Source organism: Lynx canadensis, chromosome A3 (assembly GCF_007474595.2).
Source record: "Lynx canadensis isolate LIC74 chromosome A3, mLynCan4.pri.v2, whole genome shotgun sequence".
Taxonomy (NCBI): domain Eukaryota; kingdom Metazoa; phylum Chordata; class Mammalia; order Carnivora; family Felidae; genus Lynx; species Lynx canadensis.
In genome coordinates, this window is record NC_044305.1 from 24,617,275 (window position 1) to 24,761,453 (window position 144,179).

Sequence of the window (144,179 nt, forward strand, 5' to 3'; positions counted from 1 at the left end):
TCAAGACTTCCTTGCAGGAGCCTCACTATGCCTTCTGCCTACTACAGCAACCCAAAGATTAATTTAATTTCAGAGTTGCCAGATGCTTTTTATTAATATCTCAGTGACTGTTCTCTTTCTTCACCAAGCTAACTCTTAAAAAAACTCCACATAATGTGCAAATAGATGAAAGGGTTGCATAGGTTTGGATTTCTATATGGATTAGAATATCTTATGTTTTCTGTAAATTAAGTATCACCTACAAGGATATATGGGCTTGCTTACCAAGTAGAAGGAGTACAGGATTAAGAATCATGAGCTCTGGGTTCCGGTTCAAATACTATCACTGTTAAATTTTCTTTAAGTCATAGCCTCTATAGGCCTGCTATTTTATGGGCCAAGTGAAGAGACTGTGGATTATTTTAAAGTTTATTTTATTCATTTATTTTCAGAGAGAGAGAGAGAGAGAGAGAGAGAGAGAATGTCAAGCAGGTTCTGCATTGCCAGTGTGGAGCCCAAAGCGGAGCTCGAAGCCATGAACCATGACAGCCAAAATTAAGAGTCTGATGCTTAACCAACTGAGCCACCCAGGTGCCCCAACACTATGGATTATTTTAAAGCCTATGAAAACATAAAATTTTGTATATACTTGAAGGATTATCATTACCTTTATATTGAGTAGCTGGAGATCTGGAGTGGTACTGAGCATCAAGAATGGCCCAGAGTGAATATACCAATAGTCTATTTCTGGATTTCTCACTATTCATTGTGGACTCCATAACTTGGCTTCTGTATCTATAAAACAGAAAAATCACAACGATTTCCCTCAATGTAATGAGAAGAAAATTAATAAATGTCTATATATTTTGCAGAGATTCTTAGATGAAAGAGGTTAGGAAGACACAAGTGATTATTTGTGTTGATACTCTTATTGGCTTACTCTAAGTAGGATCTATCTCTTCGAAAACCTGGAAAAGCTTAGCTGCCATTACTTTGTGATTTTTGTCAGCTCCCCAGGGAATCTTGGCTTTCCTGAAAAACAAGCTATTACCTTGGGGGATACCTGAAATCTCTGAAGAGTCTCTTGCAAGTTGCCAGCTCAGGGAGGTCAGATTTGGGACCACGCTGTAATGGAAAAGAAATCTTTTCAGAAAAGTGGTCAAGACTATTTGCTAAGCATACTAGCATTTCCCAAACATGGATCAGAGGTCCTATGAGGCCTCATTAAGACTTTTTGTGTCTTTGTTAGTGTGAACTGAATAACTGAAGGGTGATTTCCTAAGAGCTCCTCTCCACTTTGATCACTTCTCCGTTTTTTCCCCACTTCCTTTGTCTATGCTTTGTCTCAGTCTTCATTTCTCTAGTTGAATAGGCTTTCCAAAACCTAAGGCACACTGTTTCTCTCTCTTTTCAAGATCTCCCCATTCAAAATGGTTTGGGGATTTTCATGCCCCAAATGTTTGTTACCTCTCAAAGACCCAGGAGGAAATAAATGGTAGACACCAGTGGCTCTCAACCACAGGTGATTTGGTAATGTCTGGAGACATTTTTGGTTGTCACAACTAGGGGCAGGGTGCCACTGACACGATGGAGGCCAGGGATGCTGGTAAACATCCTATTATGCACAGAACTCCCAACAACAAAGAATTATCTGGCCCTAAGGAGGCTGCAGTGCCTCCTCAGTCATCTTCAGCTACTGCAGCCTCCATAGGGATGCCGATTCTCAGGATGGTAAAGGGGCAGCTGCTGACATCAGATTGTCTGGACTTGGATCCCCAGGTTCCCTCTTTTGCTGGCTGTGATTTTGGACTAATCAGTGCCATGAAAGCACAGTTTCCTCATTCAAAAAAAGGGGCTAATAAAGTGTTCTCATAAGCTGTAAACTCCTTAGAGGCAGTGACCTAATTTTACCTGCCAAGCTTAGATTAGGGACTAGCATCCAATGCAGAGTACTAAATGTCTATGGATTGTCTCACATGGTTGTTTTGAGGCCTAAAGTAGAACACATGTATTAAGTGATATGAAGCACAGTGAAAAGGAGAAAAGCAACCCCTGATAGTGGGAATTAGGCTGGTACCATAAACTGGGATGTGCTGCCCCGTTGAACATAAACAATTTTATAGACCACCAAAACTGGACAAAGCCACTCTGGTCAGGATGAATTAAAACAAAAACAAAACCACTCCATAAATCATGTCTAAATACAAACAAACAAACAAACAAACAAACAAAGAACGTTGTCCCAATCACATATGCACACAAAAAACAAATCTCCCTGTCTTGGCTAACAGGAGGGGACTGCTTCATAACCAATCATAGTTTTAGCTTCTCTTGGCTCTTCTCCCTTTTTAAATAAGAATTATTAAAATACCCCATCATAGAAGTACCACCACCTCAAAACAGTAACCAATCTAGACAGAGGGCCTGCTTCCTTGAAACACTCCTTGAAGTTACCTAACACAAGCCCATATATAAAATTTTTTTTTCCGGGACCTTCTTCCTGAGTGTCCCCATCCTTCCTGGTGTGTCTCCCTCCTCTCAAGGAGACAATAAGCCCAATTTTGTTCAACGATAGCTGTGTTCTCAGTGGTCTTTGGCTGGAGGGCACTGACAATGGTGAGAGCTCCTTACAAGGTAACCACTTTTAGGGCACCTGGGTGGCTCAGTCGGTTGAGCCTCTGACTTTTGATTTTGGCTCAGGTCACAAACTCACAGTTGGTGGGCTCAAGCGCCTGGTCAGGCTCCACATTGGGAGCATGCCTGGAACTCTCTTTTCTTTCTCTCTCTCCCCTTGGCCCCTCCCCTGCTCATTCTTTCCCTCACTCAAAATAAATAAATAAATAAACAGTTTTTTTGTGGGGTTTTTTGGGTTTTTTTGCTATTATTATGCCTCAAGGGGAATTGCATGATGCACCCACAGCGTTCAAGCAGGGATTTCATAAACAAGTGTTTTCAGGATTCCTGACAGACTGCTAGCAGGCTGTTTCTTTTAGGGGACATCTTCTCTCAAGACTACATGAGGAGAGACTTTTGGTTTTGGACCTCCCAAGTTGAAATCTAGCCTGTTGTTAGGTTAAATTTCTCCTTAAGCAGGGACGCCTCTCAGTCGGTTAAGTCTCCACTCTTGGTTTCAGCTCAGGTCATGATCTCACAGTTCGTGGGTTCGGAGCCCCACGGTGGGACCCACGTTATCAGCACGAAGTCTGGTTGGGATTCTCTCTATGCCCCTCTGCCCCATCCCTGCTCATGTTCTCCTCTCTCTCTCAAAATAAATAAACTTAAAAGAAATCCCACTAAGTAAAACCTCTTAAATTTTTTTTTAAAAAATGTCTATTCATTTTTGAGAAAGAGAGAGAGAGAGAGAGAGAGAGAGAGAGAGAGAGAGAGAGAGACAGCGCGCGAGCAGGGGAGGGGCAGGGAGAGAGGGAGACACACAATCCCAAGGGGGCTCCAGGCTCTTAACTGTCAGCACAGAGCCTCCATGTGGGGCTGGAACCCGCTAACCACGACTTCGTGACCGGACCCAAGGCCCACGGACCCAAGTCCCACGCTTTACCGAGTGAGCCACCCAGGCGCCCCTACTAAAAGCTCCTAAGTGAGGTGCGCGCTTCTAGCACCAATGAGTCCCTCAAACGTTAGAACACCTCGAGGGCGCATAGTGGAGGTAGTAGCAAGGCAACTAAAACCCTAACGGGCTCATATTATTGAGCTCTCACCTCCTACCCTAACCTAGTATAAATGGCCCCGAATTCACTTGACAAGCCGTGCAGAACATCGCAGAAACCTCTGCGCTGCGAAAGACTAAGGTAAGAGCAGCCACCTACAAGAACCAATCTCCCGGCAAGGTTCCTCAGACGTAGCAAAAGCGCACGGATCGCGGGACTGCCGTGCCTCAAGTGCCCGCCTCTTCCAGGCGGACTACAAGTCCCGGCTTGCCTGGCGCCACGCCGTCGCCTGGTAACTCGCGCCAGACGGAGCGCTCCAGGTTGGCCCCGCCGCGCGCCTGCGCTTTGGCAGGTTCTGCGCAGGCGTATTTCCAACGCTTGGGAGGAGAGGGCGGGGTGTCGTTCCCTTTCGCTGATGCAAGAGCCTAGTGCGGTGGTGGGAGAAGTGTCGGCAGGAGCGACGCTGCTGCTGGGGCCTGGGGCTGACCCGTCCGACTTCCCGTCTGTGCCGAGCCCAGTCGAGCTGCCGCCATGTCCGGGGATGAGGTGAGGGCCCGAGCCTGGCTCTAGGGCTAAGGACTGAGGCGGGGAGCCCAACCCACCCCAGTGTGGGAGACCGGGCCTGCGGCCTAGTAGCCGGCCGCCGCCATGTGGAGCAGCCGGGCCTAGGCGGCCGGGAGCGGTAGAGCCAGTGAGGACTTCGGAGCCTCGGGCCTGGCCGCGTCCGGCTCTCCTCAGGGCGGCGGCGCCGAGGCCTGCGTCCTTTCGTTGGCCGGCGTTTCCAGAATTGAGAGCTCGTTGAGTCGCCGTCCCAGAAGGGGGCTTGAATGCCTGGGTAATGCCCCGAAAGAACGAGATTGAGGCTGGCGACCCCTGCATTCCTTTCGGTTTGACACTGGGGCACCAACTCTCCTCGCTGGGCGCCAGGCGTGCTGAGAGGAGCCTTCCTCAGCTCCGACGGAGCGCCCTCGTTGAAAACTTTGCAGGCTGGGTTGTCCTGGCCGGTGTCCGCCCTCATGCTCATAATGAGCATTATTTCTTAAAAAGACCGAGGGGTGAGGGAGATAGGACGAGAGGAAAAGATCCTTCAGCCTCAGTAAGTGACTGACCTCGGGAAGTTTTAGGGCGGGAGTCCCTGAGCCTTCCTGAACGGAGAGCTCTGAGACGTGAGCGGGAAAATCCGGCTGCAAAGCTGACTGGATCGTTTTCTCCCGTCATGCTTGTACCTCAGCAAATTTTCTCAAATCCTTTTTAGCCAGGTTGGTTCCAGTTCATTTAAAATCAAACGGCTTATGATGAAATTTGATTTTAAGTACTGTCAGTAGGTATTGATCAACACTGCGGGGGAAAGCTACGGCTTACCGGCCAGGTCTCCCCGCCAAAAGCAATGCTCTTGAATTTATAATTCACTTTATAAATATTGGGGTGCTTGGCCTCTAGCGCCTTGGAGAGGAGTTAGAGGAAAAAATCGAGGCTTCCTCGAGCGTTGGTGTTTTAGGTAGACCCTGAACGATGCTGAGAATTTCCACAAGTAGAAAGGCCTGATCACAGGGTAAAGGAGTGGTTGAGAAGGCAAGTACATGTAATCACAGAAAGAATATTCTGCAATTTGTTTAAGGTTGATCCCCTTGAAATATAGTGGTGGCTAATTCACAGAAGGATTTGAAGACCAAAATAAGGAATTTTGATTTTATTCTGGAGGGGACTCCAATCTCACATTTGATTTTCCCCAAAAACCTTGTAAGATTGTATCATTGTTATGCCCATTTTAGAGATGAGAGAACAGAGGCTTAGAGAGTTGTATGGTGTCCATGATTAAATAGTAACTGGTGGAACCAGTAGTAGAATTCCAGATCTATGCAATATTACCTCCATCGAGGTAACTAACAGGCTCTTGGTCTGTTAGGAGAGAAACTGAGAGTCTAAATGAAGTAGGTGGTTCTTGCTTGGAGGTCATGCTCTGACTACTTTATTTCAAAAGTTCTGAGAGTAGCAGCGTCCTGCTTTTTTTCTACCCATATTCTAAGCTTCTCATAACCTTTAACAGAGTGCCTGTGTAGTACTGTGTGGTACTATTCTGTGTATGGGTTTTATGGTAAAGTACTCACAAGTGTTGTAAGGGAGGTAGATCTACTAGTTGTCACAGGAGGTAGAAGAAATAGGGCCATTTCAACATAGCGAGTTGGGGAGCTAGAGGATTCAGCTTTAACAGTGGGGTTGGGTTTTGAAGGAAGTGGAATGTGAATACATTATTGAAGGGTGAACAGGATTTTATCAAGCAGAAATGGCAGAACCAGCATTCCTACAGAAGGCTTTGGAAGCCAATAAAGTATTAAGCAGCTTAGCAACTTCACAGGTCTGCCAGTCCAACTACATTTTATAGGCAGGAAACAAGGGCGTAGGGAGGTTAACTTGCCCAAGATCACACAGCAAGTTAGTGGGACTAGAACCTCTCAGCCTTTGGCTTCCACTCTGGAGGTATGTGCAGGATCTGATTCCTCTAGTACTGTCGACTAGATAAATACTCTTAGACCAGCCCTTAACTTTGGACTACTTTACAGACTTGTGAGGATCAGGTTAAAATTTGTACATAGAAATGATTTATAACTGCCAGGGACTCCCCAAGAGTAGAATTCCTGGGCTAGGATAGAGGGTTAAAGAACCTACTATTAAAATTTTTTTTCCTCTTTTCTTCACATTTCTTTTTCTTTAAACACTTTATTGATGTATAATTGACATAAAACAAACTGCACACGTTTCTTTCTAAGCCTGGTAATTAGGCCAGAAACTCACTGATATATAACCTTTACCCTGGTAAAGCAGTGTTCTAGAATTATGGGGTGCTACCTAGTAAGGAAAAATTCCCTAATCTTCAGGCATTCATTGTTTTTCAGACCTTTTTTTAAAAAAGTGCTGTCAGTAGCAAAGATTACTGCTTATTAGTAGGCCCCATTGACAAAGTATCAGAACCATTGGGTTTTCACACAACATGGTAGGATGTTTTTACAAAAGAAGCTTTAAACTAAAAAAAAAAAAAGTTTCTGATTAAAAATGGATGTGTGTTGTACAAAGTTTACAAAACAGAAGAATACAAAAAATGAAAATTTTCCAGGATCCTGTCACCCAGACATGACAGTGCTTAGCTTTTGTTCTCACCTTGCTTCTCTAGGTTCTTTTGTAACTAATATTTGTCTCCTGGGTGTGATGTGGTCATAAAGTTAGCATCTTGGGTAAATTCTGTTGGATGAGAGTAGGTTACCACTTTCATGAAGCATTTTAGGCTATTATCAGCGTAAATTTTTGCTGGTATCCCTTTTCCTTACCTCCAGCCCAACCCAGGAAGTTGCAAGTAGGAAACTTTTTGAAAGCTTTGTTGTGGGCTTAAAAAAAAAAACAAAAAACTCAAGAGATTCTGTGGTTTTCCATAAGTGCACTGTCAGCAACTATTTGCTGCTCGAAGCCAAACTAGTCTCATAAAACATTTTGAATGTAATAATTTGTAAGTCAGACATGAAAATCTTAAAAAAGAAAAAAAAAAAAAAAAAAACAATTTTTCACTTCAGGGCTGACCTGGCCTTATATTTTGGGGTAGTCCTTCTCTGGGCACTACTTTGGGATCCCTAGTTTCCTTATTTTTAAAATCGACTTTGCTAGGTGGTGGGAGTATAATGAGGCAATGAGTATGTGTCTTAAACATCCAGAGACAGTAATTGAGAGAGATGGTAATTATTTCAGTGTATAATTTCCTGTATGTTTATTACTCTTTACAAGGCTACAACCAAACTGTTTCCCTGTAGACTTAAGTACAAATGTTTTTCATAGGATAAGAAAACTGTAAGGCTGCACTGATTTGAGAATCCCTCAAATCTTTGGTCTATTTTGTTGGATAATAAAGGCTAATTAATATTCCAGAGAACTTGGGGCGCCTGGGTGGCGCAGTCGGTTAAGCGTCCGACTTCAGCCAGGTCACGATCTCGCGGTCCGTGAGTTCGAGCCCCGCGTCAGGCTCTGGGCTGATGGCTCAGAGCCTGGAGCCTGTTTCCGATTCTGTGTCTCCCTCTCTCTCTGCCCCTCCCCCGTTCATGCTCTGTCTCTCTCTGTCCCAAAAATAAATAAACGTTGGAAAAAAAAAAAAAATATTCCAGAGAACTTGATACTTGAAAAAAAATGCAGTAAATTGTAAGCCCTGCCAGACATCCAAATTTTTAGTGCCTAGATTGCTGTCCTTTTGCCAAACCTCCATATTTCAGTAATGAGGATAAACTAGATAACCTCCCTGGAATAGATTGCAACACTCCATGTAGGGTGACTCAAGGCCTAATGGATCAGCAGTGGGGAACTTCCTCCTGTTCTGTCTTCTTTCTTTTTTTTTTTTTTTTCAAAGTTTAATAAGTAATGTCCTTCAGACTGACTGCATTTCAGAATTATTCATTTGCTATACAATTAAATCTTTTGTGAAAGTAAAAGAGGAAGTCTTTGAAAGAAGGCTGTATCAATTTCCAGAATGTCTTGAAGATCCTTCTCTATTGGGTGAAGACAGTAACTACCCTACCTTATTACAGACCTTAGTTTGATTTCAGTGTAGCTCAATTTCCCTAATGTACTTGGGTACATTAGAATCAGTTTTTGGGATTTTGAGTTTTATGATGTCTTAGAAATTTGATCACCCTGAATTGATGAAATTTGAGTGATAGGAATCAAGAGATACCATGCTTTGTGAACCATGAAACGTTGTATAAATTCTAATAATTGCTAACATTTATTGAGTACTTTTGTGTCAGGCACTGTGCCAAGTGTTTAAATATATATGAACATATTTATGTAAATTTGTGAGGTTCGGTTTTGCTTCTGCTACTGATTTCCATTTTACATCTGAAGCATGGAGAGGTCAAGAACTTACCTGGAGTAACACAAGTACCAGTGAGAGTCAGGATTTTAATTCAATCAGTTGGACTCCAGACCTGTGCATTTGTTTAGAGAGGTGGGGGAGGGACAGAGAAAGCAGGCTCCACACTGTCAGCATGGAGCGGGGCTCTAACCCATGAACAGTGAGATCAGGACCTGAGTCCGAAATCAAGAGTCAGACGTGCAACTGACTGAGCCACTCAGGCACCCCCCAAACTTGTGCTTTTAAATACTTCACTAAACTGTTCCAGAAGCTCATTGGGCAAAATGCTAAATTTAAGCATGGTAGAATTTGGACAAAGATTGGTAAGGGACTTAGAGAAAAATTATTTGGGATTTGAATCCAATTCTACTTGACTTCAAAGACCTCTTTCCACTCTACCAGGCATCTCCCCTATATGTTCTTAAACTGTTGTGTCTAAAATAATGATCTGTATTTTTCCCCAAGTGATCAGTGTACACAAATCATCTAAAACAAGTTATAAATTAGTTTTTCACTTATTCTCTAGTAGACATTAGATTTAAAATGACCTAAGAAAACTTTGAATGTTCTAGAAACAAAAAGCAAAGTAAAAGGTTGTATGGAAGTTTTTCTTACTCAGATAGAGATTAGCTATAGGAAAGGCTGCTGATGGATTTTTATAAAGGTTTATCTGAACTTGGAGGGGAAAACAGTTTTTTTTAAAATCAGGTCAAGTCTGGTATAGCAACCCCAGGTTACAGCCTTAAATAAAACATATATAACCTGCCTAGGCATTGGTTTTCTTCTCCAAAAAATGGGGGGCATAGAATAGGTTATTTCTACGGTCCCTTCCCTAAGTTCCATGATGCATTTATAGTCTCCAAATTTGCTCATGAATTTTAAAAGTGAAGTTACTGTATCTTGTGACAGTTTACGTATTTAAAGGCAGGTGCACATGTTTCAGAATCCCACCTCCACCCCTATTTAATAATACAAGGAAGGTTGGATGGACTTTGTGTGTGTAAAATCCTTTTTGGTACTTAAATGCACCATATACTGTTTTACTTCTAAGCATATACCCTTTAAGAATACAGCATGTTCCGGGGCTCCTGGGTGGCTCAGTCAGTTAAATGTCCGACTTCGGCTCAGGTCATGATCTCACAGCTCATGAGTTCGAGCCCCATGTCGGGCTCTGTGCTGACAGCTCGGAGCCTGGAGCCTGCTTCAGATTCTGCAGATTCTGTCTCTCCCTCTCTTTGCCCCTCCCCCGCTCTCAGTCTCTCTCTCTCTCTCTCTCTCTCTCTCTCTCTCTCTCTCTCTCTCAAAAATAAATAAACATTTTTAAAAGTTTAAAAAAAAGAAAATACAACATGTTTGGAATGTATCATTAAAAAAACAATCATTTAGTTCCTTTTTCTTTATTGTCTTTTAAACAGATGATTTTTGATCCTACTATGAGCAAGAAGAAAAAGAAGAAGAAGAAGCCTTTTATGTTAGATGAGGAAGGGGATGCCCAGACAGAAGAAACCCAGCCCTCAGAAACAAAAGAAGTAGAACCAGAGCCCACTGAGGACAGAGATGTAGAAGCCGATGAAGAGGACAGTAGGAAAAAAGGTAAGTGGTAGATATGAAAGAGTCACTGTTGTCTTCTGAGACCTGGTTCTCTTCCATCAGTGTTTCTTTTTTTTTTTTTTTTTTTTAACATACAGTGACCTCTCAGCCTGATAAGGTTGTTCCAGTGAAGTTGAGGCTATCAACAGGCCATGTACACTGGATCTTGCCAGATTTCTGATAAACTTGTTCCAGAGAAATTGCTACTGAATCCACAACTTGTAGAAATGACAAAACCTCATCATTCCAGGCCTGGTTTTTCCAGTCTAACCTGTCAAGTCTCTTCTCCAATTTTAATTGTGGTTGTATTTGAGTGTAGGCAAAAAGATTTAGGGCCTGATAGTTTTGTGTCTTAGCAAGTCTGAAAATGTATAGAAGAGATTAAAATTACAACCTAAAATGTTTGGATTTAGATATCAGCACTAGTTATTCCCTCTTGCACACTGACATAGACACCATTTGACTACTAGAAATAAATGATTCTGTAAATAAAATTTACGTCTGCTGAACATAAGACACTGCTAGTGATGGGGACAACTGACATTTATTGAGCATCTACTATGTGCTAAGTAAGCATCTTGTACATGTTTAAAACAAACTTGAAAAGTAAATCATTCTCATAATAAGACAAAACAAATTCATAAATAGCTTCATGAAAAACTTTGTAGTAGAGGGATCCTAAAATATTCCTAGTGTACGAGAGGGCAGGGCAAATGGAAAACTGATTGAATAAACCCATTATTTGCTCACTAATAATGGATAAAGTTTACTAAGAAGTGGAAATAATTAGTTGGGCTGGAACCAAGGATTAAAGTAAGGGAGATGAGAGGGTAGACAGAAATGGAGAGAGAAAACTAGAGAGCTTTGAAAATTGTGTTAGAACCCTGACTTTGCCTTGGGAACAATGAGGCACAATATGGTTAGATTACTAAATAAATGTTCCCAACATGGTCCCCTAACCGGGTTTTTCCTACAGAGCTTTGACTTGACCTGCCATTGTGTTTTTCAGAATCATAATCTTTGTGGTTGTAGAGAGACCACTGTACTAATTAATACTTGATCTCTATTCTGATGACTAATTAATAGCTAAAATGTTGGTTTAACTCTGATGCTATGCCTTCTGCTAGTTATTAATAATTTTTAATCTCAATTGTCTGTCTTTTTAGATGCTTCTGATGATTTAGATGACTTGAACTTCTTTAATCAGAAGAAAAAGAAGAAAAAAACAAAAAAGATATTTGATATTGATGAAGCTGAAGAAGGTGTAAAGGTAGTATTGCTTTCTTATTGAAGGTAAAATTTGACCTCTCGAAAGGTTGCTAATGACTGATGTTTCCCTCCCTTTGTCTTGTCTCTCACCAGCTTTGCTTTTGTTATTAAGTACTTGAATCACTGTTGAGGTCATTTTCTTGGGATTTGGTCTGACTAGGTGTCTTAAAGGGATTATGGTTTAAAGGAATATAAATTTAGGTTTTACACATTGTATTGTGTGCCATTAAGATGGTTACAAGCCCCTTGTCATTAACCACACTGAAATTGGCTAAGGAAGAGATATTTCTGTAAGAGAAATCCTATGGAGTATATATTCCTATGGTTTCTTCTGTTAAACTTTTGGTAGCATGTTGAAGATACACAAACTTATGTGTGTGCCTCTGAGCAGCAAAAAATGAACCCCAGCTTGTGATGGTTGGTGGCTGATGATCATATGGCCTATAGGAGAACAGGAGCACTGAGCCTGGTTTTATGGGGTTCTCTGATCTTGTAGGGACATGAGGACCTATAATTGTCTTGTTACTGGATCAGTTTCCAATGTAAATACTTCAAAACTCTTTTGAACAGGGATAGGTAAATGAGTAGGGGGGTAAATAAGAGGGTGGATCAGGAAGGAGATGAAAGTCTGTTATTCCTTCACTTAGAGCTACTATTTTATTCCTTCTTTCCTTCCTTCCTTCCTTCCTTCCTTCCTTCCTTCCTTCCTTCCTTCCTTCGAGAGAGAGGGCAAAGAGAGAGAAAATCTTAAACAGGCTCCATGCCCAACATGGAGCCCAATGTGGGGCTCAGTTTCACAACTCTGAGATCATGACCTGAACCAAAATTAAGAGGCACCCCTGGAGCTACTATTTTAGACTGTCCAGGAATCTTGAGCAGAGTCCACACATCTATTTAAAAAAATTCCAGGATAGTAGCAATTTTATGTATATACAAGTGAGAAGGAGCAAGCCTGAGAACACATGCACATGTACTAAGTGTCCTATTTTATGCCTTCTACCCCAATTTTTCTTTGGTTTGTTTGAACTGAAGTAAATAAGGTGTATCCCACATGTAACAAAGAAATGTATACAGTAATTCATTCAGTTTTAGAAATAGTGCCATAATATTGATAACTTGGTTAATTCAGCAAATATGCATTGGTAATTACAGGGAGTCAGGCTAATTGCTAGAGTACTGAAATGAACAAGATATTTTTCCTATTTTCAGAGATTATTTTAGTTCAGGGATAATTTAGAGTCCTTTAGAACAAGATGATTTTACCTGGATTCATCTATTCTCTCCCTGTCTGAGGATTCTCTTCTCTTCCTACTATTGTAAGGAAATTGAGAAAGAAATGTTCAGATTATACTGAATAAATGAGGTTTAAATATCCTGGGTATCAAGGTGACATATCAGAGATGTGCTACAGAAGGTCTTGGTTAACAAGATTTTTTTGGAGGCATTTCCTCTAGTAGCTTTTGTCCTGAAGAATTGATTATGAGCTCTATTCTTACTAAGTGCTTGAATACAATTTTCTCTGCTATTGACAAGTCCTAAACATAAGAGCTTGTTTAAAAGTATCCTCATCAGGCCGTCAAACACTAAAGTGTTTTTAAGATATTGGGTTACTCTTCTGAATTTTTAGACCATCACATGACTTTAGAAAAATACTGAAAAACACTGCCATTTTCTGTGTTTCACTGGGTCTTAGCCTCAGTTTGGAAGTAGATCTTACTGGGATGAAATAAATAATAGTATAAGACTAGAAATTGACTATTGTGTGCTAACTTATGTCAGCATATCCAAGTTTCTCATTTACTGACTGTCATCTCAGAGACTAAGTTAATATCTGCTTTCTTGTTTATGTGTTATCCAGCTAATACACATGGGCTGATTTGGTCTTTGATGGCCAAATGTGGCATTGAAACTACACAGCTGGGGAAAAAAACCCAGCAAACTACACAGCTGGATTTGGAATCTCAAGGCTGAGCTTCATTCATTTCCAGTTCTTGCAGCTTTTCTGTGAAGATTTATGAAACTATAGTAGCTAATGTCAGTAATTCAGGATGCAGGCACACAAAAATAGATGATGATAGGTAATATTGACAGCATACTTCAGGGTAGGAAGCAGGACAAGCTGGTGAAAGGACAGAGGAGATTAGAAGGCTGGAGACTGAGACTGGCCCTTTCTGGGGTGTATATGTCTCATTTCTAGTGCCGTATTTACCTCCATAACTATAGCAGCCAATCTTCGGATAAGTTTTACCTTGTCTCCTTCCATTCTCTGGGTTCTGCCTTTTCCCTCTTTCATGATGTCATCTATTGAAATGATGCCCAAAGACCTCTTTACAGTTTGGTGCCAGGCTGACTGTGGTATAATAAAAATAAATATTTGGTCTTTGTTCCCAGTTCTTGGTACATAGCTCCTAAAACCCTTGTCATCTCTGCAGTGACAAAAGTGTCTTTTGAGATGACTAGTGGCCAGGAGTTCATGGATAGCTTCAGGATGGGGGCTGGTTGTCAGAAAGATCAAGCCATGATTAGAGAATTGGAAATTTCACACACACAGCTACTCCTCCAGGAAAAGGGGCTGGAGATGAGTCAGTCACCGGTGGACAATGATTTAATTAATCCTGCCTACATAATAAAACTTCCATAAAAACCCTTCAACAGTGGGGGTTGGAGAGCATCAGGGTTAATGGACACATGGGCTGTTGGGAGAATGATATAACCAGGGAAGGTTCTGCACCTGTCTCCCTCCCTACTTTTCTTGCTCTGTGCACTTTTCCATTTGGCTGTTACTGAATTATATCCTTTATAATAAACTGGTAATGGTTATGTGAAGTGCTTTTCTGGATTCTGTGAGTCATCATAGCAAATTATTAAATGGGGTGGAGGGGTGTTGTAAATTTGTAGTCTTGTCAGACTATGTGGGTAAAACATGGGGACCCTATCCTTGCATTGGCCTCTGAAGTAAGGACAGTCTTGGACTGAGCCATTAAACCTATGGAGTCTTATCATTGAGCCCGTATAGTGTCAGAATTGAATTGAATCATAGGCCACCTAGTTAATGTCAGAGTTGGAGAATTACTGTAGAAAACAATATGTATTTGGTGTTAGGAGGAAAAAAAAAAAACCCTCCCAGTGATTGCATCAAAATACTTAGAAACTTCCTTAAAATACTCCTGAATACTCCTTTTCCTGCTAAAGATTGTTAATCAGAAGATTAGGAGTCTTTTAAAGATTCTCAGGTGTTTATGACAGTGGCCTGGTTTGGAAATATGGGCAATAATTGTAAGATCTCCAGGCTGATGGATAAAAGAAAGGAAAAGGTCCCACAAAAGTGTCTTAAAGAGGGGTGCCTGGCTGGCTCAGTCAGAAAAACATGTGACTCTTCAACTCGGCGTTGTGAATTCAAGGCCCACGTTGGGCATGGAGCCAACTTTTAAAAAAGTGTCTTAGACAATTTCTAGTTTAAATGACAAAGACTCTCTGAGCCAGTTTGGCCCACCTGTGAGGGACACTTCTTTTTATTATTATTTTTTTTAATGTTTTTATTTATGTTTGAGACAGAGACAGAGCATGAGCAGGGGAGAGGCAGAGAGAGAGGGAGACACAGAATCTGAAGCAGGCTGCAGGCTCTGAGCTGTCAGCACAGAGCCCAATGCGGGGCTCGAACTCACGGACTGTGAGATCATGACCTGAGCTGAAGTTGGACGCTTAACCAATTGAGCCACCCAGGCGCCCCAAGACATTTCTTATCTATCACTTCAGTTGTGAATATTTTATTTTTTCCTCCAGAATGATGCCAGCCCCGTATCATTTAAAAAAATAGTCTTAGTATCAAAATGTTGAGACTCTTACTTAATTTCTCAGGATCTTAAGATTGAAAGTGATATCCAAGAAACAGCTGAACCAGAGGATGACCTTGACATTATGCTTGGCAATAAAAAGAAGAAAAAGAAGAATGTTAAGTTCCCAGATGAGGATGAAATACTAGAGAAAGATGAAGGTAATATTGGGGCTCAGCAGCTCATTTCTGTTCTACTCAAGACTTTAACCTAGTGTCTTGGTCCTTTTTTATTATTTCCTGTTCCTTCTGCCTGGAAGCTAAAAGGGAAGAGTATCTAACTTGATAATGACTGTTAAAGATTTCATGGGGGAAGAATTTGGTAGTTGTGATTACAATGAAGACATGCTGATTAAGACTATTGGGAAAATCACTGTAACTGGATTTTAAATAGTTTAAAAATTACTATTTTTTGTTAAAAGTGCTGTTTTATTAATTCCAAGTACTAAAGTCTTTAGAGAACTTGAGTATAGTCAGCAGATGGGTTTTTATGGATGTGGATGTTTCTTAAGTGCTTCAGAACAGCTGGACTTTTTTCCTCTCGTTATCCTAGTGCATTATTTTCTCTTGTGTTTGTTATATCAGGAAATAATTTGGTATGTCTGTTATCACAAATTCTAATTGGAGTGGTCTGTTAATGAAAGTTGTAACATCCCTGTCTTTAAGAAATGACAGGTTGTTTCTAATCCTTGATGCTTTTATGCTTTCTGTGGGAGGGAAGACAAATGTCTTTGAAGCTTTCATTTCTCTAGATCTGTCCCCCCTCACTTTGTTACTGCCTACCCCTCATTCTTACAGTCTTTGTTATCTATAGCTTTAGAAGATGAAGACAGCAAAAAAGATGATGGTATCTCCTTCAGTAACCAGACAGGCCCTGCTTGGGCAGGCTCAGAAAGAGACTACACATATGAGGAGGTAAGACAAATTCTGTTAAGAAAAAGGGCTAAGATGTTACGAAGAGCAAGATATTTATACTGAATTGGAAGGGCCGTTGAAGAACAGACAGTGAAACAGACCTAGAGAGGTCACACAATCAGTGCACAGTGTTGCCTGATGCCCTCATATGGGGCAGCTACCCAGAGTTTGGCAGTCATTATTGTATTCACTGTTCCAACTGAATCCATGAACTTCTGAGGACATGGAGCCCCTTGGACTTGGGGGAAGAGTAAAGGAAGGGGTGACTAATTTTGGGGCCAGAGTAAGTCTGGAATTCACTTGTTGCAGCTTTCCTGAATCTTTTCTATATATCATACTCTCTCCCATAGAAGCCGCAGAATTAGTAGGGTCTCATTCGTTCATTTAACTGTGAACAGGTTGTTGCTCAGCATCCATAAGGGATGAGTCTTGCTCTCATGTAGTGATACATGTGTGTGTTTAGTAAAAAGTGATGTTTGTTTTGAAGTAAAACAGTGACTCAAGTGGGAACTTTATATTCCTATTAATAAGCATGTACATGAATACCAATTGTTTCTCTATAGCTATTGAATCGAGTATTCAACATCATGAGGGAAAAGAATCCAGATATGGTTGCTGGAGAGAAAAGGAAATTTGTCATGAAACCTCCACAGGTTGTCCGAGTAGGAACAAAGAAAACCTCTTTTGTCAACTTTACAGATATCTGTAAACTGTAAGTTGGTTAATGGAGAGTCTCCACCCCAAATACCAGATTCTCAGAGGAGTATATGTTAAATGTCTTTATTGTGCACTTTGTTGCAGGTAGAAAGAATGTCGGGGTTGGTTTGAGGGAGGTCACCGTTCAAGTCTGTCCTATCCATAGATATTTCAATTCATAGGTCTCAGAGCTTGTTTATTAGGCATCCAGAGGTGAGAGACCCATGAGAGTGGATCCTAACTATAGAATGAAAAGGGAGGAGGCTGAATGTAGTCCTCAGACAGGAACCTGGGGAGCCCAGGGAGGTGGAAAGGCTCATCAGGCTGGGGTAGGCCTTACAAACATGTGCAAGAATGAGCTCTGGGAAAGCAGCTGAATTTGATGTGCTTCTTTCTTGGATGGCCGTTGCCAAGACACGATCAGTGAGATTTTAGATTTCTGAGAGGCTTCTTAGGGCAACCAATCTTATCCATTTACTGTTTGTTATTCAGTTTCATAAATGATACATGCTTATTGCAGATAAAAGGCAAAACAATGATGGACAGAAAAGAGAATAATCTCTAAAAATTCTACTACCCGGAGATAATCACTGGTTTTCATTATACACATTACTTAAAAGATTTTAGACTTTTTTTGCTGATGACAACAGTATATTTTTATTTTAGAAAACTAGAAAACATAGACATGCAAGAAAATGAAAAATCATCTGTAAGTTCACCATTAAGAGATCATAGTTTAATACTTTTATGTTTAGCTAGTTTTGTGCATGTAGTTATTTTTAAATAAATTGGTGTCATACTGGTTTTTAATCTTTTTTTCTCTTAGTATATCACAAAACATTTACCCATGTCATTAAACTGTCTTCATAAATGTTTTTAGTAGCTACACAACATACTCTAACAGCTCTTAGGTGGATACAGTTGCTTCCGTGTTTCCATGATCAGCAAAGCTTCAGGAAACATTCTGATACATGTATCTTGACAATAGCTCAGAATATAGCCTTAGGGCAAAAGTTCCCAAAATGGAATTGCTGAGTTAAAAAGAATGGATATTTTTTATGGCAAACATTGACAAATTGCTTTCTAATAAGCTTGTACCAATTTATACTCCCACTAGCAATGTAGGAGCTTACCTGTTTTGTTGTATTTTCACCAACCCTCACTACACTTTGGGAAAAAATAACTTTAAAATTGTAATAGTAGTACCTGGTTTGGAACAAGTTCAAACAATGCCAAGTGAATAGAATTAAAAGTTAAAATATTGACTGGCATTGCTCTGTACTTTTTCCTATGTGTACTTTTGTTGTTGTTGTTACATAGATAGAATGGATGTATCATTAACTTATTTAACTGCTCCCCAGTTGGTGAATATTTAAACTGTTACCAATTTTTCTACTGTTGTGCTACCATGAAATACTTCCCAATATATTGTCCCCCCCTTGCTTTCTTTTAATGAAAAATTTCAAATAGGAAATATATAGAGATTACCATAACAAACACCGAAGTGTCCATTGCCTGGGGTTGGTATATTTTGACACATTTGCTTCAGATCTTTTTCTTTAAAGAGGGCTGTAGAGTTAAAATTACAGACATCTTTGTATCTCTTTATGATCCCTTCATTTTCCTTCTCAGAAAAAGATGTTAACCTCTAAAGTTGGTGTTTACTTTCCTGTCCATGTTTCCAGATATATTTTTTCATATATCTGTATTTATAAATAACATGTTGTTATATGGGCTTTTAAATATAAATAAATGGTATCCTATATATCTTTATTTCAGGGTTTGATGAACTGGTCACTAAAATTCACTGAATAGTTAGGTAATCAGATTAAAACAGTGAACAGGATGGTGTTTTAGACATTTGGTTCCATTTCCAATGAGATAAGGTTTATATATTCCATTTTGTTTTTAGATTACATCGTCAGCCCAAACATCTCCTTGCATTTTTATTGGCTGAATTGGGTACAAGGTAAGAAACTATATTCACATTTATATACAGTTATATATATGGTAGTACTGGATGTTTCAGAGGAACTTCTCCTAACTTGAAAAGGATACATAACACCCTTAGAACATTCACCTGATAATCAGAGGAAATTTTAGGCCAGTGAGGGAAATGATTTCTGAGAGCTTGGCTGCTGAGGAATAGAGAACAGAGTTTTCAGTGGCTCATCTGTACAGGCCTGCTGGTATTCCTGTCATTAACTGGAATTCTTGGGTCTTTTTATGGAGCAAATATTTTTGGAGGAAACGATTTTCTTAAATCAGAATTTATTTTCTAAATTGTTAATATGAAGAAATAGAGCTTTAGAAGTTGATGAGTGGCACAGGAGAAACACTGAAACAGAGCCTTAGTTATTTCCCTGTCTTCAGGGCTCACCTGTTGAAAGCACCAAGCCAGTCCCTCCCCATTCAGGGAGACCAGAATCCCTGGGAGGCCATCCCAATGAGTGTGACCATAAATACTAAAGATAAGTGATGTAGACTTAAGAGCAGTATGATAATAGCAACTCACACATGCTGAGTACCTGCTGTGTGAGAGGCACTGTGCCAAGCACTTTTTTGAGTACTGTCTCAGTCTTTGTAACAGTCTTATGAACTGTAAACAGAAATTAGTACCGTCTTACAGGTTTGGAAACCGTTTCATTGAAGTTGTAGTTGGTCACATAGCTAGTTAATATCACAGCCAAGATGGCAAACTCAGCTCTGTCTCTGGAGCTTGAACTCTTAAAAGGCTTACAGAGATAACTAAGGTGTTCTGCTCTCTTCCTACTCAAAACTCTTCTTAAAACCGTTTGATGCAATTGGCTACACTTGCTCTGGGGTTAAGGAGTGGCTTACTTTAACTAGTGGTGGATAGGTAGGCTCTGTTGTAGAATTGTGTTTTAAATGTAAATTTGTTACTTTATTTGTAACTTACATAAACTAATGCAGTAAAAGCTATCAGTGGTTTTCTTACTCAGAATAATTTTAGTTTTTGTAGAGGTGGGGTATTAAAACAAGTTGTGACCAGTGAACTTATGGTCAATGGGCTAAATATTATGGCGTTGTTGAGAAAATTCCATTTCTTTTGAACAGTGAATGGAAAAAAACTCTTACATCGAGCACTGGGATCACCGTAGCCTGAGATTAAGGGTTACAATCTGTGGAGGATAATAAACCTTATAGTTAAAGGAGAATCACAGGAGAGGTTCTTACAAAAGGCAGTTTTATAATGAGATATAAAACAAATGTAAATTTAATGCTACCTGGCTGAATTTTGTTTCACTTTGTGATTTGTAATTTTTAACAAATGTCTAGCCCAGAGCTTTACCAAAAGTGCTCGTCAGCACCTTTTCAGAAAGCACCATTGACAATATGTGGCCTGTGAGTTCAACTGTACTTCTTTATTGGTAACTTTATACAGTTCATACATTCAATGTACAAATGGTTTTTAATATGTTGACATAGTTGAACAACCATTACCACCACCCATCTTAGAATAATATCAACTATGTGACTGAATCAAAACATTTAGTGCTTAAAATTTTTAGAGATACAACTCCCTATTTTTATATTTATACACCCCCTCACTATCTAGTACATGGTATACATTCAGTAAAAGTGTTTTTCTTTGTTGGATGAATAAGCCATCACAGACAGAATCAATTTGTTTTAGACTTAAAGGTTACTAGAGACTTGGTTGGTTGAAATTGGATTTAATGTTAGGAAATATGGGTAGGTCATCAGGCACCAACTACTTAAAAATAAATTTTGAGAAACCAGGTGGTATCGGACTGCTCTAGAACTTATGCCACTGAATATATTTTAAATTCATCAAGTGTATAAAGGTCCTTTGGTTCCTTACAGGAAACAATAATGGAAATATTTTTGCTTTCTCTCATAGTGGTTCTATAGATGGTAATAATCAACTTGTAATTAAAGGAAGATTCCAACAGAAACAGATAGAAAATGTTTTGAGAAGATATATCAGTAAGTGCATAATTCCATCATCTCGCTCTGAAATGTTCTCATCAGGCTGCAGTATTTTGGGGATGAGGGAGAATGATAATGATGGGAAGGTGGGACAGCAAGGTGACTTCTTGGCAGCTGTGTAGCAGGGAGAAGGGTTTGGATTTCTTAAGGCGCAGCAGACCAAGGCTGCTGGTTGGTTGTAGGCTGAAGGCCGAGTCAGAGAAATCTGTTTGCATTCAGGCCTGGCCTGTCTTTATCATCTTCCTAATGACTTAAAGTTGGCAGGTCTGTTCCCACCTAGGTAACCTAGTAAGTTCTGAGTGGCTCTCCTGTAGACAGATCCAGGAGTGGCATCTGGCAAGCACCCCTACCTCCTTGGACATTTGGAGTCTTTCAGCCCATGACTTAGTACCTGAAGTATCACAGCAAACACCTTGTGTCTTTACCCCTAGAATATCTAAGTTAAGCTAAAGTTTTCCTTGGTCTGGGTACCATTTGGGCTTACGTTGTTCTGTGTAGAATATGTTTGAGAGAAGAAACTTCTGGCTCACTGCAGTCAATCACTGCAGTCAACAGGTAATTCTGTATGTTGCTTTTTCTGCAGAGGAATACGTTACCTGTCACACGTGCCGATCACCGGACACAATCCTGCAAAAGGACACCCGACTCTATTTCTTACAGTGCGAAACTTGTCATTCTCGATGCTCTGTTGCCAGCATCAAGACCGGCTTTCAGGCTGTCACAGGCAAGCGAGCACAGCTCCGTGCCAAAGCTAACTAATTGGCTAACCACCACTGATTTTCAAAGTGTGTTGTGGAGATTTGGCTGGACAGGTTTACCATCAAAGTGGATATATCATTGTATTAAATACAAGATAGAAAAGCTGCCAAGTTTTTTGGCTTGTGGCTGGTTGGTCTGAAATCTTTGCAAGATGCCGATGCTCAAGCTGTTGACCTACTCATTGCCTACTTTAACAACTGTCAGAAAAACATGATGGGGTAAGGCGGTGCTTTTTTAAAATCGTTCATAGACTTATGTAAAATGCAAGATAAATTAAAGTTATTATAACAGTGATTCTTTCAACTTGGTTTGTCCTTCAGTTTTCTATAAAAACTGTGCTTAAAATGAATTTAGCAAAAACAGTTTATGCCTGGGCTCCAGTGAGGGCTCTATAGTCTCATCCTGTGAAACTGGAGATTGGTAGGTGCTTCAGCTGGGCAGCCATTTTTCTTCTCAACTTCTCTGGAGATAAAGCTTCACACGAGAGAGGGTGGCTGGAGCATGAGATCTGGGAGGACAGCCTGTTTTCAGTGTCAGGGGACGATTTCATAGATTTGAATTCTTTTCATTATGTGAGGATTATTGCTACCGCCTGACTGCCAAATCCTCCTGCCGTTACCATATGAAGGAATACAAGGTGCAAGGTACCCTCCCCCTCAGAATTCCCTTTCTTATTGACCACTAAGAAGATCTTAGAAACCTAGCCTTTAAGTATGATAACTGGCACATGGAGAAAAAACCCTAGTTGGGAATCTATTGGTGAGGAAGCAGCGTGGCATGTACTGTACAGAGAACTTGAGTCTGACCTATGACCCTAGGGAAAGCTTTTCTTTTTCCTCCCTAACTTGTGTTCTGGGTTTGAAAAAGGCCCACTACAAATGTTTTTCTATTTTGTATATTAACAGTAGCTTTTCGGTGTGACCATGAGAAACCGAGGTGATGCTGCCTGTGTGGTGTTTTTGGTGCCTCCAGTTCTGCCTTCTAAGCATTTGGCCGAACGGTTATTTCTCCAGCACAGGGAGAAAGATCCCTTCACGTGTCTGTGATCTGTCTTGCACACACTCGCTGTTCCTCACGCTCTTGTTGCCAGACTCCTAAGTGGCCCCAGGAGCAGTCACTCAGCCCTGAATGTCTTACCCATGTTTTTAATCACTGTGACCTTTAAAGTACAGGCCAAGTGTTGTAAAACATCTTGGCCATGAAGTGGTGGAGGGAGGAGAGTACTTCCTCGACTCAATAGGTCCCAGGGAAACCACACACTGGCTGAGCTGCCACCACTGCCCTGATGAACTCAACTGTTTATGATGCCATCTTCCTTATTTTGTATCTATGCCCACATAGTTCCCAATGTCGGATGTTACTGCGTGAATAAAGCAAGGATGAGTGCCTCTTGTGTAATTAGCGCTCCATTGCTTTTGTGTGTGTGTATATGTGTTTATTAATTCATTTATTTACTTTAGTGGGACCCCTTAGAGAAGATAAGATTTTACAATTTTACCTGTGGGACACAGTTATATTTGCAGTTTCAACCCAATTTTAACTTCATTCTCAAAACAGTCCCTGGACTAATACTAACCTTTTAAGATTGTTGAACTGAAATGGGATTAACTCTGTACTAACCCATTCAAAACTAAGTTACCCATTCACAGTAGTATCAACTTCATCTCTCTTACCTCACACTAACCAGCTCAGCAGCAAGGAACCTTCTGTAGGGTGACAAAGCAAAAGGCAACTGAGGGTTTTTGATCAAGATCCACGTTTTGGTTGTGAGAGGGGAACCAGACCACCATCTCCAAAGTGTGTCTTGAGTGTTCCTAATTATGCAAAGGGGGGAAAAAAGGGTTCCATTGGTGGTTAAAAAAAGTTTGAGACTAGATGAACAGGTTCCATGACTACCTAGGAAAAGTCTTTAGTACGCTGATAGGTATTTTCATGACTACATAAACGGGCAGTTATATCTCTAGTCTTCAGAAAAACCTTTCTGACTCCATCTTGGCTCATTCCCACCTGCCCACTGCATGTAAAATACTGTTTCTCCTCCCAGCCCACCATAATGTAGGCACCGAGAACAAAGGTTTTTGTTCACTCATGCACCCCTCCCCCAAGTACTGAGAGCAAGTAGTAGGTGTTCCAATACTTGAATGAGTTTGCTTAAAAGCATAGAATATGCAGACTTTTATAGTCCCTTCTCTCCCCCGCCCCAACATCTTGCAGTCTAAGTGTTCTGGCAGAAAAAAACTGCTGGGCTGGACATCTGGAAAGAAATGCTGTTGTGGTATATGAGGCCCAGTCTGACCTGGTTTCCCCCACCCTGATCCTTTGTACTGGCAATTCTAAGGTTTCACATTTGAACAGAATATTAGGTTTTGCATTATGTTTAGAAGTTGGGCTTTGTAGCATGTGGTATACTTTTTTAATTGAAAAGATGGATTTATAATTAAAACTTAATCCCCATAATCCTACCAACATAGAACCTTTTAGTACCAAGAACAGTTTTCCAAGTTAGTACAGTTTTCATAATTTTTTAAAGCTGCAAAGAGTTTTCCATGTTCTACCATAGTTTATTAAATTAGTGCTCAGATGATGCGTGTTTGTTAATTCTTGGTAATACTAGGAGTATGAGCTCTGACCAATCTGGAGTGACAGTCCTCTGCCATTGATTATATTCTGTATTCTCATCTATAAAGTATGAAAATGCCTACCTCAAAGATGGTGAGACAGTATATGCCAAGTGCTTAACCCTGTCTGGCACCTGGAACTATTTTCCTTCTGTTGAATACTTCTTAGACTGAATTTCTAGAGTCAATGGGCAGACTTTAGGGTAGCCAAGTGTAGAAATCCTGAGAACTGTGGATATTGCTTCTATTTTTATGGTGATGGTGGGTTTATTGGGCTCCTATTATAGACGCTCTCAGGATGGTTGCCTGTCTCACAGTGATCCTGATAAACCTTTGGCCACAGGTGCATCAAACTCTCCCAACAATGTGCAACAGAGGCATAGTCCTTGGAGCTTTGTCACATTAATGGTGCTTTTGAGAAGAAAGGACCAAACTCCTACTAGGTCCCCTGTGTCTGTCATGGCTCCTGTCCTTTCAAACCTTCCCTGACAAAATATTACCGAGCTCTTCTGATCACTGCCCCTTGATTTAAGCTTGGCTTCTGTTTTATTAATACAACACTGGAAGACCAGCTGTTGTAAAGGCTAAGTATAATGGATATTCAACGTTTTGTTTTTTTTTTTAAAGTAGGCTCCACGCTCAACATGGGACTTAAACTCATGACCCTGAGATTTTGATTCACATGCTGTACTGACTGAGCCAGCCAGGCACCCCTCTGTTCTTTTAATTTATTAATCGAATATTCTTAAATAACTCTAAGCTATTCCTAAATATTCTTAAATAATCTGTTATGTAAGTGGCTAGCACTACCAAGTGCCAACTTTGTGCCAGTCCCTGTTCTAGTGCTTTCTTAATCAGCACAGCGACTCTTTGAGGAAGGTATACTATTCTTCCCATTTTATAGATGAGGAACAGAGACTCAGAAAGGATAAGCAACTTGCCCAAGAGGTTGTAGTCCCAGGCATTCAAGCTCCAAGAGCCTGTGCCCGGCCTCTGCAACACTGCCTCTCCGCAACAATGTCATATGTTCAAAAGTGTTACCTGAATGCCTGCAGCAAAAGGCAGTCCCTGGCCCTCCAGGAGCTTATAGTTTCGTGACAATAGGTGTGCTAATAATAATAACCAGCTGTAAATATAGTCTGGTAAGAGGGGTGACAGAAGTAGGGATGGCCAGAGCTAACTCAGGCCAGGAAGGTGACTAACTCAGGCCAGGAAGGCCAGATAATGAGCCAGATGAAGACAGAACATTCCAGGTAAAAGCAGCTGGAGCTGTAAAGACACAGAACCCAGATAGTTCCTTCCACAATTAGTTCTATGTGCTTGACAACAGGGGTCAGATTGGGAGATAGAAGACATTGAGTTAGAAAGAAAGGAAAGCGGTCTGGAGTTTACCCACTGGGCAGTGAATAACTAAATAATGGTGCTAAAGAAGACAGATGTGGGAGGCAAGCATCAGGGAGACTAGTTGAGAGGTGACTTTTACAAAGTTCAAGTAAGAGATAAAGAAGGGCCTAACCTAAGGCAATGGGATGGAGACAGGTTAGAGCCAAGACATACTGAGGAAAAATTAACATGACTTGATGACTAGAGAGAAAATGCTGACATGGGTAACAGGTGGACAGTGGTGCCATTCCCCAAGATGTGGACGCCTGAAGAAAAAGACTCGTAGCTGGGCAGGGCAGGCCTGGACTGTGGTGCTCTTGGGGAGCACTGAGTTAGAGATGGAGATAGGGAGGCATTACTGTGGAGTCTGAAGCCATTGGTTTGGTTAGCCAGGAAGCTGTATAGAAAAAGAGGGTAGAGAGGTACGCATAAGAAGGAGGAGGAGCAGAGTACAAAGGAGGAGGAGAAAGCCAGGAGAGCGTGCCGTCACAAGAATCAGGAGAGAAATTTCAGAGTCAGGTTGCGACAGGGCATATGGGAAAGGACTGCCCAGGTGTGCATCCTGCCTTCCCCTCTTCCCAGGGGACATGTTATTTGGCAAACTATTCAACCAAAGTTCATGATTTCCCAAACCTGTAACATGAGAGGAGTATCTCCAGCTCTAAGGGATTATTCTGAGAGTTAAATAATGTGATCCAGTTCAAGAACTAGAGCACCCAGAAATGCAAACATATATACATATATATGTTATATCCCTCTTTCTAAAGTCCAATGCTGCGGGGGGGGGGGGGGGGGGGGCAGTGGGGGATAAGCGACGTATAATTAAGAACACAAAGGTAGGGGCTCCTGGCTGGCTCAGTGACTTAATCTCAGAGCCATAGCTTCAAGACCCACGTTGGGTGTGGAGATTACTTAAAAAAAATAAATAGGGGCGCCTGGGTGGTTCAGTTAAGCAACCTTGGCTCACAGTTTGTGAGTTAATCCCTGTGTTTGGCTCTGTGCCGACAGCTCAGAGCCTGGAGCCTGGGTCAGATTCTGTGTCTCCCTCTCTCTGCTCATGCTCTCTCAAAAATAAACAATCAAAAAAAATTTTTTTAATAAAGTTAAAAAAAAACCCACAAAGGTAGATACTGGATTGAATTGTTTGCATATGCTCCATAGTTATTTGACTAAGCTATACATCCGATTTTAAAACTCTTTTTAAAACCCTTATGGGCAAGAATGAATGAGACAGTCTCTGGCCTTAAGACAGCTCCCTGTGTGGTCATGGAACTGAACACTGGGGTGGGCAGGGGGTAGAGGAGAAACGGCAGGTAGGTTTTAGAGGTAAAAGGGGGCTTATTGTTAGAAGGCACTAGGATGTGGACAAGAAATGGGGTCCATGTCAGAAAGTGGGACTGGGTGACCCTGTGTTCTGTGCACCTGGAAAAGCCAAACCCATGTACTTGCCCAAATAAGCCCTGGCTGCTGCACCGTTTTTATGAGGAGACCCTGATCATCTTGGCTCCCTCAGGAGGTAGACTGGGGCAGGGATTCAGGGAGGGGTATGTGTGCACCAGGGGTCCACTCACCAGTCAGAGGAAGCAGGTATCGTGTCCATCCATCCATACATGCAGGAGGGCCAGCTGGGCTTGCCCCACAGGCTTAGTGACCAGATGGACACACTGCTCTTGACTGCAGTAATTCTTAGATGTAGGGGGAAAAGCCTTCTTGTTATTATCTTCCTTTGTCTCCTTTTTATAATATTCTATTTAATGTTTAACTTTATATCTAATATTTAGAAATTAAATATTACATACATACTGAAATACACTTTGGGAAAGGGTGAATATAAAAATAAGAGAAAAGAAAATTATGGTCTGTTATTTTTTTTAAGAGAAAAATCACCTAAATCTGGATTAGGTGATAAGTGAACTCATTAGGTATTGTCATAATAACAGTGTGCTCTTTTCCACTTTTCAGATGAGGAAGATGAGGCTCAGAGAGGTTAACTGACTTGTCTAAGGTATACAGCAAATAACCTGCACTGGAACTCAATTACACAAAGTCTATACTCTTAGCCCAGTCCCCCTAAAGTAGAGCAAACTACTTAACCTTTTGAGCCTCAGTTTGTGTTCAGATTACCTACTGATATATAACAAATCACTCTAAAACTAAGCTTAAAATGATGATCACTGATTATTATCCTTCATGGTGCTGGACTTTGACAGGCCTCAGCTAGGCAGTTCTGTCTTGGTTCTCAGTCAGTGGCTGGGCTGGAGTCATCCTGAAGGCTTCCTCATTCATGTCTGACAGCTGATACTGGTTATCAGCTGGAACTTAGGGCTGTCATGTCAGGCTTCTCCATGTGGCCTGGGCTTCACAGCATGGTGGCCGGGTCTCAAGACACAGAAGTAGAAACTACTAGTTCTTAACACAACTGTGAGACTGGCCTAGCATCACCATCACTGTATCCTACTGATTAGAGTCCAGATAAAGGGGAGAGGACAGAAATACCAGCTGTCAATGGGGCTAAGTTTTAGAACCTCCGCATCTATAAAATCTGTAAGATGGACATAACTGCACAATGAAGACCTGTTATTTTTGTCATGCCAAACTTCCCTTCTTCTAGCAGCAGAACTCCTATTTTCCTTTTGGGGATTCTTCCCTTTCCCTGTCCACACTCATAGGCCCTGTGGCCATGCTCTGCCATCACTTAGAACCTGAGAACAATGCTAAGAGAGGAGACCAAGCTGAAGAATAAAGAAATACATTCCTGATGACAGCTCTTGAAGCCCTACATCCACTGGGTCTGCATAACTGTATCTGGAACTTTAAATTGGTGAAACAGTAAACTTCCCCCTGCTTAAGCACATTTGAGTCCAGTTTCTACAACTTGTAACAAAGTTCATATTACATCCACCTAAAAGGTGGTTACAAAGATTAAATAAATGTAAAATGTGCCTTTTACACAGCACATATTCACAAGTTTTATTTACTGTTATTATAGAATAATCTTATTATAAAGAATGTGGCCATGGCTATAGGGATTTTTATTTGCCCAAAGTTAATCAATGGTCGAACTGGAATTCAAACCCAGGAAACCTATATCAGAATCTTGCCCAGCTTTATACTCCGTATTTCTGTGGTCTTGTCAGATGGTCCACTGTAGAGTGTATAATGTCCTGATAGGATTAGAGATGACCTGGCCAGGCCTGGCTAATACTGAATGGACACTCACGTACTCTCATTTCAACTCCCCATCCATAAAAAAAAAAGCAAAAAACAAAAAAAACCCCCACATCATCATGTTACTATTTCCTAGCTATCTAAAAACTGCTCCAAATCCTCAAAAAGCATTCCAGCAGCTGCTACTAAAAACATTCTGAGTCAGCACATGAAACGAGGCCTGAGAGAGATTAAAAACAAAATTGGGCCATATTTTGAGACTCCTCAAATTAAGAGTTTGGACTTAGCCATGTGACTTGCTTTGACCAAAAGAACCTCGCAAACATGCCATGGGCAAGAACTTGGAAGAGCACTTGTACACTGGAGCTTACCTGGTCTGCCTGCTAGATTCTGGGTACATGTGGCCCACTTGCCCTGCTGCCCAGCCAACTCCTTAACAAGTGGGTGAGATTATCTGGGACCCATGGCCCCCCAGCCAATCTGCCAGCTCACTTCAGCCATATCATAGCCCAGATGAGATAAGGAGAACTGCCCAGCTGAGTGCAGCCCAAATTTCCAAGCCACTGAATCAGAAGGTAATAAATGTTTATTAAAAGTACTACATTTTGGGCTTGTTATACAAGTTAACTGATGATAAGAGGCCCATTTACTATCCCTGATCTAGGCCAACCCCTTGCACAGATGAGGAAACGGGAGACCTAGCAAGGAAGAAGACTCGCCCTGCATCACAAACTTTATTGGCAGCAGTACAGGGAGGAAAGCCAGTAAAACCACTGGTTGTGATAATTCCTTCAACAGCTGCCAGGATCACAAATGAGGCTTCAGATCTTCAAAATATCTATGGAATCATAGCCCTTTGGGTAGAATCTGGTATCCTATTTCTTCATCATCTCCTTTTGGTTTTCAGAGGTTGAACAGATAAATGAAAACCGATGAGCAACGGAATGAGAGAGGACTGGGCAGATGTATGCAGCAGGGTTTTGTGGATGTGAATTTCCCACTCAAATCTTCCCAGGGGCTAAGTAGTTTAGGGCCTTTTGTGGGATGCCAGGATGGGGATCTCCATCTGTCCAGGACGTCCTGGTGCTAGGGTGATTAGGCAGGGCCTCCTTGTAGGGCAGACATTTCCTGCCCTGAAAGGGATTTTCCCTGCTCTTCTGCCTAGCATACTACAGAAGCTCACAGCCCCTCCTATTCTACCTGACCCCAAACCTGAAAAGTGAGTGCCTCAGTCACTATTGAGTATGGCCATATAGAATCCAAAAATGTTATTACAGTGCAAGGGGCACAGAGCAGTAGGCTCTGGAGACTCAGGAACATGGTGCCAGCCCTCAGTGTTAAGTCCACTAAGGCCTCAGCCTCTACCCTCTCTCCCCCTGCTGCCCAGGGTCCCTGACAGGCACACATATGGGGACTGTGAGCCCACTTCTGGAGCTGAAGCGCCAAAAAGGCAGAAACTTTGCTCCACATCGCATTATGAGGCAATGGCTAAGCGAGGATGGGGGCATTTGGCTCAGCTGTGGGTCCAGAACTTGGGCTGCCTCAAGGGCGGGTTAATCAGGCCCCTGCACAGCTTGGGAATGCAGAGCCACACTCAGGCTTCAGACTGCTAGCCGGCCAATGACAGGCAGGAGGGGCTGCCCAGGGAGGGAGACACGAGACAACAAAAACTTCCCCGGGTGATTCCACACCAGGGTGGCCTAGCTTGAGCACTGTCTCGAGCCCAGCCTCTAGCCTCCACCAAAACCCGGGGCCAAAGTCTGGGGAAAGTTTGATGGAGACTGTTGTAGAACAGTTGGTCTGAAATGGGATTTTCAACAAGAATTCCAGCAGGCCTGACACTCTGAGGAACATGCAAAGACGACTGGAGAGCCCAAACCCCTTTCTGATGATGGGACCGAATTCTCGGTGTTGGGAAAGTTTGTCTAGAAGAGAGAATGAACAATTTTTGAAGAGCAGTAAGCTGAGAAGAAAGACTTCTCAGAGGTGCCTGACACTGGAACAGCAGCTTAATAATGAGTGGGTATCTCTCAGATGGAGAAAGGAGCAAGAGTACATGCCAGACCAGGAGCAAAGCACGTTTCTGGGTGTCTGTCCACCAAAGTCCCACACCAGAGAGACCAGACTAACTGACCACACCTTTGTCACCAGGTTCACAGGACTGGGGAGGGTACTTATATAACCTATGAGTGAATCAAAAAGATCCGCTGTGGCAGGTGATCCTCTCCTAGGAATTTGAACGCAGAGAAATTCGTCAACTTGTGGAGTAAAATTAGGACAGAAGAGGAAATTTGAAGGAACACTGTCAGTTGTCAGAGAACAAAGCAAACATCTAGACAGGCAGCCCAGAATAGGTACAGGGAAGCCACAGGTATCCTGATGCCAACTTCCTAATGCTTGAGGTTAATGGGAGTGAGGCTCTATGACTTGCTGCCTATGAGAGGGAAGGACTTGTTTTGTGTGGGGCAGGTGACAAAAGACAGGAGAGGCCAAAGTATACAGGATCATGTACAGGAGTTGGGAGTTTTGTCCCAACGGTGAGCTGTCAGGTAAGGGTTTTACAGGGAAGGGACATGACTCAGAAAAAGCACCATAGTGGCTAGTGGGAAATGGGGCAGGGAGAAGCCAGAGACTGGGAAGCTGGTGAGAGGACAGAGCCCAAGTGAAAAAACACAGCATCCTAAACTAGGACAGAGAAGAGAGGATGAGGCAGTTTCCAGAATCATCTTAAAGCTGGGAAAGACCAGACTAAATGAGAAGCTAAGACCTGAACCTACCACTGCCTAACCAAGTAGCTCATAATTGCTTGGCACTTCAGCCACCAAAGTATTCTCTTGGGCACTGGGACATCTGACCCTCCCCCAAGAACCCTACTGGCCATTTCTATTTCCATTTTAGCTGTGGAAACTAAGGCCTAGACAGCCCAGCAGTATGCACCCGAGACAATGCTCCCTAACCGGGAGAAGTGAAAGAGGAAAAAGAACAGGGTAAAGCAAACCAGACTAGACTCTTGGCATGAAGCAGACTAGACCAGACTCTGGCTGGGCAGGAGGACTAGGGTACCTTAAGAAAATAAATACAAACCATCCCATCTCAGAGCAAGTTGGGATCCAATCTCTTTATTGTCAGGGTACCCTCCCCGTGACCCTCCCCTCTCCAAACCTATAGAAAAACCCCAAGCCTGGGAGTGTCCTGGGAAGGGAGGTAGAGTATAGGGAAACCTCTGTCCTCTGGCCTGGGCGGTGCCAACAGGGAGGGTGCATGGGGAGGGGAGGCCGATAACTGCACCTGCAGAGGATGTGGCAGTGGCTGGGACGTGTGGGGGAGGAGGTGCCTGCTGCCAGCTCTCCTGGGACCCGCTGGGGGTGGTATCCAGGGGTGGGTGCCCAACATGAGGCCTGATACAGTGCACGCCCTTCTCCTGCCGCTGGCCGTTGCTCCTGTCAGGCTGAGAGAGAGAGAGACAAAGGAGAGACTGAGGCTGGCAGGAAGAGCCCCTGGGACCCATGATTACTAGGGCTGGGAAGACAAAAGGGCAGAACGGTGTTTACTGTTTGCGGACAGAGATGTGCCTGTGCTCTGGCTTTCGCCTCCTAATTTTCTGGCCATACAATCTTGGGTGGGTCTCTCCCCATCCCTGAGCCTCCATTTCCTCACCTGAGCCCTGCACCTCATCTGAGAACTGGCTTCACAAGGTAAAACTTAGCTTCCTTGGTAAAACCAACCATGAAGCTCCAAGAGGATGGATTCCATATATACAATTTCCTAAACTGTCTGGGAAGCTCTTGCTGGTGGAGCACCTCACAAAATGAACGTGTCAGGTGTAAAGACACCTCTGAGGTCAAGGATTTCCTCCACCCAAGCCTGTCTTACCCTGAACACGACCCCCAAAGAAATGGGGCAGAGCAGGGGGGCGAGCACTGGCCAGAGAGTAGGCTGGGACGCCATACACCACTGGATTCAAACCTAGGCTCCACCGATTACCACCTTGGGATCTAGTGAGATATATGCTACCTCCCTGCCCCTTTCAGTGCCTCAGTTCCCATGTGTTACACTGATACAATCACAACCTTGCAGGGTTAAGTCCTAGCCCCTAAGCCTGGCACAAACATCACTTTGATGATGAACTGCTCCCTCTGCCTTACCATGCAGAGCTAGGACTATGGCCACAGGAGACTCCTGACCATCTCCCACATACCAAGGACCATCAGAACCCTGTATTTTGCTAAAGCTGTTCCCTCAGATACCTCTCCCTCAATCCTGAATAGGCTCAGCTAAGTATCAACTCTTCCACCACACCCCTATGGACACCCTGCCTCTACAGCCCATCATCCTGCTCACAATGGGTGGTCATGGTTTGTGTCTTCCTCCACCAGACTCTGAACTTCCGAAGGGTGGAGCTGGACAACATGCCTCAGAGTGCACTGAGGGAACCCGTGCAGGGCTGGCCTGCCTAGCCCATCCGTGGCTCCTGCTCCCACAGCCTAGCAAGTTTCTGCTACAAAGGAGCATGGTCAAATGGCTGACAGGATGGAGGGGCCGTCCTTGCTGGGCATAGCAAGACCCTGCCAGGTCTGCTTCATGGCATGCCTGCCACTTTTCTTCACCCCGTCCACCAGGAGCCCCATACCTGCTTACTGCAAGGCCCCATCCTCCGCGTCTGTGTCCTGGCTGTGCTCCTGATAGGGAGGAGGCAACAAGAGACCATACATCACTCACTACCAACTCTGAGTCATGCCCTGGGGCCCACTGCACTTCTGGAGACCAAACTCCAAAAGAGGGATGATTATGGGACCAGTTTCAACACAGCTGGCTTGGGATCCTGACAGGATGGTCTGAGCCCATCCCCCAGAAGAGAGACGGGACCAGTCAAGGGCGTTCTAGGTGTGGCAGGGGAGCACATTTCTACGTAGAAAGACCTTCTTAGACTGTAGCAGGTTGAAAGCCTGGTGGACGGGTGAGCTCCCTATCCTTGGGACAGCTAAGCCTTCGTTAGGGCCTTTATGGAGACTACTATGCCTAAGAGAGTAAATGGGTCCAAAAAAGGAGAGACAAGCTAGGGACATAAGGAGGAGGATCTCTTTAACTACAGTGGCCATGAGCCCATCTGTCTTCATGCCAGAACCCAGCACTGATGAAAAGGAGAAAGTCCCAGACCTAGTGAAGAAGTCAGGGCTCTAATTCTGGCTCATCCCCTATTAATTATAAGGCCCTGAGCAAGTTACTCTACTCCTCAGAGCCTCAGTTTCCTCACTGGCTAAAACGTGGGAAGAGTAGTAACTTTGCACAGTGCGACGCTGTTGTTAAGGTTAAATAAAGTTGGAAACTACAGGGCCTGGTGCTCAGTGAGTGTCTATTAGGTAAACAAGTAGAAGGCACACAACAGTTATCATACATACTCAGAGTCTGGTCTACCTTCCTACTTGACATAAGCTCCTTGCCAGTGACTTTCCAGCCTCACTCTGAAGGGTTCCAATAACAAAGAACTCCCTCCATGCCTCTCATGAGACAACCTGTTTTATGCTTAGGCAGGAATAGCTTTTAGAAAATCCTCAGGTAAAGTGGATACCCAACCTCCCTGAGGCTTCCCCAGGCAATCCTAGTCCTGCCCCCTGAAACTCTGCAGACTGTGCTCCCTGAAGCCCCTGACTCTTCCCTTGTCCAACCTGTACGGAAACGAAGTCTAGAATGGGCCCTGACTCAAAAGAGGTCTACCCTGGTCCTCAGTGGGACTTCTGACTGGCAACTGAAATAGGTATCCCCCTTCCCAGGAAGAGGAAGGAGGGAGCTCAACAAGGACACTCAGCAGCTCAGAGGGTTCCCCCTTCCCCTGCTCCCCTCCTATGCACCCCTCCCCAGCTGTGCCCTCACCAGCTCTTCCTCGCTGTGTGTCAGCAGCCCCTCCTCATCGCCGTCGTCTCGAGCCTGTGCTTCTCCCTGGGGCGTGCCTGCCTCAGAAGCCGTGTCCTCTTGGGGGGCTGGTGGCCGGCTGCTGCCACCACTACTGCCCCCACCACTGCCACTGGCACTGGCACTGCCGCTGTCACCCTTCTTCTTGCCATCTTGAGGGGAAAGGGGTGGGAAGAGGGGAATAGAACTCAGCCTGGGGCAGCTGCCCAAGGCAAGATTTTAGCAGCAGCTAGGCCTCGGCATGGTGGATCCATGTGGCGTTGGAGGCCACAGCCCTTCTCTGCCCTGTGCGCTGACCTCCCCGCACTCTGCCCTGTGCCCCTGGTCCCCGAGCTGGGCAAGGACCCATGGAAGCTGACCTGGGTTGGCCTTCTGCTCCTCGGCAATCTGCTCCAAGCGGCCCAGCAGAGCATCGATGTTGGACTTGATCTGCGTCAGCTCTGTCTTGATGGTCTGCAGTTCACTGCTCTTTACTGGGAGCACAGGGAGTATACGTTGTCACCCAGGGGCTGGGAGCTTGACACTAACGTAAGATCCTCCCTAGTCCCATTCTGTCAACCAGGAAGGCAGGCCAGTGGCAGGAACTGTCTTCATCCATGGTTCTTTTGCCAGCAAAAAGGCTGGAGCTGCCCGTGGCTTCTGAGACTTTTGAGACCATGCCTATAGTAACCAGTCCACCCTTCTGCACCTGGATCTCTTCCCATGACCTCTCAACAATGAAAGGGACTGGAGATGGAGGAGAATGCAGGTGTGGCGTGCACCTGAGCAATCATGTGTTCTTCCTTATGTTAAATAGGGTGGTGCCCAGATTTCAAGGTGTATGGACGGATGTGGGTGTTTTACCATCAGATTTCCTGGGTGCCTGGCTGCAACATGTGTACACCAGAATGAATGTGCACACCAGCAGTGGGCCTGTGCAAACTTGTCCTTATTATAGGAAAGAGGACACCTTCTCCTCACTGGGCTCCATGTCACAGCACTGGACATTTCTGTGCCCAACCCAAGCCCCTCCTCCTCATAGGTCAGGCTTTTCCTCTTACAAATGCAGTAAGAATACTCACTTGGTTGTGCTAGAGCTGCAGAACTGTGGGAGATTTGTTCCTTCATCTATTTTCCAATGTAAAAATACATGATTCTATTATTTTGCTAATGAGGAAAAACAAAAAAGATCTAGGAAGAAGATACAGTCACTCACACTTGATCTTGGCTGAGCTGGTGGTAATGGCTGTGGAGCGGGCAAAGAGCTTGACAGGTATGGTGGTTTTGACACGCCGGACCAAGGGGACTGTGACCCGGGGTCGCTTCACAGGGACTGCCCTGGGCACTGGCACAGGTGACAGGCGGCCCCGATAGTCGAAGAGCCTGTAGGGGCAAATGGGCCAGAGGCTGCAGCATGGCCTGTGGCCACCAGAAGGCACTGCAACTCTAGACAAGCACGTGCTGGTGAAGGGCTGGGCAGCCTGTACTACACACCTCCGCCTGCTCCCAACAAGCCCTGGGAGTGAAGAGGATGGGCTTCTGGCACCTTAAAAGCTGCTGGGACTCTCATTTCATCCACCTTTCCTACCAGTCAGGTCAGATGAGGGCAGGTGAGGTGGCAGGTGGTAATGGTCTCAACCCTGGTTCAAGGAAGGAGCAAACAGAGACCAGCCCCAGAAGAGAGCCTTCCCCAGGTCCCCCTAACACCCAGGCCTGCCGGCTTCTGCTTCTGCTCAGTCAACTGCCACCCCAACCTCTGGTCAGAGTTTGCAAATGTCCCTAAAGCAAGGCAAAATTCCAGCTGGGAACAAAAAGATGTCGGAATAGGGAATCCCTAAGCCTGCCTGAGCTTCAGTTTTCCCGAAATCTGCTTAATGAGGATGACTACCTCAAATTCTGTGCCAGGTCCCCACCCTACCCCACCCCAAGGCTATTGTGAGAGCAGGGCATGAGAAAACTTGGTTAAAAGCACACGTTAAAAGGTGTGATAGGTGAAGGCCAGGGTACTGAGACTCTCAAACCAGGAGACTATGGCCTCAGAGGCATGAGGCTGGAGTCCCAAACACCTGTTCTAATTCTGGGCCCTCTTAATCACCCCAGCCCCCTTACTCCACTTCAGAGATGGAGGGGAGGAGATCCATTAGAATATCAAGGTTGGACAACCAATCAGATCCCTGGGCTCCCAGACTATGCTGTCCCCAGTGTCATCACCCAGCCCTCTCCGAGAGAGTTTCTCTTCCTGCTCATCAGTCAGAAGTTCAATAGGCTGAGTAGGGGTATCTCCCACCACATCTGCTACTATTACCTTTCTTCAGGGAAACACAGCCCTGGGGGTACACTATGGAATCACTTTGGTGACAGCCAGGAAACATGCCATCACTAGACAATGCAATGCCCCATGGCTTGGCATTCCTTTGTTCAGGGAGCCCCTGCCCTGGGGTGGAGATGGCTGGAGATGGAGAGTCTCTGGGAATGGATCCAGTCCCAGACCCTGCATTTCTGCCCCTAAGGGGAGGGGGCGGCTCTGGCCTTGGTCAGAATCACTAACCACAGAATCCCAGAGCTGGAAGAGCCCTGAGGGATTACTTAGTGTAAAAGCCCATTTTACAGACCGGGAGGGGATTTGCCCAAAGTCACACAATCCATTCAGTGGCAGAGCTGAGATTAGCACCCAGTCTTCTGACTGACTCTCAGGCTAGGGCACATTCCACTACACCACACTGTCTCCTGAAACCATTCAGAGGTGAGAAAACCAAGGCTCAGAGAGGTTCTGTTCTTCCTGGACAGACTGAGGCAGGCAGGATGGGAAGGACGAAGGAAGGGAGAATTCTGGAACAGCCCCCATCATGATTTCCATTTGGGAATGTGGCTAGTGCCATAGAATGGAGCCCACAGCTCAAGGCTGGGGTCTGGGAAGGCTGGAGGGTGAAGGGATGGGCCACATAGCCTACCAGGAACTAATTCAGACCTCCAAAGGACTGCTGGCCTCCTGGCTATAAATGAAAGGCCAAGAGGTATTCATTGAGCTTTTGAGGCTCCTTCCACCTGGCTGAGCACCTCAAATAGGTAAGGAGACTAAACAGCAGGAACATGAGGGCTCAAACTCCCTGCACCTACTCTAGTAACCTTTTCTATAATCCAATTTGCTATGGTTATCTGTCCCTTGCTGTCTAGTCCCACTGAGTCCCAACCCAGGATTAGGAGGTGGAAGGGCAGTCAGAATGGGAGACAGTGTGGGGTGGGGAACCTCTGACCTGGGCACCTGCAGAACTAGACCCTAGTTCCAGCTCTGCCACCAACTTGTGGAACAGCCTTGGGCAGATGCCCGTCCACACCTCTGGGCTCCAGTTTCCACATGGAGGACTGAGTGGGCTACACCAGTAATCTCTCAGGACCCTTCCAGCTTGGCTTTTTCATGCCTAGGCACGCCCCTTCCCTGCTCACCTGTCGTAGAAGTCGTCCCGGTAGTAATCATAGTCAAAGCTGTAGCCACTGGGGAAACAAAGGGGAGAGGGCCGGGGCTGAGGGACAGCCACTCAGCCCACTCTCCACAGGCCCTCATCTCCAAACACCTCCCCAAATTCTAGGCTCGGCACACTGTCACCAACCAATGTTCACTCCCTCTGTGGAAAGAGGGACCAATCCCACCCAGATGGAGAGAGATAGAAGAGACAGAGTGCCCCACCTGTATATGGCAGATGCTGCTCTCTTTAGTCCCTTGGGTCTGTTGGGCTTGGGCTCTCCAGCCATGTTGATATCTGTGTGGAGAAAGGAGGCACAGTCACATGCTGGCAGGGTACCAGGTAGCCCAAACACTTACACCTTCCTGCACAGTAGCAGCAATTTCTATGTGTGAGGGACAATGGACTCTCCTAACTAATACAACCAACAGAGGTCGTCACACATTAGACTCCTACCCACACATCACAGAGATATGCCTATTTACAAATTCGTATACATTCAGATGCACGCACGCTCACACACATCACTCACACACATGTGCCGTGGACATCACACATATAAGCATTCTCAAGCACACTGATGTAAATAAGTACTTCAGATACATATCTTCACATACTTGTTCACATATCCAGGTAATCAAGTCACACACAAAAATAACATATAGACTCTCAAGTACACTGAGACTTGGCTCCGATGTCATATACATAACTGCCTATCTACAAATGAGCCACATTCAAGCAAATATTCTACCAAACATCTTTCTGCCTAGAATGATGCTTATTAGCCTATGACAGGATCTCAGTATCTGACAAATAAATATGCATATCTTCTTACACACACTTAGTAAATTCTGACACATACACTTTACATATATACATTCTAAAGATGTGTTCACATATTCTCCACATGTTTAGTTACATCCACATATCACACATTCAGGAATACATCTATCAATATCCCTTTTGGAACATACATATACACAGAAGTAGGTGCACTGTACACACTCCACGGTAGACTACCACATGGCCACATCATATATACATAGCACCAAGGCCAAAGGCACCTACTTCACCTTGTGCTCCTAGCCCCTCCTCCCGGCTCTCATAAAGAGTTCCAACCTGGGGGCACCTGGGTGGCTCAGTCGGGTTAAGCATCTGACTCTTGATTTTGGCTCAGGTCATGATCTCATGGTTCGTGAGTTCAAGCCCGTGTCGGACTCTGCACTGACAGCATTTATTTAAATAAATAAACTTTAAAAAAAAAAAAAAAGAGTTCTAACCTAAGACATCTGTAGCGTAATGTTACAGGCTATGCTAGTCCACTCTGTTCCGTTTCCCTCAGGAATCTGCATTTTAACCAGAATCATAAAGCTTGTCATTAAGAGTCACTATGAAAGCAAAGACAAGACAAGACAGAACTATTTTTGAGAAGCTTCTAAAACTCAACCCTGCATATTTTATAAATACTTAATTTATAACTTAAATATAATTTATAACTATTTAGTTATAACATTTCAGATAGGGGCAGGGTAGCAAGTAGTAGAGTAAGGGAAAAAGAAAGGTCTAAGAGGGGAGCTGGAAAGTGAAGGCCAGCACCTGCTCAGGAGAATACCAGGAGCAGGGCCAAAGAGAGACACTTACCCAGGGTCTGCCCGGCCAGCACCCGCCCATTCTCTCCCAGCACAGCTGCCCGGGCATGACGCTCGTTGGCATACTGGACAAAGGCATAACCTTTGTGCACAGAACAGCCGGCTACACGGCCATACTTGGAGAAGATGGTCTCTACATCTGACTTCTTCACCACAGCTGTGTTGAGGTTTCCGATGAAGACTCGAGAATTGATAGACTTGGGGTCATTCTTGTTGGTTACGTTGCTTGTCTGGATCTTCAAGGACATGGTGGCCACCTAGAGAGAGAGAGAGAGAGAGAGAGAGAGAGAGAGAGAGAGAAAGCGAGCGCGCCACTGTGAGACTGGGTCTCCCAGTTGGGCTCAAGGGCTACCCATGGCCCAAATCCTAGCTAAACTGGATTGCTCTGTGCCCTGCTACATACACACAACCGTACAGCATTCAGCCTCCCCTTTAAACATCTCACTGGGATGCTGACCTCATGGCCAGGTGTTTTATATATGTTCTCTCATTTGGTACTGACATGATACGCAGAACCAAGACGTTTCACGGGAGAAAATGCACAATCAGAGGTCACAATGCTAGTGAGCAGCAGGGCTGGGATTTGAACCCTGGTCTGCTGGACTCTAATTCTTTTAAACCCATTCTTTAATGCTTATCTCAAATGTTACACCATGCAGGATCTAAATTTGAAGACCTTCCATAGTTTTTCCTCTGTTCCTTCAACGTATAACCATGGTGAGGAAGTCATATGGTAACTGCAGGTAATACCTGCTCTAGAACAACACCACATTATGAAAATTGCTCAGTTTGATGCAGACACTGACGTAGTTATGGCTGTCTTTATTGGTACCAACCATTTTTAAAAAGGTGAGTGAAATAAGCCTCACTGAGCACTCATGGCAGGCTAAGGGTGGCAGGCAAGATTGAGTAATCACAAGACTCCATTAAATATTATTACTATTATTCATATTTTACCAAAAATAGACTCTAATAAGTTCTTTGACTTGTCAGAAACAGGCCAGTTGGTCCCCACAGCCCATTTTTTTCATCTCTATCACTCTCCTTCCCAGAGCTAAAGCCAATTTAAATATTATAGTTAAGTCAGCATATTATCTATTTTTATACTAACTCATTCAAATTTTGTTGTTTGCTTAGAGATAATATTGTACCTACACTTCACTCTCTACACCCTGGCAATGTCTTTTACCCCAAGGGGCCATACAAATCTCTCCTACCCCCAACCCTGGACATGCTATAACAGAGCACAGGCTCCAGAGGAAAAGGAAAAGGAGGCTTGATGTCAGTAGGAAAAGTCTAACAGTAAGTACTGGCATTTCTACTTACTGGCCCAGACTTCTCTGCTCACTGGCATGGGTTTGTACAAATCCCTTTGGAACCTTCCTATCTCAATACCCCATTGTAGAGCTATCACAGAAGGTGCTGAAGACCCTAAGCAGTATGTAAAAAAAAAAACCAAAAGACCTCTCATCAACCTAGGCTAACTGTAAACACCTGCTCACAAACCTAATATTTTGGGGGCAGAGGGAGCTTCTTTTCAGGGAATTAGAGCAGAGCTAAGTATAGGCAGAGAAAGCGCTATCTTTTGTTCCACTAGGGTAAGAGACCCTTTTCTCTTCAATCCTCCCAGTCTGGAAGCTGGCATGTTCTGACCAGCAGATGGCACTCACTGCAAGGAAACCATAGGCTGGAGCTGAGAATAAGTAATTCTGAGGAAAAACCTACTCCTACCTAGGGTAGGCTTGCAGTAGCTTGATGGATATACTGAAGTCAAATGTGTACCATCCTAGGTAAAGGACAGGGGCTGAGAGGGCACTGCTACTGATGAAGGAGCTGGTGCCAGCTTTGGAAAGGGCCTGGAAAGGATTCTTTGGTGCTCAGTTTACTTTTACGTCCAGTCATCATTTATTAAGCAGTGAGGAACATAAAAGATATTATCCATGAAAACACTTAACATAACGTCCATGTGCAGCAGAAAATGCTCCATGTATGTGGGTTCCCTTGCCCACCACCCCCCCCCCAGTCCTCTGTGATAATCCCTCACCTAGCTGGATGACAAGCCATTCAAAAGTTAATTCTTCATCCATCCATGGATATATATAAGAAGTTTGTGGGGCTCCTCCACAGGCATCAGATAACTCTCCTGGTTGGTTTAGCTCAGAGAAATGAAGTTTGGGCTCAGGGAGAAGCCACCTGCTGTGGCTGAAGGGAACCAACCACTGGCCTGGGTTGTAGACCAAGATGGAAAGAGAAGGGGGGCAAGGGTTCAGACCTGTTGATGTCTACTACCTCTGCCACTGACCTGGCATGGGCATAACAGGTGCTGGGCTCCCTCCTACCTCTGGCAGGAGCCTCTAATACCAACCACTGAGCAGGAAGCATTTGCTGAGCTACTATGTTTAGTTCTACAGCAGGATCAGCATTCACTCCTTGGCTGGTGAGAAGTTCTTCAGGTTTGGCAGTACTCAATCTTTTCTCTCATCACTTGGGGTTTGGGACAATGTACATAAAAGGACTTTACAAACAGTGAAACTCTTTATAGGATCTATTAATTACGCTCTGACTAGTTGAATTCCTCTGTTCTGACAACACTGCCCAACACTGGTAAGGCCCATTCTAGATGGAGATGAAGGTCAGACTGGAGCACATTCTGAATAATGTCAAGAAAAGGCTGACAAAAGCCATGTCACACAAAGGTTAGTATAAAAGGGGGACATGAATGCATGTATAAAAGCATAAAAGCCATGTCACACAAAGAGGGACACGTATGCGTGTGGCCAGGCTGGGTGAGGAATCTGCAGGGCCATGAAGAAATGTCCATCTGAAGCATGCTCCAGGCACCAACCCCTATACTCCACCCACTCCCCCACCCCATCTAATCAGCCCTCAATCTGCTTTCAAGGCCTGTACACTCTTCCAAGGGAAGGCAAGGCTGTGCTGCTACTGTGCATACTCTCTAAGCCCAAAGGAATAGCTATCTACAGGAATATGGAAAAGCTTCAGTGTCTAAACACATGTTTATGAGGCTCCTCAAAGTGAGGGATCAAGTTGCGCTTAGGAAATGAAAAGGTGCCCAGACCAGTTCTTCCAGAACTGCTAGGTTCAGGTACAGAATCCCAAAGAGTCAAGAATTCTAAATTCAGACATAGTCTTCCAGGTTGTTACGAACCTAACAATTTGTTAGCTTCACTTATAACCTCCAAACAAATATTTAGACATATGGCATGTTAAGTCTCCACCTGTACTCTTGTCCTGTCCTGCAAATGGTAGAGGCAGGCCTGACGAAGGCTTGGGCACAGTAAGTGCCCAATAAGAATTACGGAGGAAGCAATAAGAATAATGTCCCAGGAGGTGCTGAGAAGGGCTAGCTGTAGCCCTAAGTATGTATGGCCAGGGCTGGCGGGGGGAGGGGGGGTCCCCCAGGTATCTCATTAAAACACTAGAGTCTCTGACCCAAACACTCTCCTACCCCCTGCAGACCAACCATCCCCAATTTAATACTCCCCCCACGATTCTTTCTTGGTTCTTCCAGGCTTCCCCCTAGCTTAGAGTATGAGCCTTAGTAAATATTGACATCCTATTCAGCAGAAGCTGCTTGATTTGATAAGCTATTTCCCCAAGCCAAGCTCTGCCTCACAGATTAGCTGTGTAATTGAGAGCAAGGTGTCTGCAGCCCCCCAGAGGCCCCATGTTCAGTAATGAGCCAAGGAGAGTTGGGTAGAAAGATGATTCTTCGTGGTGGTGGGAAGAGGAAGTAGGGACCAGACTTCTTCACAGAAACTTCTACAATGTCAGATTAGCAGGGGCTTCAGTGAACATGGGGTTTATATACTCTCACCCTGAGGAACAGAGGGGAATGGACTTGGCCACAATGCCCCAGCCCATGAGTGGCAAGGCCGAGAACCCCATTAGTCCTCCGAACCCCATTAGTCCTCCAAGTTCTTAAATTCCATCTTTCCTTTGGGCTGGTGAAAGACTGCCCCTCAGGACAGTGAGGGGCTGGGAGGGGGCAGGTATGCTATTAGAGGAAAACTGGGGACTGGCTCCCAAGTAAGGGTCTTGACCTTTACCTGCTGGTGAAACAACTGCTGCATAAAAGCCAGGCCCTTAAGCTAATTAAAACCCACCAGAGACACAGGCTTTGAAATGCAATTTACAGCTCAAAGGGATGGGCTCACTTCTCCAAGCTAGTAAGAACAGAGGAAATTTGGCAAAAACAAATTGTTTTTCCCAGTTGAAACACTTCAGATGGAAGCTATGTTTTAGAAGCCAAGAGCCCAAGCTTGAACATGTGGTCAAGTGACAGGGCTTTGTAAAGGTAGAAATACCCTAAAACGTATGACAACCCCTGAACTCTGGGTAAATGAGACCCCCAGAGAACCATGAAGGTAAAAAGAGCTTCTGACTCTATATGTGCCACTTTATTTAATCCTCACAACAGCTCTGTGAGGTGTTTTAAATAGGGGAATGAAGACTCAGGCCAGGTTATTGGTTAATAGAGCAAAGTTGGAACTGGAACCCAGGTCTGTTTGACTCCAAAAGCCTATTCAAAGAGATGTCTTGGATACTGATTGCCAAAGTAAGGACTTTAAAGGACTTTCATGAACAAAACCAGTTTATGTCTTTGATCCTGATGTTGTCAGTTCCATTTTATAAATGAAAAGCTGAGGCTCAGCGAAAGTAAGTGACTTACTTAAGGTCATCCAGCTAGTAAAGGGAACAGCTAGGGGACTGGAATCCAGGCTGCTACACACCACTGTTTCACCAACTGTCCCAAGGCTCTGACTCTGCCATGTCAGCCCTCATAATCCTGGCTATCAGGATCAAATTTAGTCTTCAGCCTAACCTCTGAGGCACTTAGCCATCAGAATGCCCACTGCCTCAATTCTGTAAATCCTACCTGGCACTGCATCTCTTCTTCAAGCACTAATTTCACAAGAGGAGCTGCTGGTCTTGGTCCTGATGCCTCCCAGTGCCATTTACAGCCTCTGTCTATCTAGGCCAGCCCTGCTTGACACTTCTGGTCTCATTCTCCAAAGTGCAGATGAGGGTCACACCAGCCTGTGGCCAGACCTCTGCCCTTAGATAACATTAGGGATATGAGAATGATTTTGAAGGAAAATAGCTATCAGTGATGGTGAGGTTATTTCTGGAGAAAGCCAAGCAATTAGACTGATCAGTGCCCAGGGCCTCCTTGGTCCAGAGGCCAGAGGCTCCTGGTTAACAGGCGGCCAAGGATGACAGAACATCTATTAATCTCATTCAACTCACCAGGCCCCAGCTCATTAGCATTGCCCAAAATGATAATTACTGGTCAGAGAGGACTAATTTCCCAAGGAATGCTCTTTAGTTCCTGACAATTCCCACTCCCATGAGAAACTCCAGCTCCCAGGATGTGAATACTGAGGGCTCCTAGAATGGGTGAGAGTATAAGGAGTACTCTCCTTGTTCAGGAGGCCTGGCCCTGGGCTTTGTTGTTCTTAGTCATATGACCTGCAACAAGTCATATAATTTCTTTGAGCTTTATCATCCTTATTCTGAAAACAAATAATCTTTGTCCTGATTACCTTTCAAATCTGATATAAAATCAAATAGGCTAATCAGTATGAAAGTGCTCTGTTGCATCTGTAACATACTATAAAAGGATAGAGGATTATAACTATTATTACCCAACTCCTATCCCCTTCACCCATTCAACAAACATTGCTTAAGCATTCCCCTCTGTGCAGGCACTATGGAGATGCTGGGGAAGAATGCTCAAGGGCACTATCTTCTACTAGCTTTTCAACAAAGCCCTCTCTCCAGGAACTTGTTTCTTAACTGTTTCCTAATAACAAAGGAAAGAATGCACCTGAAAGAGCAGAAATGGCACAGGCCCTGGAGTCAGACAGGAATGAGTTCCAATTCCAGCCCTACAATTTATGAGATGTAAACTTGGACATGTCCCTTAAACTCGGTAAACCTCAGATTCCTCAAATGCAAAATGGGAATTATACCAACCTCCAGGATTGTTAGGATCAGAGATAACATGTACAAAGTGCCTGATATAATGGTTAAGACCAGTAGGTATTTACATAAGAAACTCAAATGCTCTAGGCCCCATGAAAACAGATGAATCTAGCCCAGCAGTCTAGATCATCCACATTCCAGCCCTACGTTCTTTCCATCTGTCATCTCCCAGTGCTCCATACTCTGCCTGAGTGAGTCAGGGGTAGAGGGCCTACGCATACTCTCTCCCTTGTCCCAGTGTCTGAAACCAAACCTAGAAATTTCATAAAGGTGCTTCCACCCATGCCTATCAAATCATACTATAAGGGGCTGGGAGAGGAAAGAACGCTAGCTGGGAGGGGTTTGGGGTTTAGGCCTTGCCGAACCAGTGACTCACTCCTCAGCTATACCATTAGGTCTCTATTCCTACACTATAACATTGGTAACAGCATCAAACAGGCCCTGAGGGGAGACCCCAAAGCAGACAGAAGCAGGGCTGGGGCCTCAGTCACCTTTCCCCACAGTGTTGTCTGGGTATCTTGTACCCTAACTCTACCCCTGATTGTGGCCTTAGGCTGAGGCTTAGCATCTGTGACAAGCAGTCCTTATAGCTATAGGGAAGAAAGGCAGCAAGGAGTGGGTAGGTAGAACCCTGGCCCTATAATCCCCAATACTAAATTACAGTTAGGAATCTAAAAATAATTGTCAACCTCTTCATTTTTGCCAAAGAAGTCCTCCAAACACTTACCTATGCATTCAATCATAATTACAGCTATCCAAATAGTCACTACTCATTCATAAGTGAATAAGGCCAACTCATTCATCCAGGAATTGGTCTGGTACCTGATCTCAAGGAACTCCCAGTCCATCAGGGTACATGCACCATGTCCATCAAGCACATGTGCCCTGGGCTGGAGTTCACTGCTCCAGAAGCTGCCCAAACAAAGCAGTCTGGGGTATCAGAGAATGGGAAGGAGTATCATAGAAGTCTCCACGACACGAGAGTATGTTTAAGGCTAATTTCAACTGGGTGGTGACATGGGGAGAGGCTCTGCTTGGCAGGAAAAACTGCAATAACAATGTACAAAACATGCCGCTTTTTCCTCTTTGCTCCCCCTTCAAGTATATGCAAGGCAGGGCTGGAAATAAACGTTTGAAATAGAATTTCTTCAGTGCTGCTTCTTCCTCCCTTGATAGCTGCATACCAATTCTTGTCTTGGGGAAGAACAAAAAGGAAACACACAATTTAATATGCAGCAGCTTTATACCAGGCATTGTGCTGAAAATTTTACAGGCATAATCTCTCATAATCCTGACCACAACCCAGTGAGATTAAGTATCATCTCTACTCTTCAGATGAAGAAACTAAGGTTCAGAGAACTTAAATAATTTGTCCACAGTTACATTTAAGTGGCATGATTAGGATAAAAAGACCCTAATCTTAATCTGGTTCTGAAGTCTGTGCTCTTCCTAATCCACTAGACTGCTCCCACTGACTTCCCCTGTTCCCATAGAAGACTGATTCTGGCTTTGCTGCTGCTGTGCCACATGATGTTGGGTTTTGGAGCATGTGACCATAAAGGGCCCCTTTAGGGCTAACCATGATAATCATTACCAACACTTCCTGAGCACTTACTACTGCACTCAGTCTTCTGCTTCAGGGTAGGTGATGGTATACATTGTACTCATTTCACAGATAAGGAGACTAAGGGTTGGAACTTAGTCTTACACTAGCCAGGAAATGGCAGAGCTGCAATCCATCAGTCTGAGACTAGAGCTGTGGTGCTCTTAACCTTGGCCCAAAATGGCTTCATGCTAGGTGTGCCCTGTACCAGCCAGGAGGTCAGCTTCTAACACTCTCTGGCCCTCTGGGCATAAATGCATGGGGTCTTGCTGAGGGCATACTCTCAAGTCCAAGAACCTGCTGGACAATAAGCACCTGCTGTAAGCCGGGGCATGTTCCCCCTCCCCTTTCTACACCTTAAGGGGCTGGCTCCTCACAGTGATAATGTGGCAAGATTAGTCACTGCTTGCTGTTGGTTGATTAGAGCTATTCTTTTCTGTAAATGAAGTTTAAAAGTCATCAAAGGGTCTGTCAGCTGTGACTTATGAGCCTCTTTCCCGCAGGGAAGTCAGGCAGTGACAAATGCTCCTCTCGTCTGCCATCCATTAAAAGTCGGAAGGTGCCATGTTCCAATTACTGGAGACTCCGATGGAACTCGTGGAAAACCCTGTTCCAGGCTGTGGCCATTATTCAGGTCTGGCAGGGCTGCCAGCAGGGTTACCCTAGGCCCAGGCCCCACTGGGTAAGAATGGAGTAAGAGCATGTTTCTGACTTTGTGAGCCAGCTCTTACTATCCTTTGTGTTATCCCTGGTGGGTTTATCCTAGACACACTTCACAAATGAGTCAAAACATGGACACCACGTGGGCCTGTCTCAAAGTACTAGGATCAAGACTGCCTAGACAAACAGACATGAGGAAATAGAGGTATGCTACCAGGTGGAGAAGGTAGGGAATAGGATGCTCAGAAAGGAGAGACGATAAGGTACCTAAGATGTTCAGACTGAGAGGATCCTTACAGATCATCTAGTGTCATTACTGCCTCAGTATTCAATACTCATTACATGCCAAGTCCTGTCCAGCTAAATGCTGAGGAACCAGATGAATAAAACATAGTCCCTGCTACTGAAAATAGATGAGATACTTAAGGTCTAAAGAAGTGACTTGCCCAAGGTCACAAAAATAAGTTAGGGTCAGTGGTGGAATGAGAAAGCACGTCTCCAGACCTTCTGTGAGGTAGAAAAAGTAGAGTGACAGGGAGCCCTCTCCTCTGTGTCAGGCTCTTCATCCAGAACATGCCATAATGGTTACAGTGCCAGCTCTTGGGGCTCCTGGCTGTCTCAGTCTGAGAAGCATGCAACAGGTAAGTATTATCAATCTCATTTTACAGACAAAACGGTACTTCTCAAAATTGTGACGAAGAACTACTTTTTTTCTTTTGCTTTTTAAACTTCCAATCCATTGCAGACAAATACATTTGTCAAATGCAATAAAAAAGGCAAATTACTAGTTTCTGGGCACTTACTCTCCATTTCTAGACTTTTCACAACCCCGCAAGAGTTGTGGACCGGCATCCACTCAGCACGCTACCCTGGAAGCAACTCTCACCCATCTTTGTCAACCTCCATGGAAACCAAAGCAAAGAAAGAAGAGTTTATTTTATTTCTTTCAAGTCCTTTAGCCCAATTCTTTTAGACTTCAGTATTAGACCAATTTACAAAAACTATCCTAACCTTTTTGCTTCCATCAAGAAAGAGAACAGGGTAAGCAGGCCAAGGGTAAGTTTAAGGACTTGCTACCAAATACTTCAGGTAATTTATCTTGGTCATCTACTCTAGCTCATATTATATCCTTCAAGGGAAGATGATCTAGGCTGTCTGGGACTTAAACAGCCTTCCTGAGGCCTGGGGATATGAGAGGATGGTATATTCCTGAAGAGGCTGGTACTTCTGGACCTTCTCTCCCTCGACACTAGACTACATTAAGAAACTAGGCAGGAAAAGGGGACATGTGTAACTTCCATAGTCTTGTATCATGGCTGCTTACACAGTAGTCTTCCCTCTCCTAGGAGTTTCTTAAAAGTAAGATTGACAGATTCATTCCCGAATGCCACAATATACCGAAGAGTATGACTGGCTGAAGCAGATGAGCAACCAAGACACAATAGTGTACCTTGAATCTTGCAGGTGCATGGCCAATTTATCATCACTGTACAAAAGTTTGTTCTAACTGAGCATATGTGGTTAGCCTATTTTTCAGCACAACCAAAAATAGGGTGGGTCATATGATGTGGTGTAGAAATGAGTATAACCTGCTGCTGTGAGGAGGAGCCTGTCCTCAAGCAGGAGCCAAAGCCTGCATGTTTATTCCCACATTAAGAGGCCATGTAATCCGGTCAAGAGAGCAACTTCTCGGGGCACCTGGGTGGCTCAGTCGATTGAGCATCCAACTTTGGCTCAGGTCACGACCTCAGTTTGTGAGTTCGAGCCCCACACTGGGCTCTGTGCTGACAGCTCAGAACCTGGAGGCTGCTTCAGATTCTGTCTCCGTCTCTCTTTCTCTGCCCCTCCCCTGCTCTCTCTCTCTCTCAAATATAAACATTTAAAAGAAAAAATTAGGGGCGCCTGGGTGGCTCAGTCGGTTGAGCATCTGACTTCAGCTCAGGTCATGATCTCATGTTCACAAGTTTCAGGTCCACGTCAGGCTCTGTGCTGACAGCTCAGAACCTGGAGCCTGCTTTGGATTCTGTGTCTCCCTCTCTCTGCCCCTCCCCGATTCATGCTCGCTCTCTCTCTCTCAAAAATAAACATTAAAAAAAAAAAATTAAAATTTAAAAATAAAAAAAAAAAAGCAATTTCTGAAGCCAAAATGTCTTCACTCAGCCACTGCACTAGCTGTGTGACACGACCTTTGGGTAGTGTCTTAGGTTCTTTATGCTTCAGTTGGCTCACCTGTAAAATGGGGACAGCAATATCTGTGGGGCTGCTGGAGGATAAAATGTATGTGTTTACAACAGTATCTGGTACATTACAAAGTATGCAAATATTAGCTACTGCTGCCACTATTGTTACTACGGAATCTGTAAGAACTTTTCCTTGTAAGTATCAAAGGGAAGGTGGTGAATTCTGCTGTGATAATGTCACCCAGAATTGAACTGTGATGAAGGAAGGAATACTCCCAGAACTAAACTGTGATGAAGGAAGGAATACCATCACTGTGGATTCAACAGTCTCTTCAAGCATGTCACAAAATTCTAGTATTTGGAAATGTGTCTTGAACATACAAGGAATCAAGGAGTAGGCACTTAAGTGTTGAATGAATAAATGAGTATCTAGAGTAAAGCAGCTCCCCACCTTCCAAGAAAACACAACTGGAGAAGGGGGTCAGGAAGAGGTCCTTCCCTAAGTAAAAGTTACAAAAAGCCTCTTTGTACCTCAAAGACCCAGAAGGCAGGTTGGGCTCCTCTTCTGGGCAATAGGGCCCCAGGGGCCGATACTGCAAGAAACCTCTACTTGTTCACTGTTCTGTATCTCCAATATAACCTCCACACTCTGTGGCTATTCTATACTGAATAAGGCTGCAGAAGGCTGTGCAATGTTAGTGCATGAGTCCCCATTTTCCAGACTATCTTAGAAGTAAGGGAGGGGCACCCGGGTGGCTCAGCTGGTTAAGCATCTGTCTTCAACTCAGGTCATGATCTCTCGGTTCGGGAGTTCGAGCCCCACATCGGGCTCTCAGCTGTCAGCATAGAGCCCACTTCAGATCCTCTGTCTCCCTCTCTCTCTCCCTTTCCCCCATTCACGTGCACTCTCTTTCTCCCTCTCAAAAATAAGCAAACATTTTTTTAAAAATATAAAAAAAGTAGAAGTAGGTGATTCTGAGGAAAACAGAAAGAGAGGCCTAACCCCTTCCAAGCAGGCCTTGCCCTAAAATAGCAATAGGGGATTGCTAGCTTTGGATTTGTTTGCCTGTGGAGTCCTGGTCCTGAATCTCACCTCTACTAGCTGTGTGAACTTGGGAAGGCATTTCACTTCTGAGGTTCAAGGTTTCTCATCTGTAAAATGGGATAAAAATCCCTGTTCTGCCCACTGGCAATGCAAGCTGCTATGAAGGTCAAAGGAGATAACATATGGGAGTGTACTCTTTTACAGGAGATGTGCTTCATAAATATGGACAGGAATATTGCCTGGATGGACTGCTGTTGCAGATCTTCCTAGACAGAGATATCTGGGCAGGAAGCCAGTCAGCTGGAAGCAGGGGGTGGATGGTGCACAACTTGGCAATGCAGCCAAGCACTGTGCCCCCTTCAGGTGTAAGGGCAGCTGATTAAAATCCTTTCATGTGCAATCAATATTTTGCTCATTACAACAATCCTTCTCCTTGAAAATACTGAATGCCACCCTCACAGCCCCTCAAAAGCTTGATCCTACAGACAGCATATGCATTGGCATATATATATTTTTCTAATTTCCCATTCAGAAAAGGGAAGAAAGCTGACCTCTCTCCAAGGTGCTGATCTAAATGTATCTGAGGGCCTACTCTAAGCATGATCTCATAGTGCCATGTTTGCCCCAAAAAGGACCACTAAGAAGGATGTCAGTCAAAGTCACTCTGCTTTTGTCCCTCTGATAACAAATTAACTCTACAAACATTACTAAGCATCTACCTTGATTGAGAGAAAGCAACAGCGTCCCTGCCACCTCCTGTTTAAAAATCTTCCAGTGACTTCCTACCACCAAGAATACAGTCCAACACCTTTAATGTGGCTTAGAAGCCCCTTCATGAGTTAAGGCTATCAAATCCACACACAAAGATACTCTAAGGGGTTATTAAGTCATACTCACTTTACAGGTGAGTAAACTCCAGTTCAGACAGGCAAAGTCAGTTGCCCACGGTCACACAGTAAGCAACATGAACTGGGTTCTTCTAAAGGGCTGGGTATCAGACTCCAAAGTATAGACTGAAGTTTGAAGCCAACTTTTCTTGGACAAAGCTATATGAGACAGGTGTGGGGATGGGGCATCAAATGGCTCAGGCAAACCCTTCCTTTCAGGGAGCTGCTTAGACATTTGTCCCTTGTTGGAGGCTGCCAATCTGACCTCTTCCACCCTCCAGCTACAGCATCATGAATAAACTTGGCATAATGACCAAAATATTCATCTGCATGTAATATGGTACACATTTGCATATCAAAGCTCAAGAGGCACTGATGCCACAAGCATCAAATAAAAGCCAACTAATGAACCACAACAAGTTGGTGGAGGGGGGAAGCCCCCAAGAAAACAAGTGTAACATACCCAATACCTAATGAACCTCTAGTCAATTCAACTGATCATGACAGAATCAACTTTATGGTCTTTTCCCCCCAGTCATCATCTTAGAAATAATTAACTAACCTTTTCTTGTCCCCTTTCCCATCAAAAACAAAACACTACACTAAACAAGTTTCTACAGTCCAATAATAGCTGGTATTTCCCCAAAACTGTAATAGAGGTCTCAGCTGTGGGAGCAGGAGCATGTGCTGTGGAACAGACAGACCAGGATTTAAATCCAGGTTACTAGCCACATAACCTTGGACAAATCATCAACTCCCTGAACCAGTGGCATATACTACTGGTAGTAGTTCAGGCAATCCCTGAACTACTGGCATATATACTCCCTCCACACTGAATCATCCATCCCTTCACTGACACAGTGAACCAAGGCCTGATTTGGCCTCCTAAAACTTTTAGAATATAACCCTGTCTCTCTATTCTTACTATCACTTTTCAAATTCATCCTCCACACAGTTACTGGAATAATAACACCATATCACTCCTTTGCTTAAAACTGAAATTAAAGTTTTGCTTTACTATTTCAAAATTCTTAGCCAAAATTTTGGGTATTTGTACTACTTAGTGTGTTTACTTTTTGAAATTACCATAAGAAATCACCTAAACTCCTACTCCTCTCTAGAATGGAACTACTGTCACCATCTTGGTATAGTTCCTTCCAGTTTTTCCCTTTGCATTATATTTGGGTTACACAGTTAAATCATTCATCCAATTCTGTAACCTGATTTTTTCAATTAACATTATAACATATATAACATATTTGTCCTTATTGTTGCATAATTTTCAATAAGCCCCATTTTTTGTGACTGTTTTAAATAACTCATAGTTTTCCCCTGAGTGACTTTATCATAGTTTATACTGGTTGTAGTCAAGTGATCATTTATGCTTTTCCCAATTTCTCATGACTATAAATAACATCTAAGGTAAAGTTTATTCTATATATTTGATTATTTCCTTAGGACAGATCCCCAGAAGTAAAATTGCTATGTCAAAATGTATGATTTTTTTATGTCTCTTAAGATACACTAATTGCTTTCTAAAAATGTTGTACCTACCAATTTACTCTCCTATCATCAATGAATGTCACTTTCATGGCAAGTATCATGTATTATGATGGGGCGGGGTGGGGGGGGGGGAGAATTAATTAGGAGAAAAAAGGCAAATCTTCATTGTTTTTTTCATGTATACGTGAGATAACAGTGTCCTGTGTTTATTTGTTTTTCGGTCTACAGAGTTTTGAATGCCACAAAGAAGTTTTAGAGGCTCCTAGGCAGAGGAATAATATACTGAAAATTTTATCTACTCATTTAAAAATCATTTATTGAGCACCTATTACTGTCTGACACTGTACAAAATACAGACAAGCCCTGGAGGAATTCACAGTCCAGTGGTGATCTCAGAAAAACAAGAACTTGGGGCGCCTGGGTGGCTCAGTCGGTTAAGCGTCCGACTTCGACTCAGGGCATGATCTCGCGGTCCGTGAGTTCGAGCCCCGCGTCGGGCTCTGGGCTGATGGCTCGGAACCTGGAGCCTGCTTCCGATTCTGTCTCCCTCTCTCTCTGCCCCTCCCCCGTTCATGCTCTGTCTCTCTCTGTCTCAAAAATAAATAAACATTAAAAAAAAAAAAAAAAGAAAAACAAGAACTTATATTTCATCTTGATAAGGGCTATGACATGAAGAACTCAAAAGCATGTCACTTACCAAAAGGACAGGAGAAAAGAGAAAGGAGAAGTCAGAAAGTAGTCATCAAGAAGTCCTGATCTTGTCCAGAGGGATGAAAGGAAGTTAGTCCAAACACAAACAAGAGAGGGAGAACATTTCGGAAAGAGGAAAGAGCATAAGCAAGGCTGTGGAAGCTAATTAGTGAGTGAGTGAGTGAGTAAATAAATAAATAAGTAAGTAAAGCTTCTATATTTAGGGAACAATAATATGTATTGTGGTTTGTCTGGAGTACAAGGAAAGCAGGGGACCTGGCAGAGGCCAGATCAGAAATGGCTGTGTGGGCTGCTGAAGAGCCTGACTTCATGGAAGCCATGACCCACTCCTAAATCACAGGCAGGACAGTGCTCTGTAAGGAAGGAGTCCTAAGTCTCTATAGCTCTTGAGAGTCTGAACCCCACAAGTCAACCCCTGCTCATCCCATCTGCGTGGACTCCTTTTTGTCTTATGTGTTAGTCTTTTCTCACCAAGCACCATAAAACTTTGGGGTATTTTTCACATCACCTAGCATATTATTAGGTACATGGCAGGAATTCCAAAAGTGCTCGTGGAACCAATTAATTAGAGGTACCTCATGCAATAATACACACAACTCACAATGCCTTTGCTTCCCTGGCACAGCCCCTGCCAATCCCAGCAGATGCTCAGTCATTGCCTCTCTTGGCAGATGTCCTGCCTCAGAAAGCTACCTCCCCCTTCTTGCTCATTCTGACAAATAAAAAAAATATGCTTGGGTACAAGAAGCTATAAAGTAAGTGATAACTACGGAGCACATTGGGTGACCAGGGGGAAATCTGAAGGACATAAATCCTTCCCCACAGTACACTCCTCAAGCCAAGGACTCCCTCAGCTCTACTGGCAGTTTTGGAACACCACCACCACCCCCCTCATAAAAATAAAATGGGTTTTTCCAATTGAGCATGTTAAAAGTCTCCTTTAAGTAGCTGCTGACCTTCTTTATGGTATCACCTACTTTCTACATTAACAAAAGTGGCTTTAATTGATTACAAGGATATTAATAAGATGATTATTTAATCAATTAATATAATAGTAAGTGATTCCTACCCTGCTGGTTGTGGTATGAGCCATGGGCAGTGGGGTCTGATGTGTTGCCTAACATCCATCTAAGGAGACTGTATTAAAATAATCTGTTTCTGTGTCATCTCCTTTCCTACACTGACTTGTGAATTCCTGATGGCAGGGAACCACACTTTCAGCATCCCCTCTGCCTTTCAGGATAGGCCCTGGCCAAGAGTGGGAGCTCAGACGTACCTGCTGAACTGAACTTCACGTACCACTGCCCCTGCCACCTCCAACATCCATTCCTCTTAAAGCAGGCTGTACAGATAACACAGCCAGAAGACACTTGAGTGAGACGGAAAGGAGGCATCTTTGCAGGGGCCTAATCTACCCAACCTTTAGGGAAGTCTGTTTTATAATGTAATAAATGATTATTAGGATTTATTAATTGCTTATTATGTGATAGATGAGCTGCTAAGTATTTTCTCATTCTTACAAGTCTTTGAGGTAAGAATTGTATCAAGATCATGATAGCCCTTTCTGAGGCCCTTTTAGGAGAATGACTCTGGCATCAGACAACCTGGGTTCAAATCCCAGCTCTGCCATATATCAGATATATGATCCTGGGTAAATGACTTAACCTCTCTGGGAATTAGTTTTCTCATTTGTAAAATGGGAATAACATTGCAGTATCCTCCCCATTAGGTTGATGGGAGAATCCAATGAGATAATGTACCATCAAGTTAAGCATTCAGGAATTTTCTAAGTGAAAAAACTATTAGTATTGGCCCCCCTGTTCCAAATACCACACTCTTATCATTGAGTAAGATTAAGAGAGAGTTTACTTCATCAGTAAAGCAGAACCAGAGCCTATTTGATTTGGTGATGGAGGCTAGGGCAAGAAGGAGTTCTCTTAAGCATACATCCACTGATGTGATGCCCCTGATGAAAACTCTTCAGAAAAGCCTCCTGTTTCTCATCCCCCAGGCAGATGCAGTCACTCACTCCTCTGGAACCCAATATCCTCTACAGACCTCTGCTGCAGCAACATTTGCTGCACTTTTGTATTCATACACCTGTCCCTCTCCAGTTTACTCTGAACTCCTTGAAGGCAGAGACTCTTTATTAATCTTTGCAATCCCAGGCTCCCAGACTGCCCTGGCAATCAGTAGATGTTCAGTGAATTTCTGCTAATGAACAGGTGAAAGAATCCTAGATGGGTGCTGCTTCAGTAAATGGTTACCCAGGATTCCTGACATGGCAACTCCTCAAAAGTAAACTGTACAATCAGTGTTCATGAGATGAGCCCAAGTTCCTCACCCATCATTATGGCAAAAGAACAGGCAAGACAGTGATGGGAGAGAAAACAAAGGAGGGACAGAGCAAAAAGCTGGGGACCACTGGTGTCTTTGTTCAGTAGACAAAGGGAGCAGAGGCTCAAAAGAGAGACTGAGGGGTGCCTGGCTGGCTCAGTCAGTACAGCATCCAACTAGGGTCAGTACAGCATCCAATCCTGGGGTCTTGAGTTCGAGCTCCATGTTGGGTATAGAAATTAATTTTTTTTTTTTTTTTTAAATAGAGAAAAAGGCTAAAACTACAGCCCAGAGACTGCTAAATCTGGACTTTCTGTGGGGAAAGATGTACGAGGTCCTTACCAAGCAAAGGCTAGAACTCTCCACCCTGGTCAGCAATCAACATAGCGAGGGAGACCCTGAAGTATCTGGTGACCCTGAGTACGCCCAACCACTGGGCCCCCACCATGTTGGCTTGTTAAAAGAACACTGATCAAAGAGTTTGAAGTCGTGAAGATTATTCCTGAGAATGTACAAATTTTTCATCTAATAAGTATTTCTTGAGGATCTACTATAGGTCAGGCTTGCACTAGGGACCTATAATACAACCATGAATGTATCACTAATTTGCTATCCAGACCTTGGACAAGTCACTGTCCCTTCTCTGAGCCTTAGTGTCCTCATATACACATGGAAGATAACCTCTGTCACTGGACTGTTCTGAGCACCAGATGTGGTCTGAACAAATCTACTGTACAACTCTGCAAATGCAAAGGTGATATATTTACTAGATCTGAACCAGAAGACTTAGCAAAATGCAAAGATAGCCCCTATTAAATGTCAAGAACAACTCCTTCTACCAGGGTCTAGATAGAAACCCAGCAGCACATTTTTTTTTAAAGTAGGTTTCACATCCAGCACAGAGACCAATGAGGGGCCTGAACTCAGGACCCTGAGATCATTACCTGAGCTGAGATCAAAAGTCAGACAGACCCTTATCCAACTGAGCCACCCCGGTGCCCCACCAACAGCATATTTCTATCCACTGAATTCTGTGGTGGAGATGGCAATGGAGGAACAGAAATTTGACACATTCTCTCCTAACCCCTCTTAGGATCTTCCCCATAGTTACTGATGTCAGAGTGTTCACCATGGAGAACTGCACTGTGAGCCCCTTTGATGAGCCCCTGTATACAAAAGGAAACTTCTTAAACCAAGAACAGACTTAAAACTTTTTGGGTTAGAGGAACCTTTCCAAACATTGAGCTAATCACCCAACCCCGAGTCCCTCCACTGCTTGGGAACATTTGGTGGCCATTAAGCCTGTTGTTTCATAATCTTTCTGTTTACTGGGATAAACACATCAAACTGAAAGCTTTATGCTCTAACAATACTCTGATTAGTGGGTTGCAGAATCCTCTGTAATTTCATGATTTGTTGGCTAAAGAAGAAGAATGGTGGAGTGCAAATAGTAGTGTCGCCCAAATGGAAGTCAGGCACCCTGATCTTCAAACTTGATTCCACTATGGACTGGCTCTGTAAACTTCGGTTATAGACCTCTATTACCTTAGTCAGAAAATAGAGGAACTGGATCAGCTCAGTGTTGCATGAACTCTTCCATGGATGACCAGTGTTCCTCAAGATGCTAATGAGAGTTCCTCACAAAAGGGGCTCCAAGGTCAAATACAAATAGGAAACTTGGCATATTCCATCTCCCCACAACACATCACTCCACCCAGAGTCACGTGCATACTATGGCTCTGAGAAGTCAGCAGGAAAGAAAGGTGCTTCACATTACACAGTCTGACTTTTCCCAGTTTATTAACATCTTTTCTGAGGAAGACACACTAGCACACACCTCTGGAGTCCCTATCAGGTCTAGCCCACTGTGGTTTGTATCAGAAGTACTCAGCCGGGGGGCGCCTGGGTGGCTCAGTCGGTTGAGTGTCCGACTTCAGCTCAGGTCACGATCTCACAGTTTGTGGATTCGAGCCCCGCATCAGGCTCTGTGCTGACCGCTTGCTCAGAGCCTGGAGCCTGCTTCAGATTCTGTTCCGCCTTCTCTCTCTGCCCCTCCCCCGCTCACACTTTGTCTCACTCTGTTTCTCAAAAATAAATGTTAAAAAAAAAAAAAGTTTTAAAAAAAGAAGTACTTAGCCAGAATACCCCAGCAACCTTGCTTCCCACTAATTCAGTTCTCTTAACCCAATGAGGCACTTAAATGATACTCTGGTTAACAGAAATTTATTACATGTAGCTCATTTTACTGTAATGAGAGTACTAATTTTCAAAGACTGAGAATACAAGAATTTAAAACACCTGAGATGGAAAACCTGCAGGTACTGAGCTTCTAATACTTGTTCTACACCATGTTGACACTTTTTTTTTTTATTCATTATACCACTTAATCCTTAGACAGCCGTGAGAAGTAAATATTATTATCCTTCTGTTACAGAGAAGGAAACTGAGGCTTGGAGGGGCTAACTTGCCCAGTTATGCAATCAGCAAATGGTGACCACCAGACTTCAAACCCAGGACTACTTGTCTCTCAGGGCGTGATTTTGTTTAGGGCTCTGCACCATGACAATCAGATAGTCACTAACCTTCCCTGGTCTCAACTGTCAAGTGGGAATGGTAATCCTTGCACTGCTTCCCTCGCAGAGTTTCTCTAAGACTCAAAGGCAGTGATGTGCATGAAAGAGCTCTGTGTGGGGCGCTTGGGTGGCGCAGTCGGTTAAGCGTCCGACTTCAGCCAGGTCACGATCTCGCGGTCCGTGAGTTCGAGCCCCGCGTCGGGCTCTGGGCTGATGGCTCAGAGCCTGGAGCCTGTTTCCGACTCTGTGACTCCCTCTCTCTCTGCCCCTCCCCCGTTCATGCTCTGTCTCTCTCTGTCCCAAAAATAAATAAACGTTGAAAAAAAAATTAAAAAAAAAAAAAAGAGCTCTGTGATGTATAAAGATACGAATATGAGGGGCATCTGAAACATTGTGAATGAATGTTGATATTTTCTTCCATGATTTATAAGGTACCCAAGGTTATTACAGGCTTCCCATCATGCAAGTCAACTTCCTTATCCCAGTTACTTCCCACCCCAGAAAATCCTTAAAACTTTCTGGTTAAGATTTTGGATAAATAGGAAGCATGTTAGCTTCTCAGTATTGATTACTATTTAGTCTCTTTGTCAAAGTCACACTAAGCAGCCAATCTGCTTAAGGAGTTAGGAGTAAAAACAGCAGAGTGGGTGGTAGCCTGCTGGAGTCCTATAACTAGAGGAGATGTCAGAATGGCTGTGGGATGAGGCTCCTTAACTTCATTTTGGGATATCCCTGGGAAATAGATCCAAAGGGTCTTTTGGGACAGCAGGACCTAGAAGCATCTGTATGAAATACATCCAGGAGACCAACAAGTACATGTGTGTATGGAGGCCAGGTGACAGGAGATGGGAGCTTCACGTTGTTGGCCAGCTTCACTTTGTTCTGGGATGGAACAATACCTTGGCAGGGGCCTATGCACAGGAACAGGAGTATATGTGTAGGGCTCTCAACTCATCCTCTGTCCCTGCCTGGGATCACACACACCCTCATGATCCACACTGCTATGGCCATCTGCTCCCTCCAGCTTCTGGCAGACTAAGGCCAAAAACAACAGCAAAGCATTCTTGAAACCAGGCCCTGGCTTGGGCCAGAGACGTAAATAACAAAAAGTCCCTGCTCTTAAGGAAAGCGCTGCACCAAGATGGCCTGAGCCTAACCAGAGACTCTCTTGTATAGCAAAGTCTCTGGCTCATGGGGTATATTCAAGAATTGTGTGAACTGAACAAGTTCAAAGGAGCCTACATTCTATAATTTTAAGAGTACCTGTTTAGGGGCACCTGGTGACTCAGTCGGTTAAGAGTCCGACTTTGGCTCAGGTCATGATTTTGCGGTTTGTGAGTTCCAGCCCTGCATCAGGCTCTGTGCTGACAGCTCGGAGCCTGGAGCCTATTCAGATTCTGTGTCTCCCTCTCTCTCTGGCCCTTCCCCTCTCGAGCTCTGTCTCCCTCTCTCCTTCTCTCTCTCTTTCTCTCTCTCAAAAATAAACAAACATTAAAAAAAATTTTTTTTTTTTTTTTTTTTTTTAAAGAGTAACTGTTTGGTGTCAGGAGCCTGGATTCCAGTCCTTGGTCTGCATAAATAATTCAGTGAACTCTGGGCAAATTACTTAACTTCTATGAACCTCAGTTTACCCATCTGTACAGCAGGCTCTGTCTACCCCCATAAGGTGATATGTGTACCTAATTAGATAATGGTTGAGACAACACTCTGTACATGGCATGAGATGGAACGGCCGTAAGTGAAGGAACACTGGGACATACAGTCTTAAAAATTCAGAGCCTAGGGGCGCCTGTTGGCTCAATTGGTTAAGCGTCCGACTTCGGCTCAGGTCATGATCTTGGGGTCTGTGGGTTTGAGCCCCGCGTCAGGGTTCTGTCAGCACAGACTCTGGAGCCTGCTTCAGCTTTTGTGTCTCCCTCTCTTTCTGACCCTCCCCACCCCTCTCAAAAATAATGAACATTAAAAAAATTTGTTTTTTAAAAATTCAGAGCCCAATCTACAAAAGACTAAAATAAGCTCCCTTTCTTCCTCCCCAGCCAACTTAGATCTGCCTTTCTCACACTGGAGATGTTCTTTGTATTTCTAGTGATGGGAGAAGGAAATGGGCCACACAAGCAAGGGACAGAAAGGTTGTCATCTTTCTACTTTCAAAAGTCTGTTTGGATCCACTGTATTTATAACTCTAGCTTTTGTTAAACAAAAGCTGTGAAACCATGAACAAGGCTCAGTCTTTCTGTTTTAGTTTCCTCATCTGTAACTAGGGGGAAGTTTCCTAAGTGATAAGATTATAACTAAGATTAACTAATGATGGAAAAATGTTTTGTAACCCACAAAACACATAAATACCAGTTAATTACAAAGCTGTCTTCCCATCAGCTCATGAGCTAACATAGAACAGTACTTGTCACCACGTGACAGGTGAGATAATCAAAGCCCAGAGAAAATACTGACGGTAACATACAGCTCTACTGTGACTTCCTCCAGCAGAGGTAATTTTTCCTTTGCTCTATTATAGGAGTTGTTTATTAGTTTGTTTGCCTCATTAAACTGACGTATCTCTGAGGAAGGGGACTACATACATCTTATGCATTTTTGTACCTCCATGCCCAGCATGGCACACCTAAAGAAATGTTACCTGAATAACTAACATTGGTAGCAGAAACACACCTAGAACCCAGGACTAATCCCGGGTCTAGGATTCTTACCAAAGAGGAAGGGGCCTAAACCTCATAGATATGACATCTTAACTTTTCTCTTCCTCAATTCCCCCACTCAAGCAAGATTCAACTTCCCATTCCTGGAAAGTCTTTGGGCCTTTGTACGTGCTTGTCTGCCAACTTTAAACACTTCTCATCTGCTTCTTTGCCTAGTTAATTCCTATTCACCCCTCAGATTTGGAGACTTTCTAATCTAATACTGGGTTAGGTGTCCCCTCTCCTCCCATGACTGTTCCCATGTCAAAAGTGTCAGCTCAAGGTTGAATGAATGAAATACTGGATCTAGAAATCCAAAAGTGATGCAGGAGAAAGGTTCCTGGCCTGGAAGTCAAGAGGCTTGATGGACTTTAATTCTAGCTCCACGACTACAGTGCTTGGTGATCTTGGGCAAACCCTAGCCCTTCTCTGAATGACCCATAAATGAGCTACTGTCTATTAATGATTTCAGAAGGTCCTTTCGGCACTAACAGTATACGAGTCTTAGACTCGTGCTAAGTCCTAGGGGTGAGGAACTTCAGAGGCCAACTGTGTGCTCCATAATATGGGAAGCTCAACATCCCTACTCCACAAGCAGACTCTTCTGTCAGCAGCTCCCAACCCATTGGTTTACTTAATTCCTCCTGATGAAGTGCCAAGAATAAATTGTAGGTGAGCAGCAGAGCATTTTAATGAGTCCAGAGCCTAATGAATCTTTTCCTTCCTGTGTCAATTAGAATTTCAAAGCTAGGATCCCCAAGGACCAATTTATTGGGAACAGAGAGAAGCCTTTTGCTCATCAACTGCTGCCTGAGCTACCTGCCGGGCCTTCTATGTCTGCTATGTAACAATCATGCTTACTCAGATATACCACCTGGAGCGACAGACTAGCCTGAGAGGCTCCCACTTGCCCAACATTTCTGGGGCTGGAACTCAAGGAAAGAATGGAGGGATCCAGGGCATGTGGGGAGGAGAGTGTCAGAGAATCAGAGCAGACCTGACTTTAATGCCACCTTCTAAAGACACTAGTCTTCACAGAGCTAATCACAACAGAGCAACTTGCCATTCACTCAACTAAGTATCAGGTATTGTGAGACACTTACTTACCTAAGGTATTCTGAATCCTCACAACAAATCCCAAAACGTTATCAACAACACTGTTTTACAGACAGGGAAGACAGGAGGCTCTGAGAGGTAAAGTAAGAATTAGACTAAAAAACACAAATAGTAACTGGTAGACAGCGGTCTGAACTCAATCTGTGTGACTACAGAGACTGGGCTCTTTGTATCAGACCACAGCAGCCCTCTCCAGGGGCTGACACAAGGTCAATGGCTGATGTCATGAATAGCAGAAATGGCCTATGGGCAGCCACAGCCATGTTGGGACACTTGCCACCAACACACTGTCTTTTGCCCTTGCACAAACAAGGGTCGCTATGCATTGCTGCTCCTCTCATTCAACAGAGTTGGCAATCCCCTCATCCTCAGAACACAATCCAAGCAGAGTCACCATCAACACTACCCCGAGGCCCCTACCCTAGATATGTTTTGATTTATTTGATTTGAGAGGAGTTGCCAATTCCTGATCTAGTGGCTCCCAGGCACCCAGTTCTCTGCCTCCTCATCCTTTCCTCTTCAAATCACACAGGGCCAGCCTGTTACTGCTGCTCAGTCATCAATGGAGGCACATTTCCCAAGGTGAGCAGGTAAGCGTATCAGGTTTCCAAATTGTTAGGGGATGAAATTTTAGGGCTCTGGTGGGAAAAACATTTAAGAGTGAGGTCAAGAGTCTTGTCCAAGTTTACACAGCTAGAAAACAGAAACCCTAGAACATAGGTATGCACTGAATCCTAACCTGACATCTATTTATATACAAAAAATAAATAGAAATAGAAAAAAAAAGATGAATGTTTTGAAAATTTTTTAACTTTGAGAGAACTATAGATTCACATGCTGTAATTATTTTTTAAAAGCACTTAGCACAGTGCCTGGCACACAGAAAAACCCCTAAGTGCTAGCTTTAGATAAACAGGAAAAAGCTTTAGATAAACAGAGACTGGGTGGCAAAGGAAATCAAGTTCTGCCACTAATTAGATAGGTGGCCCTGGGCAAATCATTTGTCCTCTTCTGGATTTCTAATATCAGGGGGTTGAAACAAAAGGATGTCCAAGAACCTCTCTAGCTTTGACCTTCCAGGAATCACTGTATTATCAGATCACGTGTGCAAAAGTGGGTCTGGGAAATGCTAATGCTGTGATAAAGAAAAGTAGCCAGAAATGAAATACTACAATGGTGTGACAGGAGCCCAGGGAACAGGAAGAGGGAAAGAGCTGAGTGAGGGAGAGAAGGAAGGGATTAAATGAGATTCAAGTTAATCCTGGGTCAAAGCCAAAAGACAGCAGGGAGGCAAAGGAAGGGAAGCTGAACCAGGATGATACCAATCCTGGCCTTGCTGCTAACTTGCTGTATGGCCCTGGCTCTTTATTGGTCAGCCTCATTTTCTCACTGGCCAATTGGACCTCAGGGCCCTGTATGTTCTGGCCCTCACCAACCTCATCTCCTGCTTTTTGCCCCCTCAGGCTGCCGCTCCAGCCACACTGTCTGCCTCCTGGTTTTTCTACAAACGTGTTCCTGCCTTGGGGACTTTTCACTTGCTCTTCTATCAGCTGAAAATGTTAGAAAGGGCTTAACCCTTCACTCCTGCTTATCTTTCTTCATATACAAAATGATAGAATAACTAATGACTTACTCATTTTCTGTCTCCCCCACTACAAGTTTCATGAAGGTAGTCTGTTTTATTCACTACCATATCACAGCTCCAAGAGTATCATCAGGCATTTGCTGAATACATGACTGGATGGATGGATGGTCGGACAGATGGATGGACAGACAGACCGACTGACCGACCACTGGTCCTGAGAAGTCCACTCTAATTCTAGCATGCTATGATTAACTTACGGACTTATGGAAATGGAGAACATCTCAGAAGTTCAAGCTCAAGTTAGCTTAGGTCTAACCTGTCCTCTTGGCTCCATTTTTTAACATTCATTTGGCTTCAGTGGCTCTTCACAAATTATTTCCAAATGTAACATATACACCGTAACACATAGCTACACACACACACACACACACACACACACACACACACGAATAGATAAATATGTATCACTTAATTCAAAGATGGTAAATTACATGCTATATAAGAAACACAATACTCACATAGTATTTCCTTAGCCTAGAATATTATACCTTACCCAGTTTAGCCCCAACTTACTGTTAACTTTAACCCTAACCACACTCCATTCCTGAAATCCTATACTCTGGTTACACTGGACCAGTTACCCTTCTCTGAGACATACACCTAAATTCTGTGTCTTTATCCTCACTGGTCTCATCACTTGGAAGCTGCAGACTCCCCTTCACAATTACCAAATACTTCTTTCACAAATGTCAAATATCTATCTCATCTTTGAAGTCCAACCAACTCAAATACCATCTTCGTGAACCTTCCCTTCATCTCTCAGGCAGTTAGTATCTCCTTCTCCTCCATGTTCCCAAAGCACTGCACAGTAAGATCTTCACAACTATATGCTTCCATTATAGTGATCATCACTGTAGTCTACTTACTTTACCTGCCTGTCCTCTTAAATCAACTATGGGCTCCAAAGGCCTTGACCATGCATTTGCCTTCTCCATATCCCTAAGGACCTATATCCCTATGCCTGCCACAAATGTTTATCAAATTGAGTGTTAGTGTGGTTCCACAACTAAGAACATTTCCTAACCTTCTCTCATAGACTCAATCAGGTAGTTCTTCCCTTCTACTGTCCAAAAGTTGGTTTCTCTAATATTTCTACCTGCTAGTATGAACTCCTTTGGAACAAAGAGCCTGAGGAAGAGGGAGATGGAGAAGAGGCTAGAAAGGGAAGAAATAGTCTTTGCAGAGCCTTGAATGTCATCCTAAGGAGACTGGACTTATTCCACTAGACGTTTTATGAGCAGGAAGTAGTAAATAAGGAATGTGTTTTAAAACCTATGGCAAGAGAAAGGAGGTTATACTTCAGGGACAAAGACTGGAGGTAGGGAGAGGGGTTGATTGACAATGAAAATAGTCCCAGTGAGAGAGGATTAAGATCTGGCCTTGGGTGGTAGCAATGAGGATGAGAAGATGGGTAAAACATGTTCAGAGACAAAACCACATAATGAAAGCAGTTACTTACTTCACCCAAATAGAACTCTGTGCTCAAAACCAACTTCCTCCAGATGGAAGTATATAAGCTCTTGGCATCCAAGATGGCCCTGAGGGAAACCAGGAGCAAGGAGAAAGCTTCCTTGACACGGGGGCGGGGGAGCAAATCTAGGATCAGTAAAGGCCAAGCTCCACGCCAGTGGGTAGGGCTGTAGGAGAGAGTTCAAGATTTTGCTGATGGCTGCTATCAGCAGAAGCTTCAGCAAAGAAGTAAGGTCTGTGCCCTGAACAGAAAGGTGCCCTCCTGGGTTGGAACAGCTCTAGCTAACTTTAATACAAGAGGTTCTAATCATTTTCAGTGATGATATGTTAAGGAAAATTATCCAAAATTTGGAAATAAGGCATAGAAACAGTTGTGACCTTTTAAAGTCAGATTAGAACATTTTTTAATATGCATCTGAGAGTCATCTGATGCTCCTCTGATACTTTTGGAGAATGGAATTTTGTTTGACTTACTGTTCACAAATGGTTAGAACCCAAATGTTTCAAAACTGCGAAGTTAAAGGGTAATGTGTAGAAAACAAAGAAGGCTCAATTCTAAGCAGAGGATAATGCCAAAGTTTACATTTTCATTAGGAGATTAATCAATTTTGAAATCTAAGCAATCTAATTTCAGCAATCCTTTTTTCTACTAACAACATGAAATCCAGTTTCTCAGCTATTCTCTTTCTTCTGGTTTCCACACTAATGAGTTAAACAAAACTTGACACATGCTCACCATATGCAGGAGAATTATGCCCTGACAAAGTACAAACACCCATAGGCCTATCTCACAGGAAACAGACCCAAGGAGACACAAAAAAGCCTGACATCCAGGCACAGGTAAGTTAGTGAAGTTGACCAGGTGGTCACTTAGGAACTGACATAAAGCTCAGTGTAGTAGAAAGGGCACCAGGCTGAGAGTCAGAAGACTTGCCACTAATTCACTGCACAACCTTGGGCATATAACTTATTGGCCCTTGCTGGGCCTCAATTTCATAATTAAAAGGGTTCCTCTGTAAACCTGATGACTGTTAGTTACGGTCATCTTCCCACTCTGACATCCTAAAATTCCATCATTTTAGAAAATGATCATGGGGAAAATGCAGAGCCAAAAATATCGTTTACCCTATTCCTAAAAATGCATCACTAGAAGGGTGTCTCATTAAGAAGCCCTAGTAACTGAGTAAGAATGGGTGAGGAAGGGGACAAATAGAGAAGGACTCAGAAAAGGGCAGAAACTAAGTCTGCCCATTTTGCAGCTGAAGACTGGGTGGTGCCCAACGCCAGGGACAGAACCCTTTCAGGAAGGGCTTAAATTCACTGTTCTCACCAAGACTAGCTACTGGCTCTGCCACATAAAGGCAAGTGCCTTCAGTTTCCTCGCAGTAAGATCTCTTCAAGTAAAGTGCTTTGTAACTGAAAACCGAGTACAGATTTGAGGACCTATTAGAACAATCTTATTCCTAATCTCTTAAATGTAGGTCTCTTCTCCTGCCAGGTCCCCGAAGGAAGCTTATCAAACTTGAGATATATAGACCCTCTTTCTTCTTTCCCTGCATTTCAGAGCTGCTGTTGTAAGTAGGGGTTTACTGCTTGAAATAGTTCCCTCATTCAACTCTGAAAATGACAAGCACACTCTTTACAAGGGATTCAGTGTTGCATGTTGAAGATGGAAACCCGGCCTCCTGCTTGGATCTTTGGGCCACACACCTGGGTCCTAAAGAAGTTGGTTTGAGGCAGGCAGAGAAAAAAACTCATGGGAAAATGGCACTGAAGGCATGGAGAATATTCCCATTATACTAAAGCCACTAAATGCCCCTTCCTGGGCACTTCTGAATACTCTACCTGCCGGGAGGCCAGAGAGGCAGTACGGTACTCAAGGAAGACCTTGCTATGGGATCTGTGAGGTTAGGAGGACCAGAGTTCAAACCCCAGTTCTTTCACAGACTAGATATATGACCTCAAGCAAATTCATTTACTTCCCTGAGCCTCAGCTTTTCCCTATAGAACTATTAATAACTTAATGAATTGCAAAGACTACAGGAGATAATCAATTTAAAGTACCTATCACAATATCTGGCACATAGTAGACACCTCAATAAGTGTTACTTCCATCAAGAAGGAAAGGGCAAATAGCAAAAAACAACTGAATGTGATTCACATGCCAGGTAGGGAGGACTTGGGGACAAACACCCCAGCCAGCAGCAGATCAGAGCTGCTGATCAAAGTTGCTCAGAATGGGAATGGGCTGATTTGGAGAGTCTGATGTGCTATTCTAAGAGCATCTGGCTCCTGTACCAGCCAAAGCAAATCAAAGAGAAGTGCTTATAGAGCGCTTGTTTCTAAAACAAGTGCGGGCTGTTATTGACACATGCCACAGGGGAATTGAGAAGGCTGTTGGCGAATATGTTAAGAAAGCTGACATGCTTTCATTTCTAATCTCTGCTACTACACGCACATCTCATCTCTGCTACTACAACTGACCTTGGCTCCAGAGAGGAGAAAACTAGATGGAGACACAAGAGACCTAGGTTCTGGTCTGAGTTCAACCCTGAGCAGGTGACTTAATCTCTCTCTCCTCAATTTTTTCTTTCCTCCTCCAAATAATGGTAATTCTCTATGTGCCTCCTACTCTATTATCACTCTGTCTCATCATTTTCAGATGATGACACTATAGCTCCAAAAGATCAAGCAAGTACTGGAAGGAATTTGAATTCAAAGTCTGCTGTCAAAGCCTATAGTCTTCTACTCTGCTGCATTATCTCCCAATGTTAAATGAGGGGTGGGACCAGGTGGACCAAAGCATTCCTCAGCTTGAAAATTTATGATTCTTAGTGGCCTGAAATTGTGGTTTCAAAAGCATTCTAAATACTCTAGGGCTAGACAAAGCATGACTTGTTAAGCCTTCGCATATAAATGAAATCCTCAACACCAAGGAGAGCCAAAAGAAAGTGAACAGTGAAATTTTAGAAAGCCCTAAAGAGGCCCTTTGAGAATACATCACCTAATTCATTTTAAAGATAGGGGTATGAAGGCTGCAGAAAGAGAAATCGCTTGACTGGGAACACCCAGAAAGAGGTAATGGAGCACAAATTGGGGTCCTATGTCTCATGGTCTCTCTCATACTTGGCATCTACTGTCTCCAACCTTCTGGGCCATTCTGATTCACTCTTTGATATTTCTTTTCCAAATGCTGGGTGACATGCTGGTCCCTGCCCTTGCAGCAGACTCCCAGACACTTCCAACATCTGCTCATTGTAGATAATGGCTTTCATTGTAACTGTCCTTGCTGCAGCCTCGGGCAGGACTGACTCGAAGGCTTCTTTGACCCCCTCTTGACTTTTTGTTTCCTCCTGGCTCTTTGATGCCTTTGAACCACAGATCAATGTGCCTTTAGAGGCACAGAACTAGAAGGGACATCAGCAATTATAGGTCAACTTTCTATCTCATTCCTTCTTTTCAGAGCAGAAGAAACTGAGGCTGAGACATACTAAATGCTTTTCCAAGGCTGAGTTAGTAAAACAGAGTTAAGAGCCTGGGTCGCAATATTCACCTTCTATTATAATCTGACACTGAACACATGGTATCAGAATTTATTTCAATCACTAGTGACTGAACACCAATCCAGGCCAGGCACTTTTTTTTTTTCTTCATAATCTCCTATTAGCATCCCAATAACCATCCCAATTTTTGTTCCCATTTTGCAGATGAGGAAACTACAGCTCAGAGGTACACAGGAAGGGTGTAATTAAACTTCCAAAGACCAGTTATACTGCAGGTAACTTTTGTCTCTTGCCCTATGCACTTAGTGCAATAACTCTTGACAGATTATCCTAATAGGGCAGGGGGAGGCAAAGAGGGTGGGAAAAGAGTGGAAATTCAGACAATACAAAATGACAGATAATTCAAAATAAGCAATTTAAGCTTTTGTAGGATAGTTTCATTATTTTTCTGTATCTGTCTCATTAAATCCTAAGTCACCTCAACTTATGTCCTACTCATCTTAGGGGTCTAGCACCACAGCTCCTGATAGACCTCGGTTTCCTCATCTATTGTTTCCCAGTTTCACATCTTGGATTTTTGATCTCTTGGCCTTATGCTTAGGCTTAGGACCCTGCCTCTCTGCCATAGCCAACATCCTTAGAACTGCCCTCTAGCTGATCTGACCTAAAGGACCTATCAGTCCCTCTTCTGTCTGGCCTGCTGCTCCAGTGGGACAGAAAGACCCTCTGGTTTTAATGAAAACTGGGGAAGGAAGGAGGGAGACACAGGGCCCAATACAGCCCAGAGCCCTTTTACATACTATTCCTTCCCCCTAAGTGAGCTGGACCTTATTGCTTTCCTGTGACAGCAACCCTTGAGAAAGCCAGCTGTTTCTAGAACCAAAGTAATAAAATGTGGGCAAAATTCCTGGATGGGGGAAAAAAAACAGGGACAGCTGCTTCTTATATGAGCTGCCCTGGTAGCCTCCCTCAGATGTTCTCCACAGAATTCTCTAGGAGCCATGTGATGATTACCCTGGCAGATAAGAAACCTCCTGCCTTACTAAGCCAAAAGCCCACTTAGGTCAGACATTCATCCCACACCTTGAAGGATAAGAATGCACTGCTACCGACCCTGGACCTTCTCAGACTCTGTCCCTGGTCCCTATCACCATAATTACTAACGTTAATAGTCCCTTACATTTTGTACAGTATTTAACAGTTTTATACAGCACTTACTTGAAATGTGCCTTACACAGTTGGATAGGTAGAAGCTGTTATTCCTTGTTCACAGATGTGGGAACTAGAGGCCACAAATAAGTAACCAACAAGCCCAGGTATTCCTCAGAGCTCTTACGCCTCAATGTTACCTAAGAGATCTACATTTAAGCCATATTTCTTTAATAGAATTAAATTTCTGCTTAGAATCTCATCATTATCAGGCAACAGAGGTATTCTGCAAGGTCTCAAAAGCCATCTTGAAGCCTCTAAAATCTGTGAAGTGGGCAGTTATCTCCTCCAGCTCTGTATCAGGCAAAATCTCCTCAGAAGCCTGGGGAGCTCTGGCTTTCCATGTATCACCTGACTTCCTGTTGCATCACCCCGATATTCTACATGAGGCTCAGGCCTCACCCAAATCCTGACTTAAGATAGGCAGGATCAAGGCTGCCCAGCATTATGGGTCTAGCCCTGCCCCCTCCCAGTTGATAACACATACAATGTGGACAACTTGCCTACTCCACTGTTTCTGAGTTAGGCCTTCTGTGAAGCTCCAGATACTTCTGAAAAGACTACATCAGGAGCACAGTGACAGCCCACACATCAGTCAAGTCTGAAGATGACTCTTAGGAACTGCAAAGTGCCTTTAAAAGATAACCTAAGTCAGGGGTGCCTGGGTGGCTCAGTTGGTTGAGCATCTGATTCTTTCAGCTCTGGTCATGATCTCACAATTCCTGGGTTCCAGCCCTGCATCAGGCTCCATACTGACAGTGCAAAGTCTGCTTGCGACTCTCTCTCTTCTCTCTCTGCTCCTCCTCCACTTGCATGTGCTCGCTAGCATGCTCTCTCAAAATAAATAAACTTAAAAATTTTTTATTTTAAATAACTTAAGTCTTAAGAAACTAGAAAAAGAAGAGCAAACTACCCCTAAGAAAGCTAGTCAGGAAGTAATAAAGATTATAGGAAGAAATCAATGGAATAGAAAAACAATGCAACCAAAGTTGCTTCTTTGAAAAGATTAACAAAATTGGTAAACCTTTAACAAGACTGACCAAGAAAAGAGAAGATATAAATTGCCAAAACCAGGAATTTAAAAAGGGTTATCATGACTGATCTTACAGAAGTTAAAAGAATTATAAAGGAATCCTATGAACAACTTTAAACCAAGAAACTAGTCAATTTAGATGAAATGAAAACATTCCAAGAAAGGCACAAATTATCAAAAGTGACTCAAACAGAAAATCTGAGTCGGCCCACAACAACAACAACAACAACAACAACACACACACACACATACACACATTAAATCAGTAATTAAAAATCTTCCAACATGGGGCGCCTGGGTGGCGCAGTCGGTTAAGCGTCCGACTTCAGCCAGGTCACGATCTCGCGGTCCGGGAGTTCGAGCCCCGCGTTGGGCTCTGGGCTGATGGCTCGGAGCCTGGAGCATGTTTCCGATTCTGTGTCTCCCTCTCTCTCTGCCCCTCCCCCGTTCATGCTCTGTCTCTCTCTGTCCCAAAAAATAAATAAACGTTGGAAAAAAAAAAAAAAAAAAAAAAATTTAAAAATCTTCCAACAGAGAAAAGCCCAGGCCCACACTGGCCTCCCTGGCAAATTCTGTAACACATTCAAAAAGTAAATAATCCTTATGAATATAGACACAAAAATCTTCAACAAAATAGCAATGTAAGGGGCAACTGGGTGGCTCAGTCAGTTAAGCGTCCAATCTCGGCTCAGATCATGATCTCATAGTTCATTAGTTCCAGCCCCCCCATGAGGCTCTACGCTGACAGCGTGAAGCCTGCTTGGTAGTCCCATTCTCCCTCTCTCTCTCTCTCTCTCTCTATCCCTCCCCCACTTGCTCTCTCTCAAAATAAATAAACTTTAAAAAAAACACTGCAATCCAAATCCAACACCATCTAAATAGGATCATACACTCTGAGGATGGGGGGGGGGGGGAAAGAAAGACAGAAAGAAAGACAGACAGACAGACAGACAGACAGACAGAAAGAAAGAAAGAAAGAAAGAAAGAAAGAAAGAAAGAAAGAAAGAAAAGAAAAGAAAGAAAAGAAAGAAAGAAGGATCATATACTCTGACCAAGTGGGATTTACTCTGGAATACAAGGTTAGTTTGATGGCCAAAAATCAATTGATGTAGTGTGCCATGTTAGTAGAATAAAGAACAAAAAACACACAATCTATAAAATCCAACATCCATCCATGGTAAAAAACCTCTCAGTAAATTAGTAATGGAAGGAAGCTCACTTGGCCTGATAAACATCATCTATAGCTAATATATAGCATCAACAAAAAAACTTTATAGCTAATACTACACTTAACAGTGAAAGACTAAACAATTTCTCCTCTAAAATTGGGAACAAGGTAAGAGTGTCTGCTCTCACCAATTCTATTCAACATTGTGCTGGAGGTCTCAACTGGTGCAATCAGGTTTTTAATGAATGTCAGACTATATCTTTCCCCTACTCAAAACACTCCAATGGCTTCCTATTTCACTCAGAATAAAGCCCTGTATGATCTGGGTCCCTGTCTACCCTTATGACTTCTCCATACTCCACTCTCCCTCTTGGTCACTTCACCTCTAGCCACTTGGCTCCCTTTTGCTCCTCAAACGCAGTAAGCATGCTCCCTGTTTTAGGGTCTCTGAACTTGCTGTACTCTATGCCTGGAATGTTATTCCCCAAGATATTAAGCATAGCTCACTACTACAGTTCCTGTATATTTCTGCAGAGATTTTATTTTCTCAAGAGGCCTTTTTCTCAAGAGAGGCCTTTTTTTCATCATGAAGTCCCACTCCATTCCCTTACCCTGCTTTGTCTTCATACATATTCATTTGTTTATTTTCCTCCACTAGAATGTAAACTATAAGAGAGAAAACTATTTTCTTCACTGCTATATTTTAAAACTGCGCCTGCCACATGGTTGACACTCAATACTCACTGGATGAATGAATATCTTTAAAAATAAAGTTTTATAAAGGAGAGTGAATAAAAGGGGAGCAAGAAGAAATCACTGGCTCAAGAGGCTGAGAAAGACCAGGGTTTTAGGTCACAGGGAAAAGCCAATATAGGATAATAGAAAAAAATTTGGTTGTCTGGAGCTGGGTTCTTCTGGGTTCTAAGCTTAGCTCTTCCAATCACTGTCTGTCTCTAGGCCTCAGTAATTTCTAAAATGAGAATATCACCACCTACCTCCCAAGCTGCTATGAAAATGAAATCAACTTATGTAGAGGATTCAGTACAGCATCTGATAATATAGTAGACATTATAATTTAACATTTTCTGATACCCCTGGCCTTTAAGAGGACCTAGAACTACCTTAAAAATTACCTAGCTCCACTTCACTGAAGTACATAGATGTCTGTAGGACTGCTGCCCCTAAACTAAATGGCCTCCATACTCATTTTAACTTCTCTTTCTGATCATTCTTCTTTTATCCTTACCTTTCAGCTCTCTCCTCTAGCTGTTAATATAGCAGCTCTTCCCCCCTTTTTGATATGCTGCTTTGAATCTTATGGGAGTTTAGAAACCAGATTACTAAACCTGTTACAACAACACATAAAAATAGGAGTAAATTAGTGCTGTATAAGGGCTTAAGGATGACAATGCTTTGCTTCCTTGTTTTTTTAGTTGAAACCTGTTTTTAATAGAAACTTGAGTACATTAGATAAATAAGCTAGACACTTTATCACGTGGAATCATTCATAGTTTGAAACAATCAATAATGGAATTCTTCACAAGGCAGTTGGTGTAAGAGTAAGGTCCAAGCTTAGCACCAGGCCATGGGAAAACAAGAAGCTACAGAACTTAGGTTAACCAGACAAAAAGAGGTGCCATCAAGAGCCTGAAGATTCAGAATAGGACAGAAGGTTGGCTAATATGGATTCCAAAAGCACCAGGTTGGGGACAGACCTCTCTGTGCACCCTCCAGCAAACAGAACAGAGAACAAAATGTCCATTGTTACAGAATGTGAAGAGAGTGGCCTGTATCACTGACCACAGGCATGAGAGAGATGGTGGGGAAAACTGGATGAGCAAAGCCTCTGATAAGATTATGAGGCTCTAGCATAAGTTCATTTTTCACTAGTTGGAGGGTGAGAGGTGGGGATGGACAAAGATCTTAGGGCCAAAATAGGAATAGCCTTCCTCTTCTGACAGGACAGTAGGAAACAAGGCAACATCTAAGTGGAATTAGTCAGTGAGGGCAGACACATGCTGGGGATTGGCTCTTGAAAAGTGCTTTAATATCAGAGCCAGGATGTGTGAGTGCATTTAAACCTGCATTCTGTAGCCCCCATGCTGCAAATCATGCTGCCGATGCTGCCTGGCTTTGTCTGTGTGCCTTGGAATCCCTTCCTTTGTGGAAAGATTGAGTTTCAGGCAGAACCTGCACAAGAAGGAGAGGAAGAGAAGGGTATGGGAGAAGATTTACAGCACAAATCTCCAAAGGAAAACCTTCCCTTTTTCCTTTGGGGAGTGGGGTGGCAAACAGGTCAGGGACTGAGGTGCCAGAGATACTTATAGTGCTTTATTCTCACTTTCTCTCATTTCGGTCATGCTGCTTTACAATTTACAAAGCTTCCCAACTTGCATTTCTCATTTGATTCTCTACGACATCCTGCAGGGTTGGTGTACACACAAGAGACATGTGGGGGTGCAGGGAAGCAGTCCAATTTTACAAATACAGAAGTAGAGATTGTCTAAGGGCAGATGTTGAGAGAGAAGAGGAAAAAAACCAGGTTTCCCAACTCCAACCCAGCTCTCCAGGTCCCTATCTGTGCTGATCCCAGTGTTTACGATTATGTGTTATAGGTATTTTCTCCCCCTTATAATCATATGGCTGGCGCCTGGGCCTTTAACTGCATGAAGATTCTTTCCAACTTTTAGTCTCCTGGGCCCCTCACTAGAAATGCCATTGCCTCAGAAGGAACCCCAAACTCCTGCCTTCCCTGCTGGGCCCCTCAAATAACTGGATCTCCTTCCTGAATCCCTAAGGAGGTCTTTTTTTAACTTTATAAGAAAAATCAGGATTCCAGGGAGATTAACAGCCCAAGGAAAGTCTGCCAAGTCAAGGAGAACAATGGTGTTTACACTGACCAGGTTCTAACATCAGCTTTATGGATTCCCAAATGTGAACTCCAGGCAACTTATTTCAGCTATCAGAGCCTCAACTCCCTCATCCATAAATTTTGTCTAGATTAAATGAGACCCATAACACAACTGGTTCTTAATGTGTTCATTTCCCTTCCTGTCTCAGCATCTTTGGTTTTTCCTTTAAGTTTCCCCTGATTTCCCCTTCACACAGCCCCAACTCTTTCATTCCATCCTCACCACTTATAATCACATTTTCCAGGACTGATAAAACTAGTTTCTGAAGCTGACCTATGGGCTTGGTAGGCCAGTCAAGACTGAAATCAGGAAAGTTTCTAAGGGCTACAAGGTCATGTTAAGAGAGCTTATAGGAGAATGAGTTTAGCTGCCAGGTTCAGGATAACCCCCAACACAAAGCTGGCAGAAGCCAAAAAGAATTGAGCCTGCTTTGCGTTATTCATGGTAAATGATCCCAAACCATCTTATGGCAATTCCAAGAGAGCCAAGTTCAATTCTCCTCCCAGCACAGGAAACTGCCTATGCCAATATCTCAAACATGGAGTAGGAGAATAATCAATTGCCTATAAGTTACCTGTACTAAAGGTAAAAATAAGCCCCAAACTAGTTACCCTATATCTTGGCCCAAGCTTGCCCAGAGTTGCCAAAGACTCTCACTCACCAGCCTTCAATTTCCTCTTTTGGGTTACAGGGTCAGCACCAGCTGCCTTTGGGAATAGGGCTCACCTAAAAAAGAGAGAAGTCAGTCAGGGTCCTGCTCAGAATAGGGATGAACTTAGGTCAGTGCAGGCATTCCAAGATCCTGCTCTCACACGTCTTATATCTTTGCAAAAGATAGGTTGATGATACATTATTTTAGGTCATGCTAAGTGCTATAAGGAAAAATAAACCAGAGTAAGGGAGGAAAAAATGACAAGGAGTGAGAATAGTCAGGGAAACCTCCAAAGGGTGACCACCAGAAAGAGACCTGAATGGGGGCACCTGGGTGGCTCAGTATGTTAAGTGTCCGACTTCAGCTCAGGTCATGATCCCACAGTTTGTGAGTTTGAGCCCCACATCACGCTCTGTGCTGACAGCTCAGAGCCTGAAGCCTGCTTCGGATTCTGTGTGTCCCTCTCTCTCTGACCCTCCCCCGCTCATGCTCTCTCAGAATTAAAAAAAAAAAAAAAAAAAGACCTGAATGAAGTGAGGGAGTAAGATCTGCAAAGGTCTGAGGGAAGACTGTTTCAGAGAGGAAGAATACCAAGTGCAAAGACCCTGCAGCAATAATAGGCAAGAATAAGCTTGTTATGCTTAAAGGAACAAGAAAGTCAATATAGCTAGAATGTAGTGAGGGAAAGAATGAGATATTAAGTATATATGGAGGAATTAATTATGATCCCTATTTTATATATGAGAAAACTGTGGTTCAGAGGTTAAATGACTTGCCCAAGGTCAAAGTAAATCAGTGGCAGAACTGGGAATGGAGGGGTGCCTGGCTGGTTCAGTCGGTAGAGCATGCAACTCTTGATCTCAGGGTTGTAAATTCAAGCCCTACATTGGGAGTATAGAGATTACATAAAAATAAAATCTTTAAAAATAAATAAATCAATGTGAGCACCTGGGTGGCTCAGTCAGTTAAGCACCCAACTCGTTGATTTCAGGTCAGGTCATGATCTCACGGTTCAGTTCATGAGATCAAGCCCCAAGTCAATGCAGAGCCTTCTTGGGATTTTTCTCTTTCCCTCTCTTTCTGCCCCTCCCCAACTTATGCTCCCAATAAATAAATAAATAAATAAATAAATAGTAAATAAAAATAAATAAAATCTTAAAAAAAAAAAAAGAAAAAAAAGGAACTGGAAATGAATTCAGGTCATCTGGACAACTCTCTGCCTCCATCTTGGGCCAGGTTCCTCCAGGCTTAGATAACCTGGATCCCAGCTGGGACAAACTTTCAAGCACTCTACAACTGGCTTCAGGCCTCTACTCATCCCTTCCTCTGTTGGGTGGGACGAAAGAGTATATTTACCTGGAATGTGGAACAGAGGGGATTCTAGGGTTGTGAAGAACAGTAGCACATGTCAAGCACTGTTGTAAAGATTAATACAAATAAAGGATTTTCAACAATCTCAGAAGATTGCTGTTATTTCCCCATTTTACTTCTGGGGAAACTGAGGCACGGAGAAGTAAATTTGCCCAAGTTACACAGCTAACAGAAGGGGCAGTGAGCTGAGGGGCAATGAGGTGGCTCTCGTCGGTTAAGTGTCTGACTCTTGATTTCAGCTCAGGACATGATCTCACAGTATGTGGGCTTGAGCCCCATGTCAGGTTCCGCAATGACAGTACACAGCCTGCTTGGGACTCTCTCTGCCCCTCCTCCACTCATGCTCTCTTTCAAAATAAATAAATAAACTTTAAAAAAAAAAGAAGAAGAAGAAGAAGAAAAAGAAAAAGAAGAAGAAAAAGAAAAAGAAAGAAAGAAAGAAAGAAAGAAAGAAAGAAAGAAAGAAAGAAAGAAAGAAAGAAAGAAAGAAAGAAAAGGAGGAGGAGGAGGAAGGTAGAGTTGAGACCTGAAGAAAGAAAGAAAGAAAGAAAGAAAGAAAGAAAGAAAGAAAGAAAGAAAGAAAGAAGAGGAGGAGGAGGAAGGTAGAGTTGAGACCTGAACTCAGGAAGTCCAACCTCTGGGGCTTGCCCTGCCCTCTTAACCAGATTATACCAACTTCTCAAAAACAGAAGAAAAAGACAGGAAACATACGCATACCCTAGTCCTAGCTGATATGGCTCAGAGCCCTCATTTACACCCAGCCTGAAATCCTCTCCATTTACTTGCAGTCCAGACTTCTTACTGAATACCAGCTAAATGACTGTCCTTTAGCCAGGTGGTTCCAGACGTTTCTCTAAATCTCTAGCTACTGTGATCACAAAGCTATGATGACAACCACAACAACAGCCATTTAAAAGCCACTAACATTTAATGCACACTTTGAAAGAGTAGGTACCAGGCTAAGCATCTTACATGCACTATCTTATTTCAGACAGGGAGAAACAGTTGCTCCAAGACATGAGTGGAGGGATCCCCCGGGGGTTCCAGGCCTGGAAACAAAGCAGGAAATACATGGAACTGAAGGATGTCTGTAGGCCCAGATCAAAGGACAAAGGCAGAGGCACCAGGAGGTGGGCAGTAAGGGGAATAAACTATTAGCACCTCGAATTCAACATGTTGATAAACTGAACTCATCTCCTTGTTCCCAGCCTCTGCAGTTCAGCAAATGATATAACCATTCTCCCAAGTACTGAGACTCCAAATGTTAATGCTCTCCAACCTCTCCTTTCCTTATGCCCCATTCCCTCAATTGCCAAATCCTCACGGTTTTTTTGTTGTCATGCTAAGAGCTCTACATCTAAACTGTTCTTCTTTATTCCCTACTGTGTCAACCTCCTCTTGGTTCAGGATCTATCTCTTGCCTGCAATGCTGGAATATTTCTTAAAAATTATTGACATTACAAGGACTGTTACAGTAGTGTCTTCCCCAGTCTCTCTTTCACTAATCTCCTACCCCTCCGTGCTCTAACTACTGGGCCTACACTGCCAGACTAATGCTCCCAAGGCCACTTTCCTGCTCAAAAAAAGTTAAGAAAAAAAGAGGAAAAAATGTCATAGCTACCAATCACCTAAGCTTTGCTCTCTAGGTATGCCTTCATCTAGTCATCATCTGTCTTACCTCTATTATGGGCTTTCCAGCTCTCATCCTTTTGTCCATGCTGTTATCTCACTTGGAATTTTGTACATATTCATATCCTTCTTAATCTTCAAGGCCTAGCAAATCTATGAAGTTATTCTGAACCCTTTCTCACCACTCTGTCATATTCTCAAATCATCTGTAACTGTGACTAGACCTGACTCTGGCCTCATCATCAGGTAAGGCCTCAAAACCAACTCTTCTGTTCCTTCTTCCTTGTAAAGATTCCTGCTGTTTCCAGAGAATGAAGACCTAGTCAGTTAAGATTTCTGTTCTCATTCCTGCTACTCTTACCTTACTCTGGATCTATCACCTAACAAAGGACCTGGGTTCTAATCTGAGCCTCAGATTTCTACAAAATGGAGATACAATCCCCATCCTGATTACAGGACAGGGATTTTGTGAGAATCAATGTGGTAACAGAAGGGGAGTGGGAGAAGAGTTAGGATGGGAGACTTTGGGCCAGGTCTTCAATAGCTCTTTTTTTCACTGCAAAACACTCGGAAGTTTATTTATAGAAGCCTTCTTAGCCAATCAATCAAAAAACTACTTCCTGGGCCTGGTTGGTCATGGTCACAGCTCTAAGTTAGGGTTATAGAAGACACAGGGATGGATGAGAACAGTTCTTATCCTCCTTGCATTCCAGGGTGGGACTCTGTGAACTTCCTGTAAAGGACGAATAATAATATTAGGTAGGATCCAACAGTTCAAAGAGTGCTCCATGTGTTATAAAAATGGAGAAAGAAACTAGGCTGACAGGAGATGGCCTTAGAAGTTTCAAAGGAGCAAGGACTTAAGCCAGGCATTGATGCAGAATGACAGAAAAACACATGCTACTACTATGTACCAGACACTGAGCTAGGTGTTGTGCAGTTAACCCTCATAATGTGAAGAGGTGATGGCAGGTCCATTTTATACCTAAGGTAACTGAACATGGGCAAGACTAAGTGTGCCATTCAAGGTCAAACAGCTAGTAAGTAGCAGAGCTAGAATTTGAACCCAGGTCTGCTTTACTTTATTCCAAAGCCTGTATGTTTACTTACTTCATGGTCTGGAATACCAAAAAAACTCTAAAGCTCTTCCCACCTTAAAATTCAATGATTTGAATGAGGGAGTAGGAGAGGAGGTTTACTGTTGCTATGTCTTACCCATAAGACTATAATTTTATTGGCAGGTTTAGGGTCTTATTAACTGGAATAGCCCAAGTATCTGAAACAGAGCCTGGCAGGTTATACTTAGAAGACACTGTACATAAGCAAATAAATGAATGAGTAAGCACCTGTTCCATCAACCATTGTTCTGAGGTCCAGAAGTAATGTCCAAAATGTCAAGCTCCAAGTTATGACTTGTAGCCCCAGTATCTATATTACCACCTATCTACTAATCTGTTGTCTGAAGGTACCCTTTCCCCATTCTTGTTTTCAGGAGTTAAAGGAGAGGTGAGGAAAGAAATGGGAAGCTGACTGGATAGGAGAAAAAGGAGGGAGAAGAAAGGGGTGAAAAGAGAGAAGGAAGAAGATAAAAAGGAAGGTAATGTCTCAGCCACAACTGAAATGTCCAAGGCCTAGACTTTGGGAAAGGTTTCTTTTCTGGTGCCAAAACCAAGGATTTTTTTTTTTTAAAGGAGTAGTAGGAATTCCTCTTTATAAATTTCAAATTGCTTGTCCAAACCCCCTGACAAAATCTACCAGCAGGGGGGATAAAATGAAATTCCTCAGGGCTCCTATCCTCAGTTCTTACCACTATCCTGCTCCAGCCCAACCCTCACCTGGCTTAAGCTAAAACCTGCAGAAGTCAGAAGACATACAGGTTCTGACATTCCTCTGCTCCTTCACAAGGGTCATTCCAGGCTAGTAAGCCCTGGGAATCCAACCTTCCTTATGGATGAGGAGACACTGCAGCCTCTGAATGCTTCCCCACAGCAAACTGTCATGAAAGCTTTGTTGAACCCTAAGGGGAAAGTGATTCTCCCTTTCTGCTGTGTTCCTCAAATATGTATGAAAGAACTAAGGTGAAGATGTGGATGATGGAGGCAGGGTCCCTTCAGAACTCATTTGATCTGGGTCCTAATAAAGCTTAACCTTCTTTAGGTCTGATCTGCAAATTATACACACCACCTCTCCTTACTATATTGTTAGTAGAGAAAGGCAGAAAACATAACAGCTAGTTCCAGCTCTACCTCTAATTCACTGTGTGACCTTGGACAAGTCATTTCACCTTCCTGGACCTTAGTTTCCATGTCTGTAAGAGGGAGACAGCATCTGCTCTTCTGAAGGATCTTCAGAGGGATCAGAAAGATTGGCAAGAACACTTTAACTGTAAATTTACTTGGTTTTATGTAAATGGTAAAGAAGGAATGAGGGGATGGTCTCTTAAGAAAGAAAAGAGGGCTGTACCACCCTTCAGTTGAAGGGATCTGCTCTGAGTGGAAAAATTAGGAAGAACTGAAGCAAACAGGGTCATTGTCTATACTTCCATCAAATGAGGCACCAACCAAGGCTAAGAAAACCTGGGGCACGTGGGTGGCTCAGTTGGTTAGGCATCTGACTTCAGCTCAGGTCATGATCTCACAGTTCAAGAGTTCGAGCCCCATGTCAGGCTCCATGCTGACAACTCAGAGCCTGGAGCCTGCTTCAGATTCTGTGTCTCCCTCTCTCTCTCTCTGCCCCTCCCCCACTTGCACTATCTCTCAAAAATGAATAAACATTAAAAATATATATATTAAAAAAAAAAAAAGGACTAAGAAAAGCTCATGGACCACATGCACGCAAATCCCCGTAAGTCCAAGTAGAGAGAAAATAAGAACCACTAGAAGTAACGTATTACTCAGGAAAAGTAAAAGTAGTAATGATCAATAATGATCAGTGGTGAAGAGCTCAGGCTCTAGAATCAGACACCTGGGTTTGAATCCTAGCTCTGTCTCTTACTAGCTTTGTGACCTTAGGCAAGGTACTGACCTTCTGTGCCTCAGTTTCCTATATTTGTTAAAAATAGTTCCTGCTTCATAAATGTGGTATTAGGAGAAATAAGTGAGAGCTTGGGAAAGCCCACAGCTCAGAGCCTGGCAAAAGTGACTCAAGGATAGTTATTATTATTCCACTTAAGTACCACAAAAGGACAAATCAGAAGCAATAAAAAGACCCAGGAGAAAAAAATGCACATTTGCCATTACCTATTATGTATGTATCATGTCCTATGCCCAAAACCGTAATTATTTTCATTTATTTCCAATAACCTTTTGAGGTTAGTAGAATTATCCCTATCTTAAAGGAGGAAACTGAGCCTCAGAGAAATAAGTTGTCTAATACCACACAGCTAGAAAACAGAACTTACTGAAACCAAGGTCTGACTCCAAAGACTGTGTTCTTTCTACCATGTACCTTGCATTTTCTCCTGCTCAAAAATAAGGAGAACCCCCTCCCCGCCCCCATATAGGTACCAATAATAAAGTTTTAGGAAATGGACCAAATTCTCCCATTTTATACTTGATGAAGCAACTGCTGGTTTCAGATGCCTGGGGAAATGATGGGCAGGGGTGGAATGCAAGTGTACCATCAAGTTCCAGACTTGTAGGACTTGGCTTACCAGGCCTTCCCAAGGAGCTCTCAGCCAGTTGTTATAGTAAGGAAGGAAAGAGGGATGATTTCCCAACTAGATACCACACCCTAAAGGACAAGATGTTCCAGGACTGTATCAAACAGTCAAGAAGCCATGACAGGTCCATCCTGGGCTGAACTCAAATACCGGATCAAAACACCTAATAAAGAGGCACCTGCCTGGCTCAGTTGGTAGAACATACAACTCTTGATTTCGGGGTTTTAACTTTGAGCCCCACATTGGGTGTACAGATTACTTAAAGGGGCGCCTGGGTGGCGCAGTCGGTTAAGCGTCCAACTTCAGCCAGGTCATGATCTCGCGGTCTGTGAGTTCGAGCCCCGCGTCGGGCTCTGGGCTGATGGCTCAGAGCCTGGAGCCTGCTTCCGATTCTGTGTCTCCCTCTCTCTGTGCCCCTCCCCCGTTCATGCTCTGTCTCTCTCTGTCCCAAAATAAATAAACGTTGAAAAAAAAAAATTAAAAAAAAAAAACAAAATCTTCTGGAGGGGTTGTGGGAGGGGGAATGGGCTAAATGGGTAAGGGGCACTAAGGAACCTACTCCTGAAATCATTGTTGCACTATATGCTAACTAATTTGGATGTAAATTTTAAAAAATTAAAAATAAAATTAAAAATAAATAAATAAAATCTTAAAGGGGGGGGGTCTGGGTGGCTCAGTTGGTTAAGAGTCCAACTTCAGCTCAGATCATGATCTCACAGTTCATGGGTTTGAGCCCCACATTGGGCTCTGTGCTGACAGCTCGGAGCCTGGAGCCTGCTTAGGATTATGTCTCCCTCTCTCTCTGCCCCTCGCCCACTCACGCTCTCTCTTAAAAATAAACATAAAAAAAATTTTCTTAATAAAACCTTTAAAAAATTACAAAAAAACCTAATACCAGGAGGGAATACAATGCTATGAACACCTTTGCAAGATTCAGCATGTACTATGTCCTAGATGTGCGTATTGTCCCTATTTCTGAGAAGCACTTTACAATGGCACAGATGACTATAAGTTAGTCTGAAGAGAAGCAGTCCTTCCCTTGGGTCAGGCCATTATTTTATTTTTCATTTTATTTTTTATTTTTTAAAATTTACATCCAAATTAGTTAGCATACAGTGCAACAATGATTTCAGGAGTCCTTAATGCCCCTTACCCATTTAGCCCATCCCCCCTCCCACAACCCCTCCCGTAACCCTCAGTTTGTTCTCCATATTTATGAGTCTCTTCTGTTTTGTCCCCCTCCCTGTTTTTATATTATTTTTGTTTCCCTTCCCTTATGTTCATCTGTTTTGTCTCTTAAAGTCCTCATATGAGTGAAGTCATATGATTTTTGTCTTTCTCTAATTTGACTTAGCATAATAGTCTCTAGTTCCATCCATGTAGTTGCAAATGGCAAGATACCATTCTTTTTGATTGCCGAGTGATACTCCATTGTGTGTGTGTGTGTGTGTGTGTGTGTGTGTGTGTGTGTGTGTGTGTCTCCAACATCTTCTTTATCCATTCAACCATCAATGGACATTTGGGCTCTTTCCATACTCTGGCTATTGTTGACAGTGCTGCTATAAACATGGGGGTGCATGTGTCCCGTCGAAACAGCACACCTGTATCCTGTGGATAAATGCCTAGTAGCGCAATTGCTGGGTTGTAGGGTAGTTCTTTTTTTAGAGTTTTGAAGAACCTCCATACTGTTTTCCAGAGTGGCTGCACCAGCTTGCATTCCCACAGGACATTATTTTAAATAAACAATAGCACGTTCTACAGGAGTACAACTACAGCTGGCAACTAGGGGAGAGGAGCCAGGAAGTGAATTAACAGAAAATTGGGGGAAGAACTGAGTCCTGGACATAAGACGCTTTTGGGAGAGTGGGGAACCAAGCAAAAGGCCTGGAACAAGACAAGGGAGTGCTTCAGGGGGCTAAGGAAAGATTGTGATAGAAGAAATCATCTACATTTGGAAAGAAAAAGAAAAAGAAAAGGAAAAAGAAAAGGAAAAAGAAAAGGAAAAAGAAAAAGAAAAAGAAAAAGAAAAAGAAAAAGAAAAAGAAAAAGAAAAAGAAAAAGAAAAAGAAAAAGAAAAAATTTTAATAGCATGTTTCTATCAAAACTTTGCTGTTTAGAGAAAAGCAATCTCCAGGGCCTACAGGAAGACTGACTGAAAGGTATTGCTGAAGTGATATTTTCCTCTGGAGAGGGAAAGGAAAATAGAAGCTGGGTTCTCTAGGCCTCTAGGGTAGCAACCAAGGCAAGAATGAGCAGCCCCAGGAAATAATCATAGCATAAGAGCTCCAAGCTCAATCAGGCAGGGCTCACCTGCAGGTGGCCTCAGACCCACTTCTGCTATGATCAGCACTTGAGGGTGCAAAATGCCCATATCCAGAGAGTGTAAGATTGGCCCTTGAACAAATAGCCTTTGTCCCAGGAGCCATGCTTGCCAACCTTATTTGTTAGTTCTGTTCTAGCTGCCCCCTAACCCTCTTGGCCTCAAAACTCTAACTGCCTCAATCCTTGTGAGGCCTGCTTTTCCTAGCCTTGACCAAACCGCATGGTCCTGCAGTTCTAGACTCCTCCCACTCACAAGAATACCTGACCTTGACTCTTGTGACTGACTCTATTGTGTAGCTGCCTGTGCCCAGGCATAATAAACCAACTGGCTGTGGTTTGCCATGGGGGCTAAAAAGATGACTCACAACATAATAAAAATGCAGCCAGGTCACAAAATAGCTCAGTAAAACCCTCCTCTACTCCCCAACAAAGACAGGTTGTCAGGATGCCCAGCATATCACAAAAGGAGGCCCTCAAGGGCAGCTGGCTTCTTATGACAGGTGACATTAGGGCTCTTGAGCCTAATCCAGGTCCGTGTATGAGAACAGTATTTGTGCCATAAATAGATGAAACTCAATCCAGGCAGTCTCTAGGCTGCCTGGAGGAATGTCCAGAGAATACAACAGATGTGCAAGACAATCATTCTTGCCTCTGCATTTTCTGAACAGCTAACAGCTCTTCTTCTTCAGCTGGAGCTGTCTCCAGTTTCCCCCTCCTCCTTCCCTAGAAGAACCAACCCCGCAGGAATCATCAAGGGAGGAACAAGTAATTACTGTTTTCTTTTCTCCATGCTAATGAGACAGTTGGATGGTTCCCCCTTCCCCCTTCCGAGTTGAAAGGGAGAATCTAAAGGTTTATAATCTGTAACCCACACACCAACGCTTGGGCCAGATAGTGCTCTGCAACTGAACTGTATACAAAGATGGCTTTCTGTCCCTGATGAGACCAGAGATGGAAGACACCCCACCATTTTACAAGGGGCAGTAAAACCAGAGTGGCAAGAGGATCTGTCCAGAGTCACAGAAGAAGTCAGTGGCAAGGCTGGATGCCTACTTCCAATCAGGGCACTTCCTCTTCCTACAGTTCAGAATGACTTTGGAGGTTCCTCAATGTGGAACCAGGAACTGTAAGTTTCAACTTCACATACTGATTTTGAATAGGTATTTAAAAAGCAAGGTTCTGTAGATATGGACTCAGCCCAAGAATCTCAGTTATGGGTGGAAAGCCAGGATCTGAGAGATAATGCCAATTTTACCCCCAAATTAAAATCACAAGTAGATGGGGGCACCTGGGTGGCTCAGTCAGTTGAGTGTCTGACCAGCTCAGGTCATGATCTCACAGTTCATGGATTCGTGCCCCACATCGGGCTCCGTGCTGACAGCTCAGAGCCTGGAGCCTGCTTCAGATTCTGTGTCTTTCTCTCTCTCTCTGCCCTTCCCCTGTTTGCACTCTCTCTCAAAAATAAATAAACATTAAAAAAAATAAATAAAAAGGTGCCTGGATGGCTCAGTTGGTTGAACGTCAGACTTCAGCTCAGGTCATGATCTCATGACTTATGAGTTTGAGCCCCACGTCAGGCTCTGTGTTGACAGCTCAGAGCCTGGAGCCTGCTTCGGATTCTGTGTCTCCCTCTCTCTCTTTCTACCCTTCCCCACTTGTGCTCTGTCTCTGTCTCTCTGTCTCTCTCAAAAATAAATAAATAAATATTTAAAATTTTTTTAAATAAATAAAAAGTAAAATAAATAACTAATCACAAGTAGATGGTCAGGCAAAAAAAAAAGAATCTGTGCTATTTTAGCTGGTATTCAGTTCAGTTATGTGAAGACTATAGATATCAACAGTGAGATTCAAAGTTAGCCTTAAAAATGAACTTCAGATCTGGTGGCTAAAAGAGATGCTAAGGACAGTACACTTAAACCTCAGTCTGCTAAGGGTGCCTGGGTGGCTCAGTCAGTTAAGTGCCTGACTCTTGACCTTGGCTCAAGTCATGATCTCATGGTTTATGAGTTCAAAGCCCACATCAGGCTCTGCACTGATGGTATAGAGCCTGCCTGGGATTCTGTTCTCCTTCTCTCTGCCCCTCCTGACTTGTTCTCTCTCAAAATAAATAAACAAACTTCAAAAAGTTAAAAAAAAAAAAAAAAAAAGCCCTCAGTCTGCTAGCCCAATCCCCATGACACAAATGAAGAAACCAAATCTAGCACTATTGGGAGCTTCAGAGGAGAGGACCCAAGGTGAAGCAGCAGGACTGAAGGATATTACAGCCTAGAGCTAGCCATGGCCTGGTCTCCTGGAAAAGGAGCCAGTATTTGCAAAGGCTGTACTAAGAAGAAAATGGCTTAAGTTTTAAGCTGTAATAATGTTAGAATCTAATAAGGCTTATTTTTTTAGCCTGAAGGCCAGCTCCTGTCAGCCTCTAAAATCTCTTCCTTTCCCTTTCAGTGTCTATCTTAGCTCTATCATTTCAGGTGGGATCAGCAACTCCAATCCAGTCCTCAAACTAATTCTGACTCCAGGCAGGAAATACTTAAATCACTCTGAACAGCAACCTCCATCCCCTACCCACAGGGCCTGGATATCAATGTTTCCTCCCATTCTCCTAGCAGAGATGACTATGGGCTCCTTGTGGTATTCCAGGATACCAGGTCAGCCAGTGCTGACCACCAGACTTCACCTTCTAGAGGTTACAAAATTATGTGCTCTATTTTACAAAAGGGCCCAAGTCCATGTGATAACCCCTGCCCTAGTCACCTGCCTAAAAATTCAGGCCCTTGTAGGACTAAAGCCATTCTCCAGAGACTGCCTACAAATCTGGACTTGCACTTGAGTTTGCTGCCCTCCCCACCCTTCTGCAGGGAAGGCAGCACAGTACAGTATAAATAGAATGCAGATCTACCTGGGTTTGAGCCCAGGCTCTACCACCAAAACAAGGTATCCTTAGACACAGTTACTTTTAACTGCTCTCGCTCTCTTGCTCTCAAGTATCCTCTTAGAGCTTTGATCAACGTTTACTTGTTTATGTCCTCTACCACTCTCCCTTACTTGGGAACAAGGAATATTTGTTTCCCTGCACCCTCAATGAGTGAGTCATGTTTACTGAATGATCCTCTAAAACAGTTCCCACGTCTGTAAAATAGGAATATCACCTATCTCAGAGTTGTGAGGTTTTAAATGTGGGGGGGGGGGGGGGGGGGTGGAGTCTGCAAATTGCCTGGATCAACACCTTCCTCTACTGTATCATGGATGCCCAGGGCCAAATGTTTGCCTGTACTGAACTAGACTGCCCATCCTAGAAACACCATGCCTTGCTGAACCTCTAGGATCACATGGACCTGACCTCCAGGGCCTGTTCCATGCCAGTAATTAGACTGAGTGACAGTTCCTAGAACCTGCCAGTAAAAACAGCTAGAGATAGGACTACTCTCCTCACAAAGGCTGTGAATTTCAAGCAAATGGGGTGTGGGAATATACTAATATTCTAGATTGAAAGGAGGGAGGGAAAGTAGGAGGTAGGGGAAGGCTGTGTTCTGAAGTTACGGTCTTAGGGGAAAAAAAATCTCAAATTCCAAGAAATGGCTAAAGCCATTTGTACTGAAGCCTACAGAAGGACCAGAGACATGAAACAAACTGTGACTTCAGTCACAAAGAAAGCTAAAGGGAAACGAGTTTGGAACCCACCACTGTGGTCTCCCCATGTAGTGTTTTTTCCTATCCTATAGAGCAGATGCACAATGTTCTAGGAAAAGGGGAATGAGGCATGGCGGGAGGGGTGTCAATCTAGTGGCAGGGAGAAATTCATAAAGGATGCCAAATGGTACTTATGCAGTTTCTAGCTGGGAGAGGTGACTGAGAAATAAATCCAGCCTTTAGGTTTACACAGGCCTAAAACGCTCTTGATGCAAAGTTCAATCTGGCTAGAACAAGTGTCAGCAGTTAAGGAAGAATGGTACACAGTGTCCTCAAAGACTCATGAGCCCCTCTCCCATAACAGCAGCTGCTCTGGGTGATCAAAACCCTCTGCCCACAGATCCCCAACCTCTCAACTCAAACTACGTTCCAGATTTGAGGATACTGGTCTTTTCCATTAGAGGGCGCTCAGACTGAAGCACAAAAGTGGCAAGAGCCCTACACCATGCGGAGAATCTGCCGGGACTGAGTCTTTTCTTTGGTCTATACACCATACTCACCTGAACTTCTGGGAAGTTAAGTGATTTGTCCGAGGTCACAAAGCTAATAAGGGCAAATTGGGAGTTGTTGGCATCTCGAGTCCTTTTGTAACCATGGTGACTTTCAGCAAATTTGACCTTCATAAAGTTTTTAGAGGTAGGCAAGGCAAGTGTCCTCTGTTAAAGCATTCAGTCGTTCCTTCTGAGAAGTCTCATTGGATACTTCCAATCCGTTTCAGGCCTAGTCCTAACATTTATCTTCTCTTACAGAAATTTCATAATTACTTTCTGACTCATAAGTCAGCAAACTTTTTCTGTATAGGGCCAGATAGTAAGTATTTTAGGTTTTGTGGGCTACAGCAGTCTCTGTAGTGTTCAACTTTGCCACTGTAATATAAAAACAATCCCAGAGGAGCAAAGAAGTGTAGCTGTAGCCCAGTACAATTTTATGAAAAGAGGCAGCAGACTGGATTCAGTCCACAGGCCATAGTTTGCTGACACCCGTTCTAACTAATCTGTCTCCAATCACCCTGTTGCCCAATCCATCATACACACCCATATGACAAGCCCTAAACCCTCATGGATCCCCTTTGCCTACAAGATAAAGTTTAAACTCTACCCCTATCCTCTACCACATCCTTCCCCTGCACAGTATACTCCAATCACAGCAAACTGTCACCTGGCAACTTCCTACCTTTCCCCCATGATATTCCCTGACACCTGCAATGCCCTCCATTCCTTTGCCAATATTACCTATTCAGGAACAAGCTCAAATACCAACACCTGTGAAAAATCTTTGCTTGCCTTATGTAATCAGTCATCTATATGGCTGTCCCTCACCCACCACTCCCTCCCCACTTCCCTACATTGTCAGCTTCTCGGGGGCATTGTGTCACATTCAACTCTATATCCCTTGCAGTACCTCACATAGCACCCAGTGTCCAGTGTCTACTGACTGAACAGGCTTCTAAGGCTGAAAGGAGGTCACTAGAACACAGGGAACTTTGTTTCTAACAGAACCGTGAGATGACTCAGAGCATCAAAGCCTTCAGTCTACGTCAAGGGGTGTCCCATCTCTCTCCCCATTGTGTTCCCTGGGGCTCACGGGTAATTAGTTAAGACCAAGCATTTTACTAGATGGCCCTAGCCTGTGCAAGATATGTGAAGAGACGAGAGATCTTACTTTCAGAGCTCCCTGTCCCTGACCTCAAACTGTTATCCTCAATACCAGCCATAAACTGATCTAGACCCATACTTAGCCCTAGATCAGCAAACAGTCTTCTAATAAGCACAGTTCCCTGGTATCCAGAGGATTTCACCCAGAGAGAGGCTCACAGCATGAAGTCCAACCTCAACTGAAGAGGAAATTCAAAGGTATGTGCTAAGAATCATCAGGAGTATCACCTCTGAATACAAAGGGATCTCTATGGAGATTAAAAGTCCTGGGCAAGCCTATAGCCCACAAGTATGGCTATCCTAGCTTGGGGAAGCTGTGAGAACAAAGACTAAATTGCTGATGGGAAAAAAACAAAAACACACAAAAGAATTTTTCTCCTAAGCCCAGAACAGAACAACATTCCATCTGGGTAAGTGAGCTTGTCACAGGCATGGGGTACTTAGCATATCTGCCATTTCAGGATTAAGGCTGTCAAGTTTTAATTAGGGTAATTAGAGTTAAAAATGTAATTTCATTTCAGGGGTATTTTGAACAGATTCCATTAATTTCTTTTTTAAAAAGAACATAGAAAGGAGGGGCAGTCTGAGTGGAGCAGAGGATTTTGCCATGGGAGAACCAAAGACATGTGCCTGGGCCAGATGAGCTTTCAAACCACTGCCTAGAACCCCCAGCACCTCTGTAGGCTTGGCCCAGACGACAGAGGGCTGCTGCTCTTCAGCTTCCTTCCTTAGTTTCCTCCCTAAAACTAAGTTTCAGTCAGCACCTGCTAATAAATCTACCTCCTCCTCCCTGCCTGCTGCTCCTGTGTTACTGCCATTCACAGTAGCTGGATTATAGCCCCAATTTTGGCAAGGAGCGAGAGCTTAGGGCTGTCAATCTGATTTGCTACATGTTAGGGACTGAGTTAATGTCCACCCCTTTGTCAGGAGTTGCTCGTCACATTTTTATGCTTTTCTTTGTGCTAATTCCCTAGTATGGAGTGGCGCTCTTTGCTTTGCCTGCCTCAACTCATCCTCTTCCTTCAAAGAACAGATCAAAGTTATCTTCCCCAGGAAAGCCCGCCTTCATGCTTCTGTAATCCCAGAATCCCTTGCACACACCTCCATTAAGGCATACACAGAATACTATGGTTTCCTTGTTTGACTCTCATGCTAGATTGCGAGGTCTTTCAGGGCAGAGACTGGGTCTTCATCTGGGAATCCTTAGCACTAGCATAAGCCCTGAGACATTGGAAATACTCAACAAATTGAATGGCCACACCGGTAGCTGAACATGTTAAGCCCCCAGATTCTACAACACCTAGAAATATCCAGTCATGAGTCCCTTCCCCCTCCTTGCACACAGCCCGGTCAGAAACCTGACTCTGCACTCCATGCAAGAGGAAGTCCTCCCATTGATCCCAAATGATGATTGATCTCTCCCATTAGAGCCTGTTCATTCCTTAGGGACTTTGGAAAGGAGAGCAAAAGCAAGCAGAGCATCTCCTCCCTTCCTCCTCATCAATGATTTTGAAGAATTTCCTCCAGTCTTTGAAGGGCTCCAGGGAGAGGGCCTGAGCTCCAGTTCAATAGGTAAAAAGGTAAGGGATGGCCCCAGTAGAAAACAGTTCATCAGCTTGGAATCAGTGTTGCAAATACTAGAAACGTAGTGTAGTACAAGAAAGAACATGCTATGTGACATGGGGCAGCCAAGTCATTTCACTTCTCTGAGCTTCAGTTTCCTTTTCGAACCTATCCCTGTAGGCTGTTAGAGGAGAAATAAACACACAAAGGAGCTTTAAACCAGTATTGAGCACTTAGTAGGTATTCAATAAGTGATTTTTCCAACTGAGGAGGACACCTGTCCTACAAACTTAGCATCATATTGTAAGTTTATAGAGGTGAGGAAAACATACCAAAGGGAATACAAGTTAACCATTTCCTTGTTTGCTCAGGGCAGCCCTGCCCACTGGTCCCAGGGGAAGAGGACTATACCAGCAGAACTGAAGTGTTGACAAGCGTAACCAAAGCCACTTACTTCATCGTAATCAGATTCTCCCTAGCTAGGGGAGGCTTCTCCCAGGCTCCCCAGGCCTGGCTACCGGCCCATATTGATCCATTTCTAATTAGGACCTGTGTCAGTGCTTCTGACAGAAAGTCAGGGCCTAGGCTGCCTCTGCTGGCCTCTGGCCAAAGCCTAAAATACTCTTGCCCAGGGTAGACCCAGAGAACCAACACTTTTGTGGTAGAAAAGGATCCCAGACTGAACTCATAAAGCAGCATAAAATTTTAGAGCCAAAAGGGTCCTTTATAAGCATGAGCTTTGTTTATGCTACAAGTGAGAAAACTGAGGTCCAGAAAAGATAATTTGTCCATGGTGGTACAAAAAGATAATGCAGATCTTACTTCTATTTCTTTCCTCTTGATAACTGCCTCCAACCTGGCTACACAACAGAAGCACTCCAGGAACTTGTTAGAGAACCTGATTTAGAACATATGCAGTGGTTCTTTTACGAAGTATATGATCATCTTCCAATAGAAGTGAACCTTGAAATCACAGGACCAGTTTATAGCTAGGTTCAAATCCACCTTGGGTCACAGTAGTACCATTTAGAAGAAACCAGCTATTGTCTGATCCAGCCTTCCCCCACCCCAACCATAACAAAGTTATTCTAGGGGCCTCAGAAGGGTCTGTCATAAGTAATAGTTCAGACTTCCTAGTGGTCCACTAGTTTGGCTATGAGCAAAGACATTTCCTTTCAAAACTAGTCTGAAAGTAAAATGTCTCTTATGAAGATTAGAAATACCTAAGGAAGGGGTGTAGGCAATAGTGGGAGATGGTGTGGTGTGGGATGTATGAGACCCAAGGTGTAGGGAGATGTGTCTGTGTACAGAGGAAGACCTATGTGGATATGTAAGGGAGTAAACAGTGTGGTGTCTGTGAGACAGGCTTGCAGATACCTTTGCAACACATACTGAGTACCTGGTTAGAAAACAGAACAGAACTGGAGGTACAGGAGGATAAATGTGTTGGTACATGGCAGGAGGGGGGGTGGGGAGTACATAATTCGAAGGTGTAAGAGAGATTATATGGATGTGTATGGAAGAGAAGCAATGTGTGCACCTTTGTAACTCAATTTTGTGTCTATGTGTTGCAAAGCATATGAACTTATAGGGACTGGAGGGAGTGTGTGTGGCCTAGACACTCATATGCATAAGAAAACAGATCCCTGAGCGTATCTGACTCATCCAGCCCTAGCTTTTCCTGAAGGCTCATACCACTCAAGGGCAAGACTGTCTGCAGAAATTTCTCATTAAAATTGACATTATGACAACTACTAAAAAAAAAAAAAAAAAAAAAATGGTAACGACACCCCCAGCATCGTGGGAGGTTAAAAAAAAAACGCCAATAGAACACAACAGACACATAAGAAGCAATTATGCCATAATTACTTCTTCACAAAGGGAGGTGTTTATTTGGAGTTAAATATTGTATAGCTGATTCACATTTCAACCCAAAGTACTGGATTTCCTGGGTAACTTGGGGAAGAGGGCAAGAAAGAAGAAAATAGGTAGAAAAAGATCAACAATAAAGTTAAAAAGCGGGGGCGGGGGGGGGAGGACTGAAGAAATAGGAAGATAAAAGAAAGGGAAAAGGTGGGGGGGGGGGGCGTCAAGTAGGTTGTAAGAGAAAGGGAGGGGGCACCTGGGTGATTTAAGTCGGTTGAGCATCCAACTTCGGCTTAGGTCATGATCTCACAGCTCTTGAGTTTGAGCCCCACAATGGGCTCACTGCTGTCAGTGCAGAGCCTGATTTGGATCCTCTGTCCCCCTCGCTCTTTGCCCCTCCCCCGCTCACACTCTCTCTCAAAAATAAACATTTAAAAAAAGGATATTTAAAAAAGAGATAAGAGAAGGAAAGAAGAACACAAAAGAAAAAAGGTACAAAAGACAGGAGAGAGAATTTCCTTTAGGCTGGTCTAGAAACTTAGCACACACTCTAACAGGATTCTGGCTAAAGAGATGGGTGCAGTACGTGGTGGCCTGAATCTCTGTACTTCTTCACTGCCTTTACTCCAACCATTTCCTCCATCTGGAATGTTCTTCCCAGCATCTTTGCCAAGTTGAATTTCTTCTAAATTTTCAAGGACATACTCAAATGCTACCAGTTTTTAGAAACTTCCAAGATTTCTCCCAATTAGAAGTTAGTTCTCAAGAACTTCCACAGGGGCATCTAGGTGGCTCAGTCAGTTGAGCATCCAACTCTTGATTTTGGCTCAGGCCATGATCCCAGGGTCGTGGGATTGAGTCCTGTGTCAGGCTCCGTACTGAGCATGGAGCCTGCTTAAGATTCTCTCTTCCTGCCCCCCTCAACCACTCTCCCCTAACTCATGCTCTCTCTCTAAAATAAAAAAGGGGGGGGGCGCCTGGGTGGCGCAGTCGGCTAAGCGTCCGACTTCAGCCAGGTCACGATCTCGCGGTCCGTGCGTTCGAGCCCCGCGTCAGGCTCTGGGCTGATGGCTCAGAGCCTGGAGCCTGTTTCCAATTCTGTGTCTCCCTCTCTCTCTGCCCCTCCCCTGTTCATGCTCTGTCTCTCTCTGTCCCAAAAATAAATAAACGTTGAAAAAAAAATTAAAAAAAAAAAATAAATAAAATAAAATAAAATAAAATAAAATAAAATAAAATAAAATAAAATAAAATAAAAAAGGGGGGCACCTGGATGGTTCAGTCAGTTAAGCATTCGACTCTAGATTTCAGCTAAGGTCATGATCTCACTGTTCGTGAGATTGAGCCCTGTGTCAGGCTCTATGCTGACAGTGCAGAACCTGCTTAGGATTCTCTCTCCCTCTCCCTCTGCCCCCTCCTTCCCCTCCCCCCAATACATGTGCTCTCTCAAAATAAATTTTTAAAAAGAGGGTGGGGGGGGTGCCTGGTTGGCTCAGTCCGTTAAGTGCCTGACTCTTGATTTCGGCTAAGGTCATGATCTCACAGATTTGTGAGTTCGAGCCCCAGATCAGGCTCCACACTGACAGTGCAGTCTGCTTGGGATTCTGTCCCTCCCCCTCTCTCTCTGCTCCTCCCCCACTTGTTCTCTCTCTCAAATAAACAAACTTAAAATAAAAATCTTAAAAAAAAAAAAAAATTCCCATAAAGTTCCAGAGCACTTTGTCACATTTTACCTGTAGCATTTAATATTCAAGTTTATACCACGGGTATCAGTACACATACATTTCTGTTATTCATTCTGCAAGTACTATTTATGCCAAGCCTGTTACAGAGACACAGAGGAAACAGTTAAGTAGTACACTGTCCCCTGGCCCATAAGATCTTAATTTCATGAATGAGAGGAGATCTGAGTGTGATACAACAGCAGAGTACAACTACAGAAGTAGAAGCAAAGTGCAAAGAAGACCAATATTAATTCTGCTTATGGAGTGATCAAGGAAAGCTTCATTGAGAAGACGGCATTTGAAATGCTTTGAAAAAATGAACAGGAGCTTGTCTAGTAAAGGGGGCAGGGAGCTGAGAGCTTTCTACTCAGAGAAACAGTCAAATAACAAAGTCATTCTGAATTGAGCAGGAGCACAGGGAAACAGTGGTGTTACCATGCTGCTGACAGAAGGTAGCAAAGTGAGGTGGCACCAGATTGTACGAGCCTTGCAGCCAAGCCCAGAGTTGAGATTTTATCCTTTCCAATCTGGGGTGAGGTGGAGAAGGGGGCAGTTTAAAAATGTCTATTCTCCTTTATTTAGTTGCCCTACTTGAGAGCAAGTCCCCTTAAAAACCCTGGAAACAGGTCCAATCCCAGACTCTGCCTACTGCAGAGGATTACAAGAATTTCCCCATGGAGGAGAAGGGCAACAATGAGACAAATACAAAGAATAAAAGAGTGGGGATGGGGGGTGGGAGAACATAGGTGATGCATAAGGGAGGGCTCAAAGAGGAAGGTAGGTGATGCACAGGGGAGGGCTCAAGGAGGAAGGAGCTGGAAGGGAGGAAACACAAGGAGGGATGGATCTATCTTGGCACTGAGGCTCCTTGTTGCTGAACTATCTTCTACATCTTTCTATGTAGAAAAAATAAGGTCAATATGACGCTAGTGACAGAAATAGACCCTTTGGGCTAAGATGAGACTAAGCACATTACTAACTGCCACCTCAACCCTCCCTTTGCTCAGGATGATAGGGCTATGCCAAGAAACAGAGTTTGCCTAGCTCTACCAACCATCCCAAAGTATGCCAAAACACCTTGTCTCATGCCCTAAGAGTGTGTGAGGCAGGAGCACCCAACAAAGATCTGGAGTTTGAAGCGGGGTCTGCCCAGGACCTATGGCTGCTGCTTAGGTTCCTAAAGAAAAGCTCTGCTTTCTTCCCTGGGCCTCAGTTTAACTGCAAAACAAGGGGAGTAAAGGTGAAGCTCTCTTAAGGGCTGAGATAGCTTTATAGAAGCTGCTTCCCACAGAGAATTTAAAAATTTTTTTAATGTTTATTTATTTTTGAGAGACAGAGTGCAAGCAGGGGAGGGCAGAGCGAGAGGGAGATACACACTCTGAAGTAGGCTCCAGGCTCTGACCTGTCAGCACAAAGCCCAACATGGGGCACGAACTCACAAACCATGAGATCATGACCTGAGTTGAAATCAGATGCTCAAATGACAGAGCCTCCCAGACAGTGATATTTAATGTGAGAATTTTCCTATCAAGTTGTAACTTCATTCTTTCCACTCCAAACTATGGCCAGTTTGAAGCCAAGAAGCCAGGCCCAAAATGGCAACTGTCCCTGACACCATGATCTATTTGACCCTATCCAAAGTCTAGTTGCTCCCCAGACCTGTTTACCTACTAGGTCACAAACAAATGCTCAAGCCAAGGATGTGTTTTGTCTTACCAACACAAATTTGTTTAAAAACCTCTGAATTGGGGCGCCTGGGTGGCTCAGTCGGTTGAGCGGCCGACTTCAGCTCAGGTCACAATCTCACGGTCCGTGAGTTCGAGCCCCGCGTCGGTCGGGCTCTGAGCTGTCAGCACAGAGCCTGGAGAGCCTGTTTCGGATTCTGTGTCTCCCTCTCTCTGACCCTCCCCTGTTCATGCTCTGTCTCTCCCTGTCTCAAAAATAAATAAAACGTTAAAAAAAAAAAAATTAAAAAAAAAAAAACCTCTGAATTAACTGCTAGCATTTCAAATCAGATCTCATGTTTTTAAAAAAATTAGTTTTCTAGGGGCACCTGGGTGGCTCAGTTGGTTAAGCGTCCAACTCTGGATTTTGGCTCAGATCATGAGCTCACGGTTGTGAGATAGAGCCCCAGTAGTGCACAGCCTACTTGGGATTCTCCCTCTCCTGCTCTCTGCCCCTCCCCTACTTGCCCTCACTCTCTCTTTCTCAAAATGAATAAACTTTAAAAAATATATCAAAAAAATTAGTTTTCTAGCTTTTCAAAAATATCAGAGTTCATTCGGGCAACTCTAAACCCTCTGGGGCAAAGGTCAAAGGGCCTACTGTAATTCTGAAATTTATTTGATGCCTTCTCATGTTATCTAAAAGAAATTCATACTAACATGATTTAATATAAGAATAAACTTTTCAATTACTAGTTATAATATTTAAACTACTCCAAATCCAAAAAATCTGAGTACACTGACACTTTAGGAAGGTATGTTTTATACTATGATTTCATATATCATCCAATACTCAGCCATGTGTCCATGTTATCCACTCAAAAAATACTTACGTCCTATGGCAAGCACTGGGAAGACAGTAATTAACAAGACAGACATGGTTCCTGCCTTTGTGGAGCTCATGGTCCAGTGGGATATAATGGAAAAAACCCATACAGAGAGCACAAAGAAACACAAAGCTAAGTATCTCAAATAGGGACTGGTCTGTAAAAGGAAAAGGTTTAATTAGGTTTTTGCTGAAAAGTCCTTTCCAGTTCAAAATTCTACTAGCCGTATAAGAACTTAGCCCAATATCCTTTTTGAGTTCCTAACACTTATTAGCTTCCTCCCTCTATCTGGGATATCATGATCAGTTGTCACTGAAATTACCATGATGTGCCACACACAAGATGACAATGCTACAATATTTACAAGAAGCCAAAGAGATCAAGCAGCAAGAAGTCACTTATTCAGAAAAAGTCACCTAAACACCCAGGAGCTGCGGCTCATCGCAACTAGGTGGGACAAAGACTAGGGACTAACTCCTTAAAAAAGTTTTGTATTAGAGGTCATGGTTTCTTTCACAAGGCATCAGAACCCACTTCTCCTCTAGCTTGTGTGTGTTAGAGACTGCAAAAAATGCTAATTTTACAAGGACAAGTTTCACTGAGACTTGACTTGTTTGTTGTCCTGGTGAAGTCCTAAGACAAGCAAAGAGACAGACTTACTAGCCAATAGGGATACCAAAAGTTTCTAATAAAATAAAGATAGTTCATCTAGCCCCAGCAGACTAAAAGCACATAACTGGGCAAAGCCCCTTCAATATCAAAGAGTTCCATCTAGAGTGGGGTTGCCCCAAAAGGACCAAGCAGGTAACAAAATTAAGTACAGGTGACCAAGTGTTTCAAAGAACAAAGTACTAGTCTGATGATAAATGGCAATAGGCACTGGGCTTGGGTATCACAGAGACAATAGGAAATGGTGAGGGCTTTGACAAACTTGAGAACAAATATGCTCCGTTTAAAGAAGCCAGCCAATAAGGAAACACTACATGAGATGGACAGAAATGAAGAACGTGATTCTTTAAACACAAGCATTTTGCCAAACTGGGCTGGTGCTACAGACTTGCCCAAAGATCAAAGCCATATCCCTTTGCCTCAAAGACCAAAAAAAAAAAAAAAAAAAAAGCCAAGCTACAAGCTTCTTAAACAGGCAGTGCACAAGGAATCACAATACAGGGAGTCCCTGGTAGAGGGCTCAGGGACTAAAGCCGTCTACAGAACAGCAGGGGGCTATTCCCTCTTCAGGAGAAATCAGTCACCCTCATAGCCCACATGCCAGGATCTCTGATCTCATACAAGGTATCTCCACTGAAAGGCAGCCCCAATCTCCCCAGGCTGGGGTCCAACTCAAAACAAAACAGAAAAACAGTACAGGTAAAGTCAAACAAAATATGTATGCAGGCCAGAGTCAACCCAAGGGGCTGCCAGTTTGCAATCCCTGATCTAGAGGGTAAGATCCTCTGAATACTTCTGAACAGAAAGGATTTAGGAGTCCCCTAAGGACTCCTAACTTTTGTCAGAGGAACTGTTTTTCCAAGGAGCTATCCAGAGTTCTGGACCACTTGGCTCCTGAGCTTTAGAACCCATGATTCCAGGGGCGCCTGGGTAGTTCAGTTAAGCATCGGACTCTTGGCTCAAGTCATGATCTCAACAGTTCACGAGTTCAAGCCCTACACCAGGATCTGCACTGAGGGTGTGGAGCCTGCTTGGGATTCTCTCTCCACGCCTCCCCCACTTGCACCCTCACACTCCCTCAAAATAAATCAAAATAAACTTAAATAGAACCCATGATTCCACACCTTCTTTAGCTTAATCCACTGTTAAAAATATTTTTTTAAGAAAGATTTAATGATATTAGGTACCTATTACATATAAGGCGCTCTAGGGATACAAATGCCCTGAGACTTACTACTCTGGACTTTGGACTTTTACTACTTATAGTTGTATGTTGGCCTGGACCCCAGTGCTGACTGCCTGTTACCCAAATTACAGACCCAAACCACTGTTCTACATGACTTCAATTCTATATACTGCATCCATTTTAATGGTTTGGCTAGCCAGTAAAATGAAAGTTCAGCAGCTTGGTTCCCCTTAAAGGAATATCTTTAAAACTTTTGTCCCTAAACTTCGTAACTAAAAGTACCTTTTCTTTGCAAAAGAGCACAACTGCTCCATTACAGTCAGATGTCCTTGAGAGTCAACAGTACAATGCTAAATGTATGCTCTCCCCTGAATCAAGATGGCATTCCCATGCTTTATTCCACCATTTTTCTATCATCTCCAGATTCCCTCAGCATTTCCATAAAAGCAATAACACCTTTGCCAAACAAAAGGGAAAAAAAAAAAAACCAGTTGCCCTTGAAATAGTAACTCAATCCAAGGAGGGAAGGTTTATTGCTGGAAAAACTTTGTTTCTTATTTACCAAGTCCTCAAATTAGATTTATAAGCAGGGGAGTACACAACAAAAATGGTTTTTAGAAAAAGGCACCTGGCAGCAGGGAGGAGTATGGCATGAAAGAGGACAAGACAGAAAGGTTAGTTAGGAAGCTCCTATAGCCCCATTATGTCCAAAACAGTCTCCATGTCTGAAACATGGTATAGTCCTACAGTCCCTGGCTGACCACCTGCTCACTGAAGACATATTCACCTGAGTATCATCCACAGCATCTAGTACCATGCCATCACATGGTAGGCATTCAAATGGTCATCGACACATAAACTACTACTCCTGTAAGATTCATCAGTGTATGTATCAAAGAAACTAAGGCCCAGAGAACTTAAAATGATTTGCCCAAGCTCAAAGAATGGGGGAGTGGAAAAAAGCAAAGAACAAAGGCTTTGGAGAGAAAATGGTCTGTGCTTAAATCCAAGGTTGCTGGGAGGCTCTAGACAAGTCACCCAATCTTTCTCAGTCTGTTTTCTCATCTGCAAAACAAAAATACCTATTTTTTGTAGAGTTGCCATGAGGATTAAGACATATTTGCCCCCTAGATACAACCACCAATTTATAGAAAATTCAGAACATGGAAAACTCTACAAGGAAAACAATCCAGTTACTTCAACAAATAAAGGTAACACAAAAACCACACAGGGGTGAAATACAAATTAAAAGAGACTTAGGGGGTGCCTGGGTGGTCAGTCAGTTGAAGGATAAGACTCTTGATTTCAGGTCGGGTCATGATCTCATGGTTGATTGGATGAGACCTCACATCAGGCTCTGGGCTGACAGTGCGGAGCCTGCTTGGGATTCTCTCTCCTTCCCTCTCTCTCTCTGCCCCTCCCCTGCTTGCTCATGCATGCTCTCTCTCAAAATAAAGAAATAAACTTAAAAAAAAGAGAGAGAGAGACTTAAAAGATGGAACCAATTAAAATGTGGATCTTGGGGCGCCTGGGTGGCGCAGTCGTTAAGCGTCCGACTTCAGCCAGGTCACGATCTCACGGTCCGTGAGTTCGAGCCCCGCATCAGGCTCTGGGCTGATGGCTCAGAGCCTGGAGCCTGTTTCCGATTCTGTGTCTCCCTCTCTCTGTGCCCCTCCCCCGTTCATGCTCTGTCTCTCTCTGTCCCAAAAATAAATAAAAAAACGTTGAAAAAAAAATTTTTAATGTGGATCTTATATAAATCCTAAGTCAAACAAACTGTAAAAATAAGATTTTGACATTTATGAGATAACTGGAAATTTGAACACAATCTGAATTTTGATGGTATTAAGGAGTTGTTAAATTTTGCAAGGTATGAAAATGGCACTGTAGTTGTGTTTTGTATTTTGTTTTGTTTAAGTAAACTCTTCCCCCAATGTGGGACTGGAACTCACAATCCTGAGATCAAGAGTTGCATGCCCTACCAATTGAGCCAATCAGGCACCACTGCAGTTTTTTTAATTTTTTTTTTTTAACATTTATTTATTTTTTGAGAGACAGAGACAGAGAGCACAAGCAGGGGAGGGGCAGAGAGAGGGGGAGACACAGAATCTGAAGCAGGCTCCAGGCTCTGAGCTGTCAGCACAGAGCCCGATGCGGGGCTTGAACTCATGAAACACAAGATCATGACCTGAGCCGAAGTCGGACACTTAACCAAGTGAACCACCCAGGTGCCCCTGAAGTTTTATTTTTTAAATCATCCTTTAGAAATATGTTGTGAAATATTTAAGGACAAAATATGATAGCTGAGATTTTCTTCAAAGCATACTATGAGAAGTAGGTAGGGGTGGGTTATGTGAAATATGACTGACCATGAATTGAAGCTGAGTGATAGGTACAGTAATGAATCAGGCTTCATTAATCTATCCTATTTTGGGTATGTTTAAAATTTTTCATATTAAAAATAAATAACTGGTTAGGTTTAACTCCTGGCAACTTCATTTACTGGCAGTGTGACAATATATTTCTTAACCTCCTGGCATCTCAGTTTCCTATCTATATGATGAGGATCAACAGAACCTACTTCTTAAGGTTGAGGTAAGAATAAATGATTTTTATATATAGACAGACTTATGCATGATATACAAGATTTATATAACATATGTAAATGATACATAAATTTACTTATATAGGTCTTGTATTATAGGATTTATAAAGATTTCTATACATACACAAAGAGATTAGCACACAGTAATTTTAAATAAACATCAGCTCTATTAGTTTGAACCAAGGTACCAAGCATGGTATCTCAACACAGTGGGCACCCGATACAGGGCAGCAACTATTAATAACAAACAGAGTTAGGTTTAGAACCGAGATCAGATTTTTAATCAAGTACTCAACTAGTCTACTTGACAGAAGGCCTAAATACCTTCTAGTATATGTCCTCAGTGGCATCAGTGTCAGTCTCTCCTGACAAATACCCCAGACCTGAAACAGGATCAGGACCTAACTAATGTTTAACATGGAAGTACTGCTCTCTGGGAGCAGGCAGGGCCACCTCATTTCCCCCAACCAGGTAATTTAAGGTACATTTTCTAATATTTGCTGACAGAACAAAGAGGAAAGGCTCTAAGAAATGATCAATGTTCACACCAGCCTTCAAAGTGATTTGGTAAAACTACAGAAAATAAACACCCAGCTAGGGTCCACCCAGCAGGATGAAAGCTGATAAAGAAATGGCAATTTTTCCCTGAGCAAATATACAAGTAATAGATGAGCTTTGAGAGACTAAGCTCTTTAGGTTTTGGTATTCCCTCTTGCCACCTCCCCCTTCTTTTAAAAGACAAACTCTTTTGATATATTTCAAGTATTACTGCTGGATTAATTTATTTCCTGAAATGATGTAATTTCAGGCAAAGAGGTCATTCTCATCCTATCCAGTTTAAATACAATTGGCTTGGGAACAGTAGACATTTTCCACCTGTTCCAGAGGGCTATGAGAAGGCATCACCATCCACCCCTTGAAGTATGGACACATCCTCCCCTCTTCAGCTCATTAGAAAGAATAGGGATGCCATTCAATTTAGTCATTCATGTGTTTCTGTTCAACAGAATGTCCCCTCTCCATCTCCATAGCCTAAAATCTCCTGTGACCGTACTTTCTGGGAAAATGGGGTAGGGAAAGGGAGTGGGGCACAGCAATTGAGAAGAGATTTCAGGGTATCAAGGAGATAGAGTCCTGACACAGAAATACTGGTGTTTCATAATTTATTAAGCACAACCAGACAGAACATGAGAAACTGAAGTGGTCCCAGATAATATATGGTCACTATCTTTATCCTACAAAGCCCAGTGAAATGCTCACTCCACCAAAAATGCTCCCTGGGCACCACACACCACAAATGAAGCAATCTCTCCCTTCTCTGAAATCCCAATCTTACTTCTTCATGGCATTGCTACCTGAGAGTTCATATTACGTTCATTAAACTCAGTTCTGTAACTATCAACCAACAGGACTTAAAATGAAAAAGACAATGCTAAGTGTTGACCCGAATGCGAAGCAACAGGAATCTCTCCTATACCACTAACGAGAGTGTAATCTGGTATGCCTTCGGAAACTGGTAACTAATGCTGAACATACACTTACCCTGTGACTTGAGGCTGGAAAACACTAACCTGCTCCCCTTAAGTTTTTCCTAGTCTTTTACCTCATCAATGCCCCTGTCTAAATGCTTCCATCATTCTTTCTCCAGTCCTACAGGCTGATTCAGACCACTCTTTCTGATCACTCCAGCCCAAAGAGATCTCTCCTTCTATGGAAAACACTGCCATTTACCCATTAACTCTGACAAATAGCTCATGTGTTCTTCATGTATAATACATTTATATATAAAGTTCATAAATTCACATATAAATTGCATCATCTGGTTTTATAATGTATCAATTTGTACTTTTAGTAAAATTAACTTGTTCCTCACAATAATATTGTGAAGAAGTTAAGATATGGAATATTAACCCCATTTTATAGATGACAAAATGGAGGTCCAAGAGGAAAAATGACTTATTTCAGTTTACCTGGCCAAATTAGTGCCAAAGAACAAGAGTAGACCTTAGTCATCCAAACAAAGCTATCTACACCAAACTGCCTTATTGTCAGATACACATCTTCTCTCCCCAAAGAGACCATAGGTTCCCTGAAGTCAAGAATATGCTATACATGTTTACATCCCTCACAGCACCAAGAAGGCATTCAATGGGCTCCATACAGTTTGGATGGCTGATTTCAATATTATCTCCAACCTTCAAGGACAGGCACAGGCATATTTTCTCTTCTTCTAAACCTCACAGGCAATGCTAAATTGTTGGAACACAACACAACATCCAAAAAACCTTTCTTTTTTGAGTGTAGAAACCAGAAAAGAGGAAGAGCCCTTCAAGATCAGGGTAAGCTCAACGTTCCATTTCCTTAGGGCTCCATGCTGCAAAGTGTTCAAAGAAGACTGGCAGAGACAGTGGTGGTGGGCTTCAAGAACCACAATTTAATCACAATTAATAAGTCACAAATTGAGCAAATGCCAGAAACCACACTTCATATAATTCACTTTCAAGCAAAATAGAGAGCTATTTCAAAACTGAGTATAATAAAACTTCAAATAATTCAATATGAAACTTCATTTTCTTACTTCCTAAATAAGAAGCTAGACAGTATCAAATCTTTCTGGAAGCCAGCCAGAGAACTGATGTGAGGAGATTAGGAAAAGCACTAGACAGATGTCTGGACACCCAAGCCTGAAGGACAATGTTGTCCCCTACCCTAATGTTCTTGACTTTACACACTGTGTGTGGGGCACCTCACCAATAGATAAAGGGGGGCAAAAACACATGCAAACACTGGAAGTCAGATCTTCAAAAAGGTCTCCTTGACTAGTGATACATCCATCAATTCTGCTATTTCTAGTCTGAATCCTCAACCCAAATATCTGGGCCAGGGCAGCAGGAGTAAGCAGAAACTAGGATCCACTGTACTTCTCTCAAAACTGAAAGTAATTTGAGGGCAGCAATCAGGTCTTGCTTTGTTTTTATGTTCTCCATAGACAGAACACATAGCAGGTACTCCAAATTCCTGGAAAAGAATGACTGAACTTTGGGATGAAAGGCAGCTGCATAAATATAATGATGCTATCACAGCTAGGTAGCCTACTCAGTATGGTAACTCTACTAAGACCCTAATTTTATCAAGAGCTGATTTTAATTTATGTGAAAACCAATTTAAGGTGAGTCTTTAAGGCCTTAAGAAAAGTTATTCTTGTGTTCAACTGATTCTGATTCAGGCATCGCTATTATTACTATACTGACAATACCATTCCTCATTGCCAGCTTACAGCTATCTGGAAGAACAAAGTCGTAAAGGTCCATGTAAGCAGGCAACATTTGACCTCTCAGTATAGCATGATCCTACTTCCAGAAAGGAAACCCAGATCTAGAGAAATAATGAGTTATAGAAATGATTCTTTTAAATCTACTGCTGAGCTTGCTTTCACTAGCACAAAGAATTACAAAGGAAACTAGACAAACAGATCAACAGACACCATGCAAACAGTACCTTTAACTAGGTTTAGTAAAATCCTTAATTGGGGGTGGGAGGGAGGGGAGGGTGGGTGATGGGTATTGAGGAGGGCACCCTTTGGGATGAGCATTGGGTGTTGTATGGAAACCAATATGACAATAAGTTACAAAAAAAAATCCTTAATAAAACAAACAGGAGACCGCTAAATACCAGATAAATACCTCTAGAATGAAGAAAACTGGCCAATAACATTAAACGTATTAACCTGGCCTTCTAAAAGAGAATACTTACTTGGAATAAAGCAATGACTCTTACCTTAACAAATAAACAGAACTATTCAGTCTCTACAGATGGCATTTCAAGGGACAGGTAACCTCAGTAGAGGCATCTACCTCATAAAGCTAAAGCTCTAAGGAAATGCAAATTCTGGGTATAGTGTTTTTCCAGTCCTAGTACTGTTTGGGAATCTTATACTGTTTTTTATCTGTCTTTATTCTATGATTTTAAACAGTTTGCCAAACATTTAAATATAATTTTTTATAGTCCTTAGACTCCAAGTTTGTCCATGGGACAACAGCTCCAAGTTTATAATGGAGCTGCTTAGACAATCTGATAAATTCATCTCACAAGCAATTTTTCAGCAATCTGTCCACTCTAAAAAGCAATATCCATCTGTTTATATACTGAAAGGTACCCGTGAACTCAGAATTTAACCCTCTGACATACTCTCAATGCTCTAACAAAACTGTTTCTCCTTCCAGAAATGAATTCTTAAGTCACTTCCATAAAACCAGAAATTCATACTATTAAGAGGTAAAAATATCATTCAAGATTATCTAGTCCAACCCCCTTGTTTTATTTTTTTTTTAATTTTTTTTAACGTTTTATTTATTTTTGAGACAGAGAGAGACAGAGCATGAACAGGGGAGGGGCAGAGAGAGAGGGAGACAGAATCGGAAGCAGGCTCCAGGTTCCGAGCCATCAGCCCAGAGCCCGACACGGGGCTCGAACTCACGGACCGCGAGATCGTGACCTGAGCTGAAGTCGGACGCTCAACCAACTGAGCCACCCAGGCGCCCCAACCCCCTTGTTTTAGACAGGAAGACAGATCCCAGAGAATATCAGGTAATTACAAGTTACATGACTTTGGCAAGCATCAAAAAGCCTATTTCCCCCAGTGGAGCAACACTGGGCGTGTCAGAAGAATAGCCAGATGTGCACTTTAGTCAGTGGAGCACTTCAAATACATCTGTCGGAGCCTCAGAAACTCTAAGTATTTGGGGTACCTGAGTGGCTCAGTCGGTTAGGCATTCAACTCTTGGTTTTGGCTCAGGTCATGATCTCGCAGTTCATGGGTTCAAGCCTTGCATCAAGCTCTGTGCTGGCAGCATGGAGCCTGCTTGGGACGGACTCTCTCTCTCTGTCCCCTCCCCAGTCACGTGTGCGCGCTCTCCCTCTCCCTCTCCTTCTCCCTCTAAGATAAATGAATAAACATTAAGAAAGAAAGAAAGATGGCACAAAAACAGACACTCAGATTAATGGAACAGAATAGAAAACCCAGAAACAGACCCACAAACATATGGCCAACTAATCTTTGACAAAGCAGGAAAGAATAGTCAATGGAATAAAGACAGTCTCTTCAGCAAGTGGTGCTGGGAAAACTGGACAGCAACATGCAGAAAAATGAACCTGGACCACTTTCTTACACCCTACACAAAAATAAACTCAAGATGGATGAAAGACCTAAATGTAAGACAAAAAGCCATCAAAATCCTCGAGGAGAAAGCAGGCAAAAACCTCTTTGATCTTGGCCACAGCAACTTCTTACTCAACACGTCTCCGGAGGCAAGGGAAACCAAAGCAAAAATAAACTATTGGGACCTCATCAAAATTAAAAGCTTCTTTCTGCACAGCGAAGGAAACAATCAGCAAAACTAAAAGGTAACCAACAGAATGGGAGAAGATATTTGCAAATGACATATCAGATAAAGGGTCAGTATCCAAAATCTATAAAGAACTTATCGAACTCAACACCCAAAAAACAAATGATCCAGTGAAGAAATGGGCAAAAGACATGAATAGACACTTCTCCAAAGACGACATCCAGGATAGCCAACTGATGCATGAAAACATGCTCAACATCACTCATCATCAGGGAAATACAAATCAAAACCACAATGTAATACCACCTCACACCTGTCAGAATGGCTAATATTAACAACTCAGGCAACAACAGATGTTGGCGAGGATGCAGAGAAAGAGGATCTCTTTTGTACTGCTGGTGGGAATGCAAACTGGGGCAGCCACTCTGGAAAACAGTACGGAGGTTCCTCAAAAAATTAAAAATACAACTACCCTACAACCCAGCAATTGCACTATTAGGTATTTATCCAAGGGATACAGGTATGCTGTTTCAAAGGGACACATGCACTCCAATGTTTACAGCAGCACTATCAACAATAACCAAAGTATGGAAAAGAGCCCAAATGTCCATCGATGGATGAATGGATAAGGATGTGGTGTGTATGTGTGTATGTATGTGTGTGTGTGTGTATATATATATATATATATATAATGGAGTGTGTGTATATATATATATATATATATATATATATATATATAATGGAGTATTACTCGGCAATCAAAAAGAATGAAATCTTGCCATTTGCAACTACATGGATGGAACTAGAGGGTATTATGCTAAGCGAAATTAGTCAGTCAGAGAAAGACAAATATCATAGGGCTTCACTCATATGAGGACTTTAAGACACAGAACAGATGAACACAAGGGAAGGGAAGCAAAAATAATATAAAAACAGGGAGGGGGACAAAACATAAGAGACTCTTAAATATGGATAACAAACAGAAGGTTACTGGAGGGGTTGTGGGAAGAGGGATGGGCTAAAAGGGCATTAAGGAATCTACTCCTGAAATCATTGTTGTACTATATGCTAATTTGGATGTAAATTTAAAAAATAAAATAAAATTTTAAAAAAATCAAAGAAAGAAAGAAACTGTAAGTATTCAACCACAATCTCCCCACCCCTAACCCTGTAGAGAGAGCAGTGGACAGCCTAAATGACCTTCTGGAGATATAGAATAGAACCTAGTGATATATTCCACACTTCCCCCCATCCTCCAATGAGGTATGGCCATTTATTCACATGAAGGTCCTTAAGAAGTGAAAGATAATAAAACTGAAGAAAAAAAAAAGGGAGGGTTATAGAAATGGAAACGATAACTAATGATACTTGGACAGATGCCTATGTCTAGTTATTCATTTAAGCAGGGTGGGGAAGGTGACCAGAGAAGGACCTCAAAATTAATTTTTGCCCCCAGCTCCCACCCTTTGGGTCTTTACAGGATTTCAGGGAGCTCTGAGATTATTTTATGATGAAATGGCACCAGAAAAGGAAAGGCAAGACCGCAAGCTGAATTAACAGCAGGGACCAGAATGAATAATCTTCGGGCTCATGACTAGGCTCCCAGTTTATCCCACTGTCCCCTCTCTCTAATTCTGAGAGTCTAAGAGCAGTACCCCATCTAAGGTCTGAAACTTTCCTTATAATACCTAATGGGCAGTTGTAAGTCAGCAGATTAACATTACTGCTGTCATCTTCCCCACTCCAGTTGTACCTTTTATACCTCAAGATAAAATTGAAAAAAAAAAAAGTTTTTATAGACATTCATATGAAAACCCTCCTATCTTTACTCTTACCAGCCCCCCCCCACCACTGCCTAAGAAATGGGAGAAAAGAAAGAAAATGCCTCTCTCCAAGAGATATATTATCTAAATCATCATCTAGAATCGTACCAAAAATCCCTCTTGGTCCCTCGGCATCTGGTCCCACCCTGACCAGCCTCACCCTACCCTCTGCCTCCACCACTGTTAGCTAAACTACTGAGACCTGCTGCCTTTCTGGATGCAAGCTCCTGTTTTACTCAACTTTGTTTTCCCAGTGCCTAGCAGGTAGTAAACACAAGTGACTTAGAGAGGGCCACAGTAGCACATGGACAGAGCAGTACCAAAGGACATTGTCTAAAGAAAATGTAAGCTGTTCTTGGCTTAACATAAGCAACTTTCAGGGCTATGGAGGGCCTGGGTGTCTGATATCTTAATATTTCCCCCTTTTCTAAACTAGTGTTGGGGCACCTGCGTGGCTCAGTCAAACATCCAACTCTTGATTTTGGCTCAGGCATGATCCCATGGTTCATAATTCAGGCCCTGCCATCTGGCTCTGCACTAAGAGCACTGAGGGTGCTTGGGATTCTCTCTCCCTCTCTCTCTGCCCCTCCCCTCTCACTCAAAATAAATACATTTAAAAAAATAGAAAAAAAAGAAACTAGCGTTTACATCACCCAGTTTAGTCAGGAATAGTTACCAGATGTGTTGCGAAATATCTCTCCCTCACCCATGCCCCCACTCCCACCCTCCCCATGGAGAACTAGGATCAGTAACTAGAAGGTAAATGAAAGCAGATGTAGGACGCTGCATGAGAAATCCACCCTCTCTCTTGTGTCCTCACCTCAATAATCAGCATCCTCATCTGTACAACTGTACCAGGTAGAAATCTAGAAGTCATCCCTGATTTCTTGCTTACTCTCCACACCAATCATCTTTGTGTCTCATTCACAATTCCTTCTACACACACACACACACACACACACACACACACACACACTTCATTGGAAACATCATCATCTCCTACCTGTATGTACCATAACAGCCTCCTCCTAACTGGTCTTTTTTGCCCATGGTACTCTAGCCCTCCAATCCAGTCCCCAAACAGGTAGCCAGAGAGCCTTCTAAAAGGCCCAGGGGAGCATGGCCCCCCTCATCTCAGTTTAAAGTTCAAACTCCTCAACCTGGGCAACAAGCCCCTTTCATGACTTGGCTTCTGCTCTACCTACTGTACCAGTCTCCTCTCATCTCGGGTCACATCCACCCATCTTTTGTTTTATGATCCATTCAAGAATCTTGAGAAAACTGAGAGATGTATTTAACCCCTCTGGGTCTGTTCCTCACCTATGGAGTGGGAATAATAGTATACTTCTCAAGGTGGTTATAGGAAGGAGTAACACATGTTAAATGCTTAAGAGTATAGTACCTGATAGATACAGTAAATGGCCAAAAGTCTTACCTATTACCACCACCATCTCTAAACTTGCAATTCCTTCTGCCTAGTCTTATCTTCTGTCCTCAACTCTCCAAATCTCATTTCCTCCTGCCTCAGGTCTCTCTGTTTTTCTTGAGATCTGAAGAAGCCTCCAAGGCTGGGTAAGTAACCATTTCTCTATGCTCTCATAGTGTTTATCCTATTCACAATACTTCTCACACGGCCTGTTTCCTTGCCTGTCTTCCCCACGACACTATATAGACCCAAATCCCCAAGGTTAGGACTGTGCATGGCAGATGCTTAATAATTTTCCTGTAAATGAAAAACTTTCCGATAATGAAGTGTCCAATGAAACCGAATCTCAACAGGTAGCCAGAACGGGACTTTAAAGTTCCTCAACTACAAGATCCTACTCAATAAACAATTCAGCACATTCTGACATTATCACACTCAGGGGTTTGGACTTAATACATAGGCAATGCTAAACCATCAGATCTTTAAGGAAAGTGCAACATGCTCAGATCTGTTTGCTGCCCTATTAAACCCATCTCTGGAACACCTCCCACTGCCACCCCCTGTAGATATCAGGACAAAATTCCAACTACCCTTCACAAACACCACATTCTACCACCCCACCATCTCCCAAACACATAGAACGGGAAAAGGTCAAACTAAAGAGAAGTCTGAAAGGCTAAATGCATTTAACTCCATCTTAACCACCTGCAAACAAGGAGTATCCATAAACACCCTCTAGGAAACCAAAGCTAATCCCTCTTGTGTGACTATATACAAAGAGGAGGGCAAAGAGAGAGAACATTTCATAAAGGTAATCCATTTAATCATCCTCTGAGTAGTTCTGATCCGAGCTGCTGTCATAGCACTGCTATTCTTGATCACTGCAGCCTGATATGCCCAAACCCTGTATAGTCAGAAAGGCAGGTGCAAACAAGGCAAGTGGAGAGCCCTCTGGGTTCTATTTCAAGGGTAAGAGGTCACTTTGGAAGACACAAAAGAGGCTAGCACAGATCTCCAAAACAGGCTTCAGTGATAGAGGAAAAGGGGGGAAGGAGCTTAACCAAAGGTACAATCAGGCTTCTGTTCCCACTCTGGGGATGCATACCACACCCTACTGCCAATCAGGGCTGATCATTTTGCATTTACAAAGCACCCTGAGGTCAAGGGAGGCACAAAGAGTGCCAACTTTGCCAGTCACAAAAGGACAAAATATGTATAATGCCACTTACATATGGTACTTAGAATAGTCAAATTCAGACACACAAAATAGTATGGTGGTTGCCAGGGGCTGGGGGGAGATGGGAATAGGCAGTTAGTGTTTAATGGATACAGTTTCAGTTGGGGAAGACAAAAATTTCTAGGTAAGGATAGTGGTGATGGCTGCATAACAGTGTGAATGCACTTAATACCAGAGAACTGTCCATTTAAAACTGGTTAAAATGGTGAATTTTATGTCCTGTGTATTTTTACAAAAAACAAAAAAACACCCACACTGGCTTTAAAGTTATACTGTCTGCAGTTATCAATTACATGATCCTGAGCAAGTCACATAACCTCTCTAAAGCCTATTTCTTCCTCTGTAAATCAGGGATAATACCTAATTCATAAAATTGCTCTGAGGAATAAATGAGATACCCCACAGAAAGTCCTTAGTCCAGTACCTGGTATATGGTAAGTACTTAATGTTAGCTATTATTTCTACTACTGCAATAGACTTTCACGGCCATTTCTCACAGCTCCCACACAAGCCTGTTGAGTTTACAGAAAAGGAAACAGGTTCACAGAGTCACAATAAGTGGCTCAATTTATTATGCCACATCAAATCCTCTGCCCATGAAAGGTGTCCTGTCCTTACCACTTGTTAATCCGGTGATTATAAGAAAGGCAAGTACCCCAACCTTGCTGTGTCTCCATTCTCAATTACAGCTGTAAAATGGAGATGTAAAGCAAATTCTAAGAACTCCCTCACAGAACTGATTAGAAATGAAATCAGATGATTCCAGAAGAGTACTATAAACCATAAAGTACCACACAATAAAAGTAATGAGAACTGGTACACCTGTGCACAAAACCTGACCTCCTTTTAATGCAAAACCTGAGGCATGGAGAGTGGCTGGAACTAAACAACTTCCTCGTGATTTCAATTTACTCAGGATTCCTGGTCTTAAGGCCTGACTATGTAATTTACTGCTCTTTCAAAAGGTGGCAAGGGATTGTAGAAATATAACTACTACTGGACTGGGAATTCTAGTTCCGATTTGTCACTAAGGCAGTCTGTGAATTTAGACAACTTACTTCCCCTTTCAGTGTTCAATTAACAGGGAAGAGGGACAAGGCAAACAAAAAAGTTAGACCAGATAGTAAGACCCCTTCCAGCTCCTACATACCACAACTTCTAAATCCAGAATTTTGGAAAAAGGAGGGCACAACAGACCTCCAGACTCCCAAGAATTAATGCAAACATCAGGAGACTCTTTCAAAATGTGGCCTACCTGATTTTGACACTTCCCACACCAGGATCAAACACACTGGAAAACTAGAACACTAGTCAAAGTTAATTTTAGTTCGCTTTTATCCCTCTTGGTCTTACCTGAAAATAGGGAAAATAAAACCCTATGTGAAGGCAGAGAGTTGAAGCACTTGACTTGAGCCACTTCCTGCTTCCCCTCCCCCAACCAGGAGCTATAAATCTAAACACTATGGAGAACACTCAAGGTTTGGGGGGAGGAACATACTATAAACAAAATGGATAGCCCTCACTGTTACAATGACTCAAGCCTTCCTTGCGCCAAAATCCCAGAGAATTTCAGTTGTACCTGAGATCTGGAGTCCCCTACCTTCATCAAATTCTAACGGGCAATACTAGCAAGAAATCCACAGTAATTTCCTTTCCCTCCGACCCCTCATATCCCCAGAATGGGATTTCATCCATAGCATAGTGGACACTAGCCTAGAAGACAGGGAAAACGGAGTTAGTCTCCAACGATGTGACCCAAGGGTAAATCAAAATCCTCTCTGCACTAAGAGATTACACAAGCTCACACTTAAGAAATAAGTAACAGGTACTAGTACCAAGACTTTACACTTCTATGACTACTATGATTTGCAGCACATTATTTCACCTCCTTGAGCCTTGTTTTTTGCTTTTGGAAAGGGGGATAACCCCAGAAGGCCGTCATAAGCATTAAATGAAATAGGGCTTACAAAGTTCCTAGTCAAGTCCATTAAATGTTACCTGTTGGTATTAAACACTTCTCTCACATATTAGTTTCCTAAATCCACAAACATGCTGCGAGGCGACTTTCTTTCCCAAATTTTACGGAGGGACAAACTAAAGCTCGGCTGCACACAGAGGGCTGCGTGAATTGCGGAACACTGCCCCAGCTCGAGGACCGGTTGTTGCTCCTCTCCGAGCCCCAAGGTGTGCAAGGAGCCCAGGAACGGCAGCGGCGGGGGACGCGGCGGCGCTCAAGCCCGGGGGGGAGCGAGGCAGGGCCAGTTCTGCGCACCTCGGGGAGCCCGCAGACCCAGCCGGGTCGGGCAGGAGAGCCGGAAGAAGCCGGGGCCGGAGCCGGGACCGAGCCCGCCCAGGCCTCCCCGGCGCGGCCTCCGCTCCCTTCCCTCCTCCCCTCGCCGGGTGGGGCGGGGCGCGAGCACAAAGACTCCAACTTCCGAGCGGGCGCGGGCCCACCCCGCCAACTCTTGGCCCAGGCCCGGCCCGCAAGGGGGAATCGGCCAGGGAACGCCAGGCGGCCGGGGGCAGGCGAGGATGGGCCGGGCTAGCGACCCGGGGCGGCGGGCCCGGTGATGGGGAGGAGGTGCGGGCGGAGGGGGCCGGGAGTTACTCCCGCTCCTGGGACGCCCAGAATGGCCGAAAAAAGAGTTTCTAAAAATAGGCAGGAACTCGAGTGAAGAGGTGGGCGGCCGAAAAGGAAAGAGGAACACTCCCCCGCACCCTTAAGGAGACGCCCGTGGCCCCCACTCACCCGCGCCCAGAGGTCTGGAGGAAGCCGCGCGGCGCGGAAGGAGGCGGTGCCGCCGCACTCGGGGGCGGAAGGGAAGGAGCGAAGGAGGAAGAAGGCGGCTCCGGCCGCGGCGTGAGGAGCTGAGCACACGCGCGGGAGTCGCCCCCGCCGCCGCTACCGCCCCCTCAGCTTCTCCCGGCTCAGCCCGCCCTGCGCCCGCGCCGCTCGCGCGCCCCGCCGCACTGACAGCGGCGCGAGCCCCGCAGCCGCGAGTCCTTCCCTCGGCCGGCACCACTGAAGCGCGCGGGAGTGGGGGTGCCCTGAACGGTTTCCCTAAGCTTGGCCCCACCCGCCGCTCCAGCCCTGGCCCTGGGCCTTCCCTCCACGCCCCTGCCTCTTTCTCCAGGAAAGGACACCGAGACCCAAGCGCTGAGTCCGCAGCCCCACCCTGACACAGCCCGGCTTCCCGAGCGCATGGGCTTTCCCCACCCCCTCAGCCTCGCTTTGGAAAGGTCCAGAGCTTCGGCGGGGAGAAGAGGCAGGCGGAGCCAGGGCGGGGCCTGACTGAGGGAGGAGGGACCGAGGAGGGAGGCTGGAGAGGCGGAGCTAAGGACTAGAAGAGAGAGACTCTGCTACACCAATAAGCGAGCCGAAGGCGGGGCAGGGCTGAGAGGGTGGTGAGGCCGGAGACGAGAGAAGCGCAAGGCAGGTATGGAAGACCGTGGAGGCCGCGCCGAGCCAGGAGCCAGGGCCGTGCTTGAAAGGAGGGGACGTGGGTGGAGCTAAAGGGAGGCCGTGCCCGTAGGAGGAGTCAAAGGTGGAGGGAGACCGAGGCGAGGCTGGGCGAAGTGGCACCCTTAGCAGAGGGGGCCGGAGGCGTGGCTGAAGGGAAACCCAGGAGGGAGGAAGAATTGAAGCGGGACAGAAGGAGGCGTGCCCGGAAGCCGAGCAGGGAGGTGGGGGCTCAAAGGTGGCCACTCCGGGGAAGAGCCGGAAGGAGGCGTGACCCAAAGCAAGAGCGGCTGGCTGGTGCTGAAGATGGGCGGGGTCTGGAGACAGGGCCCAAACAAGTTGGCGGGGGGCCGTACCGAAGGGTGCGGAAGAGATGGCGTAGGGAGGAGCCCTAGGTCCTTTCACTTTCAGCGAACCAGGTGCGTGGACCGGACGAGGATAGTTCCTCTCAGCCTAGGCTAGGACGGGGCGGAGAGGCAGCAGTTGGGTTGGGTTTGGAGAGGAGGCACCACTCCCACCTACAAAGAAGGTTAAATTGAAGTACGTTTACCCTTCTAGGGTGCGGGAAACGTTTGATAGATAACTTGATCTGGGTGGTGGTCCTCTCTCCTGAGTATTTCTCCTGTCGTAAACTCTCACCCAAATCAGTGTTCCAGCCTCCACGGAACAGGCGGAGGGGCCTTCAAAGAGCACAGGAGAAGGTTGCCCTTCTGTCCTCAGCTATACTTCCCTGAAGGGTGAGAATTGTCCAAAATCTTGTGGCAGACCTGTGATTTCATGATCGTGTTTTTCACATCGCTTGCCCCAGAACCCACCTAAGAACGGGAGTCCTAACAGGGCAGAGTTTGAATGGAATCCTCGCCCTGCGAAACCAGCAATTATAGCTCCGTTTGTATTATTTGATGACGCCGTGTCTCCCTTCAAAGGAAGAGAAGTCCAATTGGAGAAATAGTGATACTGAGACCAAGGACAAGAATGTTCTTCCTCCACATGTTCTAACTCCTGGTTCCTTCTTCTGCCTCAAGTCTCTGTTTAAATATCACCGCAGCTAAAGATGTTCTCTAGTTTAGTCTCTTATTCATTTTCTTCATGGTATTTCTTAGTCTTGTCATTTATTAGTCTGTGCGTTTTTTTGTCTGTCTCCCCACTAGAAGGTAAGTTCCGTGAGACCAAGCATCTTTGACTGCTTGGGTACATCATTGTCTGGTAACGATGCAATTGTTACCTAGTGCAATGTCTGGTATAGACCTGATGTTCAGTAAACACTTGAGTGAATTAATCAATCAACCAACCAATTAAGGAACTGGTCCCTGCCAATCTCCTCTGCTGTTTCTGGCCATTCCGGGCTCCTCACCTCCCTCCCTTTGTACTGGCCTTACCATGTGCACTTGAATACACCACAATCTCTCAGCACCCTCTGCTGTAGCACATTCTCCACTTGGACTGCACCTCCTCTTCTGCCTAGATACTTTGTGTTCATCCTTCAAAACTCAACTCAGGAACACCTCTTCTGAGAGGCTTTCTCTGCCCTCCCATCAGCCCCACCACCAGGTGCTGGCTGTGGTGCTGCACCCTCCCTGTGCAGGTGTTAATCCTCTTTCTGCTGGCACTGAGGATTATATTCATGGTTTCAAAGGTCCTGTGTGATCTACTCTCTGCTACCTTTCTAAACTTATCCCCTATTGCATTGCTTGCACCTCCTCTCACTCTGCTCCAGCCTTATGTGCCTTCTTGCTGTTCTTTTGACACACCAAGCATTCTGCTAACCGCAAGACCTCTGTTACTTGCTGTTGTGTCTGCCTCAAATGCCCTCCTCCCAGATGTGGGCATGGCTCACTCCTTCAGGTTTCCATTCAAATGTCACTTCCTCAGAGAAGCCTTCCCTGGCCCACACTTAAAATAGCAACACCCTGGGGCACCTGGGTGGCTCAGTCGGTTAAGCGTCCGACTTCAGCTCAGGTCACCATCTCACGGTCCGTGAGTTTGAGCCCCGAGTCGGGCTCTGGGCTGATGGCTCAGAGCTTGGAGCCTGCTTCCGATTCTGTGTCTCCTTCTCTCTCTGCCCCTCCCCCGTTCATGCTCTGTCTCTCTCTGTCTCAAAAATAAATAAACATTAAAAAAATTTTTTTTAATAAAATAAAAAAAATAGCAACACCCTACTTCTCTGTGCTCTTTCCTGTTGTATTTTTCTCCGTACCATTCATTACCACCTTAAATACTGTTTATTTGTTTGTTGTCCCTCTCCCATCCCCACCTTCTACTACTTTTTTTTGTGAACTTCACAAAGACAGGATTTTGTCCATTTTGCTCATTCCTCAGTCCCTAGAACTAATATTTGTTGAATGGATGGCTATGAATTAAACAGAGACGTGTTAGGAATACTCTGTGTTGTCCAGAAGAATCCTTGAAGATTACAGTATGAAGGGAGATGTTTCTGAAGAATACACTGGCAACACGAGCTAATGTAGTGTATTTACTAGTTGCCAGGAAATGTGCTAAGCACTTTTCAAACGTATTTAATTCCCACAGCAGCCCTCAAGGTAGGTACTATTATAATCCCTACTGTACAGACGAGAAGACTGTGGCACAGAGGTTAACTTTCCCAAGGTCACACAGCTACTAAGTGCTAGAGTCCAGTTTTCAAGCCTGCATGCTGAACACTATACTAACCTGTCTCCTAATTATCAAGGACCTACTCTTGTTGGTCCAATAAAGAAGAAGAATGAAGCAGAAACATTCTGTCGCCTTCAGGACATGTGGTATAGGCTATGATGCCTGGAGTTGTGGCAGAATTTTTTAACCACTGTATTAGGGTTCTCCAGAGAAACAGAACCAATAGGATATATAGATATAGATAGGGATAGATGATAGGAAATGGCTCACATGGTTATAGAGGCCAGGAAGTCCCATGATCTGACATCTGTAAGCTAGAGAATCAGTAAAGCCAGTGGTATAATTCAGTCCAAGTACAAAAGCCTAAGAACCAGGATTGGTGATGTCCAATGTCCTGGGAAAGAGAAGATGGATGTCTCAGTTCAGCTAAGAGCAAGTTTGCCCTCCTCTGCATTTTTATTCTATTTGGTCTTCGACAGATTGGGTGATACCCACCTGCATTGCTGAGGGTGATCTTAGGGTACCAATTCAAATGCTCGTCTCTTCCAGAAACACCCTCACAGACACACCCAGAAATGTTTTACCAGCTATCTGGGCATACCTTAGCCCAGTCAAGTTGACACACAAAATTGACCATCAAAGCCACCAAGAGGGAAAGTCAGCCAAAGAAGTAAAGCCATCAAGTGGAGGAAGGCAGGACTAAGAAAACTCTATAGAAGAAATGAGTCAGAAACCTGCTAAAAACATATCTGAAACTTGACCTACTTCTGGACTTTTCCATGAACCAACATGTCTTTATAGTTTGAATAGTTTTAATTGGTGTTTTTGTAACTTACAACGAAAAACAGATTTCCTGGATACCTGGGTGGCTCAGTCAGTTAAGTGTCCAGCTCTCGATTTGGACTCAGGTCATGATCTCATGGTCATGAGATCTAGCTCCTCACTGGGCATGGAGCCTCCTTAAGATTCTCCCTCTCCCTCTGCCCCTCCCCTGCTTGTGCTCACTTTCTCCCTCTCTCTCTCTCTCTCAAAGAAAAAGAAGATGAAGATGAAGATGAAGAAGAAGAAGAAGAAGAAGAAGAAGAAGAAGAAAACAGATTCCCTAACAGATGAGTAGGGTTCAATAGTTGGAGGTATAATGCCTCACATTATAGCAAACATAAAGGCAGGAATTAATGTAAGAGCTTGGGGTTTCTGCAGCATAAGGTATGAGCTGAGGTGGGAAAGATGAGATATAAAAGGTAGACTAGAACTAGGATCTGGAGGAATTGGTATCTACCCTCAACTTAGTAGACTGTGGTAAGCACTGAAAAGTTTTGAGCAGAGGTTGCTTTAAAATGATAAAGTGTAAGGGCATCTGGGTGGCTTACTCAGTTGAGCATCCAGCTTCAGCTCAGGTCTTGATCTCCCGGTTCGTGAGTTTGAACCCCGTGTCAGGCTTGCTGCTGTCAGCACAGAGCCCACTTCAGATCGATCCTCTGTCCCCCTCTCTCTCCACCCCTCCCCAACTTGTGTTTTCTCTCTCAAAAATAAATAAACATTTAAAAATGATAAAGTGTCAAGGTTGGAAGAAACTTTAGAAGTAATCTGGTCCAACTTTGGGGTCCGTTTTGTCTTCATTTCACAGATGAAAAAATTTAACATGCCCAGTGTCTCACAGATGGTAGGCAAAGGAATCAGGGTTTGAACCCAAGGCCTTCTGAGCCCCAAGGCATACATTCAACCACATCCTCTCCCACCATTGGAATTATTTCTGCCCTGTGAGCTCACCCTGAACAGGAGACTCCCTCTTCAAAATTTGACAATGATGTTTATAAAGCTACCTCAGCTAGGATTAGGAAGATGGATGTAGAAGAGAGCAGAATGACCTAACAGGTGTCTTCATTGGAGGCACGGAAGGAAGGCAGGTGAGGAAGGCAGGTGAATGAAGAGGAATGAGCAGATGAGGGAGAGATGGCAGGACACAATCAGCAGGACCCATAGAAGGAGCAGATGGAAATGGAGGGATGTAAGAAGTCATTGAGGAAGACTTGTCATTAGAACAGAGGTTGAAAAATCAGATGCCTCAGGACCAAGCAGGTACAGTAAATGAGCAAAGTGGGTTAGGTATAAGATAATGAGTAATAGGGCCTGTAGCAAGTTCATGCTCCCTCTAGAGGAGGCAGCTACTACTCATATGGGATAGAGGTGCCCAATATTGCCATTTGCCAGGTCTTAAAAGAAAAAAAAAGGAAAGCTCCAAGTTCAAAGTTTTATACAAAATCATCTGGTTTTTAAGTGCTGGCAACTAAGTCAAATTCTTTAAAACAAGAGCACTGCCCTGGCCAAAAGACATACCTCATAGGGCCGAATTTGGCCTGTGATTGCTAGCTTGTGCCTTCTAATCAATTTGGGTCCAAACCTCCCATCACTACTTATCAGCTGTGTGCTCTTAAGCAATTTACCCCACCTCTCAAGTCTCAGGTTCTTATCTGCAAAATGGGGATAATTAATTCCCCACATTATAGAGTTGCTGTAAGGATTTTTAAAAATAAATGCATGTAGCAGCACCTGAGTGGCTCAGTCTGTTAAGCATCCAACTCTTGATTTCGGCTCAGGTCATGATCTCATGGTTTGTGAGATCAAGCCCGTCGTGTAGCTCCACACTGTCAGTGCCGAGCCTGCTTGAAATTCTCTCTCTCCCTCTATCTCTGTCCCTCCCCCACTCATGCTCAAGAACACTCTCTCTCTCTCAAAATAAATAAACTATAAATCAATCAATCAATAAATAAATAAATGCACGTAAGGCACTTAGCACAGTGCCTGACGTACAACAAACACTCAAAATAGTTTTATCATCAGTGTGAGAGTTATTCTTTTTCCTGTAACCCATGAAATCATGAACTAGAACTAGAAAGGTCTTCAAAGACATCTCATCCAGGGGGTTTCAAACCAGTTAAGCTATAGAGCCTTCTTTTAAGCCAGACCTTTCACAGAAAGGCAATGCATAAAACAGGGGAGAGAGGTGGCTTTGTTTGAAGTAGGAAAGGGGAACCCAGAGTCCAGCCTACTAGGCCTCACCACCCACCCACCCCCACCAGCCACAAACTACCCTCCTTAAGCTGTAGTCCCTCCACAAAATTCCAGGGTGTTGCAGAACACAATTTGAGAATCATCATTATATTCCAGGTCCCATTTTACAGATATGTAAAATCTGTTTTTACAGCCTCAGTTTCTGAGGCTCAGAAAGGCACAGAAATTTGCCTAAGGTTCAGTGACAGGAAGGGATTCCTGCCTCCCACACTAATGCACTTTACAGTGGGAATGGCATTCCCTCCTTCCTGTCCACCAGGTTGAGAATAAACTCTCTCTTGGTCCTTCCCTGATTGGGGTGAGGAGTAGCCCCCCCCAGCATTGACCCAAATCTCCCTCCCCATCCCGGCATAGAGATAGGATTCTCAGTGACCAATAAGGGGGAGAAATTGAACTTAGACCTACAGAAGTAGAAAAGGAATCTATCTGGAAGGTATTGGGAGGTCAGAGAACTGAAGTGACAGGGTCAGAGACTTAGATGTTGCTAGGACCCTCCCTAGCCCTTGACTCTCCTTCTCTCTGCAAGTAAGCTTTTCTCCTCCAGGCTGGACACTCAGCTGCAGCAGCTCAGCATTCAACTCTTAGCTGCTCCACCAGAGAGCCTGAAGCTTTCTGTTTCTGGTCTTAATGACAGAATTTCAGGGAAGAACTTTGACCCAACATGAGTGCATGCTCATCCTTGGACCAATTGTCCACTGCTGCTGGGGTCAGTTACTGTGACTGGCCCAGCTTGAGCCAGGTGCCCAATCTGTAATCAATCGTTGTCAATAAGGATGTGGGACGGATACAAAGATGGCATTGGAACCACAGGGTCAAAGAAGGGGAGGAGCATTTCTCTCAGGAAGTTTATCTCCTCTCCCCCGCCACACACACTTGCCCCTAGCGCACTTGCCACTAGCTAAGTTTAAATGAAAGGCTCCACTCTCCATGCTTTGTTGCCCTTTATTTATAGCTATTAGAGAACACGCATCTGGCTTACCTAGAGAATGGAGGCATGTCTTGTCAGTCTTTGTATCCTTCCGGCACACCCAAACAAGAAGCCCCCATAAGTGCTATCCGATTGGATTGGACTGAACTGATCCTTGTAGGTATTTAGTCCAACTCGCCCATTTTACAAATAAATGAGACCTAGAGAGGGTAACTCCTATGTCATGAAAGCTGAAAACTGCCCATCAGAAGAGTTGCAGAACCAGGTCAGGGAGACCTCTCATCTTGACTTCTAGTCCAGGGCAGGTTAAACTCTGTGTTTAATCCTTACCAGTATGGACATCTGAGACTAATAGAGGACATTTCTCATTTTGGATGTACCCCCTATTGGCAAATCTTAGCCAGGAGCCCAAACCTCCCAAGTGTAGAGTAATTGATGACATCAGAGTCAGAAATCGAATGAACAGGCCTCAGTTCCAACCCAACCCTGCCTCTTACTGGACAAGTTCTCAAGCTCTCTAAGCCCCAATTTTCTCCTCTGTAAAATAGGCATAAATTACATTTACCTTGAAAGTTGGGAAGACTAACAATGTGTATAGTGTCCCTGACACACAGAAGGTCCTCAAAAAATAGTAAGCTCTTCTAATGATTATTGTTGATGATAAAAAGGATAAAAAACAAGAACTCTGACTTCTCAAAGGAAAAAAAATTGTTCCTGAGGCTCTTCTCTTGGAGAACATAAATCTGTATCTTTCCCGAACAAAAGATTCTCCTTTGTTAGGAAGGAAGAAAGAAAGGAAGAGAAGGAGGGAGAGGGGGCAAGCTATCACTGTCTCTACCTTCCCCTGAACTTTGTTCTTCCTCTACCCCAAACTCTGCTCCATCCCACTGCAGTGTTGAGCTCAGGTCACATAAGTGCTGTTGTGAGACCACCAGCTTTGAGCCATCCTAGCTGGGAGAGGGGAAGTACATGCAGCAGAATCAGGATTCCCCCCCCCCCCACCGCCCGCCACCATGACAGCAGATAGCAGGGCTGGAACATATGGCCCCCACCCCTGCTACTGGTGGCTGAAGGTAATGGGGGAAGCTCTCATAGGTCAACAGAAGGTTGTTTGTCTCATTCTTCACTGGCTCAGCCCTAGAGCCCTATCTCTCCTCTTTTCCTTACTACTGGGTCTCCAAATTTATCAATAGTAAACAGGCTGGCATCTTTAAAGTATGATCTTCATTAAGTAGGAAGCAAATCATTCCATACCTTCCCTCCCAATGCCTCCTTCACCAGGGACTTCTAGCCTCCTAACAAGAGAGGACACCTCCTCCCACTTGCCAGTGACCTTCTCCACCACCACCCCAGCTCCACCCTCACCATTGCATCCATGAGCTGCAACACCAAGATCAGATGCAACGACGTTAATTGAAATTGACATTAGGGGCTCTCTTGCTCAAGCAGAAGCACATTAGAAGAAATATAAACAAGAAAGGTTTTGTGTCTGTGACATTTGTTCTAACAAGAAAAGCCATCTCTAGAGCATCTTATTCAAAAAAGATTGAATGCCCAGGAAATGGCAGATACATGCCACCCCCTTTCCCAACCCCAATATTCAGAAGAGTCACACACACTTCCCAAGACTTTCCCATCGACCTTGCTTCAGCCCTTGCCTCCCAGGTGTATTTCTGTAGGAGTCATCCACTACATTCCCCTTCATGTTCTCCATCTATTTCTCAAAATCCACTTCTCCATATTCTTTTAAGAGTTCTCGATCAGATGTTTTTATTTGCTGCTGTACCTCAGGAATTCTTGACCAGGTGGCCCAAGAATTTAGCTGGGATCCAACCAGGGGACCCTGAGACTTAAAGAATCACAATGGAGGAGACAGGAAGATATTCAAGTTCTCAGGTATCTGCATAAAGAACACAAAGTGTTCTTTAAATTGTGCTCTAAATGGCACATTATCTTTTTATGGGTATTAATGGGTGGTGTAGATTATAGATACTATTTTTGCCTGCACAGTATCATTTCCCCTTTTCTTGATATCAGCACCTGTCTTTCCTATGAACCTCCACTCCCATTCTTGATCCAGGCCATAGAGAGTGTGGTTTCTAAAGTCAGACTGCCTGGGTTTGAATCCTGGCTCTTTATTAGCTGTGTGAACCTGGGCAAGTTTCTTAGCCTCTCTGTGCCTCATACAAGAAATACAGAGAATAATATCTACTTCATAGAATTGTTGGAGGGTTACATAAGTTAATTCACTTAAGGTGTTTAGAAGAGTGCTTGGCACATAGTAAACACTCACTACAGTCATTTCTTATTAATATTACTATCATAGGGGTGCCTGGGTGGCTAAGCTGGTTAAGTGTCCGACTTCAGCTCAGGTCATGGTCTCATGACTTGTGAGTTTGAGCCCAGCGTCAAGCTCTGTGCTAACAGCTCACAGCACAGAGCCTGGAGCCTGCTTCAGATTCTCCCTCTCTCTCTGCCCCTCCCTGTTTATGCTTTGTCGCTCTCTCTCAAAAATAAGCATTAAAAAATATATATATATTATTTATTATAAATATTATTATAAATATAAATAATATTTTATAAATATAAAATGTTTGTAATATATTTATAAATATAAATATATATTATATATAAATGTTTATAAATATATATTATATGTATATAATATATATATTATATGTATATATATTATATATATATATTACTATTATAAGTTTAGAATGGTCTGACTCCATTCCTCTGGCTCTGTTGATGGCACCCGACCCTGGCCTGCCCAATCAGGACATTCTGTCCCCCTGCCCACTATGGAATCCTCCACATATGGACAGCCATATCAACCACTTGGATTAGTACCACAGTTTAAAACCTAATCTGGTTTCTGAAAGCCTAGTCTTGCCAGGCCAAAGCTGCAAAGCAAAGGTAACATCAGATTCTGGGCCAGTTCATCAGGAGAGAGAATTCTGAGTAGGGAGACTCATGGACCATCAAATTTCATGCTGCAGGTGAAGGCACACTTGCCTTATTCTAGCCATTGGTCAGACACCATGAAATAATTGTGCTATGACATTACTTTAAGGCCCCCAATGAGCCACACTTCCCAATAGTCATTCTTATGTAGTCTTTTCCCACACTGACACTGGGCTTGGCCATGTGACCAACTTTGGCCAATGGGACATTAGCAAGTATGATGCAAGCAGAGACTTAATAGATGCTTACACACTGGCTTATCCTCTTGGAATGCTCATTCCTGGGGGTCCTGAACAACCATGTAAGAAGAATGTCTAGAGACCAAATGAAGAGTCAGAATCCTAGCCATCCACCAACTTGCCAGCTGAATACAACCACCGGAATGATCACCAGCAAGAAGTGTAGAAAAACCACCTACTTGAGTCCAGCCTAAATTGCACAATCATGAACAAATAAAATGGTTGTCTTAAACTATTAGGTTTAGGGGTGCTTTTTTACATAGCAATGGACAATCAAAACAGCAATAATGGGGCGCATGGGTGGCTGGGTTGGTTAAGCTATCTGTCTTTGGCTCAGGTCATAATCTTGCAGTTTGTGAGTTCTAGCCCTGTGTTGGGCTCTGTGCTGACAGCTCAGAGCCTGGATCCTGCTTCAGATTCTGTGTTTCCCCCTCTATCTGCCCCTCCCCGCTCATGCTCACTCTCGCTCTCTCTTGCTCTCTCTCAAAAATAAACATTGAAAATTTTTAAAAAACAGCAATAATGTTCAATAACCTTTCCTAGCTCCATACAATTCCCAAAGCCTTCCCACACCTCAGAGAGTTGGATTGTTATTATCCTTATTTTATAGATGAGAAAGCAGAGACCCAAAAAAGGGAAACTATATCCTCAGCCAAGCAGAAGCCTAGCTTCCCCACTCTTACACTTCTGAATTGGCTCCTTCCACTGCATCTTCCACTGCAATGGCTTCCATCCAGGGGAATAAATTTGTAAACAGCAGCAGAAGGAGGTGTCATATAGGAGGAGAACTGGACTGGGAGTCACAGTGGCCCAGTTTGAAATTGGCCATTTCTTGGCTATATGAGCTTAGACAACTCTAACCACTTCCCCCTCTAAGTCTCAGTCTTTCCAACGTTTCAGTAAAGGGGAAACAAACTCAGAAGCTCATGGGAACCGGGCAAATAACTAACAAGGGAAGCAGGCCAGTTAGGGGAAGGCTGTGGTGGTGGGTGGGCACACACCCATCTAATGGGGTATCACCATGTGGAATCTGGGCCCAGCATGGCTGGATTGTCTGATTTTTTTTTTTCCCTTGGAGAGGCTGGAAACATAGGTTACAATATGAAGTTCCCCAATGTTAAAATGTGATGAATTCATTTGAATTAAAAAAATACTGTGTGGGACAAAAAAATTACATCCATTTAGTCTTCAGACTACTGTTTTGAAACCTTTTGACCACATTATTTCAAAATGCTCTGCCAGAGCTTACACTGTCATCAAATAAGGATGCCTACCTGTCCTACCTCTGTCCTACACACACATAACAGTTCCATCTATCCCACTCAGGTCATAGAGCCTGAATAGCAAGGAAGCCTTGGGCATAGCCACCATGTTTTTCCATGGAGTCCAGCCTGCCCACACTTCTGCTGCAGGAAAAGGGGTGCAAAGGTTTAGCCTCAAATGCCCAAAGTTAATGGAACCTCATCAGAGGGCCAGGAGTGGAAGGGAAATAATATCTCAGTACCTACTGAGTAGACACTTCATGGTATCACATAGTGAAGAGCTCAGACCTTCCAGCCAGATAGACCTGGGTTTGACTCCTAACCCTTCCACTTGTGAATTACGTATCCTTGGGTTTGTCCCTTGCCTCTCCTAGCCTCAGTTTACTTTACTCATCTTTTTAAAACAAATCTTAATGTTTCTAGTCTCTTTGTTGGGAATTAAACAGAAAAATGTATATGTGACAGATATTGTGAATTGGCTACCCCCAATTGTTTACAGCCTACCTCACCATGAAGGTAGTTCACATGAAGTGAAAGTTGCTGGGTATAGGGATGCCTGGGTTGTTCAGTTGTTTAAGTGTCTGACTCCTGATTTCGGCTCAGGTCATGATTTCACCATTCGTGAGACTGAGCCCTGAGTTGGGCTCTGCGCTGACAGCACAGAGCCTACTTGGGGTTCTCTCTCTCCCTCTCTCTCTGCCCCTCCCTCACTTGCTCACTGGCTCTCACATTGAAAATGAACATTTTTTAAAGTTTATTTTTTTTTAAAGTTTTTTTTAACGTTTATTTATTTCTGAGACAGGGAGAGACACAGCATGAACGGGGGAGGGTCAGAGAGAGGGAGACACAGAATCTGAAACAGGCTCCAGGCTCCGAGCCGTCAGCACAGAGCCCGATGCGGGGCTTGAACTCACGGACCGCGAGATCATGACCTGAGCCGAAGCCGGATGCCCAACCGACTGAGCCACCCAGGCGCCCCTAAAGTTTATTTATTTTGAGAAAGAGAAGGAGAGAGAGAGCACACAGGAGAGGGGCACAGAGGGAGAGAGAGAGAGAGAGAGAGAGAGAGAGAGAGAGAGAGAGAGAGAATTCCAAGCAGGCACAGAGCCTGCACAGAGCTCTGTCAGCACAGAGCCTGATGTGGGACTCGAACTCATGAACTGTAAGATCATGACCTGAGCTGAAATCAAGAGCTGGACACCCAACTGACTGAGCCACCCAGGTGTCCCAATAAATAAACATTTTTTTAAAAAAGTTATTTGCTGGGTGGCACCTGGGTGGCTCAGTCGGTTAAGCTTCTGACTTCGGCTCAGGTCATGATCTCGCAGTTCGTGGGTTCGAGCCCCATGTCAGGCTCTGTGCTGACAGCTCAGAGCCTGGAGCTGACTTTGGATTCTTTGTCTCCTTCTCTCTCTGTTCCTCCCCTGCTCACTCTCTGTCTCTCTCTCTCTCAAAAATAAATAAAGATTAAAAAAAATTTTTTTAAGTTATTTGCTGGGTGTTACTTACCAGATAAGTGTTTTTTTAATTTAAATGTCATTAACATGGAATATTATATTAGTTTCAAGTATACAATATAAGATTCAACAGTTCTATACATTACTTAGTGCTCATCATAATAAATGTACCTCCAGAAAAGGTCTTTTTGGGGTGTTTTGTTTTGTTTTGTTTTGTTTTGTTTTTAGAGACAGACAACTCGCCTCCTTCAGCCTTTTGTACTTCCCCCTGTGTTCTGTCTGTAACACAGATGTGATGCACAGAGGCATAGCAGCCATCTTGAAATCCTGAGAACAAAGATTAACTTGATAAGAATGGTAAAGCAGAAAGACAGAAAGAGCCTGGATTCCTCCAGACTTCTTATGTGACATAAATGAAGCTCTATATATTTGTGCCACTGTTACTTTCAATTTCTGCTTCTTGCTGCCAAGCACATTTCTGACTCATACAGCATAATATCTGGTTCATCATAGTACTTGATAAATACGACCTAGTGTTATTTTGCCTATGTTACTTTTCATAATCATAACCACCTATGCTGTGAGTGTTATTACCCTCAATTTAGAGTGGGGAAAGTCAGACCTCTACCTAGAGTGGGTTATAAAGTTTCAGTGAGATGGGTAGCCATAATAACAGCAAACATTTATCAGCATTTGCTATGTTCCTGGCACAGTTCTAAGTGCTTCATATGTATTAACTCACTTACTCCTTACAGCATCCCTGGAGGAAAATGTTATTATTATTACTCCCACCTAACAGATGAGGAAACTGAGAGCAAAGAGGTTAAGAGACTTGCCCAAGGTCATATAGTTACCAAGTAGCAGATCCAGGATTTGACCTCAGCAGTCTTAGGATAGTGCCTGGCATCTGAGGATGTGTGTGTGTGTGTGTGTGTGTGTGTGTGTGTGTGTGTGTTAATTGGAAAAAAAGAATGCAGCTCATAGAAGTTGTGACTTGTCTAAAGCCACACACCTAGGAAGAGGTGGTAAATATGAATCCAGGATTAGGATCTGGCTGACTTCAGACCCATATCATTAAGGGGATCCCTGCTGGTGAAGAGGTGTGTGACCTCAATGTTGAAGAGTCACATATATTTGCATCATGATGAGAGGCTATGTAAAGGGAAGAGCCTAGGACCATCCTCAAGGCTGCTGCCCCATCCAGATAAAGAATCCAAGGCTCAGAGAGGGAACACAACTTGTCCAAGTTCATCCAACTAGAAAGGGGCAGTGCTGGGCCTGGGATCCATGGAGCTCTACTCTATGACTATGGGGACATAGAGGATGGAGGAGGGCTGTTCATCCCTGATCATAATGAGCTTTAGAGACAGAAATGTAGTGGCAGCAAGTGACAACTGAGCCATTATTTATATCAATTAAGAGGGCATTAAATTGAAGGGACACAAAATAGTCCTTCAGTTACCAACCAGTGCTCTGGCAGCCTCACTATTCTCTAGAAGTCTCACTATGCTTGCATGGGGTGCAGAGAGCATCCCCTCACACCCTGGCTCTCTACTAAAGAGCTTAATTGTCCGAGAGAAATACCAGCACTCCTGCCCAGTTCTGGGTGAAGCGATAAACTAATTGAAATGAAATGGCTTGGATCTCAGAAGGGAAGGGGACACTGGTAGGGAAGTATAGAGTATATATTCATGCAACAAATATTTCATCAGCATTTTTATGTGCTGAGCACAATGCCATGGACTATGAATATGGTGAAGACCAAAGCAGGTAAAGGCCCTGCCTTCATGGGGACTGTATTTATGGGAGGATTGAAGTCTACCCTCTACAACTCATAGGCACACACAAAAAAATGTATAGGTTACTTTTTATAAGTGACTTAATATCTATTATTATTATCTATTATTGAGAGAGAAAAATATAAACCTGATTAGTAGCAGTGACTTAGTCTCTGCCAGTTGAAAACAATCTCATGTAGGTATTTAGTATCTTTTGAGTTAAAAACTCATCTTTCTTTGGCCCCCATCCCTTCCTCAACTCAAGGTTATATCTAGGTGTCAGCTACTCCACACATGGATCCTTGTGCTGCACTCTAGGACAGCTACTCAAGAAGTCGGGGAATAGCATGTGGACCCATATGTGGACCACCCTCCCCTCCCCACTGATTCAATGGAAATCGTGGCTTAGGGAAAGGAAGACCCATCTATAGCCAAAAGCCAGAGCCCTCCCATATCTTTTCAGCACTCACTTCCATGCTCCAAGATGGTTACTACAGCTATGACCTGAAAGACTCAGCCACAGGATCATGTTTGGCCCATGCATTAGACAATGCAGAATTACTAGCAATGATGCCCACAGAAATATCTTTCGACCAATTACAGACGGGAAATTGATGGCTACCCCAGTGTCCTCACCCATTGTATAACTCAGAAGGGTGTTCTTGTCTCCCAGAGTTCCCCAGTGGGATCAGCTCCAGTTACCCACAGTGGTAAATTAAATTACATAGTCACACATAATTTATTGGCATCCTCTCCTTTGCTGCCTTGCTCACCCTACTAACAATGATTCTTGGGATCATCCTCTAAATTAACTATTTGGTCTCAAATTCTTGCCCTAAGGTCTGCAACTGAGCAAACCCTAAGACATCATCCATTTAATAGTTTTTAAATGTCATATTGGGTGATGATAGACAATAAGCAAATATGGTAGAAGCCCCTTAATCTCATGCTATCCAGACAGATATTTGATCAGTGCATCAAAAATATTAGTCCAGGGGTACCTGTGTGGCTCAGTTGGTTAAGCATCCGACTTCACTTCAGGTCATGATCTCGCAGTTCATGAGTTTGGGCCCCACATTGGGCTATCTGCTGTCAGCACAGAGCCTGCTTCTAATCCTCTGTCCCCCTCTCTCTCTCTCTGCCCCTCCCCTGCTCATGCTCTCTTTCTCTCTCTCTCAAAAATAAACATTTTAAAAAATATATTAGTCCAGGGATGCTTGGGTGGCTCAGTTAGTTGAGTGTCTGACTTCATCTCAGGTCATGATCTCACAGTTCATGGGTTTGAGCCCACCTCAGGGTTTGTGCTGACAGCTCAGAGCCTGGAGCCTGCTTCAGATTCTGTGTCTCCTTCTCTCTGCCCCTCTCCCACTCATGCTCTGTCTGTCTCTCTTAAAAATAAACATTAAAAATTTTTAATATATATATTAGTCCAAATATGGATTAATTAATTAATAATATATGATGCATATGTATCTCAAACATTTTCATTTACTTTAAAATAAATAAATGTACAGTTAGATGCCAATCTTTTGACAGAGGGCCAATTTTCAGAAAATTTGACATTACTCACTAAAGCTTCCAGGTGAGTAGAGATATACCTGAAGAGAACTTGAAGAGGCAAGGGGATAATAGAAGGGAATTAATTGATGGCATGGCAGAGGCAGCTCTAGAACGCAAGGCTGTGAGTTCCAACCCTCATGTTAAGGTCAAAATGCCCCAAGCTTCAAGCAGTCACAATTGCGGTGAAGCTAGCCAGGAACCAGCCCTCCCAGGGGCCCAGGGACAGTGGGCAACCATATTTCCCAGCCCTACTGCCCCAAATAGGTGGGCAACTGCTGTCCAATCCAGTTTCATGTAGCAGGACAGCTACCCCGGTGGCATTGAACCTGCCCCACCCAGTAACCCACAGAGACCAAATCCAGAGGGCCCCCAAAGAGAGTGTGAGAGGGAACTCCCTCCCAGAATATTGTGTTATTTTATAATGGGATCACAGGACATCCACATGGGAAGTCTCCCAGATCACCCCACCCCCTGCCAGTGTATAGATGGGCCTCCTAAGGTACAGACTGGGAAAAGGGCCTAGTACCAACTTCTTAGTTCTCGTAAGGAGCACTATAGTTCAAGTAAACTAAAGAGGTTTCATGGTTCCCAATGGTTTCCCCAATGGCCATGCCAGTGCTTCCCACCTTTATTCTGGAAATGAAGTCCTGATGGTTGCCATGAGCATGTGACTCAAATTAGGCCAGTTACAGACATCTCCTGGAATTTCACCCACCAGAGCTAAGGGAGAGTTTTTCTCCCTTCAGGAGTTGCTCTCTTCAGGAGTTGCTGAAGCTGAAAGGCTTCTAGAGTTGCTAGAGGCCACATTCCCCTCCCTGGGGAAAAAGACCATCTGTGATAAGCAAGAATGGCCCCAACAGGCAAAGAGCAGCAGAGAAAAGTAAAACAGAGAAGAGCCTGACAGCATTTGGATATCTGAATCCACTAGGATCAGTTCTACCCTGTGCTGTCCATAGTTTGGTTATGTGAGCCAATAAATCCCCTTTTGTGCTCAAACTAGTTAGAGCTGGGTTTCTATAATTTCCAACAAAGAATCTTTAACTAATACAAATATCCCTAGCAATGGAAAAGAGTGAGGAGCTTTCAAGTAGCCTCCCAGGCAACAAATGCTCACAGTCAGGGGCTGGGACAACAGAGGAGTGGCCACATAGAGATGACTGCCAATAGCTAGGACTTGAGCATATAGGAAATACCTTCTGGGGAACACACACACACACACACACACACCAGGGATAAAGGGGGAAAAGAGCTTTAAGGAAAAAGTGTTGCCATAACAGAACAGTCTGAGTCAGGAACTTATTATTTAACTTCTTCATAAAGCCCAGACCCTAGGTATGTTCTAACTACATGAGGCAGCAAAGAAACTGGACACATTAGCACTGTTCTGACTCTTATTCTCTCTCTCTTTTATGAATTATTTCTAAATTAATGTATTACCTTTTATAACTTTAAATAGCCATAAAAACTAGAACAGATCCATTCTTTATGAGGAATTGCACAATGTGTATCTCCTCTCAAACAGAAGGCCTTGTGTGTGTGTGTAAAAGCTTCAACATAAAGCACTGGTGTTATTTGTCAATTCCTCCAAGAACAGGCCCCAGCCTGGTGGGCAGAGAAGGGAGCTTAGAAACATAAACTTGGCACCAATGTTTTATTTCTTTTTTATTACTGGGAAGAAATGTTGGTTAATTGAGAAAAGTGAATGTAAGTTTCCTTAAAGCCCTGTTCTGGAAGGTGGGGGAGGAACCTACTGTGTGAATGTTTATCATTTGAGGCTTAATTGTATTTTGATACTTTGGGGTTGAAGGGAGAATATGGGGAAGGCTTTGCAAAGAGGGCTTGAGGTCCCATGTGAATAAAAAATGACAAGAGGAACCATAGGCTTTTGATAGATGATAGATTAGATTGCTGTCAGGAATATCTCCTCCCTTTCCCTCCACCTCCATGGGTGGACTTTACTTCCTCACCACTTTGACTTTGGGCTTGGCCGTTACACTCCCTTGGCTAATGGGCTTAAAATATATTTGTGTAGTTGGGCACGCTCTCTTGCAATTTAGTCCTCACCAAGGGAGAAATATGTTCCAGTTAGCCCTCTGGTTCTAGAATGAGTGACACATGGGAGTAGAGCCACCCAAGCCAACTTTTTGAGTGAAAGAGAGATGTCCAGCTGACCAGGAAACTAAAAACTAAAAGCCAAATATCGTATGCCACCAGGTGTTTGAGGTTGATGTTGTGTGACATTACTATAGCAATAGCTAATTGATTCAAGGCGTTAGTGTGAATTCCCTGAAACATACAAACTGGCAAACCCAGGTAACATTTGGGTTATTTTACTAATAAAAGTCAAATACCTAAATAGAGTGAATCTTTAACCTTTTATTATAACTGATTTTATTATTACTGATTGAGAATCAAGCTGAACACTATAATATAATTACCCTCCCCTGCCCCCACAACTCACTGACCTTATGCTATGGTTTCAGGAATTGGAGAAAGAATGGTGGAGTTTCAGCTCTGAGACCTCATAGCACCTCCTAACCTATCTGATCAGAGTCATGGGGCTTGTTATTGGGATATCCATAGGTGTGATTTGCTGGAAGAGGGAATCTACCATGAGCCCTGAGCACTCATGCATGTTCTTACTGGATATGCCAAGAATGCAGGCCCTGATTGCCCTTTATCCAGGCCATTTTCAGGGTTGAGTTGAAGGCAAGCAACCTTGAAGGATGAAGTGATGTCTTTCTCTCCAACAAAGTGCAGGCCTGTTACTGCTCACTGTAAAAGCAGTACATTCTCCAAGCTCAGTGTTCTTCTCCTATAAACACAAGTCATTGTGTGCACAGGCCTATCTGTATCACCTCCTTGGGACTTAGGAGACATGGGGAATCAGTGGAAGCCTGACATTCTGGCTACACCCTCTCTCTCTGTTCCTGTCTCTGCCCCAGGAGGCTGTCTTCAGCCAGCACCTAACTTCTCAGCTTGTAAGTAGGGTCAAATCTCAGTCCCTTCCCAGCTCCTGACATGGGTCACCTCCCATGAATGTTACCTGTCCCCTGCACTGCACAGGAATGAAGTGTGTGAACTCCTCCAGAGAGCAGGGGCCCCCTGGGGAAACATGAGGCACCAACCTGGGAAAGGGAACTTCATAAATTCTCAAATGTAAAGGCTAGAAGGAAGCCTTATGATCAGAAGAAAAGCTTAGTGCAGGGATTCCTAGAAAGTAGGCCATATCACTGGTGGGTCACAAGATGATTTCAGATGATATGTGAAAGAGCATGATTTTAAATTTTAGTGGCTGGGGCGCCTGGGTGGCGCAGTCGGTTAAGCGTCCGACTTTATCCAGGTCACGATCTCGCGGTCCGTGAGTTCGAGCCCCGCGTCGGGCTCTGGGCTGATGGCTCGGAGCCTGGAGCCTGTTTCCGATTCTGTGTCTCCCTCTCTCTCTGCCCCTCCCCCGTTCATGCTCTGTCTCTCTCTGTCCCAAAAATAAATAAACGTTGAAAAAAAAAAAAAAAAATATAAATTTTAGTGGCAATTATTTCTAATGTGTGTTAGAAAAAAGGTTTTCCTCTTTAAAGACATATCTAAAGAAAAAGAATAGGCTAACTTAAAAATATACTTAAACAAGATTACAAGTATGTATAAGTTAGATGTGATTAACTGGAACTAAGAAAAAAAAATCTTTATAGTAACTTAAACCCTAAGAACCAAATGTAATGATCTCACATAATGGAAAGTCTGGATGTTCCAGTTTTCTATTGCTGTATAACAAAGCTTCCCACTTAATGACATATGCTCACAGATTTTAAGGATCAGGAATTCATACAGGGCACAGTGGGGATGATTTCTCTCTGTGCCACAATGTTTAGGGCCTTACTTATCAAGGAGACTCTAAATGTTGGAAGTGACTCAATCGGCAGAGGCTGAAATCATCTGAAGGCTTCTCTCCTCACATGTCTGGCACCTAGGCTGGCATGACTCAAAGGCTGAACTCACTAGGGGCTGTTGACCACAGCACCTACACGTGGCTCCTCTATGTGGCTTGGGCTTCCTTATAACATGGCAGACTTAGTGTAATCACCTTCTTACATAGTGGCTCATGATGCCAAGAGCAAGTGTTTCAGGCAATAAGACAGCAGCTATAGGGTCTTTGGTGACCCAGCCTCTGAAATCACCTTGAATCACTTCTGCTGTACTCAAGTCCAACCAGGCTCAAAAAGAAAGGATGTAGAAATGACCTCTTAATGGATGGTATGTCAAAGAATTTATAGAGCTAGTAAATACTTAAATTCCAAAAGACCTACAGCTGGTGGCTTTAAATATATCATTTTAAAAAAGAAACTAGAGGTGTCTATACTTAAGATGCTGCTGACATACTCAAGTGTTCAGTATATTTGCTTGTTATTATTACTTGAGTCTTCCAGATTTTTCCCCACATATACCAACTCACATAAATATATAAGTATCATGGCACACAGATAAAACATTATACACACATTTCTGTAAATTTTAAAAAACTACAACGCAGATGGATATCTCTTTACATCTGTGTCTATAAAATGATCTCTTTTTATAAACTTTTTATTGGGGCGCCTGGGTGGCGCAGTCGGTTAAGCGTCCGACTTCAGCCAGGTCATGATCTCGCGGTCCGTGAGTTCGAGCCCCGCGTCAGGCTCTGGGCTGATGGCTCAGAGCCTGGAGCCTGTTTCCGATTCTGTGTCTCCCTCTCTCTCTGCCCCTCCCCCGTTCATGCTCTGTCTGTCTCTGTCCCAAAAATAAATAAACGTTGAAAAAAAAATTTAAAAAATAAATAAATAAATAAATAAATAAAAACTTTTTATTGTGGAGAATTTGAGACATATACAAAAGTAGAAGGAATCATTTAACAAAGTCCTATGTGCCCATCACCCAACTCCAAAGATTACCAACTTATGGACAGTCTACTTTCATCTCTGCCAACATCCACCTTCTATCTATCTATCTATCTATCTATCTATCTATCTATCTATCATCTATTTATACAGTAGGCCCCATGCCCAACATGGAGCTTGAACTCATGAATTCTTGAACTCAGGGACACAACCCTGAGATTGAGAGTTGCATGTTCTACTGACTGAGCTATCCAGGCACCCTGCTCCCAAATTATTTTGAAGCAAAACCCAGACATCATATCATTTCATTAGCAAACATTTTAGTATGTATTAGAGTTATCCATTTTTTTATATAAAATTTTTTTAAATGTTTATTTATTTTTGAGAGAGAACATCAGCAGGAGAGGGGCAGAGAGAGGGGGGACAGCGGATCTGAAGCAGCCTCTGTACTGACAACAGAGAGCCTGATGCAGGGCATGAACTCACGAACCATGAGATCATGACCTGAGCTGAAGTCGGATGCTTAACTGACTGAGTCATCCAGGCACCCCTACCCCTTTTATTAAATGACAAAATCAATACCTGGTTGTCATAAAGAAGCCTGACATTACACACAAATAACTTGGAAAATAAATATTCTTCATAGCCTCAACTTCTAGAAATAACTGCTGTTAACATACTCATAGTGACTATTCCCCTAGATCTCTTTCTCTATGCACATACTTAAAAAAAAATCAAAACAGGCACATTTAGTACATTGTTTTGTTTTGTTTTTATCTTAGAGCACATGAGCAAGCAGGGGAGAGGGACAGAGGAAGAGAGAATCTTGAGCAGGCTTCATGCTCAGCACAGAGCCTGATGCAGGGCTCGATCCCATGACCCTGGGATCATGACCTGAGTGAAAATCAAGAGCTGTACACCTAACAGACTGAGCCACCCAGGTGCCCCAGGTATATTGTTTTGTAACAAAAACATTTTATGTAACAATATACCTTGGCCATATATTGCAGCAAAGGTTCTGGATCTTTCTGTTGGATTTTCCTAGCTCTTGATGCCCTGGAAAGGTGGGGCAAGTTCTAGTGTAAAGATTCAGGCAGTGGGCACCTAGGTGGCTCAATCAGTTAAGCATCTGACTTTCGCTAAGGTCACAATCTCACGATTTGTTAAATTTGAGCCCCGTATCGGGCTCTGTACTGACAGCTCAGAGCCTGGAGCCTGCTTCGGATTCTCTGTCTCCCTCTCTCTCTGCCCCTCCCCTGCTCATGCTCTGTCTCACCCTCTCTACCAAAGATAAAGAAACTTAAAAAAAAAAAAAAATTCAGACAGAAGCCCCCGTGCAAAAGCAAGAAAGCCAGCATTTTAACCCTTCCTCTCATCCCCTCCCTACTAAGTTAGAGTTTTACTTAAATTGGTTCAGCCCGATCTGGACAAATCATGGCTGGGTTTTGAGAGGCAGTTCTGAGCTGGCTATTTGAGAAGTAACACTTATGATAAGGCAGACAGGGCCTTCACTTGGGAGGCTGAACAGTAAACTGTAAATGAACCCGGACTGGGATTCCAGATACCTGAGTTCCTTATCTTGCTTGACTCTGCATTTTGTATGTTTCATTACCATTAAATTTTTGAGATATCTCTTTCCTAGGTGAATTACAAAGGTAGAAAACCGAAGTATCTTTTTATTAGGCCATCTTATTAGGTATAAATTGGGAAAGAGGGAAATAAACCTATCACTATTTGAAGAAAAGGAGTATGTAGTTGGAAACACCAAGAGAATGAACTGAGAAACTGCTGCAAACAATAAAAGAATTCTGCAGAATAATATGGTAAAGAATTAATAAATAGCCACTGCTTTCATATATGCAAACATCAACCAGGTAGAAGACCTAATGGAAAAAAATATCCTATTTATAATAGAAACAAAAAAGATGGAAAAGGATTCATTTTGTAAAGAGATTTAATAATTTCTTTATAAAATACCTTGGGATTATTCATTCACTTCTTTACAAAAGACCTATATGCAGAAAATGTTAAAATATTACCAAAGAGGAGCACCAGCGTGGCTCAGTCAGTTAGGTGTCCAAATCTTGATTTCGGCTCAGGTCATGATCTCACAGTTCATAAAATCAAGCCCCATATCAGGCTCCATGCTTACAGCATGGAGCCTGCTTGGGATTCTCTCTCTCCCTCTCTCTTTCTGCCCTTCCCCTGCTCATGTGCACTCTCTCTCTCTCTCACTCAAAATAAATAAACATTAAAAAGATATATTAGCAGGGGCACCTGCATGGCTCTGTTGGTTAAGCACCCAACATCAGCTCAGGTCATACTCTCACGGTTCATGAGTTCGAGCCCTGCATCAGGCTCCATGCTGACAGTGCAGAGACTGCTTGGGATTCTCTCTCTCTCCCTCTCTGCCCCCTCCCCATTTGCATTCTCTCTCTCTCTTTCTCTCAAAATAACAAATAAATAAACTTAAAATATATATCTATATCATCTATCTATTTAAGCAAAGAACATCAAAGATTTGAATAGAAAAACATGTTCCTGTATAAAATGACTCAATAACACGAAGATGTCATTTTTACTATATTTACATTTATCCTAATGCCACTAGAAATACCAACAAAGTTATTTTTTAAAACTAAACAAGGTGATTCTAAATTCCATAGGAAAAATAAACAAATAGGAGCTTCCAACTCCTATTTTGGCTTAGGTCACGATTCCAGGGTCATGGTATCGAGCCCCATGTCAGGCTCTGTGCTGAGCATGGAGCCTGCTTAAGATTCTCTCTCTCTTTCTCTCTCTCTCTCTCTGACCCTCTCCCACTCGTGGTCTCTCTCTCTAAAAAGAAAAGAAGAAAATAAAAATAAGCAAATAGGAATATCTGGTAAAACTCTGAAAAACAGAATGAGAAAAACCAGCTGCATCAGACATTCAAACTTATTACATAACCACAACAAGACAGTGCAGCTACGTCACATGAATAGATAGGGAGTAACTACTTAGACAGAAGAGAAAGTCCAGAATACACCCAAAATACAAGGAATTAAGTATATGATAATGGTGGCATCTCACACAAGAGGAAAAAAAAGAGACTATTTCAAGAGAGTTGATGGGACAGCAAGGTAGCCCACATGGGGGAAAAAAAAGATTCATTCTTCACTCTCTTCTTCAAGATAATTTCAACATGAATCAAAATTTAAGTTAAAAAATAAAGATACTAGGAGAAAACATAAATTCCTTTATTTCGTTGGCATGAAAAAGTCTTCTCTAATCATGACTAAAATTCCAAAGAAATTTGACAGACAGCAGACATAAAAAGAAAGAAAGAAAGAAAGAAAGAAAGAAAGAAAGAGAAAAGAAGAAAGAAAGAAAGATGAGGGGGGAGAAAGAAAGGGAAAAAGACTTCTACATGGCAAAAATACCAGAATCAATTTTTTTTTTATTTTTTTGAATGTTTAGCTACTTTTGAGAGGGAGGGAGAGCGAGCGAGCACAGATGGGGGAGGGGCAGAAAGAGAGAGAGAGAGAGAGAGAGACAGAATCTGAAATAGGTTGCAGCCACTGAGCTGTCAGCATGGAGCCCGATGTGGGGTTCGAACTCTGAACAGCGAGATCATGACCTGAGCTGAAGTTGGACGCCTAACCGACTGAGCCACCCAGGCACCTGCGGAATCAAATTTAAAAAGCAAACAATATATTGGGAAAAATTTTTTCTGTAACTCATATCACAGACAAAGGGCTAATCCCTTGATATGTAAAGAGCTCTGGGAAGCAAAAAGAAAAACAACCCAATATTAAAATGGGCAAGGATAAAAATGGATAATTCATCAACAAAGGAGGTGCATGAAGAGATGTTCAAATTAACCCAGAGTAAGAAACGTGCAAAACACACTGATCTGCTGTTTTTTACCAACAGATCAGCAAAAACCTTAACATGACACTCTTAGTGAGCCCACAGCAGTCTCATTCATCTGTGGTAAAGTTAATGAACAACATAAATTGGTACAACCCCTATCGAGCGCAATTGGAAATGCCAAAATTTAAAATACATATACCCTTTGACCCCAAAACTCCATTTCTGAGAATTTATAACAGCAACATTTACCAGTAAGCGTGAAATGCTGAATGCACAAGGTTATTTGCTGCAGTATTGTTCATAACAGCATATGATTAGAAAGAATCTAAATGTTCATTAACAAACTGGTTAAATAATTTACAGTATATAAACAATGGTACACAATTATAAAAAGGAATGAGTGGGACTTCTGACTCCACCAAAATGAAATAGCCTCATTTCTCCTAGGTCTTCTTGCTTAACTAAAAAACCCTGGACATAACACAACAACAAGCGTAAGAAGACTCTGAAGGATGGAAAGGAGGATACATTACAAACCAATAGCTGTCATGAATTTAGATGCAAAAATCTTCAACAAAATATTAGCAAATAAAATCCAGCAGTGTTTAAAAATAATTATATACCATGCCCAACTGGGATTTATTTGAGGTATAGGGGAAGAAAAAATTTTATTCTATCCTTCTAGTTTCTTTTGGTAGTCTACTAATCAAATCAACGCAAGGTGTATTCACAGGAGAAAAACAAATTTAATTACATACATACAGGAAGAAATATGAGACCCAGGGACAAGTTGGTCAGTTTAGGCTTATATGCCATCCTGAGCTAAGGAATGGGATAGGGATCTGGGGCTTCAAAGGGAAGGAGGATAATTTACAGGACAATTAGAACAGATGTTTGGTTGATGTTTGCCCTGCCATACAGACAGGTCTTTCAGATAAAAATTCTCTCTGGTAATAGCTCTCTTTCTTGACCAGGCCCCCTGTCTAAATACTTTCAGGTAGTTAAGAGAGAGGTAAGAGTTTGTCTTGAGTTTGCTGGGTCTGGATTGCCTTAAACTCAAAATAATCCGCATGACAAAGTGTCATATTTTGGGTCAGTATTTTGCTCCTCCTCACAGGTATGCAATTGTGGTATCCTAATTTATAATAAGAAATATATATTGGATCTTCCTCCCAGTTTCTGGCACAGAGCTTCTAAAACCCTTGGAATTTCCTGTGAGGAGAGTCATAAAGGTAACTTTTGTTATCTTAATGAGGTAACTTTTGGAAAGCACCTAAGGTGGGAGCTAGCTGTCAGGAAAACTAACCATGTGCTTAGAGGATTGGAATACTCAGTTCTACCTCCCTGATCTCTGGGATAGAAGAGATCTACCTTCTAAGGTAGAAGCGTTGGAGAATTCAATCACCAATAGCCAATGATTTAACCTATAATGCCTTTGTAACGAAGCCTCCATAAAAACCCAAAAGGATGAGGTTTGGAGAGCTTCCAGGTTGGTGAACAAAAGGCTTCCACATGCCACCATTCCAGACTCCAAACTCAACAAGTCTCTTCTGGCTGTTGGTTTGTATCTTTTAATATAATTTGCAATAAGTCAGTAATCCATTGCATAAATGGGTTTCCTGAGTTCCGTAAACCACTGTAACAAATTAATCAACCCTACGGAGGGGTCATAGGAACCACTGATTTACAGACAGTTGGTCAGAAACAGAAACACAGATTAACAACCTGGGTTTGTGACTGGATCTGAAGTGGAAGGCAATCTTGTGGGACTGAACACTTAACCGGTGGAATCTGATATGATCTCCAGATAGTGTTAGAATTGAGTTAAGGGGCACCTGGGTGGCTCAGTTTGTTAAGCGTCCAACTCTTCATTTAGGCTCAGGTGATGATCTCACAGTTTGTGAGTTCAAGCCCCCTGTCAGGCTCTGCACTATCAGATTCTCTATCTGGGATTCTTGGGATTCTCTATCTCCCTCTCTCTCTGCCTCTCCCCCACTGGCATGCACATGTGCTCTCTCTCTCTCTCTCTCTCTCTCTCTCTCTCTCAAAAATAAATAAATAGACATTTTTTAAAAAAAGAATTGAGGGGCGCCTGGGTGGCTCAATTGGTTGAGCAGCCAACTTCGGCTCAGGTCACGATCTCGCAGTCCGTGAGTCCGAGCCCTGCATCCGGCTCTGGGCTGACAGCTTAGAGCCTGGGGCCTGCTTCAGATTCTGTGTCCCCCTTCTCTCTCTGACTCTCCCCCACTTGTGCTCTGTCTTGCTCTGTCTCTCAAAATAAATGTTAAAAAAAATTTTTTTTAAAGAATTGAGATGAACTGTATGACACTCAGCTGGTGTGGGAGAATTGCTTTTTGGTATGGGGAAAACTCCCTCCCACCACACACACACACACACACACACACACACACACGCACACACACACATTGGAATAACAAGTCAGTTCAACATATCAACAGGTTAAAGAGAAGTGATATGATCATATCAATTGATGTGGACAAAGCATTGACAAAATACACCTATTCATGATAAAAAAAAAAAACCTCTCAGCAAACTGGGAATAGAGGGAAACTACTTCAACTTGATAAAGAACATCTATCAAAAAACCTATAGCTAATATCATACTTAACAATGAAAGACTGAATATTTCTCTCTATGATTAGGAACAAGCCAAGGATGTCTGTTCTCACTGCTAGAAGTTATAGCCAGTGCAATAAGGCAAGAAAAAATAAAAAAAAAGATAGGAAGAAAAAAATCACATCTATTTGCATATGACATGGTCCCTTATATAGAAAACACCAAGGAATCTAAAAATATAAAAAACAAACAAAAAATACAAAACCTCCTAGAATAAACAAGTTCAACAAGGTCATACACACAGATATTAACACACAGATCAACACACAGATATCAATATGTTTGTATAAACTAATAACAAACATGTAGAAACTGAAATTAAAAACACAATACCATTTAGTATAACTCCAAATATAATTAAAGAATCAGGTTAAAACTTAACAAAAGATATGCAAGATCTGTATTATAAAATTACAAAATTATGGGCGCCTGGGTGGCTCAGTTGGTTAAGCGTCTGACTTTGGCTCAGGTCATGATCTCATGGTCCATGAGTTTGAGCCCCACATCAGGCTCTGTGC

General features: G+C 43.4%; 2 protein-coding genes across 7 annotated transcripts; one reads left to right on the forward strand and one right to left on the reverse strand.

Moving 5' to 3' along the window:
- The first annotated feature begins 4,042 nt into the window (after positions 1–4,042).
- EIF2S2 (eukaryotic translation initiation factor 2 subunit beta) lies at positions 4,043–22,966 on the forward strand. Its single transcript, XM_030309767.2, has 9 exons — positions 4,043–4,190; positions 9,948–10,125; positions 11,289–11,392; positions 15,250–15,385; positions 16,038–16,138; positions 16,702–16,850; positions 18,747–18,803; positions 20,721–20,806; positions 21,393–22,966. The coding sequence occupies exons 1-9, from the start codon at positions 4,176–4,178 to the stop codon at positions 21,566–21,568; spliced, it is 1,002 nt and encodes a 333-aa protein (XP_030165627.1). The 5' UTR covers positions 4,043–4,175; the 3' UTR covers positions 21,569–22,966.
- On the reverse strand, positions 21,440–115,890 carry RALY (RALY heterogeneous nuclear ribonucleoprotein). Of its 6 annotated transcripts, none has more exons than XR_004343358.1 (11): positions 115,712–115,890; positions 76,655–76,719; positions 39,729–39,993; positions 38,312–38,384; positions 38,071–38,118; positions 35,843–36,009; positions 35,007–35,120; positions 34,609–34,799; positions 27,141–32,185; positions 23,242–23,382; positions 21,440–22,076 (listed from the first exon to the last, which is right to left on the reverse strand). XR_004343358.1 is itself a non-coding variant. In XM_030309765.1 (10 exons), the coding sequence occupies exons 3-9, from the start codon at positions 39,982–39,984 to the stop codon at positions 33,372–33,374; spliced, it is 894 nt and encodes a 297-aa protein (XP_030165625.1). In that variant the 5' UTR covers positions 39,985–39,993; positions 76,655–76,719; positions 115,712–115,885; the 3' UTR covers positions 32,099–32,185; positions 33,368–33,371. The 6 variants fall into 6 exon arrangements, 2 of the variants coding, with proteins under 2 accessions (XP_030165626.1, XP_030165625.1); XR_004343359.1 differs by lacking the exon at positions 115,712–115,890 and adding an exon at positions 114,961–114,982; XR_004343360.1 differs by lacking the exon at positions 76,655–76,719.
- Positions 115,891–144,179: the final 28,289 nt, after the last annotated feature.

Bases quoted from the DNA above. Each gene is read 5' to 3' on its own strand.
- RALY (XM_030309765.1), bottom strand. From the start codon at position 39,984: ATGTCCTTGAAGATCCAGACAAGCAACGTAACCAACAAGAATGACCCC. The intron at 38,385-39,728 runs GTAAGTGTCTCT...TTCTCCACACAG, and splicing joins GCTGGCCGGGCAGACCCTGG to ATATCAACATGGCTGGAGAG. The intron at 34,800-35,006 runs GTCAGCTTCCAT...TTTCCCCTCAAG, and splicing joins GGAGCAGAAGGCCAACCCAG to ATGGCAAGAAGAAGGGTGAC.
- EIF2S2 (XM_030309767.2), top strand. The intron at 11,393-15,249 runs GTAGTATTGCTT...TTAATTTCTCAG, and splicing joins AAGCTGAAGAAGGTGTAAAG to GATCTTAAGATTGAAAGTGA. The intron at 16,851-18,746 runs GTAAGTTGGTTA...TTTTGTTTTTAG, and splicing joins TTTACAGATATCTGTAAACT to ATTACATCGTCAGCCCAAAC.